A 108,836-nucleotide genomic window follows, 5' to 3' on the forward strand; every position below is an offset into this window, starting at 1 on the left:
GACTGGTTCGAACAGACAAAGTCTACTGTAACTCAGATAACCGCTCTGTACAATTGTGGTGAGAAGGATATCATCTCAGAATGCTATTCTGAGACGCGGGTTGGTGCTGTTTTGGCAGCACGAGAGGGACCTACACAATATTAGGCAGGTGGTTTTAATGTTGTGGCTGATCGGTGTAAGTATAAGTGTAAAAAAAAGTTAAATGACAACCCATCTGACAGCTTGGACTTGAGACTTAATCCAAAATTTCTCATCAAAAAGTTGCAGGTTTTAAAGTACAAAAACAAAATGACTTGTCTGTCTACACTTTTGGAAGAAAGTTTTGGAAAAATTTCCAGAAAGATATATCCAAAACAGACATAAGGTGCGTGAATAGCTCATTTAAAAAATAAAATAAAATGAAACATAAATACTCATTCTTCCAGTAGGTATGTTCATTTGCATTCCTTTATAATATAATCACACTAAAGCAAGATATAGGGAAAGAAAATGTAAGAGATGATCAGTTGTTAAATTGCATTAATAATAACCCTTATTACAACACTTATTAAGATAATGGGGTTAGGTGACCTTGTAAAAGAGTTACAGTAATATTCACTGCATCTGTGGCACTGTGCTAACGTGAACAATTCAGTCAGTCAAAACTAGGCCACAGCCATCCTGACAGGATAATCAGTCATTTTAATAGCAGTAAGCTGGGGCAGATTCCCGCCTCCCCCAACCGCTTACTCATGTATTCAGCCAATCACAACAAAGCATTCAATAGGAAAAATGTACAGGGGCAAAGACCCTATTGTCATGAACTTGCAGTATACCCAGATTATGGAAACTGGCAGCAGGTGGCCGAACCAATTTTAACAAAATTACAAAATTGCCACTGGGGGGGATTTTAGTGTAATGTTAATTTTTAAGTTTTGAAAGGTTTGCTCAAAGCAGTTATTTGATAATTAATTTGCATTTCAATTAAATGAAGGGTACAAACTTGCAGGCTGAGGAGACAGTGTCTGTCACGTGGTCCCAATTACCTAAATTTTACATCAGTCGTCCCCAGATGTGTGTAAAAGAGGACTCAGGAGCCAAAGGTTCCACTGGTAGAGAAAATGATTGTGGTTATAATTAATCTAATCCATGTGGAAAACAATCTACAGCTATGGAACAAATTAAGCAGCCAAAAGACTGTAGTGTTTTACCTTTTAAAGCTCTGTAACAGCTACATAGTTATTGCTATGAAAATGTCATGATTTGATCTGAATATTTGGGGATTGTGTCAGAGCAGGATTTACCGGCATTTAATATATGGTAAAATCATCTCTTGTAACAAAAAATAAATTGAATGAGGTTTAGGGCAGAGATAGGATTGGTGGGCAAGATTCATGTTGGGTTATTTTCTTGAGTATATCTGTTTATTACTGTTTTCCATCAAGTATGATTAATTAAGATTATTGTGGACTTTCTGCTGATCAAACTAAAATATACAGTACTGTGCAAATGTTTTAGGCACTTGTGACAAATGTTGCATAGTGAGGATTTCTTCAAAAATAATGCCATAAAAAGTTTTCATTTATTCCTTAATGTCATACAAAGTCCAGTAAACATAATAAAAAGCTAAATCAATATTCGGTGTGACCACCTTTGCCTTTAAAACAGCACCAAATCTCCTAGGTACACCTGGACACAGTTTTTCTTGATTGTTGGCAGATAGGAGAATTCACCACAGTTCTTCTATCTATTTAGGCTGTCTCAATTGCCTCTGTCTCTTCATGTAGTCCCAGACTGACTCGATATTCAGTGGGGGGCTTTGTGGGGGCCATAACATCTGTTGCAGGGCTCCCTGTTCTTCTATTCTAATCATTTCTATTTGTAAAAGTAATGTTTGGGAGTCTAACATTTATATTTCCTATTGACACACTAAAGTTGAAGATATAAATAACCATCTTAAGACAAATGCTTTTGTGAAACATCTTATGTGCCTAAGACTTTTGCACAGTATCGTATATAGTCTTAAGTTTCTTTTAACCTCGTGCGACCTGGCGTACACATGCGTGGACTTTGTATTTTGGCTTCGCTACATGCAATGCATAATTTAATTTAATTTAAACCAACTGATCTCAGTTCAGAAGACTCTGTGCTGTCAGTAAGGGTTAAACTTTCGACGTACGGATTCATGTGACAAAACAACATGGCGCCAACCACAGCAGAGTTTGTCTTTGGGAGAAACGGCAACAAAACTATATTTGGTAAGAAACCTTATAATAATTTTATATTGAAATGGTCTATATTGAGACCCAAAAGATTAGGGTCTCTAGTTTCATCGAATATGCCATTTTTTAAATTTGAGCTATTTATCGCGAAACGCCACACTGATAAACACAATCTACACTAATGTGTACAAAAAGCACAAGGTTTTCATAAGAAATCCTACATTTATGGTGCATTTTCTCATTGAAAAAAAATTATGCTTTCTGATGTTTTATATGGAGTTAGGATGAAAATACAGTTCATTTCAAAACTGTGCAGACAGACAGCATTCTGCAGGTTAAGTCATTCACTAAATAGGGAGCAAGGGAGCATCCTATAGCTCTCCTATGAAGCCAAATGCATTCAATCCAAACTTCCTATCAAAAGTTCAGTTTCAGGCTGCAGATGATGTTTGGACCACTCAACATGTTTGGCAGACATGTGACAATGGTAATCAGTACATAGATTCAGAATGTATAATGTATAGATTTATTTTTAACATGGTTGGCAGTGAATGGATGATGCTGGCCATTACTTGTCTCAGAATTAATTGTGCTCATTTCTAACTTGTAAAATGCTTCAGCACTGGCTATCACTTGTTTGTTTGACAGTGCAGAGAGAGAACATTGAGATTTTGTTACCAAAGTAATACATAAAAGTAAAATCAATTCAAATCATTTTTATTTTTATAGTTTTTTTATTTGTGCTTTTCCTAAAACACATTGTTCCAAAGCAGCTTTACAGAAAATCAGCTGTAATGTCTCAAAAACATAAATAACCAACACTCCTGGAAACATAAAGAATTTGTTAAAAAAAAAAAAAAATCTGACTTTCTATAGTTTGGTATTATTTACAATTTAACAACTTAGTCCCGCTGTCCACATTTGTGGACATTTATTGATTTATTGCTTGTTTATTAGGTGCTACTAGTTATAAATCAAAAAGGGAAATGGAAAATGACACACCAGTTATGCTCGGGTCTCAGGAAGATAACTTTTACAATACCCTGTACAGATGAGCAATACATAACCTTATATTTGAGCATTTTGTGATAGGAGGCCTAATAGATCTGAAGTGATTTAGTAATCATTTAGCTGATCCTTTCAACAACATACAGCCCACTTGCTACAGGGACAATCCCTCTGCCGCACCCTGAGGTTGAATGCTGTAGGCTGCTCAAGAGCACAATTTTGGGGGCATTAAATTTACTCATAAACTTTTCAATATTTCAACAAAATCAACCTAATATTACACATGTAAACACATTTCTTTACTGTATAGCAGTGTTACCTTCTTATTTATGTGCCGTTGATTATTTTCATGTAATTTCCAATAAAAGTGGACAATCAGATTTACATCTGATCTGATTTTTGTCTTCTTCATTAATGCGTTTTAAATGCTTTTTATGGTTTCTAGCAGTGTGGTCAAATAGCCTATCTCTGTTACATGTCAAATGGCCTTCACCAGCCATCATATTTTATTTGATTTCATTTGGATTGAGTGTCATTAAATAAAAAGTGGGATCTACATGCTGTTAACTGTAAAATGTTTCGTCAGGTAACCTAAAAATGTGCTTCATGTGGTAAAAACTAAAATAATCTCTTTTTTTCCCCAAGTCAGAAATGAGGTTATTTAATACTAAACCAACCTGACATATTAGACCAAAGACAGTATTTTTTAAGATCAGGCTGAAATAACTTAAAGGAACACCCGCACATGTTCACAGACAGTGTAGAGGAATTCCACTGTGAGAAAAAGAGAAAGTCTTGATTCTCAATCATCAAATCATCGCGTCACGTGAACTGGAGGGGGGAGGGGGGGCTGACATAAATTGGCAATTTCAAAAATTTGACACATAGTCCACTGTACTGTTAGGGTATTGTTTTCGCAAACGTTCGAAAAATGTATTAGAATCTGACAAATTTGAAATTTCTCAAACTGGATTTCAAAAAGGATAGTGTCTTCCGTCATGGCAAATATTCCAAAGGCACCAAATGATCGAATTACCGTTGAAAAAGTCGCGCGTAGCCCGAAGTGCGCGAGATGTCGAAACCACGGCTTCGTAGTCCCGTTAAAAGGCCATTCGGGCAAATGTCAGTTCAGGTCGTGTTTGTGCTGGAAGTGCTCTCTCATCGCCGAGCGGACGAAAATCCTGGCGTCTCAAAGACGGATCAAAACCGTTAATGGAAACGAATCACCGAACGCCGAGAGCGCGGCGGCACATCGTCCAGGAAATACCGCTCTAACTGGTGGAACAAATAATACTTCAGCTAATGGAGTGAACGGTGAAACCGACGTCAGCGCGAATTCAAGAAAGGAGGGTGAAATTAAAGCGCCCGTTAAAAGCTACACTGAACTCCGCGCGACCGCTCCGGTAAGCACCTACGGCTCCGTGAGTCCTAGTGAAGTGAAATCATCGGCGGGTCTGAGCGCTCCAGACGAAGCTCTCGGAGGTTTGTTGTTCTTGTTAGTAAATACTTTTCCTCCAATGATTATTTCATCTGAAAGTCAGACATTTTTAATGTATAAGTCACATTAAATAGTAAAGTCAAAAACTATGTACATAAGGGGTATACAGTACCCTACTGTTATTTACACAAATGGAGTAAACAGTTAGTAAAACGTCATCAACAAACATTTTACAAAGCTTAAGTGACGAGTGTTACCTTCTGCCTGATCAAACCCTTAAAACTAGTTTTGTTGGTGTCACCTAATGTACATAAAGTGTTTTTTACTTGAATAAAACCAGTTAAAGATGTTACCACATCAAGCACAGTTTTTCAGTAGTTCACAAATTACATGGATATCAAATTTTTTTTATTCAACGTCAAGATTATAGATTTTTATAAGGGAACGTGTAACCTGTCACAATATATTTTAAGATGGTTACCATTCCTTCAGCTTTTTTGAAGTTCATTTAGACTATTTTACAAATAGCTGTTGTTGTTTTTTTTTTTAAAGATAATGTTTAGAAGTATAAATATTTTGTGCAAGTCTCTTCATTAATATGAGGTCATAAAACTGCGTGTATAATAATTATACAAGACTTTCTATACAAAACAAAAAAAACCTGTCATGCCAACTACCCAATAACATTAACAAATATTAACTTGTAAGAACTATATAATGTAATGTAATGTAATAATACTTTTAAAGTTCTTAGAAAGTTTCACCAAATACTGTTTAAAACAAAAATCCACAGAACCACCATCTTTTCCAGGAGAGTACATGATTACAGAGGCGATTCCGAGGCACATTTATCCAGGAGAGCTGTTTGCAATGCCTCTTCCAATGTACTCGCATTACCCGGACAGATACATGTACCCCGCTGTGCTGGTAACCCTGAGATCACCTGCACCCGGTACCTTCAGGGAGCCCATTGGGTTTCTCCCCTCACCACCAGGTTCACTGTCTCACCAAATGGAGACTTGTGAATCGCAGGTAAGTTTTACAGGCATGATCTGCAATGGCACCTATGTACTGTAAAGGCCTGACTAATTTGTTAGTAGGAAAAAGGCAACATTTTGTGTATATCTTACTTGGACAGCCACAAGACACTTCCTGAAAAATCACACCTTTTTCAAGATTCTTCTCAGACTATGAACTTGAAAATGTTTTCATTTAAATTATAAAAAAAAAAAATCATATATATATATATATATATATATACACACATACATACACACTACTGTTCAAAAGTTTGGGGTCACTTGACTGATCTTAAAAATCTTTTGATCTGAAGGCGTATGCTTAAATGTTTGAAATTAGTTTTGTAGACAAAAATATAATTATGCCACCATATTAATTTATTTAATTACAAAAAGTTTTTGGAATTTATGACTTGGACCAAATAATAAAGAAAAGCAGCCAATAAGTGCCCAACATAGATGTGAACTCCTTCAATACTGTTTAAAAAGCATCCCAGGGTGATACCTCAAGAAGTTGGTTGAGAAAATGTCAAGAGTACATGTCTGCAAATTGTAGGCAAAAGGTGACTACTTTGAAGATGCTAAAATATAACAGTTTTGATTTATTTTGGATTTTTTTATCACAACATAATTCCCGTAGTTCCATTTATGTTATTCCATAGTTTTGATGACTTTACTATTATTCTAAAATGTGAAAAAATAAAAATAAAGAATGAGTGACCCTAATCTTTTGAACGATAGTATATATATATACACAGCACTGTGCAAAAGTCTTAGGCACACAATATGTTTCACAAAAGCATTTGTCTTAAGATGGTTATTTATATCTTCAACTTTAGTGTGTCAATAGGAAATATAAATGTTAGACTCCCAAACATTACTTTTGCAAATAGAAATGATTAGAATAGAAGAACAGGGAGCCCTGCAACAGATGTCATGGCCCCCACAAAGCCCCCCACTGAATATCGAGTCAGTCTGGGACTACTTGAAGAGACAGAGGCAATTGAGAATTAACCAGTTCTTCTAAGAAGCTTGGAACATCCTATCTTCCAACAACCAAGAAAAACTGTGTCCAGGTGTCCTTAGGAGAATTGGTGCTGTTTTAAAAGCAAAGGTGGTCACGCCGAATATTGATTTAGATTTTTTATGTTTACTGGACTTTGTATGACATTAAGTGATAAATGAAAACTATTTATGGCATTATTTTTGAAGACATTCTCACTATACAACATTTTTCACAAGTGCCTAAAACCTTTGCACAGTACTGTATATATATATAAATTACAATGATAACCCATTTATTTGAGGAATCCTCACATTTACACACCTAGATATATTGGCATTGGTCACTGAACCACTGGTCAGTAAAACAGTTTTTCTAAACAGCTTACATTGCTATCAACTTAATTCACCCCAAAATGAAAATTCTCATCATTTACTCACCCTCATGCATCCCAGATGTGTATGACTTTCTTCTGCAGAACACAAATGAACATTTTTAGAAGAATATTTCAGCTCTGTAGGTCCATACAATGCAAATGAATGGTGACCAGAAATTTGAAGCTCTAAAAAGCACATAAAGGCAGCATAAAAGTAATCCATAAGACTCCAGTGGTCTAATCAATGTCTTCTGAAGTAATATGATAGTTGTGGGTGAGAAACCTATCAATATTTAATTTTTTTTACAATAAATTCTCCCTGCAAAGTAGGTGGCGATATGCATGAAGAAAGTGAAGATTGATGGTAAAAAGGACATAATATTGATCTGTTTCTCACCCACACCTATCAATTCAGAAGACACGGATTAAACCACTGGAGTCTTATGAAATACTTTTATGCTGCCTTCATGTGCTTTTTGAGCTTCAAAATTTTGGTCACCATTCACTTGCATTGTATGGACCTATATTTGTCTAAAAATCCTTGTGTTTAGCAGAAGAAAGTCATACACATCTGGGATGGCATGAGGTTGAGTAAATGATGAGAATTTTAATTTTTGAGTGAACTATCCCTTTAAAGCTCTGCTTAGTCTATTTAGGGTAGAATGTGAGTCAATGGGAAGATTGTTCTGTTGGAGTGAAGTACTTCATTTGAAAATTTTTTTTTTTTTTTTTTTTTTTTAAGATTCATGTGCCACTTTATAGTTTGTACCCTACATATCCAGCACTAAGTGACGAGCATGGACCAAGCCCTCACCACCACCCACAGTCTCACATGGATGGAGAACAAGGAACATCCAAAGTTCCTCCTCAAGCTGGATGCATCTCAGGCATAAAATAAAGCAACTTTGATTAGCTACATATAACAGCTATACTATGCAACATTAACATTCAATTATATCCTCTAAAATGACCAATTATGTTCTGATTGCAGTTTTAGTATTGTGACAATACATTATTAGTGAATGTTTAGATTAGAAAATTAATTATCCTGTTTTTTACAGAAAGTTGAGTTTGTGGCCACCATGAAGCAGACGTTGTACCTGTTGATAGTCCTTCCACAAAAAGTGCCCCATGAGTATACAAGACCTTCAGTTCTTTCTTGAAGGAAGCCACGTCTTTTGTCCTTTTTCTTGGTTAACACACGCATTCAAGTGTACACGGTTTACTTTGTAAAACCCAAAGTATGAGTTCTCAGTGTTTTCAATGGCAGCTATAATACATGTTCATTACAGCGATGTTGATGCATCCGTGATATGTATAAGATGCAACTGAAATCAATGTTTTTTTTTTTTTTTTATTGTTCCAGTAGAGATAACAGTTTTGATAAGTTTTTATACTACTGTTAGTTTATTACTGAATTGATAATGATATCAGTATTCATTGCCTGTTGCACTAGTTTTACATACAATTGTAATTCCAACCAATTAAGTTGGAAAGATGAATGTCACAAGCAGTTATGCTTAGTATTTTTATCGTAGTTTTTTTTTTTTTTTTTAAGGGAACAGTAACGTTAAGGTCCTGGGTTCAGGATTGTTTTCCTAATCCCATAAAAGTGACTTTGACAAATAAATTGTTCAGTTCTGATGATATTTTGTCTGAAATTTAACTGAAGCAACTCACTTTAGCTCACACATTTCATCTCAGTATTTTCGATTAACACATTTTGCTCTTGTAACTCAGACTACCATCCTGTTTGCACTCTGAAAGAGACATTAAAATTCCCAGAATGAATATCTTGCTTCATTTGCTCATCTAAACCCAGATGGCATATGAACTACACTGTCAGAATACTCCAAACAGAACTAGTGGGCAGATAAACTAATTTCAATCTCATGAATATTAATGTGCTCTTCTGGCTCGGAGGAGTGCTGAATTTAAAACTAATCCAATGTGTGCCAAATTCTAATTTGTGTACAAAATATAAACAGATAAGCATTATGTTTTTTCCCATTGCAAATATTACTGTGAAAAGTTTATATTTGCTGATTTAGTGCAGCATGGTTTGCTTGCAACAACAAGAATTACAGGGAAAGAAAACAAACATTTCCAAATCTTAAATATTCCATACAATAATGAGAGAATTTTTATTTTTAGGTGAACTATCCCTTTAATTATAAGAATTTAATGATCAAAGTTTTTCAGTCTCTTTCTGTTTATATATGTTTAAATGACATTTTAATGTTTATAAAAACAAAGCAGACTATACTGTCATTGTTTGTCATACTTATGCATTAAAAATGGTCTCTGTATGCAGTGCCACGATTCTGTACGGTTTTACTTGAATTACTTTTAAATAGATTGCTAAAAAAGACAAGCCTACAAAAATACATAACATGGAGAAGGGGAAGGGCATGGAGCCGTGACACTGCAGAGGCCCAAGTAATAAGAGAATAAAAAATAAAAAAACGTATTTTTAATGGCACAATCCATTTATGTGAGAGGTATTGGTGGGAAGATACAGCTTATTTACGTGCCTTCATTTTCCTCCGTGTCTCCTTCCCTGGACGCTTCTATTAAAAAATAACAAAAAGGAAAATGAGTGTTAGGAAAAGGATTTATTGAAGGTTGTGTTGCACAATTATTGAACAAAATTAAATTAAAAAAAATGACAAGATTACAACTATGCAACTATGACAGCTGCCGCAATCAAATAATTGTGAAAAGTGTCAGTTACAGAATTCCTTTTAGGTAAATTCCAGTCATGTCTACATTTTCAATTTACAATGCGTTTTTGTGTGCAACATTTAGCATTGTAACCATTCAGAGACATGTCCATTGTGCGCATGAATGCAACAATGACTCAGACTGTTTAGGCACAGACTAAGGATGTGAGTAATCGAGTACTCGTTCTGCACCAGCAACTCGAGTATTAAAAACAAAATATAAGATTCACGTATGTGTCATACGTGTTATTTTTAACAAGCATTTTAATTTCCGAGTAATCGAGTACTTGTTTTTTGTGGGTTAGCGAACATGACTACAAAATTACTCGAAAATGCCCATCTCTAGCGCAAACAGAATCTGACATTTTTAGCATTTTCTGTGCTGATTTTGTTGGAAAAATTTATAAAATCTTGCAGAATGGATTTAAACAAGGTAAAATGAGTTAAAACAGAGACTATTTAGCAGAGACGGGCCACTAGTATTAAAATGAATGGGAGAAATTGCAACGACCAACTGATGTAGAAATGAATTCCCGCCTTACAGGTAAAAGAGCCAATCACCTTTTAGATACAGACAGTGCCTGTCAATCAACTTGAGAACATGTATGCGCATTAGCTATACCAGCTGGGAAAATTGTGTTTTTTGTGTGTAATCTAGAAGCAGCACAATTTATGTTTCCAGTGTTGTCAGATTTTACTGCCGATTTGAAATATGTTCTTTGATCGTAATCTTGACCAACCGTTTTGGAGATTTCGGTCTTTCCCCATTCAAGTAGATAGGAGCTGCACTTTCATGACTGGAAATAGCTTCCTGAGAGCAGGACAGTGGACTGACTTGCTAGAAAGACTCTGGTTCAAATGAGTTGAGAGTACTACAGTCTTAATGGTTGCTGAAGGCATTATCAAATTAGCTAAATTATTTAATAAACACAGAAGGGGGTGGAAATTTGTTAATGATTTGTGTCCAAATTCTATGGAAATTCTCTGTGCACAGAGTCTGTACGGCCATCAGTAACAAGGAGTTTAGCGCAGTCTGATGCATGTTTTATGTCTCAAATGAACATAGCTCTTAGCATTTTTTTGGATGTGTACCCTAAAAAAAGAATATGGCATGCAGCTGACCTAAACAATGTAAGTTTTTTTAAATGTAAATTCTATTAATAATCGCTATTACAATATCAAGGGAAATTACAACCATTATTGTGCAGCCCTAATTGAAGGTGTTAAAGAATAAGATAAAAAACCCTTACATTTGATTTTCCTCCTTTGCCGAATTTTTTCCCGCCTTTCCCATGTGCCACTTTGGCCTTGAATCCTGACATGTCGTTGTGGCTCTCTTTTGTGTTCCATTTGCTGCCCTTCTTCTTGCCCCCGAAACCAAACTTCTTATCCTTGTATTTCCTCTTTGCATTTGGACTGCAGACAGACAAGGTTAATAGGATGTAAGACTATCAAATTATTTCTGGAAATATAACAGCACACAGTTCTGGGTACATGGGGGGGGGGGGGGGGGTGAACTATTCCTTTAAATAAAAAAATAAATAAAAAAATAGCATTGTAACAACACTTTCTTAAATCTTTATGGCATCAAACCATAAAACCACAGTATACCAGAACACCAGGAAACATGCTAGAATCCAGGGACATTTATAGGAGTGTAAACAAATATGTGCATCCAAACTGCCAGAGGTGAATGAATGCACTATATTCACTGCATACTTTTTTTTGTTTATTTGTGTTTTGGGTGCTGATCCTTTCTTTCCCTGATCTTGATCTCCTTCCAGGAAGTCCAGTCTATCTGTCATTCCTGTGGGACACAAACACTGATTGAATTGTTCCATTGGTGAGGAGCATTGCTTTTTCTCTGCTGGCTGTGGTTGAAACAAATGTACCTTTCTGATATTTCTTGACAGCTGACATCATTGCTTTCTTCTCTTTCTGCCTCTTCTGAATCACCTCTGTTTGAACCTGTAGAGAAACCGATTTAAAACCGCACCATTTCCTACAAATAACAACAAAGCTGAAAAGCAACAATTTAGAGAGAATTTAGAAGTAGTTCTGCAGCAGACCTTTTTGCCATATTTCCTCTGTTCTCTGAGTTTCTTGGCCATTTCTGACTTCTCCATAGCAGTTTGCTTGATGAGGAGCTTTTTCCTAATCTGAAAAGAGTGGAGAAAATTATGTACAGGAAGACTTTTTTGAGATTAGTTCATTTAGCAAAGCACCAGTTCCATTAACATCAATCAATTCTATGGGTGTCTCCACAGAAATGTCAACCATACCATGGAAACAAAGTTTTAAGCATAGGAACAAAACCCCATTACTTGGGTATTGTACTGTATTAGTGTTAGAACTTTTATTTTTTATTTAAAGGGATAGTTCACCCAAAAATGAAAATTCTCTCATCATTTACTCACCTTTATGCCATCCCAGATGTGTATGACTTTCTTTTCCAGAACACAAACTAAGATTTTTAAAAGAATATTTCAGCTCTGTAGGTCCATACAATGCAAGTGAATGGTGATCAAAACTATGAAGCTCCACACAACACATACATATAGCATGAATGTAATCCATCAGACTCCAGTGGTTTAATCCATGTCTTCTGAAGTGATCCAGTCAGTTTTGGGTGAGAACAGACCAAAATGAAACTAATTTTTACTGTACATCTTTCCATTACATTCTCTAGGCACAATCATGTCTTCAAGCTCTATTACACTTTCTTGTGTTTAACACATGCAAAGAGCACTACATGGCGCTAGGAAGTGTAATCAAGCTTGAAATCATGATCGCAAAGGAGATAGCTGATGTCAAGATTTACAGTGACACAAGAAAGTGTAATAGAGTTTGATCACATGATTGTGCCTAGATGTATTACATTTTGGTCTGTTCTCACCCCAGACCAACTGGATTGCTTCAGAAGATATGGACTGACTGGAGTCTGATGGATTATTTTCATGCTGCTTTATGTGCTTTTTAAAGCATTGTTTTGGTCACCATTCACTTGAATTGTATGGACCTACAGAGTGGAGATATTCTTTTAAAAATCTTAGTTTGTGTTCTGCAGAAGTCATACATCTGGGATGTGATGAGGGTGAGTAGATGAGAAATTTCATTTTTGGGTGACCTGTTCCTTTAAGTATTCGAATATAAATGATCTCCCTTCTTTACTTTAAACACCCATAATAATGTGTTACAGACGTGAAAGTTACAGATGCTTCATATCAAATCATATGAATATCAATGAGAGAACTAAACATCCATCGCTTGCTCTTTTACCATGATGATAATGTTAGATGTCTGACTATTGCTTTTATCTGTGATGCATTTCAAGCTTTCTGCATCTAAGGCCAACATTTGGGAAGGGATCATTTTGATAAACTTTGCGATTTGAATTGGAATATGATAAACATCATGTAATATTGCTGCGCTGTTCAATGTGTGCCGCACACAGCCGCAAGAAGGCACTGCTCGCTCACGCATTGCTGACTGAAGCGGTGAATGCACATTATATTTTAAAACACAGCCTTTTGCGGTTTTGTAATCCTGCAAGGCCATGTGCCGATTTCAATATTATTTCAATTCATCATGTAGCCAATATAGGCATCATGCTGATGTCTCAGAGGTTTTCCACAATAGTGTAAGTGCTGCTTTCACAACTGTCACATCCGTAACACCCAAACACCAAATTTCTGATGTCTGGACTATATCTGCAGGGGTTTGCAATTATACATACAAATGGTTTGATATACTGGTAATGAGTAATTTATATGCGAGGTTAAATTTCATGTTTTTTACTGCAAATTTCACATCTGTAACGCTGGAATTGCCACTATGCAAATCTCATTTTAACCCAGCGGAACACCCTTTTTAACTTCCCGACTAGCGTGACTGAAATACTCACCTTCTGCATGTGCGGATCTGACTTAGCCATCTCTGCAAAGTAATCCTCTGGTCGCTTGGTAGATATCTTGAACTTCCGCAGCTTTGGCAGGGCCTCTAAAACTGTCGCTTGGGCCTGGCGATAGCTGGAACACACCAATGAACTTTAGATATTTATTTAATAACAGTAAATCTTGGCTAGTTGATCAGTCTTGTATTGTCCTGAAGGGATCTATTTTGTGATAATGATTAAACATTACCCTACTTATTACACAGCTTCTTATAGCTAATATTTAGATTTTTGTTGAAACTATTTTATTATACGAGAAGAGACCACATAGTGAAACAAGAGACATGAAACTAGCACAGCTGTGTCATATCAGAGTCAAGTATTGCAGAGTATACTTAAACTGGTATAAATGGACATGCAAGTAACAGTAATAAGAAGTTGGGCTGGCTGCATACTTGTCTGAAAAGATCAAGTGACTACCTACAAGTACATCTCTCTCTGAAAGTCATCCTCTGCATTGATGACTTCATTGCCTTCTGTTTGTTGCTGTCTGCCCTCTGCTTTTGCAACAATGTCAACAGCTGGAGGGTTGGTGAGGTCCAGCCTTTCAACCCATGATAGAGTCTTCTTAAATTCAGAAAGGCATTTCTTCAGACCCTCCTGGATGCCACAGAAAAACAATAAAGATAATTGTATTTTTCAATTCATCGCTTAAACCTGTCACTGGGCTCAAGAATAAGAATGGCCCAACCGCCCAGGGCCAGTGTAAGATTGATGAAACTCTCACTTGCACTGTTGGGCCAGCGCTGTGTCGCTAAACCTTATATTTATATGTACATGTGATTGTGTTTTCATTTGTTGTTCAGTGAATTCTGCTGACTTAAATATGTTACCTGGGTAACATCTAATCAGAAAGCATAGATCATTTGTCAAAATTAAGCTAAAATGAGCTAAACATAACCAGTAACGTTTTCCAGCAAAACTGTGAGTATATATGAATCAACAACTGTCATGGAATTAAATTTTAGCTGTAATTGTGTTTGCCCAATTAAAAAAATAAAATTATATACACTATTATATAGTGAGGTATTATTTTGTAACGAATTCATTACTAAATTGCATATTAATATATATTTTTAACAAATAACAAGATGTTTGTAAAAGTGTATTAGCAAACTTAAAGCCTCTGGTTTGAACTCACCACATTGTTGATGGTCTTCTTTGGTTCACAGAGAGGAATATTCAATCCAGGCTTCAGCAAACCCTTGGCGAAGGCTTCTTGCAGCTAAACAAAGGCAGTTACATTAAACAAACATGTATAAAATTATGCAGATATATGCTTTCAGACCGCTATGTCAATTGTTATATTGTTCGTTTGAACTGATTTATCATATCAGTATATTTGTAAAGTCAAGCTGCTCCGTCAAAGCAAGTAATTCCATGAAACGCGCTACATTCTTACTTCACCGTCTGATAATTCCTCCTCTTCCTCCTCCTCAGATTCACACCCCAACTGGGTATCCACATCTATTTCAACCATAGTGAAAAAGAGATAACTAACTACAGAAAAATAAATGTACACAGGACGAAAATTCAAAACGTGACACAGTTTCACGTGTTTTTCTCACGAGTGCGTGTACGATCAGAGTCCTGACAGGAACAGAGATCGACAAAGAATGGTTCCGCTCAAAATGCAGGGCCACAGAAACTACCAGATAAAAATAATGGAAAATATGAACAACCAATACTTCTGCAGCTCTCAATACCAAGCTACGGAAACGAATTAAAAAACGTATACGTTATAATTTAAATAAATGAGTTAGGTTTCTCAGTATTATGAAACATGCATAAAAAAACAAACAAACAGAAACCTCTTTTTAACACACCAAAAAACGTTCAAGTTGTAATGTAGTGGTTTTTTTGTTGTTGTTTGTTTTTTTTTTTTATCTCAGTGGATTAAAATAGATGATTTATTATCCAAAAATGTATCAAATAAAAATGAAATCTGGATTTAAAATAACTTATCGATATTTAAAAGGAATAGTTCCAAAAATGAAAATTCTCTCATCATTTACTCACCCTCATGCCATCCCAGATGTGTATAACTTTCTTTCTTCTGCTGAACACAAACTTTTTTACTAAAGATTTTTAGAAGAATATTTCAGCTCTGTAGGTCCATACAATACAAGTGAATGGTGACCAGAACTTTGAAGCTCCAAAAAGTAGATAAAGGCAGAAATATTTGAAGTGATATGATAGTTGTGGGTGAGAAACAGATCAATATTTAAATCCTTTTTTTTTCTTTTTTCTTTTTTTTACTATAAATCCTCCTCCCTGCCCAATAGATGGCAATATGTACAAAAAATTCAAATTGCCAAAAACAAAAGAAGAAGAATGTGAAAGTTAAAGGAACTTTAACTTTAAATTAATGGTTCAATACAAGTTAAGCACAAACAAAAGCATTTGTGGCATAATGTTGATTAGCACAAAAATTCTTTAAAAAAAAGGCAAAAATCTGGGTTACAGTGAAGCACTTACAATGGAAGTGAATGGGGCCAATTTCTGGAGGCTTTAAACACAGAAATGTGATGCTTATAATTTTATAAAATCACTTACATTAATTGTTCTGTTAAAACTCATGTATTATAAGTGTAAAATTGGCTATAACTTTACACAGAAAAGGTTAGTAAGGGATTTTATCACACTAAAATCATGTTAACACATATTGTTTACATCTTGTGGCTTTACATTTGAAACGGTGAGTATTTTAACATTTACGGATTGGTCCCCATTCACTTCCACTGAAAGTGCCTCACTGACACAAACCCAGATTTTTACTTTTTTTAAAGAAAAGGAGTGGCAAGTCAAAATAAATTTTTGTGGTTATCAACATTATGCCTCAAATGCTGTTGATTGTGCTTAACTTGTATTGAACCTTTAATATTCCTTTAACTTCCACATTCTTCTTTTGTTTTTGGCATTTTGAATTCTTTGTACATATTGCCATCTATTTGGCAGGGAGAAGAATTAAAAGAAAAAAGGAAAAAAGGAAAAAAGGACTTAAATATTGGTCTGTTTCTCACCTACACCTATCATATTACTTCTGAAGACACGGATGTAACCACTGGAGTTTTACAGATTACTTTTATGCTGACTTTATGTGCTTTTGGAGCTTCGAACTTCTGGTCACTATTCACTTGCATTGTATGGACATACAGAGCTGAAATATTCTTCTAAAAATTTTAATCCGTGTTCAGCAGAAGAAAGAAAGTCACACACATCTGAGATGGCATGAGGGTGAATAAATGATGAGAGAATTTTCTTATTTGGGTGAACTATTCCTTTAAAATGCTTCGTGATGGCGCCATCGTGTGTTTTTCACGCAGAGTTGCAGCTGAAGTTGTTTGTGTTTGTTTGTGTCTTTCAACCGGTTCAGACACTTTTTGTTACCATGGTGACAGTAAACCGTGACTGAACGCTATTAAACGTCGCAGCCTCGCTATAAACTACAACCAGATGCATTTAAACACTAGGTAGCTATTTACCAAACAACTCGTACAAGTCTTATTTTGCTTATTAAAGTCAGGAAGTTATCATATCATTTTGACAGATGGCTACAGTAGTGGTACAGCCCCATTATATATTCGGATTGCGGACAGGAGTGAGGAATAATCTGCTGTTTTTTGACGAGCAAACCATCATATTTCCATGTGGAAACAACTGTGTGCGCTACAACATCGACCAGAAATGCCAGAAGTTCATTCCAGGTACTTGTATATTATAATATGTATTATAATACCAATTAATGGGATTATATGTATGCAAATTTCATTTAATTTATGCAAAATATATTGAGGAGAAATGTGACCTGGATTCACCCATCTATCTCTATCTTGTTTCTAGCTGTATTATGGCCAATATCTGTCTCCTATCTTTTACTGTCTATGTTGGCACAGGTACAGAGAGAAGTCATGGCATGCAGGCTTTGGCCATCAGCACAAACAGGCGTTATCTGGCTGTGTCTGAATGTGGAGAGAAAGCCACAATCACCCTGTACGACCTACAGCATGAACAGAGCAGGAAGAGGAAAGTGTTGACTGGAGGAGAGATCCGGGTGGAGGAGTTTGTCTGCATGGCCTTTTCACCTGACTCAAAGTATCTGATTGGTCAGGCAGGTGGGCCAGACTGGACACTGTTCCTCTGGATGTGGGAGAAGCAGAGGTTGATGGCCACTGTGAAGACTAGCAGCAATGGCACCATCAACCAGGTAAAAAGAATGTCTGAGACAATATAAAATTACTCCATTTTTGTAGAGCCATTCTGTCAAGAGTGTTTGGCTTTATAGCCGTTGTTTGTGATTTGAAAGTCGGCACTCAGACTGTTGGCAGGTCAAAGTGATCAATCTCTTTTCTTTCTCCATTTGCAGGTCAGCTTCAACCCTCAGGACAACACACAGATCTGTGTGAGTGGCAACGGTGTGTTCAAGCTCTTCCGTTACGCTGAAGAAACCCTGAAACAGTCCAGCACCTTTAAAACAGACTCCCACAACTTCCTGTGTCACACCTGGATGCCTAAGGAGCAGGTGATCGCCGGCACGGAGACAGGTCAACTGATGATGTTTGAGTCAGGTCGACTGCGCTGGGAGATGAACCTCACGTCTGCACTGTCTGAGCAGGAGGTCGAGAGGTTAGTACAATGAAATGAGCGCTCAAGTGCAAGTTGATATTAAAGGAATAGTTCACCCAAAAGAAGGAAGAAAGTCGTATGGAATGAGGATTAGTATATGATGACAGATTTGTCATTTCTGGGTAAACAAACTATTTAATACACTATTTTATTTATTTATTTTTTCTCCCCAATTTGGAATGCCCAATTTCCAATGCGCTCTAGGTCCTCATGGTGGCGTAGTGACTCGCCTCAATCTGGGTGGCGGAGGACGAATCTCAGTTGCCTCTGTGTCTGAGACCGTCAATCCGCACATCTTATCACGTGGCTTGTTGAGCGTGTTACCGCGGAGATGTAGCACGTGTGAAGGCTTCACGCTATTCTCCGCGGCATCCACACACAACTCGCCACATGCCCAAACGAGAGCGAGAACCACATTAAAGCAACCACAAGGAGGTTACCCCATGTGACTCTACCCTCCCTAGCAACCGGGCCAATTTGGTTGCTTAGGAGACCTGGCTGGAGTCACTCAGCACGCCCTGGATTCCAACTCGTGACTCCAGATGTGGTAGTCACCATCAATACTCGCTGAGCTGCCCAGGCCCCAATTCACAAGATTTCTAAAAAATATTGTTTCTTGACAGATGTGTTTGAAAACTCTTTTGAAAGTAATGATTAAGTCATTTACACTCACATGTATTCATGGTGCAAGGGAAGTATTTTAATACTTTTTACTTGATGGTTACACCACATGACATCTTTTAAGTCATGAAATCTTTATATATATATATATATATATAGAAAACACTATAAATGTTGTTAAAAATTTTGTGAAATGAACATGGACACAAAGATAAAATTTCTACGGACTTGAAACGTGTGTTTTTAACTAGATTATAAAAGACTGCTAAATTTTTCCAGCTCAGACAACCTTATTTATCAATGACCCACACATATCATAAACAGTATTTGAATGAGAATTGCATTGTTTTTCAGGATTTATAATGATAATTTCCTGTTGTCTGTTTTTTTGCATGTTACCTTGCAGACAGTTAGAAAACAAGGAGTCAAATGAGACGTCCTCCACAACATCCTTTTTGCCGCGAGTGACAGCCATAGTAGGCTATTCTAAAAACTTTGTCTGTTCCGCTGGTCCCAGCACTGTGTATTTGTTTGAGAAAACAGAGGAGAAGGGCCAGTACAAGAAGACCAAAGAGATAAAGGTGCCATGATCACATTCACACGTTTACATTAGTGTGCCATGTATTGACATTTATGAGAGTTGATTTATGACATTTATTACCAGGGGTTTAGTGACACTTAACAGGAATTAAAAGATGGAAAGATGCTTTGCTAATTTCATAACTAGATCCTAAAACAGTTGTCTCTTGATTGTCCAGATTCCTCCAGAGCAGTTCACTAATGAGTCCACTCCTGCGGCGCCCCAAGAAATCAGCTCTTTGTGTATAAGTCCATCAGAGGACACTCTGGCCATCAGTACAGACCGCGGGCAGCTCTACAGCATCACTCTCTCCCTAGCCGAGCTCAGCAAGGTGCTCTCTGCCTTGCTCATCTTTACCCTGAACTTTATTCATGATGCTTTCTACTATTTGTGATTGTAAAGTGTCATGTTTTCTCATAATACCAGTAATAATTTATCTCTTTTCCTTTTGATTTGTCAGGGTGATTATGGTCAGTTTGAGTACCTGTCTCAGTCATACCACTCTGCCGTTATCACTGGTTTATCCACCTGTATTCGCAAACCACTCATCGCCACCTGCTCCTTGGACCGCTCAGTGCGCATCTGGAATTTTGAGACTAAGTACGTCTAGTCTTGATAGAGTCAGTGTGTTGTGTTCACTGCTTTATTCACCAAAAATGAACAGTTTTACTGATGCTTGTAACCTGTAAACAGAAAGAAATAGTAATAGTAGTATAGTATTTTTAAAAAACATGTTTAAAAAGATGCACACTCACAAGAGATGAAGACTGTAGTCATATTAATCTTAGAAAAAAAGCTGCATTATTCCACAAATGATGGTGTGCGCACATTCATGATTATGATTACTCAAGGATAAGGTGTTGGAGTGATGGCTGCTGGAAATGGGGCCTGTCTAGATTTGATCAAAAATGACTTTTTTCAAATAGTGATGGTGCTGTTTTTTTTACATCAGTAATATCCTGACTATACTTTGTGATCAGCTGAATGCCACTTTGGTGAATTAAAGTACCAATTTCCTTCCTTCACCGCAAGGTGGCAGAGAACATAAACATAAACTTTACTGAGTGCACTTTTAAATTTGCTCATTGTCTCATATAGTGAGGTAGCTTTGTTTAAAAAGTTCATTTGGTCATTTGGGTCTATATTTTGTAAAAATCCTGCTCCAGATTAATTGGAATTGAAAAGTTTAGCTAAGAGTTATTTTGCTAAAACATGAGATCATATCTTTAGATATTCATAAAATATGTCTCTTGGTAAATATTACCACAAATTGAACAAAAAGTAAGTAATGATGTTGGCTAAACCTTTAATCATAGATTTAGATTTAGTTTTAGATTTAGTAAAGATGTGGTAAAGAACTTTTGCTGTAACATCCTCATATATTTATCTATTTAATTTCTTTCATTTGAGTTAACAACATTTAGCTCAAAGGAATAGTTCACCCAGAAAAGAAAATTTTCTCATAATTTAATTACCCTCATGCCATCCCAGAGGTGTATGACTTACGTTCTTCTGCAGAACACAAACCAAGACTCTTAGAAGAATGTCTCAGCTCTGTAGGTCCATAGTGACCAGAACTTTAAAGGTTCATAAAGCATATAATGGCAGCATAAAAGTAATTAATACGACTCCAGTGTTTAAATCCATATCTTCAGAAGTGATATGATAAGTGTGGGTGAGAAACAGATCAATATTTAAGTCTTTTTCTCTATAAATCTCCGCATTAACTTTCACATTCTTCTTTGGTTTTGGCAATTCGCATTCTTTGTGCATATTGCCATCTGTTGGGCAGGGAGGAGAATTTATAGTAAAAAGGACTTAAATAGTGATCTGTTTCTCACCCACATCTATCATATCACTTGTAGAAACATGGATTTAAACAATGGAGTCTTATGAATTACTTTTATGCTGCCTTTATATGCTTTTTGCACCTTCAACGTTCTGGTCACTATTCACTTGCATTGTATTGACCTACAGAGCTGAAATATTCTTCTAAAAATCTTAGTTTGTGTTCAGTAGAAGAAAGTAAGCCATACATATCTGGGATGGCATGAGGGTGATCAAATTATGAGAACATTTTCATTTTGGGGTGATTCTCACAAAATCTTTCAAAATAAATGTCCTGGTTCTTTTTTACTACAAAAAAATCAAAAGAAACAAATAAGAAATTATATTTTGCAGATAGAAAATGAAGCATATTTTAGGGCCATTAAGATTTATTTTGACATTTTGACATTGTTTTAATGACAGTTAGACACATTTGAATTCCTATTTATCATTACTGCAATGCGAAAAAAGATGGTAATTATTATATTCTCTTTACTGCAGTATTGTTAAAAAAATTCTGTATTATTTAAATTGTAAACATTTATACATCATGGTAATTCTCACTTTGTACTGCCTTTCAATTTTGCTGATTTTAATAAAAAAAATAAAATAAAATCATTGTACAACATAATGTAATACAGCAAACAAATGACTGTGTTACGCTGAAGAGACTCATTTAAAGCCATGAGAATAGGAAAAGTAAATAGTCAGAATATGATGAAGTAATACAAATTTGGGGGGTAAAATGTGTGTAACTATCATGTAAATAATGTCACAATATAAAAAATCTCATTGGCCCTAAAATTGGTTTCATTTTCTATATGCAAAATATAATGAGAAAATAGGACTAGGACATTTTCTTGACAGGTTTTGCAAGGTTTGTTTAGATTGATTGATTAGCAACAAGGTGGCGAGGTGAGGTGCAATGACTTGCAATTAAAAATTTGATGTCACCATAGTTTGTGAGTTTCTGCAGTACAATAAACAAAAATAAAATGAAAATAAAATATGTTTAGAATGCATTCCCTGCTTAAATGACCAGCATAGCTGGTCACCTTCACAGACCAGCATAAACCCGCCAGGACAACTGGTCTAAGCATATCTTTTCAGCCAGGTTTTTGGATATTGACTATAGAGTGTGGGTGTGTTGGTGTTGTCCAGTGTTTTAGAAATGTATAAGGAGTTCCAGGTGGAGGCCTACAGCATCGCTCTTCACCCCACTGGACTCTACATCCTGGTGGGATTTGCAGACAAACTCCATCTCATGGATCTGCTCATTGATGACATCAGGTCTTTCAAAGAGTTCACTGTACGCAGTTGCCGTGAGGTATGTCTCTCTTGCAAGAATGGGTCTGTGTGTATGATGTGTTGGTGTGGTTGTCTGCATTGCTCAAATTTGGTCCATTTGGTCATCGGTCCATTCATATCTGGAAAACGTAATTTTTTTTTGCTGTTTTTAATATCAACCCTGATCCAAGTCTAATCATCTCATGCATATAACCTTTGGACTGTTAATGTAGAAATTGAAGACTGTGGTGGCTAATGTACCATACTTTTGTCCTAAGTGTGTATTTAGCCATGGGGGTCACTTGTTTGCTGCTGTCAATGGAAACGTGATCAACATCTACTCCACTACCACATTTGATGATGTCCTAAATTTGAAAGGACACAATGAAAAGGTATGTTTAAAAATCATTACACCTTGTTATTACAGCAGTGCAAATGCCTTGGAAGTAATTTTCTGCGTAACCAAATCACAGAGAGGTCAGTCCTATGCAGTGTTAATTTTGTTAACGAAATTACTGATGAAAATATTCATTCTATAGGTTTTTTTTATTTTGTCTACGATATCAAAGACAAGACAAAAACACACATCATAACAATAATCAAAACATTTACTTAAAACATACTATTGTCGTAATGATCTAGAAAGACTTCATTCAAATGATGTGAAATTTACTAAAGTGTTAATAACCTCACTTAAGCTACGTATATCAACAACAAAAATGCAATATTACAACTTCCATCTGCACAGATGATGAAGCAAATGAACAAGTGAACTTTCTTGAACTAAGTTTTGCGCTAGTCAGTATGAAACAAAATAACTTCTAAAAAGTATCTAATGCTTCAGTATATTCTTTATATGCTATTATACCACGGGTCTGTTGAATGCTTGATTCTGATTGGTTGACAGACATTCTAAGGTGTGCAATTATTTTCCAGTAAACGCACGGCTATGAAGGAGTTCCAGGTCTTGACCGCATAGCAGTTCCATATCACTTCAACAAATTCTTATGAATTATTTTTCTTATGAAAAAGTTATTTCAAAGAGCCTTACAGGCTACTGCAGCAAAATAACCATATAAAACAAAGACACTAAGTACATCAGATAAGAATGACAAACGGTGTCTATAATATCCTGAATTGATTTCAGTTTCAGTTGAAAGGCACCCTTGTGCTTCCTCTTCCTCTTTCAACATCAAAACACACTCACACACAAACACATACACACACACATTTTAGAGATTCAAGTCACAACCAACAAACAGAGCCTTGATGTCAACACACCCTCGCAACTTGATAAATACAACAGTTTCTGTATAATCCAAAACTATTTTTAATATCTGTGGAAAGAACCCTCGAAACTCTCTCTCTCTCTCTCTTTCTCTCACCCACACTATCACACACGGACACACATACCCCCCAGCTGGACACAGCTGCCTTCATCTCAACGGACCCCTGCGACTTAATAAAACAGTTGTGTAGCAACGGGAAAACTATATACAAGAATTGCGACACTGAGAAGTATACTTAAACTTACATCTTGACGATTTGAAGCGATGTTGCTTCTGACGAGAGCCTCAAACACAGGTAATCCCACACGCAGTCTCTCTGTTTTCTTTCTTTCGCTTTCGCTTATGTGCACAAGCACACACACAGGCCACGCACAAACGCACTACTTTGCTGCTCCAGTAAGTGCTCGAGTGAAGCAGCGCAAGTCTCGCAAGCCTCCATTGTTAGTTCTAAAGTGACGTTTTCAAACGGTAAATCGACAAGATGCTGAATTGGTGGCGGAAGAAAGTAGTTCCACTCACAAGAGCGTTTTAAGGACAAAAACCAGAAAATATCTTGAGATAAAACCCTGAATGATGTCTTAAGGTGTGGTAACTGTGGTATAAGCTGAATAATTGACTCCTACCCATTGAATTATTGAAAAAATAATGCACACCCAAGGTGTAATTCCGCTGTGCATCGTGGCCGCATTACCACCTCGGGTGTGCGTTATTTTTCAATAATTTAATGGTCCTTTTTCAATTATTCCTTACTAATTTCAGCACAGGTTTTCAGGACAGTTTTCTCATGTTGTATAATCTTAAATATTAAACATATTTATCTTATAATATGTTTGATACATGTTTAAATAATTGTAATAGTTTATACATTTTTCAAAGTTTGGTTAAAGTTTGGTCTATTACAGCTGATAGATGTGTACTGTATGTAAATTTACTAAATATTACACATATGTTTTTGTCAATTTAAATTATAACATTTTAGGGTAATTTGACTAAAATTAATGAATATGATATCAATCAAAATCAACAAAAGACAAAAATTATGAGTAAAATAAAAAATATGTGAAAATTAACACTTATACTATGACTAAATTCTTTGATGGCTCAAGGGAGAAATACCACATGACACTGGGTCTCATTCACTAATAAATAATATAACCAGGGACACACTTTATATTAGGTGCCTTTAACTACTATGTACTGAAGCATGTGACTCAATGTACTTATTACGTACATGCGTGTTGTTGCATTGTACTTACATTTAAAGTACCTGGATTTAATAACTAGGCTTGGGATCGATGCCTTTTTCCCACATCGATAATCAGAAGATTTTTCAGATGATTATCGATATATATCTGGATATTTTTCTTTTTTTTCTTTTTTTTTCCAGATATAAATAGGGCTGCTCGTTGCACAATAGTCTTTGTCTCTTCAGACATCTCAACCCAACTTTGGTAAAGTGTGAGCAGCAGGGTAAATTAAAAGAGGTCGCACACCAGATGCCTCTGGCAGACAACATGGCGCGTTCTAAAATGAGAAACAATTATTTATTTTCTACAAAGGTAAGCACACACCACTAACGCTCAGCGTCAATGTTCTGAAGTGCCACAGATAATTTTCCATTAAATTCGACCCAAATCATTATCAAAGGACAACGTTTATTTACTCTAGCCATCACTGGATGATATATTGTGTATAAGTATGTTTCATAGAGCCTACACAATGTATTTTCAGTTACAAGTATGTCTTTTTGGGGTTTGACAGCTTGAATGAAAGACCTATTCATGGCTACACACAGAGAAATTGCATAATAAACATTGTGCAATTACATTAGTTTCACTAACCTGCAAACTCATCAACGTTACTTACAAAAGTACAGAAACCTTCGTTACTTTGAACTGCCATCTGTGCTGCTTCAGCTCGTCCTGTGTGTGTGTGTGTGTGTGTGTGTGTGATCGTGACCGCGACTGCAACTGGCTTCAGTAAATGGTATATTGCCCTCTTGTGGTCTCCCAACGCTATTACGACAGACTTTTAAACAGAGGCCAACTGAGTGAATTGGAAAGCATGCCAAATGGGATTCTAATTTAAATGTCGGCTAATTTTAATATATTGATGCCTCAAAAATATGTTGATAAAATAATGTACCGATCAATAATCGATATACCGATATTTTATGATATCCATATACATTTAATCTGTAGTTACACTGTTAACCTTACCCCTAATCCTAATCCCTAAACCAGCCCATACCTCAACCTCAGTAGCAGCAAATGAGAATTTTGCAGAACAACATATAGTTACACAAAAAAGACATTATATTGTACATATTTTAATGTTAGTACATAGTAGCTAAAGACACCTAATATAAAGTGGGACCCATTCTGTATTTTTGTGAACAAAGTTCTTAATCATAATTTCTGCCGGATTCACATTCTTATCTTCATTCATTTTATGAAGGAGCGCATCCCTGCAATTAGTAATTTGCAATAAACGATCTCTATGTATTGGCTTTCTGCAGAATTTCTCCCGTACAGTGTCACTCTTTGCAAACATAACCTTAAAGATGTGATCTCACCTAAAAGCATCACAACAAGGTCTTTGAGCAAAACCAAGGGGGGAATTCACTAATAAAATGAATCTTACCGCATGCATTCATCTGGCTGTAATAACATGATGTAAATTGCAGCAGGCAATTTTTGTGAAGTAAATTCGTCCCCAAATTTCATTCTCAAAACTAACACAATAAAAACTTTTATTTAGGCGTAGACAACTAATTTTTATGCAGAACAGTCTTAGAACAAGCTACAACACACATCTTTTTTATTTTTCCATGTTTTTATTGCTTCAAGGGTCTGTGATTTTTGTGCATGTAGGATTTCAATTGATTCAAAATGTTATCATAATTAGTGCAAACAAATATATTGATGAAATATGATTTCTACACACAAAACATTTGTACACAGGTTTTACGCACAGTGCTTATGCAGTGGTTAGTAAATGAGGCCCAGTGTTACAGTTTCTATATTATTGTGCCTCAGGTGCGGTCCATTGCGTTCAGTGCTGACGACAGTCATCTGGTGTCGTGTGGAATGGACGGGGCCGTCTACGAGTGGAATACTCTCAGCGGACAGCGTGAGTCGGAGAGTGTGCTCAAGTCCTGCAGTTACACCGGGGTGACCATGTCTCCTGACGCCAAGACATTCTTCGCTGTTGGGACAGACTGCACTCTGAAGGAAATTCAAGATTGTCAGGTGAGCACGGGAATGCAGTCTCAAAGACTCAGAGTTTTCAAAAGAAGAATCACTTTATTTCACTCTGTGTGTTACAGAATTGTTCAAATGTATAAACTGTATTTGCTTAAACGCAGTTTAAAAACAGTCATATTTGGCTGAACTATTCCTTTAATTTTCTTCTGCAGATCCTTAAGGAAGTGCCTTCACATGATGTGGTTTGTACCACCGTTGCCATGTCTCGTTCAGGACGAGCGCTCTTCGTTGGAACCTCCGTTGGGACAGTGAGGGTCATCAAATACCCTCTACCCATTCAGATGGACTGGCTAGAGTACCAGGCCCACGCTGGTCCTGTCACTAAGGTTCTGTTCATGCTTCTACAATTGGTTTGAATGAAGTATCCTTTTAATTTCCATATAAAGGTTAAATGTATTTTTATTGATGCTGTCATTTCTCCATAGATGGTCATCACGTTTGATGACCAGTTCCTCCTAACAGTCTCAGAGGATGGGTGTCTCTTCATCTGGAAAATCATTGACAAAGTGGGACAAGGATTGAAGAGACAAAAGGAATTAACGTACGCTGAAGAGATCCTCATCACCAAGTCAGATCTTGAGGAAAAGGTAACCTAGATTTTTAGATTGGTGGCAGTGCAAAAACCATCAGAATGCTAGTGTCGGTGTGGTTGCCTCTATGATATTCTGGTCCCTAAATGGCTCAGGTCCATACTCCAATTTAAGTATATGGGATTTTTTAAAAACATTTTATTATCAGACTAATCACACGTTTCTTATCTGTTCAGATAAATCCTCTTACTGCCCATGCAAAAAAAAAAAAAAGTAGTTCCATGTACGGTCTGAAACGCAATTGTCCTCATGTTCCGTCGCCTGACAGCAATTCCAAGAAAACTTCCCGTCCCTTTTGAAACAATGCAATGTGAAGGTCGCCCCCCAGGGGGTGTTCAAAGGATGCCAGGGGGCACTGAGAGCAAATTAGTAGACGGGGGTGTTTATGGTGTATACAAAAGGGGGGCGTTTGTCAGTCATAATAATCAAATCTATCATCAAGTTCCTCTTTGCATTAAAACGTTCATCTAGACTTGGAGTATATAAGTTGGTTCTCAATTATACGGGTTGGTACGCATTTGTACCGCAGTTTATATAATTTTGAAGTCTTAGCGACGCATCTGAAGTATCTGGTTTAGCAGCGTCAAATACACAGGCGGAGGCACAACCTCGGCTAATGCACCTGCATGGCTCCGTAATGGATACGGCTCAATGGACAGAGTAGCACAAGTGCAAAGCTCTTAAAGCTCGAGCTCATTAACTCACAGCTTTGCGAGAATCAGTGAGAATATTATTATAAAATATAATATTAAATAATTAAAAAGAAATAATTAATGAATAAATGAAACATTTCAAAAAGGTAAATGTAAAATATATTAACAAGATCACTTTTATTATTAGTTTCTGTCTTCACATTTAAATTTTATAGGCTCCAGATATAGCCCTCCATCTGCTTGAATTCAAGAAATGCACGGTTTGGTCTCACATTCATGACGCATAAGCCTTCTGAATTTATTAGCAAAACGTTAAAATTATGCAGTGCATCGATGTTGCATTGAGCAAATTAAGCAAATAACACAAATATTGTGTTTTATGTAAGGGAATGAAGTAGGGGGCGTTCATCTAAAAAAGGTTGAAAACCACTGCGTTAGAGTAAAAGTGTTTTGATATCATAACATATCAGTGTGTGTCTAATAGTGTGAAAAATAAGTGTTTATAAAGTCATAATCAGCCATTGTAGTAGTGATTTGTGTGAAAGTGAATAAAAAGCACAGTTGCTGTAGCCTCTATTGTTAATTTCACTAGGTAACTGCAGCAAAATGTAGAAAGCAGCACGTAAAACATGTAAAAAAATGTTAACTTATAGTAACATTCATTCTATTAGACTAGGTTGTATGTTTCTCTCTTTGGCAGTTTTGGGCTATATCACCTTTGTTTTAGGTTTATTTTTCTTACTCCATTGGAAAGTAGTTATTTGATAGTTATAAATAATGTGGCATAGAGGTCGACTGATATATCGGTTTTGCCAATCAATCGGCACCAATTACAGATTTCTGGAACTATCGGTTATCTGCAAAAATCCTCACCGATAGTTTTCCCCATTGCGTCCAGTGCTGGATCGGCTGGGAAGGGTCCGCTGTCGTTATACAGTATGAGAGCAGCCTCTAGATGTGAATGAAAAATTATCACTTCACTGATGCCTTGTGGTGTTTGTTTTGACACGTGAGACTACACTCTGCATGGAGATTTAAAACATCAGCAATGAAAAGGTATCAAAATCAAATCAAATCAAATCAATCACTTTTATTATAACACAACCATATACACAAGTGCAATAGTGTGTGAAATTCTTGGGTGCAGTTCCGAGCAACATAGCAGTAACGACAGTGATGAGACATATACCAGTCTACAATAAACATCAGATTTACACAACACAATTTAAAATCTAATATACACATAATTACACATAACACAATATACAGATAATAACATACAATGTACATTATACAATACACACAATATAGAATACACATTATACAGTAAAAAAAAAATAAAATAGTATATATAATATATATAAAATATACAGTAGGTTGTATTGTACTGTATTGACATTCAGGCTATCAGTTGATAGTAAATTGCCAGTGTGTTGTTAAGAGAGAATATAATTTATGACAGTCCAGTGTGAGATAATAAGATTAATAAAGTGCAGTGCTGATGTATATTGATCATGAGAGATCAAGAGTTCAAAAGTCTGATTGCTTGGGGGAAGAAGCTGTCATGAATTCGGCTGGTGCGGGTCCTGATGCTGCGATACCGCCTGACTGATGGTAGCAGTGAGAGCAGCCCATGGCTCGGGTGGCTGGCGTCTCTGATGATCCTCCGAGCTTTTTTCACACACCGCCTGGTATATATGTCCTGGAGGGAGGGAAGCTCACCTCCGATGATGTGTCTGGCAGTTCGTACCACCCTTTGCAGGGCTTTGCGGTTGTGGGCGGTGCTATTGCCGTACCAGGCGGAGATGCAGCCAGTCAGGATGCTCTCTACAGTACTGGTGTAGAACCGTGTGAGGATATGGCGGATCATTCCAAACTTCCTCAGACATCTCAGGAAGAAGAGGTGCTGATGAGCCTTCTTCACAATGGCCTCAGTGTGGACCGACCATGTGAGTTCCTCAGTGATGTGGACACCCAGGAACTTGAAGCTGCTGACTCTCTCCACTGGTGCTCCATTGATGGTGATGGGACTGTGTTCTCTTTCTCTTCTCCTGAAGTCCACCACAAGCTCCTTTGTCTTACTGACGTTGAGGGAGAGGTTGTACTCCTGACACCAGTGTGTCAGAGTGTGCACCTCCTCTCTGTAGGCTGTTTCATGTATGTATACAGTATGTATACAGTACACTACAGTACACGTTGTCATATCATTATAAAGCAATTATTTTGTTGTCTAGATGTTGCATTAGTAGAGAACAGCAATATATTTGCCAACATGGCTGAGAGGACACTACATTAAAGCTAACCTCAAGCAGTTAGAACAATGTGACAAAAATACACGCAAATCCTACCCAAATGTTTAAATGTCACAAATTTTACCATCTGTTACCATCTATTTGCATTATTTTATAATCCAGCTGGTCACGTTTATGCATCCGTTAGCCAGCTAAGCTGCATATTTAAAGCTAGTGACATGAGAAAGCAAATTAATACCTTCATGCAGCCGAGAGAAACGTATAAACAAATCAGAAACGCATCTGATTTCAGTTAAAAAATGTTATCCTCACTGTAATGATTACTTCAGATCGTTCACATTCTTGCGCTAAAAAAGGCTAGACAGTGCAATGAATACAGTTTAACAGAAAGCAGGTGTCTCAATATGCTTTTAAAGTTCTTTTTAATTAGACACATCATCTAAAATACAGCGCTCCTGCACGAGACGCTGAATAAACAAAAACAAAGGGAAACAAAGACGTTCGTCTAGCACGCATTTACATAGAAAAGCAAATGGATGGTTGGAAAAGCATTCAGTGTGAACAGCCTCTTACAGTTGGTGGAGGTCTTTGGCCGTTGCGTCTTGCTCTCTTATAAACATTTCTCAGATTAAGCAATGAGTTGTTTAAATGCTTTGTCAGGAAAGATGTTCAACTTGGAGATTTTTGTCTCGAGATTCTCGCGTTCGGTTCCAGTCTGTTGTGTTCCATCTGTTTGAACAGCCCCTCATAATCTGAACTGCTTCACCACTGAGTTCAGCTGAATACCACTGCTATCTGTGAATATTGCAACTCTACATATACAGGTGCATCTCAATAAATTAGAATGTCGTGGAAAAGTTCATTTATTTCAGTAATTCAACTCAAATTATGAAACTCGTGTATTAAATAAATTCAATGCACACAGACTGAAGTAGTTTAAGTCTTTGGTTCTTTTAATTGTGATGATTTTGGCTCACATTTAACAAAAACCCACCAATTCACTATCTCAAAAAATTAGAATATGGTGACATGCCAATCAGCTAATCAACTCAAAACACCTGCAAAGGTTTCCTGAGCCTTCAAAATGGTCTCTCAGTTTGGTTCACTAGGCTACACAATCATGGGGAAGACTGCTGATCTGACAGTTGTCCAGAAGACAATCATTAACACCCTTCACAAGGAGGGTAAGCCACAAACATTCATTGCCAAAGAAGCTGGCTGTTCACAGAGTGCTGTATCCAAGCATGTTAACAGAATGTTGAGTGGAAGTAAAAAGTGTGGAAGAAAAAGATGCACAACCAACCGAGAGAACCGCAGCCTTATGAGGATTGTCAAGCAAAATCGATTCAAGAATTTGGGTGAACTTCACAAGGAATGGACTGAGGCTGGGGTCAAGGCATCAAGAGCCACCACACACAGACGTGTCATGGAATTTGGCTACAGTTGTCGTATTCCTCTTGTTAAGCCACTCCTGAACCACAGACAACATCAGAGGCATCTTACCTGGGCTAAGGAGAAGAAGAACTGGACTGTTGCCCAGTGGTCCAAAGTCCTCTTTTCAGATGAGAGCAAGTTTTGTATTTCATTTGGAAACCAAGGTCCTAGAGTCTGGAGGAAGGGTGGAGAAGCTCATAGCCCAAGTTGCTTGAAGTCCACTGTTAAGTTTCCACAGTCTGTGATGATTTGGGGTGCAATGTCATCTGCTGGTGTTGGTCCATTATGTTTTTTGAAAACCAAAGTCACTGCACCCATTTACCAATAAATTTTGGAGCACTTCATGCTTCCTTCTGCTGACCAGCTTTTTAAAGATGCTGATTTCATTTTCCAGCAGGATTTGGCACCTGCCCACACTGCCAAAAGCACCAAAAGTTGGTTAAATGACCATGGTGTTGGTGTGCTTGACTGGCCAGCAAACTCACCAGACCTGAACCCCATAGAGAATCTATGGGGTATTGTCAAGAGGAAAATGAGAAACGAGAGACCAAAAAATGCAGATGAGCTGAAGGCCACTGTCAAAGAAACCTGGGCTTCCATACCACCTCAGCAGTGCCACAAACTGATCACCTCCATGCCACGCCGAATTGAGGCAGTAATTAAAGCAAAAGGAGCCCCTACCAAGTATTGAGTACATATACAGTAAATGAACATACTTTCCAGAAGGCCAACAATTCACTAAAAACGTTTTTTTTCTTGGTCTTATGATGTATTCTAATTTTTTGAGATAGTGAATTGGTGGGTTTTTGTTAAATGTGAGCCAAAATCATCACAATTAAAAGAACCAAAGACTTAAACTACTTCAGTCTGTGTGCATTGAATTTATTTAATACACGAGTTTCACAATTTGAGTTGAATTACTGAAATAAATGAACTTTTCCACGACATTCTAATTTATTGAGATGCACCTGTAAATGTGGTATTTTGCTGTTATTATGAAGTTTGCGTCTGGAGTATTAGGAATCAGTGCAACTGTTGACTTAACATTTGAGAATATGGACCGACAAAAATGTTTAATTTATTATTTTATGCACATTAGTTGGAAATGAAATGCTCTTTTTTATCAGTCAGGACAGGAATGTTCTATGCAAAAATATAACGGTGCTGAATGGTTTATGTATTTATTGCACCCTCTTGTGGGCTAAGGAAACAACGTCAATTTAAAAATCAGCTGACTTTAAAATTTGAATATTAGTTCATATATATTAATATTTATATATTTATTTCATTTAAAAAAGTACAATACGTTTTCATGGTTCAGTCAGTACTGTTTATTTTTGTAATAAAGTTCAGCACTATTTTACTTTGAGTGTTATTTTTTCATTCAGTATCAATTTTAAAAACTATCAGTTGATTAATTGGTTATCGGCAGGTACTGACCAACTTAGTGTAAAATACACTATCGGTCGACCTCTATTGTGGCAGGCTGAATGTGGCGAACACACAGGGTAATGCATTTTTACCCCGAAGGGGCCCTTTTATTGAAGACATGCCGAGTGAAAGAGAGAGTGGTAGGGCTGCCCCCTAATAGTCGACCAAACGTTAGTCGATGAGAAGAGTCTTGATCGACCAAGTTTTGATTGGTTGGTTGGTCGCAGAAAAAAAAAACTCCACAGGAAACCGACGAACACCGGTATTACCGCTGGTTGGACGCTAGGTGGTACTATGGGGTTATTTTCGTTAAGCAGGGTTAGGGTTAAGCCTACACAATAAAACAAGACACCTTGATTTAAAACTTTGAACTTCATTTTTTATTCATTTTAACTAAAAATTCAAATGAAACTGGAAAAAAATTAAGTGCAGTTAAAATGTGTGTTGTTCAACTTTTTGAAAGATGGCTTTACAACAGTTGTCAACATCTCTCTGGCAAAGAACCTACTTCATCTGTGCACTCTCTACCGGTCGGGTATTTCATTGTCGGGAAAATACATCATGTGTGTGAATAAATTTGTTTTGTTCCCTCCTTCACACACACACACACACACACACACACACACACACACACACACACACACACACACACATATATATATATAAATATAATCGCAATATCCAATTACATCGGAAAACCCGGGGCTGAGGGATCAGTGAATATTCTTGCTTTAGTGATTTTGCATTGAAAATTAATTTATTTAACAAATGAAAACCTAAATCAAATACATTTCTAAATTCAAATTGCACTCCAAACGAAATGAAAAAGCAATTAAAATAATGTATATATAATATATATAAGTAACCACCTTTCCATTTACCGTCAGGCAAGTATCCGTCTAAACATGCAGGCAGAAAATTACTTACACAAATGAAGACAAAAACAATTATAAATGTAAGAATAATAATTATAATGATGACAATAATCACTGAAATATAAATCATGGTTCGAGGTGAATGTGTTTTTGTATTATTTTATGTTTTAATCACAGATGTATAGGCTGCAGTGATGTGGTCACAATGAACTGCTCTGTGAAAATAAAGCGAACTGAACTCAAAGCACCTCCTAAGCTGAGATGTCTGAGGTCATTTGCAGCACTCATAGACGATACTGTTCTTGCAAAAAAAAAAATTCAGAAGACAGAAACAAAGAAAGAGTGAGAACCCTTTACATGCACGTGTTCCACGAGACTGCACGCCTCCGTACAAACAGTGTGTCATACATGCCCATAGACAACTTTTCTGTCATCTGTTCTTAATAATATAATAAAGTGTGTTTCTTCAAGTGCGTATCTGTGTGTCTACGGGCAAATTATTTGTAATAATAATTTGATAATAATAATAGCCTAATAATAATAATAATAATAATAATAATTCAATACATTCACTCTGACCATCATCGATCCCCGAGATCATCGTCTGTCGGCACAACCCTAATGTGCATTTCTCTCTATAAATTAACAAAATGTTCAGACAGTCTCCTTGCTGGTTTTTCCAACACTTTTTTATCATGCTTTTTCTGATGGTCTGCTAATTTGTTCTGGACTTCTGAGATATAACACTGGATTATAGAACCAAGCAAGCTCTCAGACAAGAAAAAAAATGCCTAATTTTGAAGAAAACAGCCTAAGGGAAGAGTTGATATAGAGTTTGTGGCTACTTCGGGCTTACAAAAGCAATGCTCATAGCAAACATAAGACATTTGTCTTTGTATATAATAACTGTATAGTCACATTTCTGAGAATGAGAGCTTTCATTTGATATATGACTTGCCTATTTAAGTGCTTTGTGAAAAACCTTTATATTCATAGTAATTTTTCCACATCATCACCTCTAGATGGCACTCATTTGCGACGCAGAGGTTTTAGGCGTTATTTTGTTACTTTATGTAACATAAATGCAAAATTAATGGTATTCTATGAAATGATCTGCTTCTAAGCTTTCAAATGGTACCACATATGAGTAACTTATGTATATATCCAGGGACTTTTACAATTTAAGCATAAACTTATAGCACACTTCTGGCCACCGGCGGGTCAGTAGAGTTTAAGAGGTTTAAAAATACAGATTATTAATTATAATTTTAATTACTATAATTTAATAGTTTAAGCATCTTTTATCATTTTGCTTCTAAAGTAAATTTTTTTGTTTGTTTGAATGGTTTTTAGATATTTTCACTGAAAACAAGACAAAAAAAAAAACAAAACAAAAAACAGCTGCAAGCAGCAATTACGGGGCCAAGCACCAGCATGGCAACCACTGCACAACCCAAAGAGCATATATGCTATACAGAACAAGCAAACACCTAGGACTTTCAAATCCACAGTTCAGAGAACAAGCCACTGGAATAATCCACTGCACCATAAAGACACAACTTTGTCAGTCACCAAAGGACTATACCAAGCTTAGAGCAACACAGCCAAGCATAGCACTCATCATAATCAACTTTGTTTTCGTGTAACTTTTTAACAAAGATAAAATTCTGAATTTACCTCGATAAGCACCAACATGGAAACCACTGCACAACACATATAACACAGAGAGCAAACACACACAACGTTTCAAGTTGCCTCAGGATGGATTTGAACCTATGCTTTTTCATTCCACAAGTCAATGCTCTATCCACTGCATCATGATCAACTTTGTATTCATGTAACTTTTCATCAGAGATCAAAATCAGAAATTGATTGTGGAAAACACTAGCAACCCAGCAAGCACAATACAAAATCACCAGAACTTCAGGAATGTTTACTGCATGACTTGCAGAAGTAGGGATCAAACCCACAACCCTTTAGGACTATAGTCAAGTGTCTAATACACTGAACCACTTAGTTGCTGTAGCTCAGCATTAGCAAAGAGTCATCCAAAGTTTAGATTCAGCACACAAGTGTAGGTTATCTTTTGAACTATAGGTGGCACTGTCTCCAAACTGCTGAGGACATAATGTCAATGATGCATACCATAATTTATTTTAAATCTGACAACGCATTTAACAGATATGTCACTTTGTAATAAAATTCACTTTGGCTGTGGGACAGTATGGTTTATATGAGACAGTTTGGTATCGTTGAAATCCTCATGACCCATAGGACATACGGTTCAAAAGTTATGGGCAAAAATAGCTCTTTCACATTTTTTGACCCATAGATGGCGCTGTCTCCAAACTTTGCATGTACCCTCGGGTCATGGTCCTGATGAAGCATACCAAGTTTCGGTTTGATACAACAAACTGTTGCCGAGATATAGCCTTACATCCATTTTTACTTCAACCTCATTAACTTTGTGTCAATGTAACTTTTCAGCTGAGGTGAAAATCAAAATTCTGTATTATTCAATTTGTGCAGCTTGGTCTGGTGATTATTTTGAGCCACTGTTTGGGCAAATCAGACAAAATTTCAAGGAAAAGTTGAGAAAAGAAATTTATAAACGACAGAATTAAAGATGGTGGCCACTGTAATGGGCAGAGTTTTAATGTACTGGGTTCATTAGAAACATGAGGAGGAGTTTAATCAGATGCAAACCTGTATTTCTAGGAAATATGGTTCACAAGATATGCACTAAAGAAAAGTGAATTTTTGACATGGGGGTGGCACTATAGAATATGTCCTAGAGACCCCAAATTTGGTATGGGGGCTATTCATGACCACCTCTATCAGTGTACCAAATTTAATCATTTTCCTATGTACTGTACTGTGAAAAAGTATTTGCCCTCATACATTTCTTCTATTTTTGTTTCTTTTCATACTAAATTATTTTAGATCTTCAAACAAGATATAACAAAACAAAGGCAACCTGAGTAAACACAATAAACATTTTCAAATATACATTTTATTTATTGAACACCTACAGGTGCATCTCAATAAATTAGAATGTCGTGGAAAAGTTCATTTATTTCAGTAATTCAACTCAAATTGTGAAACTCGTGTATTAAATAAATTCAGTGCACACAGACTGAAGTAGTTTAAGTCTTTGGTTCTTTTAATTGTGATGATTTTGGCTCACATTTAACAAAAACCCACCAATTCACTATCTCAAAAAATTAGAATACATCATAAGACCAATAAAAAAAACATTTTTAGTGAATTGTTGGCCTTCTGGAAAGTATGTTCATTTACTGTATATGTACTCAATACTTGGTAGGGGCTCCTTTTGCTTTAATTACTGCCTCAATTCGGCGTGGCATGGAGGTGATCAGTTTGTGGCACTGCTGAGGTGGTATGGAAGCCCAGGTTTCTTTGACAGTGGCCTTCAGCTCATCTGCATTTTTTGGTCTCTTGTTTCTCATTTTCCTCTTGACAATACCCCATAGATTCTCTATGGGGTTCAGGTCTGGTGAGTTTGTTGGCCAGTCAAGCACACCAACACCATGGTCATTTAACCAACTTTTGGTGCTTTTGGCAGTGTGGGCAGGTGCCAAATCCTGCTGGGAAATGAAATCAGCATCTTTCAGCAGAAGGAAGCATGAAGTGCTCCAAAAGTTCTTGGTAAACGAGTGCAGTGACTTTGGTTTTCAAAAAACACAATGGACCAACACCAGCAGACCAACACCAGCAGATGACATTGCACCCCAAATCATCACAGACTGTGGAAACTTAACACTGGACTTCAAGCAACTTGGGCTATGAGCTTCTCCACCCTTCCTCCAGACTCTAGGACCTTGGTTTCCAAATGAAATACAAAACTTGCTCTCATCTGAAAAGAGGACTTTGGACCACTGGGCAACAGTCCAGTTCTTCTTCTCCTTAGCCCAGGTAAGACGCCTCTGACGTTGTCTGTGGTTCAGGAGTGGCTTAACAAGAGGAATACGACAACTGTAGCCAAATTCCTTGACATGTCTGTGTGTGGTGGCTCTTGATGCCTTGACCCCAGCCTCAGTCCATTCCTTGTGAAGTTCACCCAAATTCTTGAATCGATTTTGCTTGACAATCCTCATAAGGCTGCAGTTCTCTCAGTTGGTTGTGCATCTTTTTCTTCCACACTTTTTCCTTCCACTCAACTTTCTGTTAACATGCTTGGATACAGCACTCTGTGAACAGCCAGCTTCTTTGGCAATGAATGTTTGTGGCTTACCCTCCTTGTGAAGGGTGTCAATGATTGTCTTCTGGACAACTGTCAGATCAGCAGTCTTCCCCATGATTGTGTAGCCTAGTGAACCAAACTGAGAGACCATTTTGAAGGCTCAGGAAACCTTTGCAGGTGTTTTGAGTTGATTAGCTGATTGGCATGTCACCATATTCTAATTTTTTGAGATAGTGAATTGGTGGGTTTTTGTTAAATGTGAGCCAAAATCATCACAATTAAAAGAACCAAAGACTTAAACTACTTCAGTCTGTGTGCATTGAATTTATTTAATACACGAGTTTCACAATTTGAGTTGAATTACTGAAATAAATGAACTTTTCCACGACATTCTAATTTATTGAGATGCACCTGTATATCACCCATGTGAAAAACTAACTGCCTCCTTAAATTTAATAGCTGGTTGTGCCACCTTTAGCAGCAACAACTACAACCAAACGCTTACGATAACTGGAGATCAGTCTTTCACAACTCTGTGGTGGAATTCTGGGCCACTCTTCTTTGCAGAATTGATTTAGTTCAGCCACATTGAAGGGTTTTCAAGCATGAACTGCCCGTTTAAGGTCCTGCCACTGCATTTCAATCGGGTTCAAGTCAGGACTTTGACTAGGCCACTCCAAAACTTTAATTTTGCTTTAATTTTGAGCCATTCAGAGGTGGACTTACTCCTATGCTTTGCATCATTGTCTTGCTGCATAATCCAGTTCCGCTTGAGCTTCAACTCACGGACTGATGACCGGACATTCTCCTTTAGGATTTTCTAAAGCAGAATTCATGTTTCCCTCAATTATTACAAGTCTAGCTGGTCCTGAAGCAGCAAAGCATCCCCACACTATCACACAACCGAAACCATGCTTTACCGTAGGTATGATGTTCTTTTTGTGGAATTTTTTGTTTGATTTACGCCAGATGTAACGGGATCCCTGTCTTCCAAACAATTCCACTTTCGACTCATCAGTCCACAGAACATTCTCCCAAAAGTTGAGGATCATCAAGGTATGTTTTAGCAAAATTCAGACGAGCCTTAAATGTAACATTTTTGCCCAGTGTCTTTCTAAAAGTGGAGTCATGAACAGTGACCTTTATTGATGCGAGAGCGGCCTGCAGTTCCTTGGATGTTGTCCTTTTTTGTAACTTCCTGGATGAGTTGTCGCTGTGCTCTTGGAGGAATTTTGGAAGGTCGGCCACTTCTGGGAAGGTTCACTACTGTGCCAAATGTTCTATATTTGGAGATAATGGCTCTCACTGTGGTTCGTTGGAGTCACAGAGCCTTTTAAATCACTTTGTAACCTTTCCCAGACTGATGTATTTCAGTCACCTTTTTCCTCCTCATTTTTAGAATTTCTTTCGACCTTGGCATAGTGTGCTACTGAGTGAGACCTTTTAGCCAACTTTATATTACTACTACTTCTTCTTATGTTGTTTAATGGCAGTTGACAAGCCAACATATGGTGTATTACCGCCACCAACTGGACTGTGAAGCATTAATAATAATAATAATAAACTTTATATAATATGTTTATTAAATCCTATTTTCCAATCCTGTTTTGCTGAGATAATTAAGTATTTCTCTTTGCATTTTTGACTGTCCTGAGGCACAATTCAATGGGTTTGGTAAGGGAAAATTGATTGAATCTATATTTCTCAATTTATTTAATAACTCCTCTCATTCCCTTGTAAACATTACACAATGTAATAATACATGTTCAACAATCTCTGCTTCACCACATGTCAAGCATAATCCTGTTTGATGTTTCCCTATTTTGAACAATGAATGATTTAAACCAGAATGTCCTATTCGGAGCCAAGTGATAATTGTATCTTCTCTCCTATTATTGAGACCTATTATCCCTTTTCCAACTTGTTTTTGGATATCGTATATGTGTCTTCCCTTATTTTCCTTGTCCCACATTTCTTGCCACTTTATATTCATAAGTTCTCTAATTCTTCCTTTTACCTCTTCTTTACTGAGTGGTATATGAACTTCAACATCCATATGATCCATTGCCTGTTTAGCCAGTTTGTCCACTATTTCATTTCCTTGTACTCCCACATGTGCTGGTACCCAAAGAAATCTCAGGACCATCCCCAGTTTCTGAATTCTAAGCAGATGCGTAAGTATCTCATATACTAAATCTTGTCTTGATTCAGACTGCCCATTTAATAAGCTATTTAAACCTGATTGAGAGTCTGAACAAATAACAGCCCTCATTGGCTGAACTTCCTCCACCCATTTCATAGCTAATAAAACTGCTATTAATTCTGTTGTAAAAACTGATACATAATTAGTTGTCCTTTTTTGAATGCTGACTTTGAACCTCTTAATATATACTGCTGCAGCTGTTTTTCCTGATGTAGGATCCTTTGAACCATCAGTGAATATGTGGCGCATTGAAGAGTATTCCTGGTCTAAATACTGCTGCTAACCTCCTTAGGTGTATACAGGTGCTGGTCATATAATTAGAATATCATCAAAAAGTTGATTTCACTAATTCCATTCAAAAAGTGAAACTTGTATATTATATTCATTCATTACACACAGACTGATATATTTCAAATGTTTATTTCTTTTAATTTTGATGATTATAACTGACAACTAAGGAAAATCCCAAATTCAGTATCTCAGAAAATTAGAATATCGTGAAAAGGTTCAATATTGAAGACACCTGGTGCCACACTCTAATCAGCTAATTAACTCAAAACACCTGCAAAGGCCTTTAAATGGTCTCTCAGTCTAGTTCTGTACGCTACACAATCATGGGGAAGACTGCTGACTTGACAGTTGTCCAAAAGACGACCATTGACACGTTGCACAAGGAGGGCAAGACACAAAAGGTCATTGCAAAAGAGGCTGGCTGTTCACAGAGCTCTGTGTCCAAGCACATTAATAGAGAGGTGAAGGGAAGGAAAAGATGTGGTAGAAAAAAAGTGTACAAGCAATAGGGATAACCGCACCCTGGAGAGGATTGTGAAACAAAACCCATTCATAAATGTGGGGGAGAACCACTACGCACAGACGTATGCAAGACATGGGTTTCAGCCGTCGCATTCCTTGTGTCAAGCCACTCTTGAACAACAGACAGCATCTGAAGCGTCTTGCCTGGGCTAAAGACAAAAAGGACTGGACTGCTGCTGAGTGGTCCAAAGTTATGTTCTCTGATGAAAGTAGATTTTGCATTTCCTTTGGAAATCAGGGTCCCAGAGTCTGGAGGAAGAGAGGAGAGGCACACAATCCACGTTGCTTGAGGTCCAGTGTAAAGTTTCCACAGTCAGTGATGGTTTGGGGTGCCATGTCATCTGCTGGTGTTGGTCCACTGTGTTTTCTGAGGTCCAAGGTCAACGCAGCCGTATACCAGGAAGTTTTAGAGCACTTCATGCTTCCTGCTGCTGACCAACTTTATGGAGATGCAGATTTCATTTTCCAACAGGACTTGGCACCTGCACACAGTGCCAAAGCAACCAGTATCTGGTTTAAGGACCATGGTATCCCTGTTCTTAATTGGCCAGCAAACTCGCCTGACCTTAACCCCATAGAAAATCTATGGGGTATTGTGAAGAGGAAGATGCGATATGCCAGACCCAACAATGCAGAAGAGCTGAAGGCCACTATCAGAGCAACCTGGGCTCTCATAACACCTGAGCAGTGCCACAGACTGATCGACTCCATGCCACGCCGCATTGCTGCAGTAATTCAGGCAAAAGGAGCCCCAACTAAGTATTGAGTGCTGTACATGCTCATACTTTTCATGTTCATACTTTTCAGTTGGCCAAGATTTCTAAAAATCCTTTCTTTGTATTGGTCTTAAGTAATATTCTAATTTTCTGAGATACTGAATTTGGGATTTTCCTTAGTTGTCAGTTATAATCATCAAAATTAAAAGAAATAAACATTTGAAATATATCAGTCTGTGTGTAATGAATGAATATAATATACAAGTTTCACTTTTTGAATGGAATTAGTGAAATAAATCAACTTTTTGATGATATTCTAATTATATGACCAGCACCTGTATGTTTCATTCTTAACTTTATATTGTAGATGGAGATCGACTTGAGCCATGGGGAACAACCAGGGAGGTATATTTGGTACTACAGTTGTTGGACTAACTGAAATTTCTGTAATTCCCAAATTCATAGCCTCTTTATTTGCTGTCCAACCAGAACTTCTTATATTATTATTCCCATACTCCCAGCACTCTTTTAGTATTTCCTTAACTGGGTGTGTCCTAGAATGTCCTTTCATATTAATCCAATAATTCATTGTTAATTTTAATTTGCGTATACACATGGGCATTTCTCCCACCTCCACTTGCAGTGCTTTTATTGGAGAGGATCTAAAAGCACCACAACATATTCTTAACGATTGTGCCTGTACTGTGTCAATTTTCCTCATCAAGGCCAATGACGCAGACCCATATATTGTATATCCATAATCCAGTACTGATCTGATCAGTGCACTATGTATTAATTGTAAAGATATTCAACTAGCTCCCCATTCCATTCCTGCTAGACATCTTAATAAATTATAACTTTTTTTTTTTTACACTTATCTAATACTCTCTGAACATGAATCTTAAAAGTCAGCCTAGAATCCATCTATATCCCTAGAAATCTTATAATTTGAACCTGTTCAAGTACCTGATTGTATAGTTTCACTTTAATTTCAGGGATACATTTTTTTCTTTGTAAAACAAAGAAGTTGAGTCTTAGTCACTGATAGCCGAAAACTCCATTTGTTGGCCCATTTTTCCACTTCAATAACTGCTGTTTGTATTACTCTTGTCACATGTGATACATTACAACCCCTCTTCCATATCGCTCAGTCGTCAGCATATAGAGATCTTCCTATATCTGTTTTGACATTTTGGAAGACATAATTTATCATGATATTAAACAATATTGGACTTCACACACTTCCTTGTGGGGTCCCATTATCTATTTTATATATTTTGGAATATGATGAACCAACCTCTACCTGAACTATTCTATCAAGCAAAAAATCCTTTATCCAATTAAACATTCTACCTTCAACCTGTAGTTGTTCTAACTTTATTAACAACCCCTCCTTCCAAAGCATGTCATATGCTTTTTCAATGTCGAAAAATAAGCCTACTACCACCTCTTTATTTACTTGAGCTTTTCTTATGTCTGTCTCTAAACATATAGCAGCATCTACTGTACTGTGTCCTTTACAGAAGCCACTCTGGTAAGGGGATATAATCTCTTTCCTTTCAAACGTGTAGTTCAGTCTACATAAAAATCAACAGTTCCATAATTTTACACAAATTTGACGTTAATGCAGTAGGTCTATAATTGGCAGCATTATGCTTCTTCTTTGCTGTCTTTAATACAAGGATAATTACCCCATGTTTCCATGAAGGAGGAAGTCTACCTGTGTTCCACACTTTATTAAATAAACATAGTATAATATTCAATTAATCATCATATATCATATTTCATCCTTTCCTGGAGATGTTTGCTTTACTCCCCCAATTACTCTAATTCATGTAATGAGAATTCCTCATCAATAGGGTCACTAGAAGGCCTTTTCCCCACCATAATATTTGGATATTCCTTTCTACTCTGTTCTCAACTTATTTTCATTTCTTCTGATATATTATTATTACTGTGCACCTTTACAAACACCTCTGCTAACATTTCTGCCTTTTCGACATTTCTCACACATATTTTTCCCCATTACTCGGAACAGGTAGACCGAAATTTATTTTTAAACCACCCATTTTTCTGATCATAACCCATACTTCACTGGTATCTACTTTCTCCCTTATGGAATTACAATAACTTCTCCAGTAAGTCTTTTTAGCGTCTCGAATTACCCTTCTCATATTTGCTAGTGCTTTTTTATATAGAATGAGGTCATCAAATATATGTCTTCCTAACCTTTCTAAAAGCCTTATTCCTAGCCTTTATTGCTGTGTTACATAATTCTGTCCACCATGGAACTGATTTCTTTCTTTTTGTTACTTTATTTTTCCCAATGACTTCATCAGCAGTATTATACAATACTTCACATAATTTCGCATTATCATTTTCTACATCCTCCATTTCCATTTAAATTCAACTCTTGTAACTTCACTTCACTAATATACTTAAATGCCTCCCAGTTTGCCGTTTTAAATTTCCATCTACGTATCTTATCCTCTGTAATCTCATTTACATCCATGCCTATTTTACTGCAAATAACATAATGATCACTACCCATTGTAAAATCCTCCCAAACCTCCCACCTACATATCCCTGCTAGGCATTCTGTCACCAATGCTAAATCTATAGCAGAACAATCACCCCTTGTCACATCAATTCTAGTAGCTCTACCATCATTCATACACACCAGACCCTTCCAATTTATAATTTCCTCTATTACCTTACCATTGAGGTCAATACTATCACTTCCCCATAAAGTATTATGAGCATTAAAATTCCCACACCATACCACTTTGTGATTACCCATTCCCATGATCTTTTCTAATGCTTCAATACTTAACCTATTGCATGGATTATAAAAATTCATCACCCTAACACTCTGTTCTCTCAAAAATATCTCTACAATTATTGATTCATATTCATCACTCACTTCTATAATCCTATGTACAATTTCATTTTTAATACATATGGCCACCCCACCACCATTACCTGTCTTTCTATCCTTTCAAATAATTGTATAACCTTGTATCACAAAATCTAGATGAGATTTCAACCATGTCTCTTGTATACATATAACATGAGGTTTACATTCCTTATCCTCTATAAACTTTTTAAATTCTTGCCCATTTGCAGTTAAGCTCCTTGCATTCCACTGTAATACTATTAATACCATTAAGTACCTCCATATGATGCCTGATTATCTGCTACTTGACCCTTAAGTTATTCATTTACTTGTTCCAGGGTAATTCCCTCAACCTGTAGATGTTTTTCAGCTGCCTTGATTATTATTTTGATCCTTTCAATTCTGCTTCCGGTTTGTGACGTACAGTTTATTACCTCAGCTAAAAACGACATGAACTCAACTTTTCCAACATTTAAACAAACTTCATTTGTTCTGTGTTGTGCTGATGTCCTATTAGTGTGGTTTGTTAGGACTACTGGCCCATTTCCTTGAACAGATTCCATCTGTTTCACCTTTTTAGCAGCCTCTGCATATGATACTCCCTCTTGCATCCTAATGTTCTGAACTTTTGCAGCATTCCTATGCACCATGCATCCACCAAATCCAGCACTATGTTCGCCTCCACAATTACAACATTTCAATTGTGTCTCTTGCTCACATTTCCCATACTCATGATTACCACTACATCTAGCACATCATTGTTTTCCCCTTCAGACTGCAGCAATATGACCATATTTTTGACATTTAAAGCATCTGATTGGTGGTGGTACATATGCTCTTACCATATAACTGACATACCCAATGTACACTCTCTCTGGCATTCTTTCCTCATCAAATTGAAGCATTACAGAAAAATCTACTTTCTCTTTATTTCGTACACATTTCAATCTTTTCGCTTCAATCACCTTAGCCCCCTTTATGTTGCTCTTTACTGTATCTGTAGATACATCAATTGGAATTCCAGAGATTACTCCCCTTAACCAAGCTCTCTTACTCAGAACTGTGCAACTCACTGATTGGCCGAGCATTGATTTTATGCCTTGTGCTACTTTCTGTTGTTTTAAATTTTTACAGAAAATTAGAAGATTTCCATTTCTCAGGATCTTAGCACTCTCTATATAACCTAGTGTTTTTTCTTTAAAATACTTTGGGAATTTTTTACTGGATTGACCGTATTATTTTCTGCAAATTTCATCAGTACCTTAAATTCCTCCTTGTTTGTCCTGTCTGGTACCCTTTCTTTTTCACTATCAGTTCCTGATTCATGTCTACAAGTTTTCTTTCTTTTACATTTGACAATTTTACTCCAATCACCTACTCCACAATTCCCACTGATATTTTCTTCCTCCATCTCCAGATCACTTCCGGTACTACTGTCACTTCTTTCCATCAATGCTCCAGTCACAGTCCAGTGTTGTCAACCAGCCTTCAGTCGGCATACCCATACTGTTTCTCTCTCTTGATTCAGCCAATTTTATACTGCTGAAAAAGTTCTATTTAGGTGTTGATTTGATTGAACAGGGCTGGCAGTAATCAGGCCTGGGTGTGTCTAGTCCAGCTGAACCCCATTATGAATGCAGTTTCATAGATTTGGGGATTTAGTAACTAAGGGCAAATACTTTTTCACAAAGGCCTAGTTGGTATTGGATAAAGTTTTTGCTTCAATAAATAACATTATAATTTAAAAACTGTATTTTGTGTTTATTCAGATTGCCTTTATGTTAGATTTTGTTTGAATTTTGGAAACAATTTAGTATGAGATATACACAAAAACAGAAGAAATCATGATGGGGGCAAGTACCTTTCCACAGCACTGTATGGTTCATAGGGATGACTCCCAGACAGAATAATACTACTGTGGAACCGGGAACCTACCGTTTGGCTTTTCATGGCTCTAACCACTGTGCCAGTGGGCTAATAGCCACCAAGAGGAACATACTAAGAATGTTTTTTTTTTACAGCCAAGCACAACAGTTAACACAATCGACTTTGTATTCATGCAACTTTTCAACAGAGATCAAATTCAGAATTTGAGGAACAGCCCAGCAACCATTCATTAAGCCAGTACAAAAAATCACCAGACCTACAGGATGACTTGTAGAGGTATGGATTTAAACCCACATCCTTTTGGACCATTAATCAATGCTTTAACACACTGAGCCACTCAGTTGACATACCTACTTTCTGGTAAAGAGACTTCCTTAGGTTAAAGTCAGCACACAAGTGTAGGTTATCTTTTGAACTGTAGGTGGCGCTGTCTCCGAACTTCTCAATTATCCTCAGGACATGATGTCGATGATGCATACCAATTTTCGTAAAGATTTATCACTTTTTTATCAAATTCAATATAGTGGAGAGACTATATGGCTGATATGAAAAAAGCTATCTGATTAGCATGCTAATCTAATGTAGCCTATGGATAGCATTGTGAACAAATAGCTTAACAAATGCACTGGTTAGAATGCTAACTGATTAGCATGTAAGCTAATTAGCATGCTAAACTAATGTTGTCTACAGATAGCCTTGTTATCAAATAGCCTTACAAATGCATTGGCTAGAATGCTAAATGATTAGCATGCTAACTGATTAGCATGCTAAGCTAATGTTGCCCTACAGATAGCATTTTGATCAAATAGCCTTATAAGACAGAAAACCCAACAGTTAGCTATCATAACATGTAGCATGATAACCATGCTAAACAGACCATGTTCTTTTGAACTACAGGTGATGCTGTCTCCAAATTTCTCAATCCTTTCAAAAGAAGTATACCTGCAAACAGAAATCATCTGTGCAACTTTTCAGTTAACAAATACAAAGACCTCCAGTACAATATAACTAACTCTAACGCTGGTGAAAGTAGGATTCAAACCCAAGACCTCTGAAACTATAAACTAGTGCTTTAACAAACTGAGCCACTCAAGAGACATGTTTACGTTGTCTCTTTGGCAAAGAGTCTTCCTGAGGTTAGAGTCAGCACACAAGCGTGGATTATCTTTTGAACTATAGGTTGCGCTGTCTCGAAGGTGCTTAAGTATCATCAGGACATCATGTTGATGATGCATACCAATTTTCTTTGAAATCCGACAATGTATTTAAAATATATTTAACTTTTTTTAAATTCAGTATGGGGGAGACCTGGGTAGCTCAACAAGCATTGACACTGACCACCACATCTGGAGCCACAAGTTCAAATCCAGAGTGTGCTGAGTGACTCCAGCCAGGTCTCCTAAGCAACCAAATTGGCCTGGTTGCTAGGGAGGGTAGAGTCACATGGGGTAACCTCCTCATGGTCATCATAATGTGTGGTTCTCACTCTCAGTGGGTGCATGGTGAGTTGCACATGGATGCCACGGAGAATAGCATGAAGCCTCCACACACACTACATCTTCGTGGTAATGTGCTCAACAAGCCACATGATAAGATGCACAGATTGTCAGTCTCAGACACAGAGGCAACTGAGATTTGTCCTCCACCACTCAGATTGAGGCAAGTCACTATGCCACCACAAGAACTTAGAGCACAGTGGAATTGGGCATTCTGAAAAGGGGAGAAAAAACAAACAAATTCAATATGGCAGCAACAATATAGCTGATATGGGGAAAATTAGTATTGTTGAAATCATCATGATCCACCAAATACACAGACACCAACCCTATGAATTTAGGACATACGGTTCAAAAGTTACAGGCAAAAATACCCATTTTTTACCCATAGGTGGTGCTGTCACAAAACTCTGCATGTGCCCTCAGGTCATGGTGCTAATGAAGCATATCACATTTTGTTTCAATAAGACAAAGTGTTCCAGAGATACAGCCTCAGATCCGTTTTCACCTCGTTAACTATGACTTTGCATAACGTTTTAACAAAGGCAAAAATAAAAATGTGTATTTATTCAATCTGTGCCGCTCTGTCTGGAGATTATTTTGAGAACTTGCTTGGCAGAATTGGGTAATGTTTGAAGGAATAGTAGTGAAAAAATTATGAATTACATAATCCAAGATGGGGGCCACTGTAATGGGCAGAGTTTAAATATAAGGGGTCCATTTGAATCATCAAGAGGAGAGTAATCAGACAAAAAAAAATTGTGTCTCTAGGCCAAACTGTTCAAAAGATACATGTAAAAGAAAAGTGAATATTTGACATGGTGGTGGCACTATAGAGTATGTCCTAGAGACCCCAAATTTGGTATGGGGGCTATTCATGACCACCCCTATCAGTGTGCCAAATGTCATCATTTGTCTATGTAAGGTTCATAGGGCTGCCATAGACTTCCAGCCAGAAAAATAATAATAATAATACTAACGAATACAATAGTTGCCACAGCATCTTCGGTGCTTGGCCCGTAATAAAACTAACAGATACAATAGGTGCCATAGCACCTTGCAGTGTATCTAAGGATGTTTGTTAAATTTAAATCTCACCTTGAGTTGAAACTTTCATCCTTTAGCTGAAAATAATGCATGATCTGAAGACAAGAGTGGATGAGCTCCAGGAGGAGAACAAGTACCAGCTCAGCCTAAGGGACATGAGCTACAAGGAGAAGATCAAGGAACTCACTGAAAAATGTATTCAACAGATCAATTCACTTAACGCTGAGAAAGAGGTCAGTGCCAAGAGGCCCATAATGAAATGCTTATGTAATAACACTTATGAAACGTACAGTAGATAGAAAAAGTCTCAAATATATTTAATACAGTTTAATACATCAACAGTTCATTTTTCACTGCAGGTCCTGAAAACAGAGAAAGAGAAGCAGCAAGCAGCCCATTTTAAAGCTCTATCAGAGATCATGGAGAAACATGCTAAAGAGCAACAGGACTTGGGTAAACAAATGGATTGAGTTCATTTATAACACCTAATTCTCTAAACAGTTGCATTACTTTTGCATGCTGTATTTTATCAAATGATGATAAGTATAATCTGGAATATATCCAGATGCACTGTGTAGACGGCACACTTTCATCATATTAAAGAACCTGGATCTCAGTGGTGTATAGCGATAAACTTTTAAATGAATAAATTAGTTTATTAGTTTATTATTGTTCCTTGTTTTGTCTTGTAAAAACATACATTTTTATAGGGTTTGCATATGTTATGAATTTATATGGATTAGGTTAGTGTTTCCCAAATTTTTTTGCCATAATTAGACAGCACCATTAGTACACCTCAAGTATCCCTTCATCGACATTAAACCAAAGACTAAACATAATTTAACATTATCATAAATATTGATTATTATTGATCAATCAGTATTGGTTTGATCTTTTATCACCCCCTTTATTAGTACCAATTAGGGTTGGGTATTTATAAGGATCTTTTCAGATTTAATTAGATTTTGATTCAATTCAAATAATTTGAATCAAATTAATTTCAGTTATAATGTCTATTTTGCTTACATGAAAGATATTCTCTCTCAGCTAAAGATGTTATTTATACAGGGGACCTTCTAATTTGGTACATTATGATGATTTTTTTTTACACTAATTTTATTTTATTATTAGTTTTCTATCATTTTGTTTACAATTTGGCTTTTTTAAATTTAAAAATTCCATGTATTCCATCAATAGATATGTCTGAATGATATGTAGAACAAGAGCTAAAATGGTACTCTTTTGAACTACTGGCAATTCAGCTAGTGAGCACATATTAACGAGAGAGATCGTGCAGAATTTGTTTTTTTGTTGTTGTTCTTGATCAACAAATGACTGTAAAGAACAGAAAGGATATTAAAAGAGACATTATTCAATGACAGATTAATTGCGTGGACACACATTACACGGAACAATTCAAACCAAATGTTTACTCTCAACACACAGTGACTTCTATGGCCAACAATTCAACCTACTTGTTGTAGTTCTAGTTTTTCTCTCAGAGTGATTCGGTCTAACTAAACTTCTTTTTCACAGAGTCGACCAATAATCAGAAGCTCATGCTGGAGTATGAAAAATTCCAAGATCTGCAGTTGAAACTGCATAACGTTCAGCAGGAATACGAGCAGCAGCTCCACAGCATGGAGGAGAGCAAGACACGAGCACTGGAGGAGATGACGCAGCTTTATGAAGCCAAACTGCTGGAGAAGATTATGATGTTGACCCAGGTATAGACAACTGCTAAATGTTTAAAGTTGCCAAGCACTAATCCAGGGTTAGTTTTGCAATGTATCAAATATATATTTTTTAGAGCCTAGTAAAACACTGATACATAAACCAGACAAATACGGCACAGGTTTGTGTGCCATATTTTCAAAACATTGGAAAATTTTTGTCTTCTATTACTAAGATTTTTCACACTCTCAATAATTTTTTTAATTTGTCTACTAAAAATGTCCAACTGTGTATGTACATGCACCAAAGTAGATTTTGGTCATTTTGTAATTTATTTTAAAGTTATGAAAATTCCCACCAGTGTCATTTCCAGCACATCAAACTCAAATTTTATGTTTAATAGAATTCTGTGGTGGAAATGATGCTGAAGGAAAGGACATTTTTGAACATTTTTTAAATAAAATATCAGAGTCCTTTGTCTTGCTAAGGCTAATTTCAAAGCTAAAAATATGTATCCTAAATACACACAATTAAATACTATTTTCACACTTTTCTGTAATTTGTCAAAATGACAGCTTGATTGGAAATGACGCCCTAGAAAAACAGTCTTCTCACATGTGATATTTACCTTGAATTTTCTTTGTTTTCTTCAAATGTCACTTGTCTCATATTTCAATTCAGGCATGCTCTTCACTGACACTTCTGTCGACTTGGTTAACAAGTAGTACACTAACTTTTAAAAATAAAATTATTTGGGATAAAATTGTTTCTTGTGGTGGAAATGATGCCACAACTGTGGGACGGTTCTAATTTTTGAAAAATTGCTAGAAATCTTTTTCACAATAAATATTGAAATTGTTTCTGTTTATTTCACTCTTTGTTTCGATTATCATAGTTTTAAACATGTAAGAAAATGTAGTTTTATAATGGATTTTCATAGTTTAATATTGAAAGTCTGGGTCTGGGACAAGGCAAAACATTAAAATATATACATACAGGAAAAGGCATTTGAAAAGTAGTAGAAATAAATAATAAGGGCCTGGTAAAAAGTGTCCTATTTAGTTTTAATGAGATCCTCACATAACAAAAAGAAAAAAGTTGACATTTTTTAGTGTTGATGAAAATCAACCCCTGGGACATGAAACAAAACTTGGATATAATAGATTTAGCCTATGATTCTGATTCTGAATGAAATACAGATCTTAACTCTTTAGAGACAAGTGATTATAAAATAAAATAAAAACCAATAAAAATGATAGATCAAAGTCAGTTATCAAAAGTATTTTAAAAGTAACATTTTAGTGCATTAAATTCCCAGGTAAACAGTCTCATTTAATACACAAATAATTTTATCATATTACGACCTACATTTTTGCCTAAAAATTTTAATGAGAGTAAATGCTCTTAGGTTTCTCACTACACACTCTTCATCTTGTGTCATTGTCAGACTCGGTACACAGCTTTTTCACTTCATACTGCAATTATGTACATTTCTGTTCAGAAATCATACATGCTAGTTAAAATAATTGAGCTGTTTTTAGTAGTTAGGTTAGGTTTTCTCCTGTTCTGCACCTTGCAGTGTCAGGATGAATCTCAGCGTCAGGTTCGGGAGTTTGAGGAATACATCAAGCAGGTGGAGGAGGATGGCGATTTCGAGATCGAGGACATTCGCATGAAATACGAGCAACATCTTAGAGAAGAAAAGATGTCTAATGCTAGGCTCAAAGTGGAGTCAGATACCACAAAGAAGTCGGTGAGTGGCTATTTTCTTCCTCATGTTCTCATTCCTATTTTGATATATCAAGGGTTTGTTCTGAATAAGCACATTATAGAATTAAATGAGATCAGCAATACCTCTGATGGCTTTTGATTTTTTCTTTTTCTTTTTACAATTAAATGCAGTGAGCTAAACCTTATGTAGGTTGTGTTGTATGCTGCAGTTTCAAAACCTGCAGAAGGAAATTGAGAATAGGAGCTTGGAGATTGAGAAGCTGAAGCAGGAAGTGCAGAAGCTGCAGGCAGTGATCAAATCACTGGAGAAGGACATCCAAGCACTGAAGAACGAAGTGCAGCAGAGAGATGAGATCATACATGATAAGGTGGGCTCACGTGGACACATGCCACTAAGCAAATGAGGACCACTTAGAGGTTTTTAGAAAGCACAAATAAGGTTTAAGATTCAGCCTGTCATCATCACTGTCACTGGCATCAAAGGTTTGAAATCTTATTCAGTGGAAATCCAGCATAGCACATTGTTTGTCATGTTTCAAACTGATTTTGCATTAGCAGACACTTCCTGTTCTGGTTGCTGAGGGCACGTTACATGAGACTGTGTTTGTAGCTTGATTGCCTGCTTAACATTGCTTAATATTATTACACGTTCAACGTTTTATCCTTTTCCATTTTACCACGTGCTTCGGGTTTTTCCACTTTTTTACTCTTTCAACTGTGTGTTTCTTACCGCGCGCACCCGTTTTCTCTGCTTGTCTACATCTCACGTCTCGTCTGTGTGCATTCGTTTTCTCCACCGTGTTTTACATGGATTATTGCATCAATCTCAGACCTCTGCTGATCAGGAACCCCATTGAACCACATCGATCTCAAACCCTCGCTGCTCAAGAACAACCATAACAGCAACAAACAATTGTGGTAAGTCATGGCATCCACTCATGTTATTTCTTCCTGCATTGCATGCCACATGTTTACTATAGCTTCTTCTGTCAGCAGTGAGGGATTTACATGTGATAAATGTAAGGAATTAGTCAGGCTGATGGAGAATGTTAATGAGTTAGAGACACACATCCGAACGCTAGTGAGGTCAGTGAGAAAAAGAAGCTGGTAGATACTGTTTCGGATGCAGGTAGTACAGCAAGCAACACACACACACTTTGGTTCCGGCTGTGGAGCCCCCGCAGCAGGGAGTTTGGGTGACGTCTCGGCGGCATACTCGCTCAGAAAAGCGACACCACTCTCCCGTTCCTGTTAGGGTTTCCAATCGATTCTCCCCACTCAGTGATGCACCCACTGAGAATCATGTCGAAAGAGCCTTCATAATAGGTGATTCTATTGTAAGGAACATAGAAATATAGACTCCAGCCACCAATGTTAAATGCATTTCCGGGGTTCGAGCGTCTGACATCAGATCAAATTTACAAGTGCTGGCTAATGCTAAAGGTAGATTTTCTAAAATTGTTATTCATGTCGGCACTAACGATGTCTGTCTTCGCCAGTTGGAGATCACTAAAGATAATGTTAAAGAGGTGTGTGAACTTGCAAAAGCAATGTCAGACACTGTAATATGCTCTGGCCCCCTCCCTGCTCGTTGTGGTGATGAGGTTTATAGAAGATTAGTGTCACTACATGGCTGGATGTCTGAGTGGTGTCCGGAGAATAGCATAGGATTCATAGACAATTGGAAGAGTTTTTGGGGTAGACCTGACCTGCTAAAGAGAGATGGACTCCATCCCTCCCGGGAAGGTGCCGCTCTCCTCTCTAGTAATTTGGCTCATAGTCTTAATAGTGATAGTATTTGACTAACTCGGGCCCAGGTCAGGAAGCAGACAAACTGGTTAATCTGAACGTCTGCTAGCTGCCTTGAGATGTCACACAGATCACATAAACTACAACACATAGAGACTGTATTACCTAGATATCATATAGAGACTGTGTCTGTTCCCCGGAATTATGCAATCAACTGTCACAGCACCTCAGAAAACAGTGTCTCATAATTTTCCTTACAAGCAACTTCAATCCTTCACTGTCATAATTCATGAAGAGCTAACAGAACTTATAAAAAAATAAAAAGTTACTACATGTATATTAGATCCAATACCAACTAAGCTCTTAAAAGAGGTATTCCCTGTAATCTCAGAACCTCTTCTTAATGTTATTATCTCCTCGCTGTCCTTATAACATGTCCCAAGAAACTTTAAAATGGCAGTTATCAAACTGCTTATTAAGAAGCCATAGCTTGATCCTGGCTAATTATAGACCAATTTCAAATCTCCCAATTATGTTGAAAATACTAGAAAAGGTAGTGTCCTCCCAACTATGTTCATTTCTACAGACAAATGGTATATATGAACAATTTCATTCAGGATTTAGGCCCCATCACAGTACTTATCAGAGTTACAAATGACTTGTTCTTATCGTCTGATCGCAGCTGCATTTCTCTTCTAGTGCTTTTAGATCTTAATGCAGCCTTCGACATGATAGATCACGACATTCTCTTGAATAGGCTGGAGAATTATGTTGGCATTAGTGGACTTGCATTAGCATGGTTTAGGTCCTATTTATCAGACCACTACCACTTTGTATGTGTAAATGAAGAATTGTGAAATCAAACAAAAGTTAAGTATGGAGTGCCACAGGGATCAGTTTTAGGGCCTTTGCTTTTCTCCTTGTATATGCTTCCCCTGGGAGATATTATCAAGTTTCCACTGTTATGCCGATGATACCCAACTTTATATTTCTTCAAAATCCGACGAAATTTCACAATTGTCCAAATTAGCAAAGTTTAACAATGAAATCAAAGATCGGATGGCCAGAAATTTCCTTCTACTCAATTCCAACAAAACAGAGGTACTAATTATTGGGCCAAAAACCTCTAAAAATAAGCTGCTAAAAGATCATTTGAATCTCGATGGATGTACTGTTATGTCGTCTTCTACAGCGAAGAACTTAGGTGTTATATTTGATACAAATCTTTCCTTTGAAAATCAAATTTCCATTGTTTGTAGAACAGCATTCTTCCACCTCAGAAATATTGCAAAGTTACGACACATGCTCTCTGTTTCTGATGCAGAAAAACTAATTAATGCGTTCATGACCTCAAGACTAGATTATTGTAATGCATTACTGGGAGGATGTACTGCAAGTTCAATAAATGAACTTCAATTGGTTCAAAATGCAGCTGCCAGATTGCTGACTAGAACCAAGAAATATGATCATATTAGCCCCATTTTATCATCGTTACATTGGCTACCTGTTAAATTTCGTATACATTTTACAATTCTAGTCTAGCTCCGCAGTACTTAAGTGACCTTCTGTCAGGCTATATTCCATCGAGTTCATTACGATTACAAAATTCAAGCCTGTTAATAGTTCCTAGAAATTCAAAATCCACAAAAGGAGGTAGATCCTTTTCCTATTTGGCTCCTAAACTATGGAATAGTCTCGCTAACACTGTTCAGGATGGAGACACACTAACTTTTTAAGTCTAGACTAAAGACTCATCTATTTAGCCAGGCATACATAATTTATCCATCAACTCACAATTAGGCTGCTTTAGTTAGCTCTGCCGGAACCAGAAATATTTCTCATAATCTATAACTCTGCAATAAATTGAATGGCATCTATGCTAATATTATTCTATTTGGTTCCCTGTCTCAACCCCGGGATTCAAATCCCAAGGTTACCAGAGCCGGCCAGATCCAGCACCGTTCTTGCTTGGTGTCGGACTCCACTGCTATGTGTCGCTGAGTGGTGACGACAAACTACAGCCGGTGCTAGCCAGACATCACTTCAGTCTTTTACAATGGACTTCAGAGGATGAACTGATGCCAACTCCATCTGTAAGACATCGGATAATTCATATGGCACTGCCTGAAACTTGGACTTAGGATGGATCCCACCAAACCTTACCAAAATGACCTGCCAGTTGAACTGCGATGCACCTCATTGATCTTTTCCTGCATCACCTTTGTCTATTGATGGACTACACTCTTGAAATGTAATACATAGACTATCAATTAATTGCCAAAAAAGCCTTCATCAGCCAACTAACAAAGGACAATATATCTATGTGAACTTCTGCAGTAAATGCAGGATGGACTTCAAAGACATTAGTCATTAAACTTACAGTTCATACAAAATCTTTGTTTAAACACTGGACCTTAACACTTAATTAGTTTACAAATTTTAAACCATGACTTGCACTGCACACAAATAACTAATATTGGCATTGTATTCATGCTGTTTTGCCAGAGGGGAACTGGCCCCCACAGTGAGCCTGGATTCTCCCAAGGTTACTTTTCTCCATTTACTAACATCTTATAGAGTTTTGTGTTCCTTGCCACAGTCGCATTCGGCTTGCTCACTGGGGTTCTAAATAAAATTGTTATTTAATTATTTATTTTTAAAAACAAAAATGTAATCAAACTACATAATGAAGACTCTAAGACTTCATAGATATTACAGTTTCATTTTCTGTTAATGCATGATCTTCTGTAAAGCTGCTTTGAAACGATGTGTGTTGTTGAAAGCGCTATACAAATAAAAATGACTTGACTTGACTTTACATGAGTTAAAGGGTTAGTTCACCCACAAATTCTCTCATCATTTACTCACCCTCATGCCTTCTCAGATGTGTATGACTTTCTTTCTTCTGCTGAACACAAACAAGGATTTTTAGAAGAATATTTCAGCTCTGTAGGTCCAGGGCAAGTGAATGGTGACCATTAAAGTAATCTCTATGACTCCAGTGGTTAAATCTATGTCTTCTGAAGTGGTATGATTGGTGTTGGTGATATCAGCTCAATATTTATATCCTTTTTTACTCAAAATTCTCATCCCTGCCCAGTAGGTGGCAATATGGACGAAGACTGTGAATCACCAAAATTAAAAGAAAACGTGAGATTTAAAGTAGAAAAGTACTTAAAGGGGTCATGAAATGCTATATTTACAAAAGAAAAATATTATCTTCCCTGAGGTCCACTGATAATGTTCATAAAAAAAATTGCACTAAAACAGTCATAATTTAGTAATATATGATAATTTTCTACACTGTCTCTGTCCCTCTGTTTGAAACGCTCAGTTTTAGCCTAAGCGCCTCCTTAAAACTTCTACGTAAATGCCCACTGTTATGATTGGCTAACATTGTGCAGCCATACTTGAAACTCAGTCTGAAGAGAATGATCAAGCTCTACAACATTATAAAACAAAATTTCAGGGTTTACACATAACACACATCCAAAACATTGCATCTGACATAGTCATGACATTTGAAATATTCATGAATGAAACTTTTTACTCAGTGTTTTTGATTGGGTCCAGTAGTGTTTTTAACCGCCCCATCCTTCAATAACATTTCCTTTGCAAAGCTTGAATCGTATTATGACTGGTTCACAAGCAAACCACGCTAATATGAGCCGAAAAAATGCACACACATAGTCCAAAGTACTGTGAAATGACACACAGGCGCACTGAGGCGCTTATCGCTGGAAAGACATCAAAACAGTCAAAGACATCCATTTTATGTATGTTTACAAACACCAACAATTAAAAATTGCACAGATGGTCGCAAGATCTTGTCCAAGACGAGTTTTTGCTCAAAACAACAAGAGGCAGAGCAGCGGAATGAATCTCCTTTTCTGAGATATAATTTGACACAGCATCTTTTAAAAGTGGTGCAAAATACATGACAGCAGCCAAAGACGTCTGTGTAGTGCATCTTTATACTTTATATACAAAACATATTAAAAATAGTTCAGATGGGTCACCTTTGGTTATCTAGGAATAGCTGGCCACACTAGTGCTGCCTGTCCTGCTCTCTCTCTCTGTGTTTATGATACGAACTGAATGCCAGTGGGAAGGGCCAAGGATGTGATGATGCATGTTTTGGGATGTATAAATACAAACAAGCAATGTCTCGTGATGTCACGAACATGCAGATTTCAAAACAGGATGTTTCAGCAGGGTGGTAACTATAAATACACTTTTTAGACTGGGGAGGAAGTTTTGAGTTCTGAAATTTACAGAACTCTTTTTTTATAGTACGGTTACCTCTTATATGTCTAAATATCAAGGACAATTTTATTCTTCATGACCCCTTTAAACATTGATCTGTTTCTCAATAAAGTTAAGGAAAAATCTCTAGTACTAGAAAGGCTTGGTGTGAATATGAATTTTACATGAGAATAATGTGCTTTGGGTTAAGCTCCGTCCTATGGTTCAATAACGGACCTAAACTTGTGGTGGTGGGGTGGGCACACAACATGATCACTAGGGATGGGAATCTTAAGGAATTTAACTATTTTGATTCCTCTTAACGATTCCAGTTCCTTTGTGGTTCCATTAACGATTCTTGTTTCATTTACTGCCTTAGCAGCCTGTCGCCAAATGGTGAGATAATTTCAGATATCTACAAAGCAGATATAACAAATCAGAAATAAATAGACTTTTTAGAGGCATAAATGCAATCCAATAATTGATCCTATTCCTATCTATCTATCTATCTATCTATATATATATATATATAAATAAATCTAAACAAACAGGAAATGTGAAAACATATTTTATTCATTCATTTATTTATACTTTTATAAAATTCCAATTATAACAGCAAAACATGTGTATTTTTAACTACACCTTTTCATATAACAACCAGCCAGCACTGCCTGACAACATTACATAACAGTAACAGTTCCAGAGACAGTTTAGACTGTTGTGTAGCCTAATGTTGTACTTCATGCTTGTGAAACTACAACAGTTCTTATTTAATTTCGAATTAAATTAAATTAATTTCAGTATAAGATTCATTCAGTAACCATTCCATCTGATGTATAAGTGTTTTTGATTCATTAAAAAGAGGCAGTTCATAAGAGTAATTCATTCGGGAATCACACTAGTAACGCTTTACATTATGTTTTGATTCACAAAAAAAAACCTACACATAAGAGTCATTTTATTTGGGAATCGGACTATACTGGAAGCGCTGTATGTTTCCACTGTAGATTCAAAAGAACCAGTTCATTAGAGTCATTCGTTCAGGGATCAGACTACACTGCACACGCTGTATTTCGCACTGTATATTCAAAAGAACTGGCTCATAAGAGTCATTAGTTCGGGAACCAGAATACACTGGATGCACTGTGTGTTTCATGCTGTAGATTCAGTATGGGGGAGTATAAGAAGCACCATCAGAGTATTTTAGTACAGCATTTCATCCGCATTAAAATTGCACATGTGGGAGCCATTAACAGAACCGAAAGTCATGAATATCATATGGTTCCAGTATTTTGGTTCTAAATGTTTATTTACCCTGAAATCGACCCCATTCTGTTGAATTACTGACAAGTACACCAGACACAAGTGGCGTTGCGTGACAAAAGCAAATAGCTCCCATTATAATCAGTGATGCTGTCTACACTGGATGCATGGGTCATGTTGCGTTGCATTTCGCCGACAGTAAACGGCCATTTAGTGTTGCACGCGCTGGCGCTACTCCTGCCAACAAGACAAATAAATGGTTTAGAACCTTCGCTTTGGCGCATCCAGTGTAGACAGCATCAAGCCATTGCAGCATGACGCGGCAACGCTCACGTCCGATAAAGACAGGGTGTTAGAAATTTTTGCATCAATTGAAATGTGATCACTTTTCCCTCTAGCGCTACTGATAGAATGTGAGCAACCTACAAGACACGGATTCTGGTCCCATTGAAAACAGGAAGTAATCATGTTCACATAAGGTTGCATTTTCGACCTAAAATTACATTTTCACTCCACTGAAGGTTAGGTTTAGTTATACGTTCAACAATACTTCCAGCTTTGGCCACTGGGGGCAACGATTCAAATTTCGGTAAGCCCACACCAATTTCAGCTACAAAACTGTTGACCTACTCTCGTTGAATTAAAGATGCTGTAAGCGATTTTAACCGTTCTACCTCCACGAGACTGAGCCATTGATTTAGCCATGCCCCCTCTTTCCCAAACACTGCACCGATACTGTTGAGACCGACACAAATCATGTTCCCACAGTTGTCAAACACAACTGTAGCGAAATAGCGCCCTCAACTGACAAGTTATAAATCAGAATATGGCATTAAGCCTCGATAATTCACTGCAACTACAACACTATTAGAACACGCAAAATGATTGACAGGCAGAAAGCGCCTCAGACGCCATCTGATTGGCTACAGAATTAATATGTCTGCGGTCACTTTTTATTTGACTTTTTACAGAGTTTATAACTGACACAGTGATCGGTGTGATATCTCAGGGAAGCTATTTCAGTGATATCTTTCAGGGAGTAGGATTATTTTTTGCATACCTTTCCATGAAAAACTCGCTTATAGCACCTTTAACCGTGAGATCATTTTAGGGCACATTAAAGCAAAAAATTCCAGGATCTTTAAAGCGGAAGCTGCATTATGACTGGATTAGAAAGACGGAATTATTTACGTAACTTTAACTTCTATGAGTCTTTCTAATAAAACTATACGCATACGCTTCCATTTCTGTGTCAACAGGAAAAGAGCATCTATGATTTGAAAAAGAAGAACGACACACTTAAAAATACAGTGGCAGTGATGGAGTTCAAGGATGAGTATTTACAGGAGCAGATTGAGCCCAAAGAGAATGAAATCAAAGTGCTTAAGGAACAGATGCAAGAGGTGGGGAAAACATATTCTTCATTGCTGCATATCTGAAATGATCAATGCCATATTTCAATACACACATTTGGTTTGTGTGTGTGTGTGTGTGTGTGTGTGTGTGTGGGCGGGTTTAAGTGGTTTACGAGGACATTTTTTTTAGGTTACAAACTGGTAATTACAAGGGTATTATGCTATAAATGTGGTTTATGAGGACATTTCTAGTGTCCCCATAATTCAAATCACTTAAAAAACATACTAAATGATATTTTATTGAAAATGTAAAAATGCAGAGAGTTTTTTGTGAGTGTTAGGTTTAGGGTTAGGGTTAGTGTTAGGGGATAGAATCTATAGTTCATACAGTATAAAAATCATTATGTCTATGGAGAGTCCTCATAAGGATAGCCGCACCAACATGTGTGTGTGTGTGTGTGTGTGTGTGTGTGTGTGTGTCAGATGGAGGGAGAGTTGGAAGAGTTCCAAAAGAACAACACACAACTGGAGCTGAAAATTGCTGAACTGAGCTTAAAACTGAAAACCAAAGACAAAGAAATGCACAAAGAGATGCAGAAGGTCTGTATGTGTACTGCACTCAACAAAGGGTGATAAGATAAGCCATGATGAAATGGGAATCACTGTTTATTGAGCAACGCTTATCCTTACATATGAATTATGTATCTGACTTCAGACCATTACACACCATGGTTAATTCTTTATTGAGCTCTGCTTTAAAATTGCTGTCAAATTTTTCATTTCTATATGAATAAAGATAGTTCAAATTTAACAGTTGAGTAACTTTTTTAAAAATTCAGAATCTTGAATTGACTTTCAGACATTTTGGGATCACCATCTATTCCAGATACCACTAATGTAAATTGCCTGTTTTGCACTGCAAAAATGTTCAATCATTCATTCTTCTCCAGCTTCAGGATATGGGAACTCTGGTGCACAGGTTTAAAGCTGACCTTCACAAATGTTTGGACTGCATTCAGGAACCCAAAAAACTGAAGGAAAACATTCGAGAGCTCTATAAATGTTATGTCCAGCAGTCAGATGTGGTAAGCTCAACACACTCTGGTCATTATTAATGCTCTAATTGGTGTGATCTCCAGTCTAGTGTACATTAATGATATTTGACTGTAGGTAGAGGTTGTGGGGTTGGACACAGACAGCCAGGGGGAAAACAGCAGACAGAGGGAGCACTTCGAGAAGATTATCGCTTCACTGAAGAAACAGCTCACAAGAGACACAAACCTGCACCAGGCCAACAATGTGAAGCTCATGAAGGTTAGAGAAAGACTAATGCACTATCATGAAATCATTATATAATGCTTTCATCTGTAAAATGTAAGTAGGTACTTGATTAAATCCGTAAAACTGACTTGACGGATAGCTATGTGTAAATACCTCTGGAAGTGTCCTACTTGTTAACAACATACTTGAGGTAAAACTTTATCAATTTCCTTTCATCATAATGTGAAAATTTCACACCTGACACTTTAATGAGTAAATAAATTGAGAAGCTCCTGAATGTTCTGCACTAATTGGCATGGCTGTCTTTATAGTTGTTGCTGTCTGCAGTAGCATTTCCATCTGTGTGCAGGAGAACGTAGCTCTTATCAAGGAGATCAACGACCTGCGTCAGGAGCTGCGGACAGTCCGAATACAGCTGCACAACTACGAGAGTCAAAACACCCTCAACAAAAGTAGGACCAAGAGCTCAACGAACACCAGAGGTGACCTTATATTAACTCCCATACACAAAATGAATGATAATATTCTGTGGAAATAAAATTTCAGGTGTATGATATGTAGATACAACTGTTAAAACACTCATTTAACCTCTAATGTCTTAAACCCTGATGAACACTCTGAGCTACACTGATGTAACATTGACATATCAGATGATTAGTTTAAAGCTTCTTAGCTGCCTTTCTTCTTCCATGTTTCTGCAGCAGCTTCAGCAAGGAGCGGTGGTTCAATGACAAAACTGAATTTTGAAGAAGAAGCAGAGAAGATCATCCAGCTTCAGCGAATGGAGATCCAGAGGCTCAAGAAGGAGATTGATGGCCAGAGACCCTCATCCAGAACTAAACTACCACCACTGACCAACTGAATGTGCTTCCTGTCCTTCATATCTGATTAAACCATCAAATGCTGTAACAGAATTCTCATAAACTGTTTTTATTTAGAGAAAACATGAAATGTGATTTGTATACCTTAACTTCACCAGATTCAAATGTAGCCTACACAACACTGACATTTTCAAAACACTGCCCCATTAAAGCTTCATTAGGGCTTTTCACACTTTAAATTGTTAACCCAGCATCATTTTTATCCCCAGGTAAACATTTAATGAATGGGTTAACATTCTTATTTGCATATTTATGAGGTCAGTAGCAATGATTGGATGAATAAGGCTTGTGACATAACATTTTTAAGGATAATGTATAAACCTTTAAAGACAGACCTAGCATGAGCTCCGAGGTTGTTAATCGATGGTATATGCTTCTACTGAAGCCATCAGTCCATGTTATTTCAACTTCATTTAAAAAAAATTCTGTTTAATAGCAGAAATTCTGGTTAAGAACTACACTACCCATTGGCTGAAGAGAAAAGTTCCATCATTTAGAGAATCGCACTGCAAATTACCTAATCGGGTTTGTCTCCCTGTACTCCCAAACTACTTTTTAATACTATATATACCTGAATATTTTGCATTAAAATTAAAACATTGTTTGTACACTGATAGAGCTCCATTTTCGTGAGTGCGCATGGCGCAGTGCTACGCGCAACGACTGTGTGCTACGTCTTATGCAATTTTTGTGAGAGCGCTAATTCGAAGTGCAGTTTTCTTGCCAGCGCAAAGTGCAAGTGGCTGTGGGTAGGAGTGTTTGCACTAACTGTGGGTGTATGCGTGCACACTGTGGGTGTATTGAAAGTTAATGAAGTTGTGCAAAGTGCAATTTGGCATTTTTCAGAGCAGGTGGTAAAAAAGATATAATTACTGTTAATACTAGCAATGATTTGTGTGTCAGAAGATGAAGATAATTAATAATACTTACATCCGCTATCATTTAACAGAGCGTACATCCAAATCCTGATGAGAATGCATTGCGTGCATATTAAAGGAGCAGGTAACTGTCACAGAAACAGGGTTGGGGAGTAACAGAATACATTGCATTTTATTTTCATTTATTTCATTTATTATTTAGTCTATTCAGTTGGAAAACATTTAACTGAATAAATGATGTGATCCGAGAAACGGCAGTGAAACACTTTCTTATAATGTGTTACATTCATACGAGCTGACAGAGGTCACTTTTACACTGTTATGAGTGAAAAAGTGGATATGATGTCATTGAGGAAAAAGATGTGGTTATGTATACATTGGCGTTTTGAAGTAAGTTTGGAGCAGTATATATAGTTAACCTTGTGTAAACTGTCATATGAACATTTAGCTTTATGTTAAGCTAAAATGCAATTTCTAGCCCTTTTACATGCACGTTACCAGCGATTAATTTTTTTTTTTTATCAAGAAAAATCCACGTTCAATCATACATATATATATATATATTTTTTTTTTCTCTAGTAAGACATTTTATATTAGGGCAAAGATATACTTCAAAAATCTTATTTTTGATCATAATTTTTGAATGGTTTTCCTGTAAAAAACAATCTAAAATAATAATAAAAAAGAAATGGTTAAAACAAGCTAAATTTACTTTGCATAAGATATGTAGGATTTTTGTCAGAAAATGTACTTTTAATATAAATGTATTTTTGTCTTAATGTACTGGCAGAGGTTTTTTTCTCACTTGTTCTTGACTTGTTTATAGTCAAAACAAGTGTGAAAAATCTGCCAGTGCTGAAGTAATTCAAAGTATTCAGATTATGCTACTGACCTTGAGTAATCTAATGGAATACGGAATAATCCTGTACCTTTTTTCATTTTGCACAATTTTCAAATACATCTCAACTTCAAATCAAAGATTGTAGTGTTGCGATTCACCTCGGAGATTGTTGGTTTGGTTTATGGCTTAGAACTCTTTCATAAAGGATTTTATGAAATCCCTATGGAAAAATGAATGGCACTTTTGTGGTTGCCATCATTGTTGGACATTTTTTTTTAAATTATTTTTTTTTTTTTCTCCCCAATTTGGAATGCCCAGTGCGCGCTAAGTCCTCGTGGTCGTGTAGTGATTCGCCTCAGTCCAGGTGGCGGAGGACGAATCCCAGCTGCATCTGCATGAGACTGCCAACCTGCGCATCTTATCACGTGGCTTGTTGAGCACGTTACCACGGAGACATAGCGCGTGTGGAGGCTTCACGCTATTCTCCACGGCATCCACATGCCGCGCACAACTCACTACATGCCCCACCGAGAACTAACCACGTTATAGCGACCACGAAGAGGTTACCCCATGTGACTCTACCCTCCCTAGCAAGTGGGCCAATTTGGTTGCTGAGGAGACCTGGCTGGAGTCACTCAGCACGCCCTGGGATTCGAACTAGTGAACTCCATGGGTGGTAGCCAGCGTCTTCTACTACTGAGCTACCCAGGCCCCCACTGTTGGACATTTTTAACGGTTTTCCTCAGATCGTGAAACTAAATGGCACTTGAAAGTTTCTGCAGCTGTACAGAGCGCATGAATATTAATCAGGGCAAACAGTGAGGCATTTTATGATTGGTTGTCTGTTGCTAAACAACTCTGTTATATTCTTTCACTGCATGGATTCACACTGTAAACTTTTGGCACCACAAAGTGGTGTTAACCCCGCAAAAGCTGTGATAAACACTCTTGCCAGAGCATTGCTATGTGGTTCTGGGTGGTTTCTAGGGAATTGCTAGGGTGTTCTGGGGGGTTGCTGGATGGTTGCTTTCTGGCCCAAGTCAGAAAAGCCCACCCCCAAGTCTCGAAGATGTTCTGGTCCCTAGATATGGTTTGGGGCTCTCCTTCAGTGTAAATCTATGGGATTCTTTGTTTGAAAAAAAAAAAAAAGGAAGTCTGATCACTTAGAAAAGTAATAGCACACCTCTCCTCAACAAGCTACATGATATGAGGTATGATTCATGTCCACTGCACAAACAGTGCAGGACGAGTTGCATGCCAAATTTTAATACTTCAAATCTTTAACCCTATATGAGCAATCAAAATAGTTATTCTGCCTTAGTAATTGTGCCTTAGTAAGCACCACTACTGCTATACATTTACTGTAAGCACATGCCACACTGCTATTCTGGACCAATCAGATGTTGTTGCCTCAGTGAACTGTATATAAACACAGATCAAGGAGGAGAAGAGTGGCTCTATTGTTGCTGAGACGCAGCAAACTTATGTCATGTGAATGACACTGTCTTTACAGTCACAAAATGTCCATTATGCTGAAAGTGTGACATCAGAGCTTCACTTGGTGGGATGTCCCTCCAGTTGGCCTATTGTCTTTCCAAAAGCATCCTTGCTTTTCAGTGTCAGTCCTGAACCACAACCATGTGAGTGTGTCTGTGTGTGAACGTATGCATGTGTGTGTTCTGCATTTGTGGACATGCTATTTAGTGTGTCATGAAGAAGACAATAAGAAACCTCTTATTGTCCTGGTGGAATGTGGGGGGGGGGGGGGGGCGGAGTATGTCATCGGCCCAAGTGCTTGGCACCAATGTCCAGTCTGCTTGCACCGTGACACACCAGAGAATAAGAAAGACAGGTAAACAAAAAAGAGAGAAAAGCAAGAGACGTGACAGCATGAGGATGGAGTGTGAGTTTGTGTTTTAGTACTAAAATTTAGTTTTCTACATCAAGACCATATCCAAGACAGGGAAGGAAGTCTGCTGTTTGGGACAGATGATGATCATGTGGAAAGTTCATGATGTTACAGTTCCAAAATCCATTGATAATTTTTAACCTGAATCACGGAGTGGATGCATTTGAGACATGCACAACTGATACAAGGTGAGGAAACTCTGCATTTAGTAGAAATAAGAATTGAACAAGGGAATAATATTTATTAATAGTATAATTAACTATGTGAATGATATATTTAAAGAGTGTTTGAATAATCGGCCATTGTGTATTATTAAGTGAAAATTATAAAATATATAAAATATTGTTTAATAATTATAAGAAATTTAAATGTTATATTAAATTTAACAATAAATGTTTTAGGAAAATATTATGGTAAACATTTAAAAAAAATGAATACATACAATATTATAAAGGATGCCACAATCTATAAAGATTCCCAATGAGAAAATGCATTAGTGCATTTCCATTGTAGTACAGAATTGCCATATGGCAACACTGCAGTTTTTCCAATTGTTGTACAGTGCTACCATACTATATGCAACGTTCCTTTTTTTTTTTATTTCTGTAAAACTATGTTGGATAAATTTGATCAGTCAACAACAAAATATAATTAAGTTATTAAAGATGCAGCATAAAAAATATATATATAATATAGAAGAAGCATACCAAAATGTTATGTAGATGTCTCCCCGTCTCCCTCTTGGAGACAAAACCAAATGTCATGTGGCTTAAAAACAGCATATTATTGGTTACCTTAAAGACTGCCCTTTTATTTCCAACAATGCATTTTATGTGTTAGCTAGCTTTTTCTGAAAGGTGAGAAAGTGAAAGAAAATAATTTGTTGCCATATGGCTACACCATGCCATACAGGTTAAGAAGCAAATGTAAAGCTTTAGAGTAGCTGAAATTATTTGCTTGCTTGCATTTACAACATATGAGAGCTTTGTCTTCTAAATGTAATTTGGATTTGTTTTTGGGTTCTATTATGCATGGTTAAACAAGATGCCCACTGAAATATTGAATATGAAATATGAATTATTTCATCATTTACTCACCCTCATGCCATCCCAGATGTGTGACTTTCTTTCTTCTGCTGAACAAAAAACTTATTTTTAGAAGAATATCTCAGCTCTGTAGGTCCATACAATGCAAGTGAATAGTGACCAGAACTTTGAAGCACCAAAAATCACATAAAGGCATCTTAAAAGTAATCCATAAGACTCCAGTGGTTAAATCTATATCTTCAGAAGCAATATGATTGGTGTGGGTGAGAAACCGATCAATATTTAAGTTTTTTAGAAGAATATCTCAGCTCTGTAGGTCCATACAATGCAAGTGAATGGTGACTAGAACTTTAAAGCTCCAAAAATCACATAAATGTATCTTAAAAGTAATCCATAAGACTCCAGTGGTTAAATCTATATCTTCAGAAGCTATATGATTGGTGTGGGTGAGAAACTGATCAATATTTAAGCCCTTTTTAATTTAAATCTCCACTTACACTTTCACATTCTGAAAGTAAAAGTTGAGATAAATGTATATTATTATTTTATAGTAAAAAAAAAAAAGATTTAAATATTGATCTGTTTCTCACCCAGAGTGATTGCTTCGCTCCAGAAGAATATATTAAACCACTGGAGTTTTGTGGATAAGCTGCCTTTATGTGATTTTTGGAGCTTCAAAGTTCTGATTACTATTCACTTGCATTGTTTGGACCTATAGAGCTGAGATATTCTTCTAAAAATCTTCATTTTTGTTCAGCAGAAGAAAGAAAGTCACACATCTGGGATAGCATGAGGGTGAGTAAATGATGAGAGAATTTTCATTTTGGGGTGAACTATCCCTTTAAGGCTTCTAATATTAATTGTATTGTTTACTCATTTATTGTTTAATTTACATTTTACTGTTCAGCTTCAACAGTGGAGAAACCCTTGAGATGGAGCTGCTCCCCCTGAGTGTGTTGAGCCCTGGAGCTCCTCTCCATCTGCATGTGGATCCTTTGTGGCTACAGCGTCAAGCTGTGGAGGATCAGGTGGAGCTGTGGTGGTTCAGCAAACCGCATGTCTCTATCTTGTGCTACTGCTTTTCAGTAGCCATGATTCTGGGCCTGGGCTCGGCTGGCGTGGGGCTCCTCTCAAGCGCCTCTTCCGCAGTGGGGCCCTCTGCACTGTGGCGCTTGGGTGTGGGTTCAACGCTCTGCTTCCTGGCACTGGTGGTGCTCCTCAAGCAGCTGCTCAGCTCAGCTGTACAAGACATGGACTGCATACGAAGCCGGAGGCGCATCGATCAGCTGCGGACTGGAGGAACTGCGGATCCCGTGCTGTTGCTTTTCACTGGTTTGGCACTGGTAGTCTGTGGGACCACACTGCTCAGTCTCTCTCAGTCTGACATGCTTCTTTCTGGGGTGATACTCCTGGCCAGCGGGGGCGCTGTGGTGCTGGGTGTGATGATATATGGAGTGGTGGTTTATGTACAGGGGAGGAGGAACACAAGAAGGCGAAGACAGCGGCGAAGGGTAAGAGTATATACAGTGACGGGGCAAAGGAACAGACCATGGAGAGATTCGACCTCCAGTCAGTCGAATTTGTTATGAGAGGAGAATCGAAAAGAGGGGAAAAAGAGAAGGGTGCAAGAAGTCACAATCACTGACCAATAAACCCTGATCGGAATAACATACTACTATATTACTTGTTCTATTTTAGCAGTAGTATGTAGTGTGCACAGTATGTAAATTTTTTTGTATTTCTGTACTACTTTGCCAAAAGGTACAATAGACAACAGATCACACTGCGTGGAATACTGTATACCACAAACCTTCATTTTCAGTCCTGATGAATGAACTGGAAGCAATATGATGGTTTAAATTTTACTTTTTTTTTAACTCTTTCTTGACTCATTATTTAATCAGACTGCCTAGAATGTTTACACAAATTATGAATTTCAAATGTAAAATAACTAATAAAATAAATGTTATTTTTGAGGTGATAACTGGATGCCACTTGCTGAATGACAAATGTTGCATACTACTTTTTAAAATGTTTATCGCTGCATAAAGCACTTTTACAAAATAGTAAGCAGTATACAGTGCATACTAGTGAAGCACTACAAGTGAATATGCCAGTATTCCATTCCAAACATATCCTTTTGCTCTGTCCCAGTTTGCATACTGTTTATCCTAAATAGTAGCATATTCAAGATTAGAATTAGTGCATCGCGAATCATAGTATGTTAAAAATAGTATGCCAAAAGTGCCTGCATGATATACTATTTCCAGTGGATTTTTCTAAATGGATGTCTGTGCACACTTTCTGCTTATATTGCCCACAATTTCATCTGCTATGGAAGAGGAAGAGTTTGTGGCAGTTATCTCTTTCAAATTTTGCAGTTGAAGTAAAGTGGTGAGAAACGCAAGTCTGAGAAGTATGATCACATGGGAAATCGGCATGTTGTTTCCGAAACTTCCAGTATCCTATGATCAGCCACATAATGCCGACTCACTGACTAGCGCCATCAACTATTAGACATTTCTGCATCGGCTCCAGTGTGTTTACCTTCCCCTGTGGCATGACCAGAAGCATGTCAACAGCATGGGAGACCTGGGTTCATATCCTTGTTGAAACTAGGAAGTAATCATGATTGCATCATAATCATTAATGAGCATGATTTTTTGCATTTTCCCCTCTAATATTACATTTTACTCAACTGATGGTTAGGTTTAGGTTTGGGGTTTGGGTTGGGGTGGGGGGTACAGTTTATAAAATATAAATTTCTCTTCATTGTATTACAGCCTGTACAGCTGAAAACAACTCTCTTCACAGCTTGCTTTTTAGTGCCCCTTCATGGATATTACACGCAGAAACTGGAGCTTAAACGTGCCCTTACGCCAACAACAATTACCGCTTTGGCCACTGGGGGCATTGTTTCGAATTTCAATAAGCACAGAATTAATTTAGCCAAAGAAAAGTCAACCTACTGTTTCCGATTTTACTGTGAGATCAGTCTGGTCAAAGGTGCCGTAGCAGTCTCCAACTGTATGACAATTCATAGTAATGGTAATGATAGATGGTGAAATCGTAAGAAATTGTAAGAGGTGGCATACAAAAATGTACAACTTTTACTCCCGTAGAGAAAAAACAAAAAAACAAGGAACAATGTTATTATGATTTTTTCCTAGGTTTAACCCCCAACCCAAAACTAAACATAAAACTAACCATAAAGTCTAACCTCTTACTCAAACCCTAAACCTTACTGTGATGTAATAGGAAAATATCTTTTGTGTAGCACAGAAGAAGGAAAACATGAGGATTTGGAATGAGACAAGGGAAGCGTACTATAGGTTATTGACATTCATCAGTCATTTGTAATGCATAAATAAACATGGAATGAGTAACCAAATGTGTTCATTGATGTTTCCTTCAAATAAAGTGTTGGATTGGAAGCTAGATAAAATTAGCCTTGGTTGGTTTCTTTGGGAATAAAAAATTATATTTTAGAGTAGTTGCCAAGTTGACGTAAGTCACATGATTACGATTCCACCATGTCGTACAAATTATTACAATTATGAGTTATGAGACTATGTAGGCAATGAATCTAAAAGTTAATAATGAATTTGAAGTTCCGAATTTTGCTAGATGCTAACACTAGTTGTATGCTGCAAACACAAACAATACATGACAAAGTGGTTTGTGGTATTGAGACATAATTTCAGGGTTGCCAATTCTCATTCATTTGGCGTAAGACACGCTTTCAGGCTCTGTCTCAAGCTCTCTCTCTACCTAAGTAAATCTCACCAAATAACAAGAAAACATAATTCAATATAAGATAAATAAAACATTGCAACAAATCTTCAATCTATCCATCAGTACAAAACTTGAATTTTCGGGCCGCTGAAGCAAATTTGCTCTGAAGACAGGATAACCAGAGCCCTGGTGTAGGGCATAGTGCACAACTCAACACGCATTGGATCTCGGTGCCCGGACACCACAAAACTAACGCACTTCTATAGAGAATCATCTAATTTAAATTGCTGGGAAAGAAGTAATACCCCTCAAACTGCTAGATAGCTCCAACATTATAAACAGCACTGGTAAGGTAAAAAGGAGACAACACCATGCATCAACTTCAATTATAAGGCTTTTTAAAATGCACATAATCACCCTGTAATGGTTAAAGTCTCTGCTTAAGGGAAAGGAGGAGGCGGGAACCAGCTGAGCAGTCAACATAAATTTGTAATGGTAGACAGAAACTGAAACTTAACATAAAACACACAAACACACGCACACACACAGCAGCTGTGTGCGTCTCTCTCTCTCTCTCTCTCTCTCTATGCCATCCCCGGCTCTTCCTTTATCCCTCTCCCGCTGATTCGGTGACTCAGCGCCGGCCGTGCACCCTCACGGCCTGGCCACGCCCTCATCACACTCCTCCACCGCCCGATTCAGGCCGGGGAAACTGCCAGCTTGACGTACTCCCCTCCCTTCCTGGAGGGGAGGTGTTGCCCTTCCGGCCGCCCTTCTGCCGGCAGGTCTTCCCCACCTCCTTGTACCCTTGGAGAGATGAGGGGAGGGAGAGGGGAGAGGGAAAAAGTGAGGGGGAGAGACAGAGAGAGAGAAGAGAGAGAGAAAAGCTGGCTCGCCGGTCCCGAACACGCCATCCACTGGTCCTCAGTCGCTCTGCCCCCTGGCGGAAGGCAGAGGCTCCTCCTCCCCCTGGCAGACGGCAGAGGTTCCTCCGCAACCCAGCAGATGGCAGCAGGTCCTCCATCCCCTGGTGGCCGGCAATGGCTCCTCTGCTTCTTGCCAGATGGCAGTGACCCCTCTGTCCCCTGGCAGACGGCAATGGCTTCTCTGCCCTCTGGTGGACGGCAGTGGCTCCTCCATCTCCTGGCGGATGGCAGCGGCGAGTTCTCCCGGACAGCATGCTCTTCCTCCTTCCCGGATTTCGGCACCAATCTAACGGGTAAAGTCTCTGCTTAAGGGAAAGGAGAAGGCGGGAACCGGCTGAGCAGTCAACATAAACTTTTAACGGTATAAAGAAACTGAAACATAACATACACACAGACACGTGCACACACGCAGCGGCCATGTGTGTCTCTCTCTCTCTCTCTCGCTCTCTCTTTCTCTCTTCCTTTATCCCTTTCCTGCTGATTCGGTGACTCTGCGCCGACCGTATACCCTCACGGCCCGGCCACGCCCTCCTCCTCGTCACACACCCTTACTAAAATGTATCGTGTTTATTCTGTAGTAACACAGTAACAGAAAAGTTATAGTTTCATATTAAATCTGTGAGAAGGAATCCATTTAACTTAATTTTTATATTATTTTATTTGAAGTACTTTATGTACATGTGTTAAGGCTATTAGGTTTTTTCCATAACAAATACTAGTTTATTTTTTTAGAAAGACAAGCTACATTGACCTAACTAAAGTAATGATGAGGAGCCATCCATCAAGTCAAGTCAAGCTCTTTATTGTCATTGTACAGGTATAATGAAATAATTTACATATACGAACTTAAATTATTATTCATTGTGGTTATGACAATTAAACAGTGGAAGAACTATGACAGACTAAACATTCGTAAGGGCCAGATAAAATTGTATAATGAAGGGGTTAAAAATCTGGACCTCCATGAATTTTGGACAAATTATAGACAAAGTTTTCCTCCTGTTCTAACAAACTGGCCCTGTTTACCTTCAGATATTTCAAGATATGACTTACTATAAATTATTAAGAGCCTGATAAAAGGAACACAATATTTCGAAAGGACACAACATTTTTTACTGGAAGCACAGTCCCAGATCAGTAAAGTGGCCCACTCATACTGTAGGTACCATCAGAATATTATAACTAACCCTATACAAATATGGTCTTATTTAAGTTAATTTAGTTTGATTTCCCACAGCATTTCTAAGTAAAACAATTGTAAAAATGTAAAAAGTTCCAGATTTCCAATGTAAACATGAAATGCAGTTTAGAAATTCTATTAATTAGTAATTCATTGCAAATATGTAACCAACTAACTTTGAGCTTGTGGGTGAGCTTGAGCTTGGTGCATGGTTGTTTTGAAATTGTGAATCAAGTAGCACTATATGTCCAGGGACACAATAAGGTGCCATGGGTATAGGGCCCCCTGAGCTTGAACAATGATTTGCCTGTTCATTAATGCGGCCCTGGCCATGACATCAAAATCTCTCTCCAGCCTGGTATTCAAAATTGGCAATCCTGAAATTCTTGGATGTATAATGTCCAAAAAATAATCTGCATAATCTGAGGTAAAGAGGCACACTTTATGATTCCAGTGTTGTCAGATTTTACTGCTGATTTGAAATATGCTCTTTAATTGTAATCTTGATCAACCATTTTTGAGATTTCGTTCTTCCCCATTCAAGTTTTCCCCATTCAAGTGCCATACACTAGTATGCCGCTTGTTTACATAGAAAAATAGCTGCTCGAGAGCGTTCCAAAATTGGCCGCCAGTGGACTGACTTGCTAGAAAGACTTTGATAGTATACAGTAAGTATGAATATTGGGATGCAGTCTATAATACAGTCTAAGCAGTCTATGTGCTGCCAAATTCAACTGTGTATACCTTTAGAGAATAGAGTTTGCATTGTAGATAATGCTGACTTATTAATAAATGGAACTATTTTATATGAAATGAAGATTCTCCAGTGGAAAAAGAAAAGAAGAAAAGCAATAATAATAAGCTAAGACAATTAAGTAACAACTGCAGAGCTAGTTCTTTGACAGTATACATTTGGTTCTGTCTGTTATCTGCAACAACTACAAAAGTTTGTTTGTTCTTCAAAAAGTATGTTTGCAAGGTACTGCAAATTGCCAATCACAAGAAAAATATATTTAACACACAAAGTTCAGATGAAACAATGTTAGCGGATCAGGTCAGCTTAAAAAATCCTCAATGCTTAGGTCTGCAAGAAGAAAAAACATTGTGTTTTCAATGCATCCCATAAATCACAAAAGGATGACTGGAAAAGAACTGCAAACAAGAATTCCACGCCATGTTCCAGCATTACAAATGGAGAATAAAAAGGCTTACCAATAATAAGTTTGCTTTGTTGCTAAACTTACATCCTAATTTATTTAGCAGATACTTTAAATCAAAGGACCTACCGATGCTGATGCATTCATTTTCTCCATCCGTTTTACTCCAAGCTTTGCCAAATTCAATTTTTAAGTGTTTTTCGTATTCCTTTTTTGGGAGTCCCCACATACTTTCTATTTCTTCCCTGTATTCATTCATCCATTGCTTACAGTACATACTCTACATACAGTTATTGTCACTTTCTACACATATACTGATGCACTAGTCTGTTATTACACAAAACCGTCTAAGGATGGTGCCGAAACTTAAATGTAAAAAGTTATTACTTTAAGTGTTCCAGAATAAGTGGGGCAGTGGTGGCTCAGCAGTTAAGGCTCTGGGTTACTGATCAGAAGGTCAGGGGTTCAAGCCCCAGCACCGCCAAGATGCCACTGTTGGGCCCTTGAGCAAGGCCCTTGACCCTATCTGCTCCAGGGGCACCATATCATGGCTGACCCTGCACTCTGACCCCAGCCTAGCTGGGATATGTGAAAAAGAAGAATTTCACTGTATATGTGCAAATGTATAATGTGTGATAAATAAAGAAAATTATAATTATTATTATAATTATTAATAACTATTAAACCAACCACATCTAATTAGTTAAACAAATTTTAAAGTATGAAACAGGTTACAAACTTTGTTGCACAAATTTAGTGTATTGTGTATACTTGTATATCATGTATGTTGTCATGTGTATTTTGTTGATTCATGTCTTTTATTTTGAAAAGTTTAGTTCCTGTTCCCTTGTCAAGTGATTTCATGTTTTCTCTCCATGTTCATGTGTCAGGTTTTCGTTGGTTTATTGTTTAATTAGCTTGTTATCAGTTCTGTTTGTTCATTGGTTTATGTTCCCCCATGTCTTGTATTTAAGCCCTCATGTTTGCTTTGTCTAGCTGTCAAATATTGAATGTGAATGTTGAATGTAACTTTGTAGTCAAGTCAAGTCAAGTCAAGCCATAGTCAAGTCCATGTTCATGTTTTATGTTTTCTTTCACGTTTATAGTTAGGGTTTTTTGGATTATCACATTATAAATAAACTGCACTTGGGTTCTTCATCTTCACGTCATCGTCTTCGTCACTGCCAGTGCCAGCAACGTTACAGAATACTTGACACAATAATGAACCTAGCAGTTTGGCTTCTGCGCCTACGTCAGGGGAATCGTCCCCTGGAGGACTATGTTGAGGAGTTCTGCGATATGGCTAGCCAGGTGAACTTTAATGAGGTCGCCCTCAAAGATATTTTTTGCTTTGGTCTGAGTGAGCCGATCTCCTCCTTGATGCCTGGCGGTCGCAGTTCCCTCAGCCTGGCTCAATATATCGACCTCGCCCTACAGATCATTGGTTCCATGTTCACTGTGGGGGAGGCGGATGCCGAGCCAGAGGTCCACATCATGGCCGCCGCCAAGCCAGAGGTCCACGTCATGGCCGCCGCCGAGCCAGAGGTCCATGACATGGCCGCCGCCGAGCCAGCGGTCCACGACATGGCCGCCGCCAAGCCAGAGTTCCTAGTCATGGTCGCTGAGCTAGCGCCATCTTTTGCTCCATGCCACGTCATAGCAACGCCTCAGCCTGCTCCATGCCACATCACAGCAACGCCCCAGCCTGCTCCATGCCACGTCACAGCCACACCTGAGCAGTTGGACCTGGAGATGGTTCCCACCCTTAGTTCTCCTGAGCAGGCAAGGGGAACTTTCGGCCCTCCGACCCCGCCTGGTCCCTCCGAGCCCTGGAGTTCGCCTTGGCCTGTCGGTCCCTCGACATTGCCTCAGCTCGGCGTAACCTCGGCTCCAATGCGGTCCTTCAGCCTGTCGGCTTTGCCGGGGTCCCTCGTCCCTCGTCCCTCAGGCTCCTCCTTGGTCTGTTGGTCACCTGGCTCCGCCTTGGCTCTCCGATCCTCTGGCAGTGCCTCGTCCCTCCGATCTGTCAGCTCCACCGGGGACCTCCTTCCCTATGGCTCCACCTTGGTCCTCAGTCCCACCGGGTCCACCTCAGTCTTCCGATTCCCCCAGCTCCGCCTTGCTCCTCCGAGCCTCCAGCGCCGCCTTGGTCCTCCCTGCCATCGGCTCCACCCTAGCCCTTCGAGTCTTTGGCAACTCTCCGGGCACCAAGTTCCATGGCTCCGCCCCTCGAGCCTCTCACGGCTATGCCTTCCATGGCTCCGCCCCTCAAGCCTCTCATGGCTCCACCCCCCACAGACTCTGCCCTGGTCACATGCCCCACGCCTCAAGACACCCCCCCCCCAGCTCCCTACAGAACTTTTGAACTTTGTAATGTTTTTTGTGTTTGTTCTTGTGTTGGGGCGTTGGGAGCCGCCCCTTAGTGGGGGTGATATGTCATGTGTGTTTTGTTGATTCATGTCTTTTATTTTGAAAAGTTTAGTTCCTGTTCCCTTGTCATGTGATTTCATGTTTTCCCTCCATGTTCATGTGTCATGTTTTCATTTGGTTTATTGTTTAATTAGCTTGTTATCAGTTCTGTTTGTTCATTGGTTTATGTTCCCCCATGTCTTGTATTTAAGCCCTCATGTTTGCATTGTCTAGTTGTCAAATATTGAATGTGAATGTTGAATGTATGTGGATGTGTTTTGCTCCTAGCCAAGTCAAGCCATGTTATGATTATGTCAAGTCATGTTCATGTTTATATGTAGTTAGGGTTACTGGTTATCACGTTTGTAAATAAATTGCACTTGGGTTCTTCATATTCACGTCATCGTCTTCATCATTGCCAGTGCCAGCAACGTTACATACAGTATGTATGTAGCAATATGTAGTAATATAGCAATTTGTGTATAAAGCAATATAGTGTAGTAGCTATATATTGTGAACTTTTAATTGTCATAATTCTCATCGAACATTTTAAGCTTATAGCAGATAATAATAATAATAGCAATTATAAATCTTTCTAAAATGCATTTATGGTGATATAGCTTATACATGATGATATAACCATGTTGGTATTTGATTAACAATCCTCAATGCTCATTATCAAGGTAATTTGAATAAGTCATATTTTACTAAACATTCCAGTCACTGCATTATTTAAAATACATTTATTAAGTTTTTTATTCATTACAATGCCTAAACAGTGCGCATATTTTGCATTAGTGTGCCTTTAGAATATGAAAGTAGTATAAAATATAAAGATTTCATTTAAATATATAAAATGATTTCCAGTAACAGAAATATGTTATAATTATCAGATCCATTAGAAATTATTATCCATTTATCCAGTTTATTCATTATCAATATATCAATACATAGATGGGTGGCCTATTGTCTATTCCTGGACCCAGTCTACAGTATTTTGAGTCATTCAAGAGCCAAAGAAAATCCTCTTGGTTGTATAATTAGAACATATAATAAAGTAGAAGTAGACACCTTATATAATGTCTGAAATGATCAACTCATCATCACTGTCCTCAATATCTTCATGATGGGTCTCCTCTTTCTCAGCTTTCTCTCTCTCACTTTGCTCAATATAGTTGTCCTCGATAAAGCCATCATCATCATTATCATCATCTGAACTGTCTCCACTCGCAAGCATTATTCTGCCCCTCATGTCATGCACTGGTATTCCTCCCTCCAAAGCCCCAGGTTGGCTGAACTGGCTGGCCGTGTCTCCCTCCAGCAGTAAATCATGACTGTTTCTCACCAGACAGCACTGGAAGAGACGGTACTTTACAGCCACTGCTATCAAGAGGCCGACGCAAAGCGCTGCTGTCAAAGCTCCCAGCACAGAGGGCCAGATGGAGTTGACTTCAGTGTTGGCTTTAAAAGAGGTAATATGAAAAGACATTAAGGTCAATAAGCAAATATGTGGGACTGCACTGTAAACTGAAATTACGAAATCTAAAAAACAACAGTAAAGAAAACAACAATGGCCTGTATCTCTATAAAATCGCAAAAATCCAAAAAGGAAAATATATTTAATAGAAAGATTAGACCATTATTATTACAGAGCTTGTTTTATGTTAAGTTTTAGATGCAAATATATATTTATCACTTTAAAATATTTTAAGGGGTACAGCAGTGTATTACAAATTTCAAAAAGAATAATAAATACTTACTCGTAATGTTACCTTTTTGTGTATATTCAACAGATTCAATCAAAAGTTTTCTATGAAATTTCACACTGTTTCTGCCCTGCAAATGATCTGTTAATGACAAGAATGGATGAAATATATGAACTAATACTGTACATGATTTATGATTGATGGGGTTGTACATGTACAATGCAGTAACTGAAAATGAATGTTCATTACAGTTTCCATGTCACTTATGACACTATAGTCGGTAATGGAAGCTGGGCATTAAAGGAGGGGTATTAAAGGAGTGTTATGGGTTCAACACAAGTTAAGCTCAATCGAAAACATTTGTAGCATAATACTGATTACCACAAAAATGTATTTCGACTTGTCATCTCTTTTCATCCGACTTGTCATAACATTAAAATACTCTCTGTTTTAAAAGTAAAGCCACAAGACGTAAACAGAATGTGTGTTAACATGATTTTAGTGTGATAAAATCACCTTTTTTGTGTAAAGTTATAGCCAATTTTACAATGTCAACAAACCCTTAAGCGACTGTACAAATGACGATTTAAACAACTTTACAGCTCAAATAATACATGAGTCTTAACAGCAGAATAAATGTAAGTGCTTTTATAAAATTATAAGCTCCACGTCTGTCTTTAAAACCTCCAAAAATTGTCCCCATTCACTTCCATTGTAAGTGCCTCACTGTATCCCAGATTTGTGCTTTTTTATTAAGTAAAGGATGGACGAGTCAAAATGTTTTTTTGTGGTAATCAACATTATGCCACAAATGCTGTCGACTGAGCTTAACTAGCATTGAACCCAGAATGTTCCTTTAAATGGATGCACTAACCATGGCTGTTGCCAAACCCTACTCTTTCATTGCTGTCCTTCTGATGGGTGTCTGAAGATCTTTCCAAAGAATGGAGAACATAGAGATCTGATGAAGAAGTTGCATGTGCAGACATTCCAATCAACAAACATGTAACCAGAACCATATTTACTCTATGGCGCATATTTCCCATAATTCTCTTTCTCCTGTAAAGAGAGAATATTTTCATTTTCATTTCAAGTCTGTCGTTTCACAGTTCTCTTAGATTAGTAAAAAGAATCAAATGGTTTCTTGAAACAAATAATGACACCTAATGAAAAATCACTGGTCAAATTGTATTGGTTGTCACATTGATGAAATTGGTAATTTAACCAAAAGTACAGTAGATGTACAGTAATACCAGCTGTTTTATAAAAATGTTTACTTGATCATAATGTTATTTTGTCTTACCATATATCAATAGTCATTTGCCGCTTAAATAAATGTACTGTACAAGGATGTGTAAGTCGTGAAATTGTACTTCACATGTGGTGAATAGCGCAAGTCATATGACACTCATGTGATCTAAAAGAGAAAAACTGATCACATAACACACACTCAAACACTAAAATAGCCATAATTGTTCATTACATACCCGTTGGTTGGTAAATATCCAGTATTTCTTTGCCCATCCATGTTTCACAATACAGTGAGCGTTATTGATTATGTTGGTTTCATGTTGAAAAAGTGCAGAGTGCATCGCTACAGAAGCATCTTGAGCAAAGGTTGAAGAAGGTGTAACTACTTCTGTTGGGTTAATAGATAATTTTGATTACAATGTGACACATTTCTAGTTTCATGTATCTTTGTTGTTATCAGCTGATCCTTCCACCTTATGTATGTATATATCCTCCACATTATATACTGGAGTTTGTGTAATCTATCGAATGACAGTCACTCTCCACTTTGATTTTTTTTTTAAATGTAGCCAGTGTTTTGTCTTCCAATTAGTCATTGTGTATGCATTCCCCCATTGTATGATTAGTAATTTGTCAACTGCTGCTGGTTTAATGTTGTTCTGCTTTAGAGTAAATTATAATAATAATAATAATAATAATAATAATAATAATAAAATAGATATTCCAGTACAATGTTATAACATTTGGTTACATAGTTAACCCTTTCAAATACCATCAGCTTTCAGCTTTCGACTGGTCACCCACTGAATCTGAGCTGGATAGGAACCCTGACAAACTGGGGATAACATTTCAGAATGGCATATACTAGCCTACTACTTACTATATACAGTATACTGCAAAGTAGGCTATCCACTGATTATACACTAATATCTTTTATAATATTAAAACAGTGTATTGTGCATCATAATGTGCATTTCAAACAGAAATATGCAACATTGTTTGTCACATAACTTAATTTTTAACCCAATCTTGTGTAAAACTCTTGGGGGTCTAATCAAATAATGATTAAAATACAGTACATCTACAGTAATACAAGAAAACAGATAATACAGTAAAACAAAATAAAGAAGTGCAAGAGCATAGGACATCTCCAATACATCTGTACTGATCTCTTGTTTTCCAGATAGACAATAGATTACTACTTTGTGATTGTTACTGTAGCCTATACCTACCTTTGTGTGTGTGTGTGTGTGTGTGTGGGCGGGTTTAAGTGGTTTACGAAGGCATTTTTTTAGGTTACAAACTGGTAATTACAAGGGTATTATGCTATAAATGTGGTTTATGAGGACATTTCTAGTGTCCCCATAATTCAAATCGCTTAAAAAAACATACTTAACGATGTTTTTTGAAAATGTAAAAATGCAGAAAGTTTTTTGTGAGTGTTAGGTTTAGGGGTAGGGTTAGTGTTAGGGGATAGAATCTATAGTTCATACAGTATAAAAATCATTATGTCTATGGAGAGTCCTCATAAGGATAGCCACACCAACGTGTGTGTGTGTGTGTGTGTGTGTGTGTGTGTGTGTTGGTGTGCGTTAAAGTGATATTTATGGCCAAGAATTCTGGAATAAAATTTTAACCCATTTGTAGTTAATTTTAACCCAGCAGTATAATACATTTTTACTAATGGTCAGGTAAAAAATGGAACCTATAATGCCAAAAACCCAAGGTCAAACCTGTAACCCAACCCACCTGGGTCAAAACAACCCATGCTGGGTTCATCCCTATCCACAGTTCCCTTTCGATTCAGTTTACTTGACATTGCGACAAAACACTATGGGGAATTCTTTCTATAACGACTAGTTGAAGCCCTTATACAATAACGGCAATCATGTGATTAAGCCCCTCCCCTTTAGGCGTGCAGTTGGCCTGTATAAGCGGGTGCAAAATCACCAGTTCTTCAGAACTTTCTTCCTTCAAGACAGCGACTTCATCTCTCATCTTGAAAGCCCTCTCTGCTTTGCCATTGAGGTACACTTCTCAGCATACGGGATCTTTTCTGCAGACGCAGACAGGATGACTCTCACCTGTACTACTCAGCTCCTGCTGCGAGAAGACTCTCCCCTGCTGTGTTCCAGTGAAGATTCTCTCCGCATTACTGTCAAAGATGCTTCTCGGTGAGCGGGTTCTTCGCTTCAGATGCTCGCCATTGAACAACACAGCGCTTCAGCGAGACACCACCCGCCTCCCGCAGTGTTCCAGCAGGAGATATTGTATCCTTTTCATATATATGTATTAATATAATTCAAGATGTTGTTCTGCAAGTGTTCCGTATGCGACCACCACATCCTGCCGTCAGATGAATATGAGAGCTGTGTTCGCTGCCTGGCCTGTGCCCATGCTGAAGTAGCTCTCATGGAGACAGACTGCCCTCACTACGAGGGCATGAGTGTCTGGACGCCCTGCTCAAAGATCACCCTCGTTCTGAGGGACGATCCCACCTCCCGCGCCCTCCCACCACCTCTGTGAGATCCCGAGGGATCACTTGAGGAGGTATGGCGGGGCCGCGAGGTTGAGATGGATGAAGTCGAGGAGGATCTTGCACTGGAGCAAGCCCTGCGAGCCCCTCAATTTTCCAATGTAGCATCCTCGCCAGTACAGTATATCCCATTTGGTGATTCTGATGATGAGGATAATGTTGTGTCCCTCGCAGCCACAAATATGGGTGAGAGAGGATGTTACCGTCCCTTCCCCAGTGAGGATGAGGAGCATGTGCATGCCACTGATAAGAGCTGAATCACGTCCTCTCCCAACCGTGGCCCGAACGCAGTGCTCGAATTGAATCAAGTCTTATGGGGGGTCCCCACCATAAGACTTTTTTTTTCAAGTTTAATACAAATTCTGAATGGATTATATATAGCATAGAAAGTGCACAACGAGTGCTCCCTTTATAATCACTAATGTAGCGACTATGTCGGTGTAACACGCCCCGGGGGCTGGCTTCTTCATAGGCAGACATGTTCTAATTTTTCAGTTCCTCAAAGGAACGAGGCACCTAAACGCCCCTCACCCTGCTACAGTCCCAATTTGGGATTTAAACCTAGTGACCAAGGTGCTCACTATCTTTTACAACCTGGACGTGACGTCCATCACTTCACAGGTCCTCTCTGTCTAGAGTACTTACTTTTTCAACACCCATCGGGTGAGCCTGAGCCCCTTTATTACAGGTGGGCTACCTGCTATAATTTTAATACAACTGCATATATGTAAGCTGTTGTTTAAATTACCCTTTAAAAGTCACAAGCACTTTCAATAAAGGAATAATACAACCTTCTTGCCCAACCTCTGGCTGTGAAGGGGTTAAATCTATACTGTGTGTATATATGATTCATACAGGTTCCCAGGCTGAGATTAACTTTCCATCTGGTTTTCACCATGTGGGGTTATTCATTAATTTATACACTTGAAGGCATGTCTTAATAAGTCACCGTCCTGTTGGCCTGTGACTTCCTATATTCAGTACATACACACTTACTGGCCACTTTATTAGGTATACCTGTCCATGTGCTTATTCATGCGATTTATCTAATCAGCCAATTGTGTGGCAGCAGTGCAGTGCATAAAATCAGGCAGATATGGGTCAGGAGCTTCTGTTAATGTTCACATTAACCATCAGAATGGGGAAAAAATGTGATCTCAGTGATTTTGACCTTGGCATGATTGTTGGTGCCAGATGGGCTGGTTTGAGTATTTCTGTAATTGCTGATCTCCTGGGGTTTTCACGCACAACAGTCTCTAGAATTTACTCCGAATGGTGCCAAAAACAAAAAATATCCAGTGAGCGGCAGTTCTGTGAATGGAAATGCCTTGTTGATGAGAGACGTCAACAGAGAAAGGCCAGACTTGTTCGAACTGACAAAATCTACAGTAACTCAGATAACCACTCTGTACAATTGTGGTTAGAAGAATAGCATCTCAGAATACTATTCTGAGATGCGGGTTGGTGCTGTTTTGGTGGCACAAGGGGGACCTATACAATATTAGGCAGGTGGTTTTAATGTTGTTGCTAATCGGTGTAGTATTAATTATGTGAATAATAATAATAAATACATTATTTTATTATTACATAATAGTTATTTTAAATCATTATTGGCACAGAGTTTAATAATAGCTCACTATTTCCAGTACGAAAACATATTTTCTTCTGTTTTAATTAGTGTGTGTTTTTGGTAGGCAGGTTGTTCTGTGTCATTAAATTAGAACAGTATAGCTGTGTGCATTCTACATTCCCTTATGTCTTGCCTCCTTATTAAAATCAATTTCTTGGTCTGGAAAATATGTCTGCTAAATGAGAACAAACTAAATATGTTCACCTATTAGTGTAAGTTCTCAGACATCCAATATAAGAAGCAATAAAAAAAATTTACAAACAAGATATGTTTTCATGTGCAGGTTTTTGTTCAGTTTATTAAACAGATGAATGGATACAAAAAATTAATAGGAGTTATATGTAGAATCAGTGATCATAAAATTGCTGTGTGACACTTGTTCATTCATCAGAAGAAAAAATACTTTTTACAATAATCTATTCTTTTGTAACAAAAGATGAGTGTCGCTGATCATAAATATCATACATATTTTGTAAACAGATAGAAGACAGGTGTCACAGAAGAAGGAATAGGCCTGGCTGACAGTGTCAGTGTGATTATGGTTACTACAGTGAGCTGTGTGGACATGTGTGACCTCCTGCTTTGCACCTTGTGACCCATAGGTCATTTTCTGTGCTTCCTCTTGCCAAGGCCCCTGCTGAGAAATACCCAGTACAGGATGAGTCTGGGCCTGACTGAGGTTCCAGAATTAACTTCTTACAAAGAAACACCAAGTGACCCTATTTGTTGCAGTTGTCTTGGTGGGGAAATGGGATCTGTAGTATAGATTCTGGACTAAATGACTTGTCTTCAAAGCTCAGTGAGCAGTGAATATAACAGCGGAAGTCAATAGGATTCACACAATGGATGGATGCTGCTGAGCAGGATCAAGTTGACCAGATGGGGTCCTCAAATCCTTTGATTTACTTGCCCTCCAATCTAGATAGATAGATAGATATGCATGCAGACATACAGACAGACACAGACAGACAGGCAGGCAGACAGATATATACAGTAGATAGATAGATAGATAGATAGACAGATAGATAGATAGATAGATAGATAGATAGATAGATAGATAGATAGATAGATAGATAGTCAATTTGCTCAACATGATGTTCCTCCTATTACAATCAGTTGTGTCAGTGGTCAAAAAAATCACTATTTCAAGATCAAGTCAGGATAGGCATGTCAGAATATGTCCACACATTCAGGTAATCTCTCAATAAGACTACTCCAAAATACCACAAAATACCAGTGTGCCAAAAATGTAAACACTAAGTTAAGTGTAGCCGGTCTTGGGCCGCCACTGTCACAGCTACCTCTCTGCGTTATGTTGTGTTCAATTAATAAAGGCTGGAGTCCAACTGCTAGTTCATGGGTCTTTATTGGAGGAGGCTGTGTAAAATGGAAAACATGCAGTTGATGAATGTTGCAATGACAATTTGCCTGTTCCTGCTCTCTCCACTCAAACCTCACGCAGACTCACATGAGCTCACAATATAAAGCCAATTACATTTCTCACAATAATAAAAGAATAAAGTCATATCACAGTGAGTACAATACTGTCATCTATGCAGAGTGACTTCACCAATGCAATCAGACAAATTAAGGGAATATAAAATGTATGTATCAAAAATATACATTAATTAATACTGAACACACACATATAGTTGGAGTCAAAAGTTTATCAAATAAAATCAAATCACTTTTATTGTCTCACAAACATATACACAAGTGCAATAGTGTGTGAAATTCTTGGGTGTAGTTCCGAGCAACATTCTGTAGCAGTCGTGACAGTGATGAGACATATACCAATCTACAATAAACATCAAATTTACACAACACAATTTAAAATCTAATATACACATAATTACACACAACACAATATACAAATAATAACATACAATGTACGTTATACAATACACACAATATAGAATACACATTATACAATTAAAAAAATAGTATATATAGTATATATAAAATGTACAGTAGGTTGTATTGTACTGTATTGACATTCAGGCTGTCGGTTGATAGTCAGTTGCAAGTGTGTTGTTAAGAGAGAATATAATTTATGACAGTCTAGTGTGAGATAATAAGATTAATAAATTGCGGTGCTGATGTATATTGATCGTGAGAGGTCAAGAGTTCAAAAGTCTGATTGTTTGGGGGAAGAAGCTGTCATGAAGTTGGCTGGTGCGGGTCCTGATGCTGCAATACTGCCTGCCTGATGGTAGCAGTGAGAGCAGCCCATGGCTCGGGTGGCTGGAGTCTCTGATGATCCTCCGAGCTTTTTTCACACACCGCCTGGTGTATATGTCCTGGAGGGAGGGAAGCTCACCTCCGATGATGTGTCTGGCAGTTCGCACCACCCTTTGCAGGGTTTTGCGTTTGTGGGCGATGCTATTGCCGTACCAGGCAGAGATGCAGCCAGTCAGGATGCTCTCTACAGTGCTGGTGTAGAACCGTGTGAGGATGTAGCGGTTCATTCCAAACTTCCTTAGCCGTCTCAGGAAGAAGAGGCGCTGATGAGCCTTCTTCACAACGGCCTCAGTGTGGACAGACCATGTGAGCTCCTCAGTGATGTGGACACCCAGGAACTTGAAGCTGCTGACTTTCTCCACTGGTGCTCCATTGATGGTGATGGGGCTGTGTTCTCATTCTCTTCTCCTGAAGTCCACCACAAGCTCCTTGGTCTTGCTGACGTTGAGGGAGAGGTTGTGCTCCTGACACCAGCATGTAAGAGTGTGCATCTCTCTGTAGGCTGTTTCATCATTGTCAGTGATCAGACCTACCACTGTCGTATCATCAGCAAACTTAATGATGGCATTGGAGCTATGTGTTGCCACACAGTCATGTGTGTACAGGGAATACAGGAGTGGGCTAAGAACACAGCCTTGTGGGGCTCCAGTGTTGAGGGTCAGTGATGAGGAGATGTTACTGCCCATTCTAACCACCTGGCGTCTGCTTGACAGGAAGTCCAGGATCCAGCTGCACAGCGAACTGTTTAAGCCCAGAGCCCGGAGTTTCTCATCAAGCTTGGAGGGCACTATGGTGTTGAATGCTGAGCTGTAGTCTACAAACAGCATTCTCACATAAGTGTTCCTTTTTTCCAGGTGGGAGAGAGCAGTGTGTATTGTAGATGCAATGGCATCATCAGTGGAGCGGTTGTTGTGGTAAGCAAACTGCAGTGGGTCCAGTGATGGAGGCAGCACAGAGCAGATGTAATCTCTGATTAGTCTCTCAAAGCATTTGCTGATGATGGGGGTCAGAGCAACAGGATGCCAGTCATTTAAGCAAGTGATTTTGGATTGCTTTGGTACAGGCACAATGGTATAAAATGTTTTAAAGCATGTGGGGACTACAGACAAGGAGAGGGAAAGGTTGAAAATGTCCGTAAAAACACCAGCCAGTTGGTTCGCGCACGCTCTGACATCTGGACCCGCGGCTTTACGGATATTCACCCATCGGAAGGATCGGGTTACATACGCTACAGAGACGGAGAGTGAACTAACCTCTGTAGCTTCGGCCGCGAGAGCTCTCTCTGCGAGGGCTGTGTTATTTCCCTCGAACCATGCATAAAAAGTATTTAGCTCATCCGGGAGAGAGGCAGCGGTGTTCACGACGGAGTTTTTATTCCCTTTAAAGTCTGAGATGATATTAATTCCCTGCCACATGCTTCTAGAGTTGGTGGTGTTAAACTGTCCTTCAATCTTGTTCCTGTACTGGCGTTTTGCTGCTCTGATGGTTTTTCGGAGCGCATAACTGGCTTGTTTATGCTCCTCCGCATTCCGGGAATTAAAAGCGGAGGTCCGTGCATTAAGTGCTGTGCGAACATCGCTATTAATCCAAGGTTTCTGGTTCAGGTAGATCCGTATTGTTTTGGATGGAACAACATCCTCTACGCATTTTCTGATGAAACATGTTATGCTATCAGCGTAAACCTCGATGTCGTCATCAGAGGTGGACCGGAAAATCTCCCAGTCCGTGTGATCAAAACAGTCTTGTAGCATAGAGTCTGATTGTTCTGACCAGCACTGGATTGTTCTGAGGGTGGTTGCTTCCTGTTTCAGTTTCTGCCTGTAAGCAGGCAGAAGCAGAATGGAAGAGTGGTCCGATTTGCCAAATGGTGGGCGGGGGAGGGATTTGTAGCCATCCCGGAAGGGAGAGTAGCAATGGTCCAAAACCCGGTCCCCTCGTATGTTAAAACTGATGTGTTGGTGGTATTTTGGTGCAATTGATTTAAAATTGGCTTTGTTAAAGTCCCCGGTCACAATTAACGTGGCCTCTGGGTGCATGGTTTCCTGCTTGCTTATAATCCCATACAGTTCCTTGAGTGCCCGGTCTGTGTCGGCTTGTGGGGGGGTGTACACAGCTGTGATAATGACCACTGTGAATTCCCTCGGTAGCCAGAATGGTCGACACAGAAGCATGAGAAATTCCAGATCAGGAGAGCAGAAAGACTTGATAGAATGTACATTCCTCTGATCACACCAGGATTTGTTGATCATAAAACACACACCACCACCTCTGCTTTTACCTGAGAGGTCTTTCGCTCTGTCCGCTCAGTGCACGGAGAACCCCACAGTTTTGATGGCTGAGTCTGGAATCTCTGCAGATATCCAAGTTTCTGTATGGCAGATAATGCAGCAGTCCCTCGTCTCTCGTTGGAAAGAGATCCACGCTCTCAGCTCGCAGAGCTTGTTGTCCAGAGACTGAACCAATAGAATACTGGGTAGCGGGGATCGATTTGCGTGACGTCTTACTTTGATGAGAACGCCGGCTCTGTTTCCCCTTTTCCTTCTGCGTTTCCGCGGCCGGGCTGCCCAGACAAAGGGCTCCACTGGCGTGTTTGTAAACAGCGGGTCGGCATTGAGGAACACACACATACAGTTGGAGTCAGAAGTTTACAGGTAGGCCTCCTTGCTCGCACATGCTTTTTCAGTTTTGCCCACAAATTTTCTATTGGATTGAGGTCAGGGCTTTGTGATGGCCACTCCAATACCTTGACTTTGTTGTCCTTAAGCCATTTTGACACAACTTTGGAGGTATGCTTGGGATCTTTGTCCATTTGGAAAACCCATTTGTGACCGAGCTTTAACTTTCTGGCTGATGTCTTGAGATGTTGCTTTAATATATCAACATAATTTTCCTTCCTCATGATGTCATCTATTTTGTGAAGTGCACCAGTCCCTCCTGCAGCAAAACACCCCCACAACATGATGCTGCCACCCCCATGCTTCATGGTTGGGATGGTTCTTTGGCTTTCAAGCCTCACCCTTTTGATTTGCACTTTTCACACCAAACTATGTTCATCTCTAGGAGACAGAATGCATCTCCTTCCTGAGCAGTATGATGGCTACGTGGTCCCATGGTGTTTATACTTGCATAATATTGTTTGTACAGATGAACGTGGTACATTAAGGCATTTGCTCCCAAGAATGAACCAGAATTGTGGAGGTCCACAGTTTTTTTTTCTGAGGTCTTGGCTGATTTCTTTCGATTTCCCCACGATGTTAAGCAAAGAGGCACTGAGTTTGAAGGTAAGCCTTAAAATACATCCACAGGTATACCTCCAATTCAGTACACCTCCTATCAGAAGCTAATTGGCTAATTGTCTAAAGTCTTGACATCATTTTCTGGAATTTTCCAAGCTGCTTAAAGGCACAGTTAACTTAGTGTATTTAAACTTCTGACCCACTGGAATTGTGATTTAGTAAATTAAAAGTGAAACAATCTGTCTGTAAACAATTGTTGAAAAAATTACTTGTGTCATGAACAAAGTAGATGTCCTAAACGACTTGAAAAAACTATAGTTTGCTAATATTAAATCTGTGGAGTGGTTAAACAATTAGTTTTAATGACTTCAACCTAAGTGTATGTAAACTTATGACTTCAACTGTATATATATATATATATATATATATATATATATATATATATATATATATATATATATATATATATATATATATATATATATATATATATATATGTGTGTGTGTGTGTGTGTGTATATATATATATATATATATATATATATATATATATATATATATATATATATATATATATATATATATATCTATATAGGTCCAGAACACAGTAGCGCGTCTGGCCTTCAATCAAACAAAGAGGGCTCCCGTCACCCCCCTCTTGATTTCACTCCACCGGCCCTGTAGCTGCCTGCATAAAATTCAAGGCTTTGACTGTGGACTTTAGGACAGCCAATGGAACAGCACCCTCATACTCTAACTCAGTCCTCCAGGTCTATGTCCCCACATAGATTGGACTGAGCTTCCAAACTCCACCTGATCTGCTGAAACCATCTTTTTGGGGGGCGCGGAGACCTAGTGCGTGTGGAGGCTTCACGCTATTCTCCGCAGCATCCACACACAACTCACCACGTGCCCCACCGAGAGGGAGAACCACATTATAGCGACCACGAGAAGGTTAACCCAACATGACTCTACCCACCCTAGCAACCGGGCCAATTGGTTGCTTAGGAAGCCTGACTGGAGTCACTCAGCACGCCCTGGATTCATGCTGAAACCAACTTAACATTTAGGAAACAACTGAAAAAACATTTATTCCCAACCCGTTCTCACTCCCGAAGAGTCAAATACTGCCGCTTGTGCAAGAGCCTCACACGTCAACATGTAGATGCCAAAAGCACCCTCTAGTGTCCTTTTTCAATGCATCAGGCATGTGCATTGGTTTCAGTGAGAATTTTATTGGTTTCAGTTAATTTAATCATTGTGAAATTATATGTTAGGGTGTTATTTTGTCATAGTGACATGATATGTATGGGGTATGATTTTCATTTAATTTTAAATGAGCATAATTTATTCACAGTTGATATTTTGATCAGCAACATTTATTAGTTTGCAGTGGTTAATGTTTAATCTGTTGTTTCAGTACACATTCTTCTCTGCTGAAGTAACCTGTTTTGTTCCGCGTATGTCTTCCGATCGCTTTGTGTAAAGAGCGGACCCAAATGTAAGTTTTTATTCAACGTTCATGGTCCCCCAGCGTCCGCCGTAACACATCCCGCTCTCAACTCGTTCTAACAAATTTAAAACATGCTGCCTTGTGAAGCATTAATTGACAACACAGGTTTGACGACAGAGATGTCAAATGCCATTGGCTCTTGTGTGTCTCATGACCGATTGCGACGAGCTCAAGTTCGGATGTATTTTTGAATAAGATGTGACCGGTAGAGATACTAGCTAGGATGAAGATGTCACTGCATTCATGGAGAGAGAATATTTTTCCAGCGAATAACACCTTCAGTCTCACTCTGATTCTCACACAATGCTATCGTATGGTTTGGAATACTATTATAGTGCTTTTGTATCCAGTTTTTTTTTTTTTTTAAGTAAATTATTGTGACTGTACTTTTATCTGCATGTTAAATATTTTATATTGTTGAGAATTAGTTAGCTTTAGGCATAGAGGTGGGGTGGGGTGCTCATAAATATCTATATAATAGTGTAATGTAAATTATTGTGACTAAATCTACGAGTCTGTTACATGTTTTATAATGTTGAAAATTGGTTAGGTTTAGGAATGGGGTTAGGTTAGGGTATCTAAAACAGGGGTTCTCAACGGGGGTGGTACTGCCCCCCAGGGGGCATTCAAAGGATGCCAGGGGGCGCTGAGAGCAAATTAGTAGAGAGGGGAGCATTAGGTTACAAATGGGGGGTGTTTATCAGTCATAATCAAATCTATTGTCAAGTTCCTCTTGGCCACGATATGCAGAAAAGGACAGTGACACTAAGAACACGTTATCTAATAATGTTTGTTCATGACTTATTAAAAATAAAGAAAGTAGAGTTACATAAGTTTCTGAATAGCATACAGGACTGCAGAACATACACTATATTGCCAAAAGTATTCGCTCATCTGCCTTTAGACACATATGAACTTAAGTGACATCCCATTCTTAATCCATAGGGTTTAATATGACATCAGCCCACCCTTTGCAGCTATAACAGCTTCAACTGTTCTGGGAAGGCTTTCCACAAGGTTTAGGAGTGTGTTTATGGGAAATTTTGACCATTCTTCCAGAAGCGCATTTGTGAGGTCAGACACTGATGTTGGACGAGAAGGCCTGGCTTGCAGTCTTCGCTCTAATTCATCCCAAAGGTGCTCTATTGGGTTGAGGTCAGGACTCTGTGCAGGCCAGTCAAGTTCTTCCACACCAAACTCGCTCATCCATGTCTTTATGGACCTTGCTTTGTGCACTGGTGCGCAGTCATGTTGGAACAGGAAGGGGCCATCCCCAAACTGTTCCCACAAAGTTGGGAGCATGGAATTGTCCAAAATCTCTTGGTATGCTGAAGCATTCAGGGTTCCTTTCACTGGAACTAAGGGGCCAAGCCCAGCTCCTGAAAAACAACCCCACACCATAATCCCCCTCCACCAAACTTCACAGTTGGCACAATGCAGTCAGACAAGTACCGTTCTCCTGGCAACCGCCAAACCCAGACTCGTCCATCAGATTGCCAGATGGAGAAGCGTGATTCGTCACTCCAGAGAACGCGTCTCCACTGCTCTAGAGTCCAGTGGCGGCGTGCTTTACACCACTGCATCCGACGCTTTGCATTGCACTTGGTGATGTATGGCTTGGATGCAGCTGCTCGGCCATGGAAACCCATTCCATGAAGCTCTCTACGCACTGTTCTTGAGCTAATCTGAAGGCCACATGAACTTTGGAGGTCTGTAGCGATTGACTCTGCAGAAAGTTGGCGACCTCTGCGCACTATGCGCCTCAGCATCCGCTGACCCCGCTTTGTCATTTTACGTGGCCTACCACTTCGTGGCTGAGTTGCTGTCATTCCCAATCGCTTCCACTTTGTTATAATACCACTGACAGTTGACTGTGGAATATTTAGTAGCGAGGAAATTTCATGACTGGACTTATTGCACAGGTGGCATCCTATCACAGTACCACGCTGGAATTCACTGAGCTCCTGAGAGCGGCCCATTCTTTCACAAATGTTTGTAGAAGCAGTCTGCATGCCTGGGTGCTTCATTTTATACACCTGTGGCCATGGAAGTGATTGGAACACCTGAATTCAATTATTTGGATGGGTGAGCGAATACTTTTGGCAATATAGTGTATTTGATTAAATCCGTATTCATAACTAACAGAATCAAGCAAATCTATATTGAATAGCTTAGTGCTTATAACTTTATTTAACTGATATTTACTCATATTCATATCTTTACAAAAACAATCTACTGATCTATTAAACATGCTTGTTCATGACTTTTGAAAATTAAAACAATGTTATTATAGGATTATTATCATATATGACAATATATCACATTAATAACATAAACATGATTACATGTATAATGCTTAAAACCTCACTGATGTACATTCAAATATTCATGTCATGAAACTTTGATTCATATATTTTCATATTCATATTTGGATGTACATGAGCATCTGGTATGTTCAGCATAAAATGTTTATTAATGATGTATGAAAGTTATAATAGTGTAACTAACATTCCTCTTTTTGGAAAACCAGAATATTGTCACCCTAGATGTAAATGAATTTTACAATTGAGTATTGTGCATGCAGATTATATCTGAAGTTGTGATGAGCTGGATCATGGTTTCTGTAAAAAAGATTGAGTTGATTAAGACTAGTTTAATCACTTTATGCTTTAGACATGTGTAGAACATCCGCGTTTGTATATAAGTGTCAGTACTGGGTGCTTTAAGCACAAAACATTAATGTAGAATGTAATTGTAAGATCACTGAATGAAACACTGATGACAATAAACCCCCTTATTTTCATAACTTAATTAAATAAAATTTAATAATCAGCAATATGCTGAAGAGAGAAAAAAAATTTTTTTGAAGAGAGAAAAACATGTTTTTTTTTTAAGAGAGCTTGGTTTGTTTTTATGCTAGTTGCATAGACCTCCTTGGTTCGTTTGATCTCTGCTTCCTCTGGCAAGTCATTTATGTTAGGTTGAGCAGGCCAGTGTTCCTCTTCAAGTTGAAGAAAGGGCTGACCAGACACCCAATGTTCACTTGACAGGATCTCTCCTACAGTCATTCCACGAGAGACATCATCCACAGGGTTAGAGGCAGAGTCGATGTGTCTCCACTGGTATGGTTCTGAACGCTCGTATTTTTGCAATACAGTTGGCGATGAAGGTCTGAAAATGGCGATGGTTGTTGTTTATGTACTGAAGTACAATAATGTTGTCTGTCCAGAAGAAAGTCTTAGTGATAGGAATTTTCAAGTGGCGCTTGATATGCCGGTCCAGCTCTGTAGCAACAACAGCTGCTAGTAGCTCCAGTCATGGTATGCAAGTTGGCTTGATAGGTGAAAGCCTGGCCTTTGACATTACCAGCCTGCAGGTGTTGTCAATCCTGATCTAGGAAACGGCACCATAAGCCACTTCCAAAGCATCCGTAAAGTGGTGGAACTGTAACTTGTAGGCATTGGTCTAAGACATCTTGGAATTGTCAGCGCGGACAGCAGAGGTAAGTCAGCCAACCATCTGTGCCCCTGTGCTGCTATGTCTACCGGTACCTATTTGTCACCTTCAAGCGGCACAACTCTTTAAAGATTTATTTTCCTTTGAGCACAAATGTGCTTGCATATCTTATAGGATCATAGACGGAACTGGTAGTGCTCAGCACTCCTCTCTTTGTAGCAGGTTTGTCTACTGCCTTGACATCGAATGTAAAGCAGTCTCTTCACATCCCACAGGACACTCAGGGTTCATTCTTATGGCAAATCCTCTTGATAGAGGTTTACCTCGTGCAATGACTTGGCTCAGTCTTCAGCCGGTATCGATTTCATCACCCTTTTAGAATTACTAAGCCACTTGGTCAGTCTGAAAACTCCATGAATGAGCAATAAATGTAGTTCTGAAGCAAGTGTTATGGCGGCATCTTCCGTCGGCACAGACTTCAGACAATCATCGAAATAGAAATTCCTCTTGACTGTCTCCACAGCATCATCAGAAAAGTTGTCACGGTTATCCTCTGCCACACATTGCAAGGCAAAGGTAGCAGCACTAGGACTCCAAACACATCCAAAGAGGTGAGTTGTCATGTGGTAGTGTTGAGTGGCTTATCAGGGTCATTATCTTCCCACCACAGGAAGCAAAGCACATATCTTTCTTGAAGTGGCACCCTGACCTGGTAAAATGCTCTCAATGTTGGCATTTAGAGTGATGGGTTCTTGTCTTGTAGAACTGCCATTAGCTTGTTGGTAAGGTCTGGGCCTTGGTGAATGCGGTCATTTAGTGAAGTACCCTGGTACCGTGCAGTGCAGTCAAAGATGATTCAAATCTTGCCCGGCTTATATGGATGGAACACCAGGCGGTGTGGCAGGTACTATACACATCCATCATCTCTGCTGACATCAACAACTTCCTCTGCATAGCCTTTGTGCAGAAACTCACAGATACCTTCATTGTACTTTTGTCACAGAGTTGGGTCCCTCTTTAGCTACTTTCCCAGTAGGTCCAGCCGATGTTTAGCCATTGCATAGTTACTTGGTAGTTGAGATGGGTGTTCCTTGAATGGGATAGGTAGTGTTTAGTGACCATCCTCTATGACTATTTGTTTGTTCCATAGATCCACAACTTGCTTGTCAACTACTGACAGTGCATCATTGTTCACGTGAACTAGATCATGGAGTTTCTAAAATCTTTCAACAGCTTGTTGTAGAGAGTTGTCAATTTACCATAGGTGTGGCCAATGGAACACCTCCTGTTGTGTGACCAGGTTGTCTAGACTTATGTCTAGACATAAGTCTTACGATCCCGACAGAGCACTCCCTTCATCAGGTAAGAATTCTTACGTTGAGCATCTTCAGCTCGTTGATCCACTGTTAAGGTGACTACATTGAGATTCTTGGTCTCCATGGTGTTCAGCTTAATATTCATCTTGTGTGACTCTAGCTTGAGAGCATGAACCAACTTCTTAGAAGCAAACGTACTACTGGAACCACTGTCCAGCAAAGAAAAGACATTCATGGAGAACCGTTTGTGTCTGTATGAAACCAAGACTGGCAAGATAGGTAGCGCAATCTTCCTTTGACTGGCTTCAGCACACTTTCTGGTGGCAAGTGCCTGAATGGCTTGTGGCAGGTCGGCAGCTGGCTCATCTCCAGTAGCTTGGTTAGTAGATTGGCTATTGTCGTTGCTGTTTGAAGCTACAATGGCAGAATGCAGCCAACTGTTGTGTTTTTTCCACATCCAGGCACCTTACATACCCAACTGCGAGAACAGGCTGTGCTGTGGTGGCTTTTCATGAAACAGTTGAGACAAAGTTTCTTGTGCTGAACAAAAGCACAAAGCTCTGAAGGCTTGACACTGGTTGAGAAAGTGTTCATCAGTGCACTTCGGACATTTAAAGCTTGATGCTGTCTTTGGTTTGTAAGATGTGGTAGATTCATTAGTAGTTAACACTGTTGTGAATGTCTGCCTTTTCTTACTGAAGCTTGACTTAGTACTTGAATTGGAGCTTGCTGGAGAATTCCAACTGACATGACCAAGAAGATTTCCAAAGATGGGATTTGCCCTTTTTGCAGCTTCTGACTTGACCAGACAAACTACATCGTCCAATTTTGGTAAATGTCCAGACTTAATAATCTCATAGTTTACCATCAACTATCTCTTTTTAATGTCTTCTGGTAGCTTCTACACAATTTGCATCAAAGTACGTCCACCATTCAGCTCTCCCTCGCACTTCATGTATCCCTGCAGCTGTAGAGGATGTCTGCAAACCTTTGTAACTGCTTGTTGTCTTTGATATTTTTTATAGTTAAGCACCTTGTCAACCCATGTTGGTTTCCAAAATGTCTTTTTAGAATGTTCATTGCTTCAGCATAGCCCAGCGTAGAATCAGGATTGTACAGGCAATGCGAGATGGCATCTCTAGCTTGGCCAACAGTATAGTGATGCAGCCACGTGAGTTTCTCTTGATCTGGGTCTGTCTCTTTATCAATCACAGAGGAGAACAACCTCATGAAATGCCAATACTTCAAGGGCTCTCCATCAAACTTGATAATGTCTACAGGTGGAAGGTGCATTGAGTCAATGTGTGACTGATATTGTTGCCTTGACAGCTCTATTAGTTGGCATATAGAGTCCTCGTTCACAGCTGAGAGTGATGGCCGTGAGTTAAGGGGTAGGTTACCTGAGAAAGGTGTTGAAAAGTATTTAGTTATAGTTGTCAACTCAGCATTTCGATGACTGTCCTCCACCTCAGCTTCTTTAAGTTTCAGCAAGCTCTTCAGTCCGTCCATTTTAAATTCAGTATGCTGAAGTTGTAATTTAAACATAAGCATGGAAAACTCTTGCCTTTCTTTCTGTTTGTGTAGCCCTTCAAGATGGGCAGATAGTTGGTCTACAAAGGACATTGGAGGCTTAACAGTTTCATCAAGCATTGGCTCTTCCTCTTGGAAATTGAGCGCTGAAGATTCTATGTTTGAATCCTCCACTGGCGGCTTAAAGTCCTCAAACCAGCTCAAGGCTGTATGCTGCAAGTCTTGAACATCTCAAAGGACCAATTTTAAATAGCCCTTAGAAGCATCAAGTTCGTCTTCACTTTTTAATGTTTTATAGTACATGTCATGAACCTCATGAAACCGAACCACAGCCTCATCCAGAGCAGCAAGTTTCATCTCTACCACTTTGGGCTGGTTACAGTTCATGGCTGTTGTAATCTGTGTCATCAAGCGTGTCACCTCAGCCTTTGCACCTCCACGCTGACGCTTGAGGGTTTTTTGTTGATGATCAGGGACTATACTTGACTCTGAGTCTTTGTACATGTTGTCATTAGTCTTCTAAATTCCTCATGTTTGTTTTTAATGTTACCAGTAAAGATAACATTAACAAGCAGATGTTGTTTTGGGTCTTTTATTTCCCTTGTGCAGAGCCCACAATGTATGGTTTGAGTTTGTATTTGTGTTTGTGGTCAAACTGTAAAAAAATAAAAATAAAAAAAATAACATCCAAGTTGTTTAACATAAGCGATTAATACAGTCTTATATTACTAAATTTAGCAAGATTAAAGATAAATATTTCCTTAGAAATTTTCAAAGCTTACACCGTGTTATCAAAAATCACTACAGGATTATAGAAACAGTTTTTGTGCCATATGTCTTTAAATGTTTGCTTACCAATCGAAATATGGTAAATAACATATATTGCAAGAATATGTCAACATATGTGATAGAATACAGCAGATATCCACTCAAATAACAAAGGGCAGTTGTATAACATTAGGCGATAAGGCGCTAATTGCAAGTAGCAATCTACATTTTTTTTACTTAGAAAAATCAATTTAGCTATAATATAGGGTGACCATACGTCCTTTTTTTCCCGGACATGTCCTCTTTTTAGGACCTTAAAAAAGCGTCCGGCCGGGACTTCTAAATTTGTGACAATGTCCGGGATTCGGCTTTAGCTGCATTAGGATGTGCATCTGGTCTAATAATTAATTGTGTGTGTGCGCATATTTGCATTGCTTTAACCCCTCTTTGTAAGTCCCGCCTTCTCGCACAACAATTGGTCGATTATAAGAGGCTTGCAGCAACTATTGGCCAAATTCCTGCCTGTCAATCTCTCCAGGAAGGCATCAAACAGTTGCTTGACTGTAGCAGCAAATGACATCTGAGTGGAAATAATGCCCAAAAGAAAGTGCAAATTTACAGAAGAATTGCACAAATAATTCCCATGCTTTCGTCCAGGTCGTGATCCGTGGGAAGCAGAATGTATGATATGTAAAGCTGGCACTTATGTGTCAGTTGCTAATAAATGTGCAATTGATTTAGAAGCACACATTAGCTCTACGAAGCATAAAGGGTCAGCAAAAGGTGAAAGTTCATCAGGTTAATTAACGGACAACTTTTTGCAACCAGGTAAAATTATCATCACATTGCTTCATTTTCCATGGCCATTCAAAATTATAGTACTAGTTAATGAAGCTACACTCATGGCATCAAATATTTTGTATATGTTATATATATATGTTATGCTAACAGAGTGTCTTTTTCACTGTATTAAAGTTTGCATTCATAGTAACACTGTGTTGAACCATATTATTCCACCCCACCCAACCTCAATCGCATTTTTGGCAACCGCAGTCCTACCGAGGCAGATCGCTTGACTGGTTACAGCTACGGTCAGTCGCGCGCTTGGCTACAGCAGTGCGTGCACAGTGAATCTGTGGCTGTGGCTTGTTTGGAAGGCTGCATCCTCCGGAGGTCGCATTTGTCGGCCGCATACATCATCGAGGCTGTCTCGTTTCAGAAAAGCAAGTAGGACACTTCAAATGCAGCCTTCGAATGTGACCTTCTTTCATGGGAATTCAGAGGATACATGAGGTGTATCCTTCGTGGGCACACACAACCCACAGTTCTTTGCTTCAACGGAAATGTCTAAAATAAATAACGCCAATTTGCCCGTAAGTATGATGTTCAAACTTTCAAAGTTGAAGTACCTCAGTAGTTGGGTGCAGAGTATATAATATGTATAATTATATTAATATATAATTAAAATAAAGTATTAGACTAAAAGTAAACCTGTAAAATCTATTTTCTTTTCTCTTTACATCATTATAACTCTCCTAAAATGTACCTCATACATTCCCTTCTAAAGGGACTTTGTTCCCTTCTCACTCAAAGCGCTCGCGCTTGTTAAAGAGTGGCGTGCTGTCATAGCAACCATGTTACGTTCTCGTTTAAACGAGGCTTGTTGAAAGGAGGACACTCGGTATACTGCAGCCTTCAAAGGACGCGTCCTCCGGAGGATGCATCCTTCCAAATGAGACACAGCCGCTCGCAGGATTGGAGCTTGAACTCTGAAGAAGAGACACTCGTGAAACTTCTCATTTTTAAACGAGCTGAATGACCTGGTACATGCATCGACCGTCTGAATGAGAGGAGAGAAAAGGGTGGAAGAGCTATGATAAATGTGTTAAAGTGAGTGATATTTATACGCGTTAAGAGTCTTTCACATGACTCGCGTCAGCGCTGCAGAATACATTGAAGTCTATGAAGTGACGTCACTTTACACCAAAGTGTTTTTCACACACGTTTTTGCTTCACAAATAATGTCTTTGAGAGTACAAAGCAACAAGTAATACAGGTGCATCTCAATAAATTAGAATGTCATGGAAAAGTTCATTTATTTCAGTAATTCAACTCAAATTGTGAAACTCATGTATTAAATAAATTAAATGCACACAGACTGAAGTAGTTTAAGTCTTTGGTTCTTTTAATTGTGATGATTTTGGCTCACATTTAACAAAAACCCACCAATTCACTATCTCAAAAAATTAGAATATGGTGACATGCCAATCAGCTAATCAACTCAAAACACCTGCAAAGTTTTCCTGAGCCTTCAAAATGGTCTCTCAGTTTGGTTCACTAGGCTACACAATCATGGGGAAGACTGCTGATCTGACAGTTGTCCAGAAGACAATCATTGACACCCTTCACAAGGAGGGTAAGCCACAAACATTCATTGCCAAAGAAGCTGGCTGTTCACAGAGTGCTGTATCCAAGCATGTAAACAGAAAGTTGAGTGGAAGGAAAAAGTGTGGAAGAAAAAGATGCACAACCAACCGAGAGAACCGCAGCCTTATGATTGTCAAGCAAAATCGATTCAAGAATTTGGGTGAACTTCACAAGGAATGGACTGAGGCTGGGGTCAAGGCATCAAGAGCCACCACACACAGACATGTCAAGGAATTTGGCTACAGTTGTCATATTCCTCTTGTTAAGCCACTCCTGAACCACAGACAACGTCAGAGGCGTCTTACCTGGGCTAAGGAGAAGAAGAACTGGACTGTTGCCCAGTGGTCCAAAGTCCTCTTTTCAGATGAGAGCAAGTTTTGTATTTCATTTGGAAACCAAGGTCCTAGAGTCTGGAGGAAGGGTGGAGAAGCTCATAGCCCAAGTTGCTTGAAGTCCAGTGTTAAGTTTCCACAGTCTGTGATGATTTGGGGTGCAATGTCATCTGCTGGTGTAGGTCCATTGTGTTTTTTGAAAACCAAAGTCACTGCACCCGTTTACCAAGAAATTTTGGAGCACTTCATGCTTCCTTCTGCTGACCAGCTTTTTAAAGATGCTGATTTCATTTTCCAGCAGGATTTGGCACCTGCCCACACTGCCAAAAGCACCAAATGTTGGTTAAATGACCATGGTGTTGGTGTGCTTGATTGGCCAATAAACTCACCAGACCTGAACCCCATAGAGAATCTATGGGGTATTGTCAAGAGGAAAATGAGAAACAAGAGACCAAAAAATGCAGATGAGCTGAAGGCCACTGTTAAAGAAACCTGGGCTTCCATACCACCTCAGCAGTGCCACAAACTGATCACCTCCATGCCACGCCGAATTGAGGCAGTAATTAAAAAAGGAGCAAAAAGGAGCCCCTACCAAGTATTGAGTACATATACAGTAAATGAACATACTTTCCAGAAGGCCAACAATTCACTAAAAATGTTTTTTTTTTATTGGTCTTATGATGTATTCTAATTTTTTGAGATAGTGAATTGGTGGGTTTTTGTTAAATGTGAGCCAAAATCATCACAATTAAAAGAACCAAAGACTTAAACTACTTCAGTCTGTGTGCATTGAATTTATTTAATACACAAGTTTCAAAATTGAGTTGAATTACTGAAATAAATGAACTTTTCCACGACATTCTAATTTATTGAGATGCACCTGTATTTAAAAACTGTCTAAATTTGTGGAGACATTGAATGTTTTTTTTTATTATTAAATATTACCTTATATGTGAAAAAAAAAAAGAATTTCACTGTATATGTGCAAATGTATAATGTGTGATAAATAAATACAATTATTAATTAGAAATTAATTAATTAATTATAATTAATTAATTACCTTATTGTTTGATCAGAGACCCTAGTTATTGAACTAATTTAAATTCACCAAGAAAACGCTTAGACCTAAACATAAACGAGTCCTTTTATTATTTTCAAAGCAACTGCAAGCTTTTTTTTCTCTCTCTCTCTCTCTCTCTTCCAAATACATGTTTTCAATGTTTATTGTGCACACCTCCCGCTTTTTAAAATCGCCCCTCTGTGACGCTTCCTGCAACTCTTGTCATGTGGAGGGCAATGCTGCACTTGACGCTGGCGTTGAACGGAGCGTTGACACCTCGACTCAATTCATGTGAAATGCGCTTTACAATGACGAAAGAACATGATTGAAACTCAAAATTATTATTATTTGTCTATTGTTGTGGTCTTTTCTGATAAAAGTCATGCTCAGCTGTTTAAATTTGTAGGAAAATGATACCGTAGATCTGCTTTGTGTTTATAATTCTTATACTGAAGTCAGCAGATTTGTAGCCATGCAAATTTTAATGAAGTAGAAGGACGTTATTGAAACACACTATTATTAGACTATTATTATTGTCTTTTTGGATGAAAAATAATGCTCAGACTAAAGGAAGACTAGATCTGCTTTGTTCTTTTAATGCTTAAACACTATAAAGTCTCTTGGTAGATTTTAGTGGTGAACATCTCAAAATGATTCAATGACTCACTCATAGCGCATAAGATGCTCAATTGGCATCTCCAGAAGTGGTCACTGAACTAATAAGTTAATCAAAATACCCTTTATTTTTGCAGTTAATTTGCTCTACTTTAATCATTAAAATCACTGGAATTGGTGCTTTTAGCTAATTATAAAAAAAAAATTAAAAAAAATGTTAGTGGACCAGTGATTCTCACCTTTTTGCCTTTCATGAGTTTGCATTCCTGTAATTTGCTGTGGCATTGCAAGAACTCATTTGCAAGAACAAATCAACAAATCAGAAAAGAAGCAAATTTGTTGTTTTTAATTACCCAATTAGCACTTTAGCCACCTGTGATCTCATTACATATAACTGAGGAGTGGTGGTGGCGTAGTGGGCTAAAGCACATAACTGGTAGGTTGCTGGTTCAATCCCCACAGCCACCACCATTGTGTCCTTGAGCAAGGCACTTAACTCCAGGTTGCTCCAGGGGGATTGACCCTGTAATAAGGGCACTGTAAGTCGCTTTGGATAAAAGTATCTGCCAAATGCATAAATGTAAATATAACTCACGCATACCTATGTGACTTGATAGTGGTGTGCCGTGGTATTTTTTTATTCATAAAAAGTGTGCCGTGGCAGAAAAAAGGTTGGGAAACACTAGTTTAGGTAAAAGCACTCTCCCCTGCAGAATGTTCATTATTAGAGGTAAAACAAATGATTCCTTGTCAAATAAGAATGATATATTAGTTTTTCTGGGAATCTAGCTCATCTATGATCAGATTTTCTGAAGCTATGGCCAGTTGTGCAGCCAACCAATAACGTTAGAGTGACAGAAGTAGGAATGCCCACTAGCGACAAGAAATACAGAGACCATCGACATCTAGCGACAAAATCGCTGACAGTGTGAACGGGGCTTCTGGTTTGCATTCTTTTTCAATAATTCAACGTTTGAGACTATCATTCCACTTATACCAAAGCTACTACACCAAGAAATTATTTGTCATGTTTTCTTCATTTAAACATTTTAGTCTGTTGAACTGCTTTCTTGCACCATGTACTGAGCATGTAAAGGTACGGTAACGGTCCACTGGCGTGGGAGAAATCTGCTCAATGCCGCTCACCACGCTGGGAAGCTGGTGCTTTGGGCCGATGTACAGCAAGTATGATTGTTTTCGGTCCACGAGCAATAATATAATTTTTAATATGTGCAATTACAGTTGGAAAGATGCCAGCGTTAATTGCGAATGCCCAACATATTAAAAAACTGTTGATTTTTTGCTTCCACAGCCATAATATTGTGACAATAAATCCAAGTATTATGACATTTATTGCCTGTAATCCTTGATCATGCATATGTTTCTCTGTTTTTGTTAGCATACTTGGCACCAATCTCTTGGAGCATGCACTTCTGATTCTCGAGGAGGAGAGGAGAAATTTGGGCAGAGTGCCCTGTCATTGATGAGGATGCATCTTTGAGGGACATGTAAATATTTTGCATGTACTGTATGGCAAGATGCTACCAGATACCTTGGTTGATAAAGACTGGATGCAGCAAACTTTCTCATGCCGTAGAAGGGAGATAGAAGATGGATTGACAGGTGCATAAAAACTCTCCAGTGTAAGTAATATCACAGATAATTTTATGTCAATTATCAGCTTAAAATACATGTTTGATTTCAGTGTAGCACATGGAACAGTAGGTTAGAACTACATTGTAATGACCAGGGGGACATGAAAATGAAAGGGGCACAGAATTTTTCTGTCACTTTGGCATTTTTATATTGCTGAAAAGTTGTTGAATAGTTTACCAAAAAAGGAAAATTCTGTCTTTTCTCACCCTAATGTAATTTCAAACCAATATGACTCTTTTCTTCTTTGTAACACAAAATGTGAATTTCAGGTGGCAGGACATAAACTAGAGTAAAAGTATTTGAAATAAAAGGTGCGATGTATTCCAAGTTTTCTGTAGTGATATGATCACTTTGATGAACAGAACATAATTAGGGTGTCTCCAGTAGGAGGAAATATTTATTTATTATTGTTAGTATTCTTATTACGTGTAACAAATTTTGTATTTTTTTTTTTTTGTTTGTTTTTTTGGTTCCTGGGTAGTAAGTGTTATTTTCTAATTGCTTATGCCTCAAAAGTATAGAAGATGGCTATTATTCCCCACAAACTTTGCTTTTGTGACCAGGACAGTGATATTTTGAAATTTAACTATTTTCCAGAACATTCCAGATAGATTCAGTTCTGAGAAACATGGAGTAACTTCTAGAACTTTCTAGAAATTTCCAGTAATATAAATAGTAGTATAAATACAGGGGCCTTAAGCCCACCAGTTCAGTTTAGTTCCAGCTGCCTCAGTGGATACATATCTGCATTTTTCTGAGATGGCATCAAGAGGCTGCAAGCATCCGGCAGACGCATTTTGCTATGTCTGCGACCAATTTATCAAGACAAGAGCAAAAAAGTACTCCATGGAAGCATCTGCTAAGATGTGTGAGGCCTACAAGGCATATTTCTGCATGGTGGATCCTTCCAAACGTCGGACTGGCAACAATGCACCTGCTATCACGTATTCTGACCTCCCTTCATCCATCGCCCCGGTGCCACACTGCCATGAGCTCCCCGTACCCACTCCTCCGGAGAGAGAGCAGCCGTCTTTAGAAGAGAACAGCAAGTCAGAGAGTGAGGAGGACGTTGTACATAAAGATGACAATTTCAGAGGTGGAGCTGAGAAGAGAAACCCATACTACCCCAACCAAAAAGACCTCAACGATTTGATTAGAGATCTTGGTCTCACCAAGTCCAGTGCCGAGCTTTTGACATCTAGGCTCAAGCAGTAGAACTTGTTGGATGAAAGTGTGCATGTCGCAGATCAGAGGAAGCGTCACCAACCTTTTTCCAGCTTCTTCACCCGTCAAGATGGGCCCTGCTTCTGCCACAATGTGACCAGTCTGTTCGAGGCAATCGGAATCACCTGTAACCAGAATGAGTGGCGCCTCTTCATTGACAGCTCATCCAGGAGCCTCAAGCCGTGCTGCTCCATAATGGTAACAAGTACCTGTCTCTTCCCCTGGCTCACTCGGTGCACCTCAAAGAGGATTACAACAGCATCAAGACCTTGCTAGATGCCTTGAAGTATGATGAGTACATTTGGGGGCTGATTCGTGAAAGTGATTTACAGTATAATCGTAAATCTCGAAAAACTACTCACTTCTAAATCTTTTGTAGTCATTTTTGTATTACTTTAGTATAAATACATGTTAATTTGGATTCATATGTTGTTTTTTTCGGACTTTATGTGTACGTTTTCTCATTGGAAATAGGTAAATTTCAAAATATCACTGTCAAAGTTTGTGGGGAATAATAGCCATTTTCTATACTTTTGAAGCATAAGCAATTAGGAAATAAAACTTACTACCCAGGAACAAAAATTGTGTTACATAGTGTTTTTATTATAATTCCTCTTCTCCATGAAACTGTCCAATAGCTAAAAAAGCCCTTGGTCAAATTTGTTCAAATTTGGCACATTGAAACTACAGGCCACTCATTACTCCCACATCACAAATGGCCCACATTTACCCATAGGTGGCGCTACAGGCCACGCCCCAATTTTGCCATTTTCAAAGTGATGGGATTTCCACCCCATTTGTCCAAAATTTCTGAAACTTGCTACACATGCCTCATTTCTCATGAGGAACAAAAAAGCCTCAAGGACCCATAAAGTCCGCCATCTTTTTCTCTACAGTGACAATTTGGCCAAAACTAAATGACTTGAAAGTTGGTACGCATGTGTGGGATATACATCTGACTAAGTAGTGTTAAATGCCAAAAGATACAATCCAATATGGCAGATCTATTTGCATATAGGTGAATTGAGAACTGTGGCACATATGTCATATGTCCTTAAATCAATGCCACATTGACCTATGGACTTGATATCTGCCACGCGTGAGGAGGATACTTAAGTATGTTACCATGTGCGATGGTGACTTAATATCTCCAAAGATAATTAAACTATTCATCGTAACCTGAAGAATAGATTTATTGTGAATTTTTGAAATATGCATGCTCTGCTAACTTTTAAGTCCAAACCTGCTACCCTTCTGTGTGTTCCTCCTAAAGTGGCACGCGCTCCGTTGTCTCACACACACCAGGGTCATAAAAGGTCCTTGACACACGTGCGAGCTTGAACAAACACACACACACACACACACACACACACACACTGAAACTAGAGACCTTGCTCAAACTTCTCCACACACACACTTTCAAATGTGTCTATAATGCAGTGCTTTCACCTAGAGACTATAAACTTAACATCCTTTCATTTCTCTCTCTGTTTATCCTTCCACGTCTGTCCCTCTCTCTATTGCTGTCCCTCTCTCTCCTTCTCTCTTTCTCTCTCTTTCACTCCCTCTCTCAATGTCTTCCTCTTCTGTCTCTTTCTCTCCCTTCTCTCTCTCTCCTCCTCTAGTCCTTCCTTTATCTCTGTCTCCCCCTCTCTCTCTCCTTCTAGTCTTGTCTCTCTGTCTTCTTCCTCTCTCTCTCTCTCTCTTTCTCTCTCTCTCTCTCCCTATCTCCTCTCTTCTTGGCCCCTGACACACACATAGGCATGAAGCCACACATATTCACCAGCACACGCACATAAATTAATCCTGTCTGTTCACCCACAGCTCTATTCTGCTCACCCCCTCTCTGTTGATCCAACATTAACCCCCCTCCCCCCCCCCCCCTTCTCCCTCTTGTTCTCTTTCCCTACCAGTGTCTCCCTACCACTCGGCCTTGCGGAACTTCCACACCCACAAGTGGCCCAGATTCGCCCATAGGTGGCACTACAGGTCACGGCCCAATGTTTCCATTTTCAAAATGTTGGCAATTCCACCCCAATTGTCAAAACATTCTGAAACTTTGTGAACTTGTCTATGTCAATTGTCCGATTGTCCACAATGTTCTGGAGGAACCTCCATCGCTGCTTGCAGCTATATTTTAAGTTGTTATTTACTATCAAATTAAAGCAATAATGCACTGAAAACCTCACTGGTTCGCATTCTGTGAACAAACTTGGAATATAGTTTAAGTAGTATTGATTATTTTTACTGTGGTTTTATGGTATTTTTATGATTTTTTTTTTGCTTTTTTTAAGTCACCATCCACTTACAAATGTATTTTTGGGTGAGTATTAAAGGGTACTTAAGTTAAAATGAAATGTGTAGTA

General features: G+C 38.3%; 5 protein-coding genes across 9 annotated transcripts; 3 read left to right on the top strand and 2 right to left on the bottom strand.

The window, feature by feature from the left end:
• Positions 1–3,031: 3,031 nt before the first annotated feature.
• On the top strand, positions 3,032–9,344 carry LOC127442487 (doublesex- and mab-3-related transcription factor A2-like). 3 transcript variants are annotated; one of them, XM_051700557.1, is made up of 3 exons: positions 3,032–4,691; positions 5,441–5,679; positions 7,788–9,344. In XM_051700557.1, exons 1-3 carry the CDS (start codon positions 4,208–4,210, stop codon positions 7,941–7,943), a joined length of 879 nt encoding a protein of 292 aa, XP_051556517.1. In that variant the 5' UTR covers positions 3,032–4,207; the 3' UTR covers positions 7,944–9,344. The 3 variants fall into 3 exon arrangements, with proteins under 3 accessions (XP_051556517.1, XP_051556518.1, XP_051556519.1); XM_051700558.1 differs by having other exon boundaries at positions 5,459–5,679; XM_051700559.1 differs by lacking the exon at positions 7,788–9,344 and having other exon boundaries at positions 3,032–4,704; positions 5,441–5,875.
• On the bottom strand, positions 9,159–15,302 carry ebna1bp2 (EBNA1 binding protein 2). The gene is made up of 9 exons (XM_051700554.1): positions 15,123–15,302; positions 14,862–14,945; positions 14,145–14,320; positions 13,673–13,796; positions 11,838–11,927; positions 11,661–11,736; positions 11,488–11,575; positions 11,019–11,184; positions 9,159–9,615 (listed from the first exon to the last, which is right to left on the bottom strand). The coding sequence occupies exons 1-9, from the start codon at positions 15,198–15,200 to the stop codon at positions 9,568–9,570; spliced, it is 930 nt and encodes a 309-aa protein (XP_051556514.1). The 5' UTR covers positions 15,201–15,302; the 3' UTR covers positions 9,159–9,567.
• Positions 15,303–17,237: 1,935 nt separating this feature from the next.
• Positions 17,238–64,018, top strand: cfap57 (cilia and flagella associated protein 57). The gene is made up of 22 exons (XM_051700515.1): positions 17,238–17,427; positions 17,617–17,927; positions 18,087–18,346; positions 19,374–19,548; positions 19,726–19,878; positions 20,008–20,147; positions 22,536–22,701; positions 22,940–23,053; positions 26,989–27,201; positions 27,369–27,542; positions 27,642–27,803; positions 49,791–49,946; positions 50,073–50,166; positions 51,250–51,440; positions 52,967–53,140; positions 53,328–53,486; positions 61,635–61,778; positions 62,214–62,330; positions 62,681–62,815; positions 62,901–63,044; positions 63,361–63,493; positions 63,713–64,018. Exons 1-22 carry the CDS (start codon positions 17,271–17,273, stop codon positions 63,871–63,873), a joined length of 3,633 nt encoding a protein of 1,210 aa, XP_051556475.1. The 5' UTR covers positions 17,238–17,270; the 3' UTR covers positions 63,874–64,018.
• A 3,434-nt stretch (positions 64,019–67,452) lies between these two features.
• On the top strand, positions 67,453–71,261 carry LOC127442489 (transmembrane protein 125-like). Its single transcript, XM_051700561.1, has 2 exons — positions 67,453–67,708; positions 69,474–71,261. The coding sequence occupies exons 1-2, from the start codon at positions 67,623–67,625 to the stop codon at positions 70,153–70,155; spliced, it is 768 nt and encodes a 255-aa protein (XP_051556521.1). The 5' UTR covers positions 67,453–67,622; the 3' UTR covers positions 70,156–71,261.
• Positions 71,262–78,707: 7,446 nt separating this feature from the next.
• LOC127442491 (uncharacterized) lies at positions 78,708–81,296 on the bottom strand. 3 transcript variants are annotated; one of them, XM_051700564.1, is made up of 4 exons: positions 81,167–81,296; positions 80,554–80,738; positions 79,746–79,820; positions 78,708–79,434 (listed from the first exon to the last, which is right to left on the bottom strand). In XM_051700564.1, the coding sequence occupies exons 1-4, from the start codon at positions 81,205–81,207 to the stop codon at positions 79,046–79,048; spliced, it is 690 nt and encodes a 229-aa protein (XP_051556524.1). In that variant the 5' UTR covers positions 81,208–81,296; the 3' UTR covers positions 78,708–79,045. The 3 variants fall into 3 exon arrangements, with proteins under 3 accessions (XP_051556524.1, XP_051556523.1, XP_051556525.1); XM_051700563.1 differs by having other exon boundaries at positions 79,734–79,820; XM_051700565.1 differs by lacking the exon at positions 81,167–81,296 and adding an exon at positions 80,983–81,106 and having other exon boundaries at positions 79,734–79,820.
• Positions 81,297–108,836: the final 27,540 nt, after the last annotated feature.

The sequence above is a fragment of the Myxocyprinus asiaticus genome, chromosome 6 (genome assembly GCF_019703515.2).
Source record: "Myxocyprinus asiaticus isolate MX2 ecotype Aquarium Trade chromosome 6, UBuf_Myxa_2, whole genome shotgun sequence".
Taxonomy (NCBI): domain Eukaryota; kingdom Metazoa; phylum Chordata; class Actinopteri; order Cypriniformes; family Catostomidae; genus Myxocyprinus; species Myxocyprinus asiaticus.

Bases quoted from the DNA above. Each gene is read 5' to 3' on its own strand.
- LOC127442491 (XM_051700563.1), bottom strand. From the start codon at position 81,207: ATGGATGGGCAAAGAAATACTGGATATTTACCAACCAACGG. The intron at 79,821-80,553 runs GTTAGTGCATCC...TGTCATTAACAG, and splicing joins AGGGTTTGGCAACAGCCATG to ATCATTTGCAGGGCAGAAAC. The intron at 79,435-79,733 runs GTAAGTATTTAT...CCTCTTTTAAAG, and splicing joins ACAAAAAGGTAACATTACGA to CCAACACTGAAGTCAACTCC.
- LOC127442487 (XM_051700557.1), top strand. From the start codon at position 4,208: ATGGCAAATATTCCAAAGGCACCAAATGATCGAATTACCGTTGAAAAA. The intron at 4,692-5,440 runs GTTTGTTGTTCT...AAAAATCCACAG, and splicing joins TCCAGACGAAGCTCTCGGAG to AACCACCATCTTTTCCAGGA. The intron at 5,680-7,787 runs GTAAGTTTTACA...TTTTTTTTTAAG, and splicing joins TGGAGACTTGTGAATCGCAG to ATTCATGTGCCACTTTATAG.
- cfap57 (XM_051700515.1), top strand. From the start codon at position 17,271: ATGGCTACAGTAGTGGTACAGCCCCATTATATATTCGGATTGCGGACA. The intron at 50,167-51,249 runs GTAAACAAATGG...TCTTTTTCACAG, and splicing joins TAAAGAGCAACAGGACTTGG to AGTCGACCAATAATCAGAAG. The intron at 63,045-63,360 runs GTTAGAGAAAGA...ATCTGTGTGCAG, and splicing joins ACAATGTGAAGCTCATGAAG to GAGAACGTAGCTCTTATCAA.
- LOC127442489 (XM_051700561.1), top strand. From the start codon at position 67,623: ATGATGTTACAGTTCCAAAATCCATTGATAATTTTTAACCTGAATCAC. The intron at 67,709-69,473 runs GTGAGGAAACTC...TTTACTGTTCAG, and splicing joins ACATGCACAACTGATACAAG to CTTCAACAGTGGAGAAACCC.
- ebna1bp2 (XM_051700554.1), bottom strand. From the start codon at position 15,200: ATGGTTGAAATAGATGTGGATACCCAGTTGGGGTGTGAATCTGAGGAG. The intron at 13,797-14,144 runs GTAGGTAGTCAC...GGTGTGTTCCAG, and splicing joins TTTCAGAGAGAGATGTACTT to CTATCGCCAGGCCCAAGCGA. The intron at 11,576-11,660 runs GTACATTTGTTT...TGTGTCCCACAG, and splicing joins TGTCAAGAAATATCAGAAAG to GAATGACAGATAGACTGGAC.